This window comes from Amphiprion ocellaris, chromosome 18 (assembly GCF_022539595.1).
Source record: "Amphiprion ocellaris isolate individual 3 ecotype Okinawa chromosome 18, ASM2253959v1, whole genome shotgun sequence".
Lineage (NCBI taxonomy): Eukaryota > Metazoa > Chordata > Actinopteri > Pomacentridae > Amphiprion > Amphiprion ocellaris.
Genome location: NC_072783.1, coordinates 32,292,707 through 32,406,718, shown reverse-complemented (window position 1 = coordinate 32,406,718; position 114,012 = coordinate 32,292,707). Strand labels below are relative to the sequence as shown.

Sequence of the window (114,012 nt, the reverse complement as noted above, 5' to 3'; positions counted from 1 at the left end):
TGGACAGCGCACAATCACCGACCCGCACGAAAGAAAAAAACACACAGAAAAAGGCTATTTACCGGGACGGACGGTCGGAAGTATTTGAAAAAAAAAAGAACCAGCACGGGGTGGTAGATTCGAGTGATTCAGTCCACGAATGACAGTGACGGTGGCTTTTGGTTGTCTCTGCAGGAGAGAGTGTATGAAAGACGATGTTCCCGTGAACTGTGCGAGAGAGAGAAGGGGGGGGAAGTGAGGAGGAAACAGGGAGTCTCAATTTACAAATCTCCCCCAGTCTGCTTCTGTTTATGTCCTCACGCAGAGAACACACGCATAGTCTGAAATATTTCATGTACAAAATGAAGACACATTACTAGTCGTGGTTTAGGTAGGCTTCTTATTCCAATTAAGAGAAATCTTAATTTTGCAACAGTTTGGGAAGGCCCTCAAACGCATCTCATCCCACAACAATATCTGACCTCGCTCAATTTCCAAAATGTTGTCCAAAACATTCCTGGAATAGTGGCAGATTGACAGTTTTGAAATGAAATGTTCAGCAATCAGGTATAGGTGTAGTGTTTGACATCAGTAAACTAAATTCTATACTGAGGATTACTCGTGGTTTGTATGTGTAGCGTGCAACATATGTGGTCAGGTATGCAGGTGAGTCCATTTTTTGTATTCTCGTGAGATACATGTTCTGCAGGCAACACAGCAACTACATATGGATGTAATGTTGAGGTGTCCAGCTGTGTGACAGATTTCCCACCTGATTCAAATCCACAGCCAGTTTCCAAAACCTTGTTCTAGAACAGTGTCCACTGCTATAGCTGAACATTTATTTTTTTACAGCAATCACATGTGGATGGAACGGTTCCAAAATGTTGTGAAAAGCCTTCCAAGAACAGCAGCCAGCTGTTATAAGAGCAGATTAATAGTTTCAAAATGAAATGTTCAGGTATGGATGTCGTGATTAAGTCTCCACCATAGGCTTGGCAACAGTGATCCTATACTGAAGATTAGTCATGATCTGTGTGTGTAGTGTGCAGCATGTGTGTCTTCAAGTATACACTTTTTTGTACTCTTGTGAGATACATGTTCTTCAGGAAGTACGACAATCACAAATGGATGTAATGTGAAGGTGTGCCAGGTGTCACTCCAAACACAAATCCACAGCCAGTTTCCCAAACCTTGTGGAATGCCTTTATAGAACTGCAGCAGATCAACAGTTTTTAAACAAAATGTCCTGGTATAATGTAGTGTTTGAGTGTGCGAGATCCTGTACTGAAGATTACCTGTGATTTGTGTTTTTTGTTTTGTTTTGTTTTGTTTTTGTTTTGTTTTGTTTTGTTTTGTTTTTTGTTTTGTTTTGTTTTGTTTTGTTTTGTTTTGTTTTGTTTTGTTTTTTTGTTTTGTTTTGTTTTGGATACTTGTGAGGTTCATGTTTTTCAAACCAACATCTCATGTGAATGTAATGCTGAGGTGTTCAAATGTATGTCAGGTTTCTCTCCTGGCACAAATCACAGCCAGTTTCCAAAAACTTGTGGAAAGCCTTCATAGAATAGCAGCAGATTAACAGTTGTGAAACAGATATTCAGCAGTCATGTATGGGTGCGATGTGTGTGAGTGTCCACACACATTTGGCATCCTATACTGAGGATTACCCATCATTTGTATGTGTTTTGTCCAACATATGTAGTCAGGTATGCAGGTGTATCCACTTCCTTGGATTCTTGTGTGATACAGTGCAGTATGGCAAGAGCATATGGATAGAATGCAACATATGTGATCAGAAATGCAGGTGTATTCTCTTTTTTTTGGGATTCTTGTGATGTACGAGTTTCTCAGACTTTACCAAAATCTCATATGAATGTAATGCTGAGACGTTCAAATGCATGCCAAGCTTCATTCCCTGCACAAAATATTAGAAAAGCAGTAGATTAACAATCTTGAAATGAAATAATCAGCAATCATGCATGAATGTAGTGTTTGAGAGTCCACATACATTAGGCAACAGTGTATGTGATCCTACACAGAGGACTGCATGTGATTTGGATGGGTAATGTGCAGCATATGTGGTCAGGTATACAGGTACTTTTTAAGATTCCTATGAGGTACATGTTCTTCTGGCAGTGTGACAATCACATATGGAGGTAATGTTGAGCTATGCCAGGCCTCATTTCCCAACACAAATCCACAGCCAGTTTCCAAAACCTTGTGGAAAGCCTTTGTAGAATTTTAGCAGATAAACAATTTTGGCATTAAATATTCTGCAATCGGTCATGGATGCAGTGTTTGAGTCCACACACATTAGGCAACAGTGTACGAGATCCTATACTGCGGATTAGTCATGATTTGTGTGTGTAGTGTGCAGTTTATGTGTCCTCAGGTATGTAGGTGTATCCACATTTTTGTATCCTTGTGAGATACATGTTCCTAAGGCACTGTTTCAGTCACATACGGGTGTAATATTGAGGTGTGCCAGGCGTCACTCCAAACACAAATCCTCAGCCTTTTTCCAAAACCTTGTGAAAAGCCTTTCCAGATTAGCAGCAGATTAATAGTCTTAAATGGGATTGTTCAGCAATCACTTCAGGGTGTGGTGTTTTAATGTCCGCATACATTTGGCAACAGTGTACAGATCCTATACTGCGGATTAGTCATGATTTGTGTGAGTATTGTGCAGCATATGTGGTCAGATATGCAGCTGTAGCCACTTTTTTTCCCCGGATTTTTGTGAGGCTCATTGCAGTGCATCAAGAACATGTGGATGCAATGTTGAGGTTTCCAATGCAAATCCTCAGCCAGTTTCCAAAACCTTATGGAAAGTCTTTCAAGTACAGAGTCCAGCTGTTATAGTAGCAGATAAATAGTTTTGAAATAAAGTGTTCAGGTGTGGATGTAGCATTTGAATCTTCACATACACTTGGCAATATTGTGTGAGATCCTATGCTGAAGATTACTCATGATTTGTGTGTGCAGTGTGTGTGGTCAGGTATGCTGGTGTATCCACTGTTTTAGATTCTTGGGAGATGCATGTGCTTCAGGCAGTAATGTAAAGGTCTAAAAAGGAAGTTAAGGGACATATTCTCACCACTTTTTAAATACATGATTGCAAGATGCTGCTTGCTGATTCACTTCTTAAGTTGCAAACATTATTTTGTTGTGTTGATTTGAATGGTATCAAATTAATATTGTGTGTCATTTAAACTCAAAGCTCTGTATTAGTTGATTTAAAATGAATCAAACTTAGTTGTATTTGCTTCACTTTGAGTTTAAGGTTTCATGTCCCCTCCTCTATGTGGACAGCCTGGACTATTTCACACAGTTAAGACTTAATTTAAAAATACCCTTGATAGGAGAGGAAGAACTTAATAATTTGCAAATCTTTTTTTTTGTTTTTTTTGAGCCTGAACATTATTTTCTAGAGTACATCCAGTGTGTTTACATTCATGCTAGATGTAGCCTATCACTACTGAAACATAAGTAAACACAACCCCATGCAAGCTCATCAGCAAGCACACATGCAGATACACACATGGCTTTTTTCCCCTCCGCCTGTCCCAGGGAGGGACTCCAGCTGTGTGGAGCCCAGCTCAGAGGTGCCCTCCCTGGGCTCCCTGTGCCAGCTGCTGCTGCTGCTCTTTTTCCTCCTTCTCTCTTCCTCACTGGATCTGTATGTCTGTCTCTGAGTTGCAAACACATCTGCTTCACTCTTTTTGCTGTGCTTTACTACTGCTCTATCATACCAATAACTTCACCCGGTGCTGAAGCTGAAGGATGAGGAGTTGCAGAGCTGGGAAACTGGCAACTGAAGGCTGGGGCGTCCTGTTAAAAGGACAACCCTGACCTCATTGGTGATGCCAATTCAAGATGCACTCCAAAGAAATAATGAATGGAGCTCTTACGCAGACATACAGGAGTTGACTGCACACTGTCTTTATTCCAGTGTTTGAGCAGTATTTGTCGTCTTTAGCTGTGTCTGTTTGCAGAGGATTGCAGTCTGTTTGGTGCATTGAGATATTTGCTTATGCACATGTTTACTTCGAGAAGGCAGATGACTGCTAGAGAGGCAGATTTACTGTATGCCTGAGCCGCCGTATATCAGCACGACCACACAGCTGGAACATGAAGGTGCAAATTGATTTGAGCTGCAGATATTAAAGCAAAAGGGGTCGACCACGGAAACCGACGCTGAGCTAAAGAGGGGAGGTCTGAGCAGGCAGTTGTGCACATGTTTTTGTGTGTGTTCTTATGTGTGACAGGAAAGGAGGAGAGAATGAGACAGGGAGGAGGAGAAGTTACTATGGAAACTATCTCAACATCAGCACCTGGTTTCCCATTGGACTGACCACCACCACCACTCTACCACAACTCGCTCTACTCCTCCTTCCTCTCCTCCTCTTCCTCTTTACTTTCCCTCCCCTCCATCCCTGTACCAGGCTGACCTTTTGGACCAAATGACATTATCAAATAATAACATTCTTCCATGGCTCCCTGGTGCAATTAAAAAAAAAAAAAAAAAGTGGCAGAAATACATTTTTAGTGTAAAGTAGCAGAAACAAAAGGTAAAAACACAAATGCAGAGACTGATAACTGATTTTATTAAAATTTAAGTTAAAATGAAATGAAATATTGATCAAATAGTTTACTTGTTCATTCCACAGTGGAACAGTTTTGTCTATTTTTAAGGACTACAAATCAAGTTGTCTCAAGGATTTTTAAGAAATACATGCCAGAATGAAGTTCATTACTTCACTAGAATATTTACACTTGACTCTAAAATATTCTTGAACTAAGTGATTCATTTTGGAAACATGCCAAGTCAAGATTTGATCATATAGAAACTTTTTCAGCCAGGATGTTCTAAAGAATTTAGCCACGTTTTTAAAAAATCCAGTCCGCCAAACTAAATTAAAGCTCAGCGATAGATACCTTTTGTGGCCATTGTGGGGCATTATGTTTGCTTGACAAAATCGCAGCGGAGGATATAATTATCTGTGGTAATTCCCAAAGATTGAGCAGTGAACTTCAGGTAACTTTTGTGTCTCGTAATGAAAGTCCTTTGTAGCCGATTAAGATAAAAATGAGCAAAATGGTCAGACATAATGGAGACTCGATTCAGCATGCTGCAGAGCAGGTTATCTGTTTCTACAAGAGCCATCAAGGCGTGATGTGATGCATCATCAGTCTGTAAGAGGCACAGGGAAATGCATTATACCATGAGCATTTTAAATTGCTGCGACTCTATCAGCCAACATTAACCGTGACAGATATGGGCCGCCTCTGATTACATTAGTCCTTACTGAATGATGAGGTGGAGGAACTCCATTCTGTACATTCTTCCAACTACATTTTCTCTTCCTCTGCCTCGTCTCACTTCCCCTCTCCCTTCCTTCCTCTGACAGGCTGACAGCAGGCACTGACCCCTGACTCTTTGCCTACTCAGCAGAGAGAAGGTCACTGTATATGTGTGTGTCGGGGTGTGTATACATATTTTCGTTATATATGTGTGCGTGTGTGCAGGGGGCGCTTGTGCACGGGTAATATGTGTCTGAACTGCCAGCAGAGAGAATATACAGCCAAAAATAAAAACTCATCTGTCAGCATCCACTGTGTGTGTGTGCGTGTTTGTGCACCCGTATTTTGTGCTTGCATTTATGTCAGTTTGTGCTACTGTGTTTGGAGCAGAGCTACCTAGTTTGTGCTGTGAATGGTGACAAAGCGCTTGTAGGGAAATATCAGGTTTTTTAATGGGGATGTGATATAAACAGTGAGATTATGTATATGTAGATGACTTTCTGTGTCATTTAAAACACTTCCCTGCACAGTGGTGAGAGAATATGATTATAAGGTATAATTTTATGAGTCACACCGACACTCCTGCTGTCATAAGGAGAGGTTGTACTTTGTGTAAGTACAAATGTGTATCTGTGCATGCGCATAAGTGAGTTAGTGTGTGTATGTGTGAGTGTGTTTGACAGGCAACCACCCTTTTCTAAATGAGATTAAATGGGAGGTTTGTCTCTAATCGTGTTGTAATGAGTTTCTGTGTAGCTCATACATTTACTAATTCCACTTGCCAATAGTGCAAACAGCCACGTGTGTGCATGAGTGTATATGTGTGTGTATGCGTGTGTCTCAGTGTGTGAGGCAGGAGAGGTCACCTCCCTGCAATCTTACTCTCATTTATAACAATAGCGCTGACCTGTCCTCATCAAAGGATTGCAATTTCTAAACACAAATAACATTAGCGCATGTACACAAGCATGCACACATGGACGCCCATGGTCGTGCACAGCCACGCACACACTCAGGCATAAAGAGCAAATGTGCAGCCCATCTGTGTATAGATCTGTGTGTCATTAGAACTCTCAGCAGGCATTAGCATTGATCATGTGACCAGCAGATGGAGAGTGACCAACAAGGACCAAGCAAAGCTCGTCTGATCGTGTGTGTGTGTGTGTGTGTGTGTGTGTGTGTGTGTGTGTGTGTGTGTGTGTGTGTGTGCAGAAGTAGCTGAAGAGGTTGAATGAGAGGAGGGGAGTTGTGCGTTTGTGTGCGAGGGTGGGCTTGCTTACATGTGTGGCCAAATAGGGGAAAAAAAACAAACACGATCCATAGTTCATTAGCCCTCCACACCAGTGATTTACGCCTGTGTTTGTGGACATGTGCAGAGCTTCGTGTGTGTCTGTGAGCATCAAAATGACCATAAATCTTGACCTACGAGCTGCTACTGGTCGTCATGGTGATGTAGTTCCTCTCAGCCCACAGGCACTCCATGCCATACAGTTAGGGGTCAAGGGTCGAGGCAGTTTTGTGCGGTGGACCAGACTTTCAGAGTGGATAATGAACGGGGAAACCAGTAACAAGGAACACATTGCCACCTTTTACCTTTCACCCTTTACCTTTTACCTCGTGGCCTCCCAAATGTCATATTAGCTGCACAGCACAGCGTAGAAAACACTGCAGCATTCTGATGCCTGAAGCTACATGCACCTCACAGTAATCAAACAAATCCGGTACTTGTGTGGATACGTGCACACACACAAATAAGTAAACCACTACAGGATGTCATACATCATATGGCCAAAAGTATGCAGACAAACAATAATTACATTAATAGGAATTTTTCACAGCAAAAAAAGGCACAGGTGTAAGTAAAAATTAAATTTGGCTGCTTCACTTTGTTTATACCGGTTTACTGTCACACTTCCACAACTTACTGGGACACCTAAATGGAATGCAGCCATCCTTAATGCTATTAGTAACACTTGCGTAAACCGTTTCCTGCAAAAAGGGTGATTCTTGAACATTTAATTCCAGAAATTTTTTGCATTAATTTCCAACCAGCCTCCAATCTTTGGGGAAGGCTTTGCACAAGATTTTGGAACCTAGCTGCAAGGATTTCCTCCCCATTCAGCCACAAGAGGGTACCTGATGTTGAGTGCAGATGTTGGGTAATAAGGTCTGCCTCACAGTCAACGTTCCAGTTCATCCTCAAAGGTGTCGGTGGAGGCTGAGGTCAAGGCTCAGTGGAGGCCAGTCGGGGTCATCCACACCAAACTAGCCAAACTAGGAAACCTAATGATCCTTCTTTACTGCGTTTAATCCTGAAACTGCCTTCCAGAACTACCGCACCAAGCTGGAAGGACATTATTGTCTCATAGTCTAGGATCCTGGTTTGCTGTAACATTACGATTTCCCTTAATGACAAACTGCGCCAGACCAGAAGCACACAAAATGCAGTTTGTATTGATTACACACATGGAGCGCCCATTTGTGAGTCTGCAGGTGCAAGTGTGAACACTCAGGCCACGACGGAGAGGGGTAGCATGAATTAGGAAGTGCGAGCAGGGAGAGGTGGGTTACTATGACAACAGGGGAGAATGTTCCAGGTGACAGTGAGATCGTTGAGATGCTAATTGTCCATTTTCAATCCTCCATAAAGTTTAACAGCCACTCTGCCTCCACATGTTATTCTAACTCAGTCACAGAGTATACCTCTGGGATGTACAGCTATTCCTCCCTCTCTCACCCCCTCCCTCCCTCTTTTTTCATTTATAATGACACCCCATCCTCCCTTCACACCCCTTCATTACATCGTCTTTCCTCCTAACGTCATGGGTGAGAGAGAGAGAGGGGGGAGACTATGTAAATATCATAGATGATCTGGACCATATGTGTGCATCTCTCATGAGGCCAACCAACACCTGATCATCAGACTCTCTTCCATCCATCTCTCTTCTGCTCTCGTTTCATTCGCCTTGTCCTTGCTCTCCTCCCCTCTCCTCATTTCCTCCTGTCCAAATTCATCTCCCTCCAAGTTCCCCCTCTCCATTCTCACCCCTCACCACCACCATCTTCCTCACGTTCACCCCCTCCTGCTGTTTATCTCTACCACCACTCCCTCCCAGTGCACTGCGTTTAACCACTTTGTTCCCCTTTAAGATAAAGATAATTAAATCAGCAGCTAAATGAGAGAGACTGTGCTGCTGGCGTCACCATGGTAGCACTTTGATGTTCTATTTCAGCGCGATAGTATCAACATCAACTCATCAGTCCCAAACTACTGTTGCACAAGCTCACACACAATCGCACACATATGCACGATTCATGCATTCACACCCTACGTTCCACTTACTACCTCCCACCTCCTCCTCCCACTCTTACTGTACGCACAAAGACAGATTTGACACGCTAAGCTCCACTGTCGTAGGCCTTATTTCTTGTCATCCAGCCACAGCATTCTTTACTGTTGATCTCACCCACTTCTCTCCCTTCTTTCCTTCCTTCAGCAGACCTCTCCATCGCTCTCATTTCTAATCTTATGCTGCTCTCTCTCTCTCTCCCCCGCCTCCTTTCTCCCGATCAGCAGGTTGCTAGGCAACTGTGCTCCATTGATCTAAGGGAGCAGGATGACAAGCTCCCATAACTGTCATGAAAACTCACACTCAGGCACACACATGAATACGCACATAGTTATTGGAGATGTCTAGTAGCACCTTTAGAATGAAGGCGTCCGCTTATCTGATAAGGACAAGAAACAGGAGGAGAGAAGGAGGAGGGACAGAGTGATACAAATGACAGAAGAGGAAGAGGAGGAGGAGGAGGTGGAGAGAATGGCTCTTTATGTTGCTAACCTACTCATACCCTCCCTTCACTGTTTCCATTCTCATTCCCTCTTTCTTCTTGCAGCTTTTTCCCGTGTAACCCTTGCCATCCCTGGAAAACAATTACCTTCCCTGGTGGCCTGGCTAAATTTCCAATCTGACCCATCACACAGTCATGGCCACCTCATCATCGCAAGCTACAAACTGGCTCCATTCCATTTGTGCCTCCACTTCAGCCCTTATTACTCGCGCTGTCACAATAAAATGAAACAAAGGAGAAGATGTTGGAGTAAGAAAAGCCAGGCAGCATCTGTATGTGAAAGAATTCAGTGTAAAAGGGGTGAATTTTCATTAGCACATATTGCAAAAGCCAGTATGTGTCAAAATATTTTAGGCAGTGTCAGGGTGAAGGAATGTCTGAAAGAATTTTGCAGCAAGAAAGAGCTGAGGATTTCCAAATAGTTGCTTGAATTTTATATTTGGGAACATGTTATTAAATTATACCAAGTTGCTCAAAGAATAGTTTCAATTTAGGAAACACACCTTTTCTCTTTCTTTCTGTCAGACAGTTGAATAACAAGATACCACTACTAGTCATAAGAACAAACACGAAATATAAAGTGAAAAAAAATATAGCTATTTCCCTGCTAAGCGTCTTTTGTTTTTTAATTGCAGGATACAAACAAACAAGGTATAACATGATATTATTTTACTTTAAAGGTGCTACAGGCTGTTCTTTAATTAACCTTTCAACTGTTTCTACTGGTTTCTAATCTTAATTCTAAGCTAAACAAATCAGCTACTGCTTTAAATATACTGAAAAAGCCTTTTCCTCCAAAATGTTTTCTTTTCCTTAAAGTAGTACAGTTTTCTCGAAATTGTCTGAGTTTTGAGATTATCAGGACATTCAGTAAGCTGCAAATCATACTCAGTTAACTGAGTGAAAGGGAAAATGTACCTTGTTCGTCCGTCAACTCTTTTCTTCACCTGAAACGTATACACACAATCCCCAAGTTTCAAGGACCTTTCTCAAGTCTAACACTTTTGTATCAAATGTATAGAGTTAGCACATGTCTTCGGTACATAGCATAATGTGTGATTTTCCACCCCTCCTTCCTGCTCTTTATCAATATCAAGTTACTGAGGTGATAGTGTGCTTTGTGCTATTGTAGTCAGTGGTGCACTGACGCACAATTTTCTGGTGTTCTTCAAATAAAATGACAAAAAATCTACTTTTTCCTCTCCATATCCTCCTAACAGCATGCAGACAGTTGAGAAACACAAGAAAATAAAGGGAATATTGATTACATGCTTACTTTACGTAACCTAACAAAAGGATTTGAGGTACTGACTGTACCAGTTTTATCTCAGAGCTTGGAACTACAAATATGGCTGTCAGTCTTTAGGTGACATTAGATGGTATAGTAAAGACTATATGACACTGCCGCCAAATGACCCCCGAAAGCATTTTTGTGAGCCACTATGTGATGTACATGCAGAACACACAGTACTGAGCTGCTGAATGCTGTATACTCATCAATGTAACCTACACACTGAGCACACAATGAAAGAAATTTGAATGAGGCTCTCTGCAAGGCTGAGGCAGAGAGGAGAAGAATGGTTCATTGAGATAATGACCTTGAGATGCATCAGTAAAAACACTAAAAGCAGATTCTAAGGATGAAAAAGACTTCGCCGCCATGAAATAAAATCAAGTCAGAAGTCTGAAGTGCTTTAAGACAATCAGCTCAGCAAGGCCAAGGTGAAAAGTAAACATGTTGGTTTAGTTTGCTGCACATGGATTGAATAAAATAAGTCACGGCTTAGCAAAGTCATCAGGATTCATCCTCTGGGGAGCAACAATGTCTGTGCAAAATTTCATAACAAGCAATTAAACTGATTATTTATGCGATTTGGCCTATTCGGGGAAGGATTAGTGCACAAAATCCAAAATATAGATCAACTTTGATAAAGTATTAAGGATATTCTGGTCATTAGTGGATGAAATGAACATGGGAGAAAAATATCAACAACGAAAGAGCAGAGCAATGGATATTCTTTGAGGGGAAAGAAACATTTTTAATTAAACACTGAGGAAGAAGCTTTGAAGAAGGCTAAAAGACAAATTTCTTATTCAATCTACTTGCTAATGATTTCATTTGCAAATGATTTCATGTGCTGTAATGAATCATTTAATTCAGAGAAGGCTGTATGGATTTTCTGGTTAGCAGAGAAAATTTAATAAATGACTGATTTGATTTGGGGCTTTGAAATAGTTCCATCGTTTAAGGTGTCACGGATGACAATATTTAGAGCGAAAAGAGAAAATGTTTCTTTCCTGTGATTACCAGCTGTGAGTCTGTCAAGTGTCCAGAGCAAAATGTTCTGTGTCCAGCCAGAGTGACAGACTCCCTTTCATCATATCAAGCCAGCCCTCTTCACCTGCCAAGCTCAACATATTCATTGACAGCACAATTTCTCTTCGTCCGCTTCACACTGTCGTACGCTTCTAAAATCAACACATAGTTAGGATCAGAAAAGGAATAAAATGGAAAGAGAGAGAGAGAAGAAACTTTCATGAATGCTGAGTTTCTTGCACCTCTTCATCTCAGCTCTCCTCCCCCACTCCAGCTCTTTCTGTGACTTCAGTACAGACTCCAGCAGCTTTATGCTGGCTCTTCTCCAGCAATTATCTGGTTGGTTCCACTCTGACGCAACTCAGACTCCACTCATCTTCTTCTTCGTCATCAGCTCCTGCTTCCTCGGTAAATGCGAGACTCCCTCTCTGACATCAACTCCCACTCATCTCCAGAATGGGCATCCACTCTATCTTTGCTCAAATTTTTCACTGGCGCTGACTAAATCTCATCTCCACATCTCCTCTGTGGCTCTTCAGCCAGATTGACACCAACACCGGCTCTGCTCTGATATGGTTATAACTCCACTTTGGCCCTGACTCCATGCCAGCTGTCCACCAGCTCTGGCATTGACTCATCTCTGCTCTTAAACCTCAAACCCAAGCCTGAATTCTGTCCAATCCAAAATTTATGCCAGCACAGTGTTGACTTTTCTACCCAATTTCAGCCTGAATAGTCGATGCAGCCTTTTCCAGGGATAGCAATGCTGCTCTAAAGATGGCAATACTGGCCTGTCACTCAGTCCTCTCAAGTAGTTCAACAGCCATCACAAGGACTGCCATAGAATTTTTTTCAAACATTGAAGACTTTCAGATGATGTATCCTGATGATGAAAAAGTGCCATGAAGTTTGCTACAAATATCCAAAGTACCAAGATGATGAGTCCTACTGGCTTTGTTGATTTTGCTGAGCTTTATTCTAGCGCAATGAGCAGGTTGAATTTTTGATTAATAGACTGTATGGACTGAGAGACAATGTTGACATTCATGCTGCCCAGATGATATACACACATTAGCCTCAACATTAAAACCACCTGTTTAATATTATGTAGATCCTAAAGAAGCTCCTACACAGGTGGTATGTGGTATTCTGGCACTGGGATGTGGATCGTTTTAGGTCCTGTGGGTTGTGGTAAATGGTTTGCATCTATATGGTGCCTATTAACGTTAGCTAAGAAGCACTTTACTGAGAGTAACTTTAGTTTTATGTCTTGTCCATGGACATTTTAGCACACTAGAGGCAAAGAATCAACCCACCAACCATGCGTTTGATGGTAGCAGACAACCTTCTCCATAACATAAGCCACGGCAGCCCTCAACTCTGTTGATTGAATTGGGATCTGGCAAGTTTGGAGGCTGGATCAATGTCTTGGGCTCTTGGTTGTGTTCCTTAAGTCGTTCCTAAGCAGTCTTTGCAGTGTGGCGGGTGCATTGTTCTGCTGGAATTTGCTGCTGGCAGTGGGGAGTGTGCTTGGTCTGCAACAATGCTTAGGTGGTTGGTGCAAGCCAAAGTAACACTGCAATGTAACACTGTCAACTATCAGCGGTTTTTGTGTTGCAGCTGTATATGATAAATACTTTGGTTTGAGTGACACCAACACAATTTGTGGTTCTGAATTAAATTTCTCAAAAGCCACTAAATTTGGTGTTGACACTCATGTTCCCCTGAGGATGAACTGGCCACCCCATGACCTTTTGTCTAACACTACCACCAGGTCAAAATTTCTACTAAATCATAACCAAAATAGCTATAAAATTACTGAGAACTCTGTTGGCTGTAGCTGTACTGTGTGAAATGTTAATTAGCCAATGGTGGCATGCTCACTTTAGCTTCTAGCTCAAAGCATCGCTACACATAAGTACATGTTCACAGAGGAGCTAAACACTTGTTCTGCTTATGGTTCAGCTCGAATATTTAACAGGAACCTCTTTCAGGGTCAACTTTTATCTACACCAAGCTCTCTCCTACTTATATACTTAATATTTTTCATTGTTGCTTAAGGATTGCCAATAATACGGTTTAATGCTTACTGAGTGTGACTGTTTTAGAGCACAGAACTTTTGAATGGTTGTGGGGTTTTCTTTCTATTTAAAACATAATATCTGAGTCATTCACACTTTAAATTGAGCACAAAGACTCACTGGGTTACTAATGGCAAAGTTGTACCAACGTAGATCTGTATCATAACGTCGACTTCTGCTCTGCAGTTTATAATTACTGTTTTTAATGAATACATTTACATTTTCACATCCCACGGGTCACTACAAATTGTTCTTTGGAGTCCTCCACATAGCGTACCGTTCCCAAGATGGAGTTAATTTTAAACTGGGCAATCTGGCAGCCTGCAGAAACCAAAGCGAGTCCCTTCTGATCAGTTTCCTATAACACTTCATGGTTCCCGCTTAAACATGCTGATAAAGTTATAGCTTTGGGGAGAGCAGAGCTCAAGGAAGCTTTAGAGTATTAGTTTCCATTGCAACAACTGGACTTAAGCCTTATTTATACCATTTTTGGGAGAAAATATCTCAAATCCCTTCAGAAACGTCAGTCCCAAGTGTGGAATGTGTATCTTTGTAGCTACTCATCACATGCAGGAAAATGAAAATACAAGCTGGATGACTGAGTGTTTTTTTTAAAGATTACAATGACCCAAATTTAGGCATTTAATTTATCTAAGATGAAAAAAATTAAATGAGGAAGTGCTGTTTCACTGCGCTGTTGTCCGATGTTTTACCATTTGATATCAGTTGGAGGAAAAATAGCTTGTGGTTCATCATTGTAAAACAAATTAATATCAGCAGTTACATAATTTAGGGATGTTAAAGCCCATTTTTCTGAACATGAATAAAATAAACATATTACTCTGTTTTAGTGGTGCAAACAAGCACATTAAGAAATTCTACATTACCTCTGCTTATTTGTTTATTTATTTTTATTATCTGCATTTCTGTCAAAAGGGCCTTCTTAAGTCAAATGCACTTTTAGTCTTGGCAGAAACTTCAGCTTTACATAAATTCTGAATATACAGAAGCTTCTGTCATCACACGGACTTCAAATGTTTTGGCTTTTGTTTCCGATAAGACTATAGGAGAATGCAACATTTATCATCTGTGCAACTTTTCCATTTTATCATCATTTCCATTATTATATCTACAGTGGCTGAAAACAGGAAGAATATCAGTCAATGAGGACATGATTCTCTCATTCTGTTATTCTAATTAGTCAATGCTTCTGCTAGTCCAACATTTTTTATAAATTAGGCTTTTTTTGCAGTCTCGGTATGAAAATAAAATGAGTCAAAATAGATAATATTGACTTGGTAATAATGACTTTCTTATCTTACAGTCCTTCATATTATCACTATTAGTTGTTCTACCCAGAATAGATTCACGTTCTCGGGCAACAGTACTGATAAATGTGGCTGCATTCGCCAAGCAGGCATGTGAGACTGTGAGCGAAATCTCAGGAGTCATATGAGCAGTTAAGGATCAAACAGTCTCAGGCCTCAGAGCCCAGAATGGCCTACTCAACCTTGCTTCCTACATATAGTGGACTTTTATAGCTCAGCCGGCCAATTCCTCACTATGGCTGCTGTGAGGGAGTCAGAGGTTCAAGAGCTTTTTTGTGTGTGTGAAACCACTGCTGCTAGAGTGAGTCAATATGGAGGAGACCTTTGGATGGGTTTTGTGGATCTCAATCGTTGCAGGAGAACAACTAAATATCGGAGGTTAGTCAGATGGTCTTTGAGGTGGATGGTGGAAAGAAAAAGGTTCCACTAGCTGAGGAAATCTCTTTTCAAAGCTCAACCAGAGAGGAAAGAGCAGTTTAAGGAGTATAAGGATTGACTAAAGATAGCAACAGTGGTAGTGCATGCTTGCTCACTAGGAGCAATAACAAGAAGTATTGATTGTAAATTGATTAAGTTGGCCAGCGCGAACCAGAACCTCTTCACATAGCCTTCCACCTTTGGCTGGAACACACAAAGTGGGGGAAAAAAGGAAGTTATGGATGTCGAAAGCTCCATTTAGAGAAGCCCGGTGAAACTGGGTTAAAGAGAAGAAGGTTTTGGCACAAAGAACTAAGAGGGGAATAGACACGTTTCCCTGGATTTGTGGTCTCAACAAGAAAACCCACTCAGTGAACTACAGAAAGTACAAGAAATCAGACAGTGGAGGGTGTAACTCATCTTAAAGGGGCACTTCTGTGATTTAGCATTGTACTTTCATAAAGCTGAGGGACTTGCAAGTCACAGATTTTTTAAAAAGTATGTTGACAATCAGTGAAGCGAAAGCTAACGTATCCTGATTTTCACCCCGAGTTTCATAATTTAAGAGCACCCTTTGTGAGACTTTCTGTGCCTTTATAAATGTCCAAACAGTTCAAATTATATGCTTTCAGATGATAACACGGGCTTTGTACTCAACAGGTCTTTCAAATTAAACGTGAAAATACGTCATCGGCTCAAGGCGTACAGAGCATTTTCTTATCTAATGCCTCTATCAATAGAATGACATCATACTTCTATAACAGTGTTTTTTTCCCCAAGTGGAGGTTAGCTTTAGGAACAAAAACAGCTTGAAATCTGGGAACATCTGATGTTTTCTTTTGCTTCATCATCCCAATCTATGCTCAGCAGACTTTTCTGCTCTATAGCGACACCACTGGACCTCCTCCTTTGGGTCCAAACGGTAAAGTTGTCACTAGACACTTTTTCAGAGGACTAGATGAGCTTCCCCTGCGATGCCACCGAGAACATTATCCTGTTGTTTTACCGGCTGTGCCGTGCAGCGCTCATCATGTCAAGGAAACTGACTCTGACGTGTGAAATTTGTGGAGGGCCCCTTTAAATGCAAAAAACTGATCAAATGACATGCTGTTGAGGCAAACGCAGCCCTCCTGAATCAAAGTGAGCTTGTACAAATGAGCAAAAAGCAGAGGAAAAATGGTTGAGTAAAGCTCTATCTTGGCCACCTCCCTAAAGAATAAACAGAAGCCTCTGCAGGAGGAGAACAGGAAGGTTTAGGAGCAGCTCTGCAGTTGGAGAAGGAACACAAAGAGAGGAGGAGCGCTGGGGGAAAAGAGACTGGAACTGAGAGGATAGGCTTGTCAGAGAGGAAGAAGGCCAGCAAGAATAAAAAGAAGTTAATGTAACATGTATAGAGAAAGACACTGATGGAGGACGACACTCAGGGAAAACCACCTACTGGCTCTGATTAATTGTTTTAGAATAATGACTGATTGGAATAATGATTTGATTCATTATGATTATCATGTTGACTTTTTTGATTACATTGGGAATAAAGGACGGATTACAGTAGGTCTAATGTGGATTTTTGAAGTCATTAGTGCTAAAAAGAAAATGGGTTTCGCATTGGTTCAGAAGTAAATAGTGGAACTGAACATTGTACAGTAAATTCTGCTCAGATTTCTGCTTCTTGATTTATCCTCACATTTACTGCAACATCTCTGTTTACCATCTTCTGAACGAGAGATAACAAATTTGCCAAATTCACCTACTGAAAGCGTATACGGCGGTTTTCTTCAAATACAACAAATTCTTCATCATGAAAACTGCCTCTTTTCTTAGAAAACAAACACGATGTAGAACAGACTGTGTATATTTCCCTAAATGCCTTCACTGTTTGTCATCATAATGCAAAGCCAACAGACAGCAGGAAAAGACACAATTAAATATTTTGCAAGAAACCCGTCAAAGACAAAACACTGCAAAAGAGGAACACTCGTGGGGCAGTTTGTAAGCTACTGCTGATGTTCATTCGCATATGAACGAGGTAACAATTTTGTGTATGTTAGGATTAAGATATTTAAAGCAGGATTTAACTTAGTTGCCCACATCTGTAAGTACACGTCTGCGTCGCTCTATAGAGGTTTACTGTTAATATAAATAGCTCATTATTTTCACAGTAGGGAACATGAACTACTTGAAACTGCTGCATTCATAGAACAACTTGTTTTTAATTATGGCAAGTGTTATGACAGTAATTTAAACAAGATGTAAAATAAAAACAGCAGGGTTTTGAGTTTAAAGAGCAGTAAAATGTGATTTTTTTAAAACTTCATGTGCACCTCACACTTGCAGATTTACAAACATTCCCACTTTGGAGCTGTCCTTAGAGCAGCAGGTTTAGCTTTTGCCTCTTGAACAAGCATATCTATATGGCAGATGGTTTTTTTTTTGTTTATTTTTCCCAACCCAAATGGGGATTTCAACCACTGATCTGCCTCTCCAAACTGGAGCATGGTGCGTTACATAAAACGTTTGCTGACAAGCCTTTCTCAGAGGCAGGAGGATGAGCATGGTCGCTGTTCATCAGACTGACATTACAGGCCAGACTGTCGCTGTCCACTTTGTTTGGTTCTGAATCAGTGCTCACATGGCATACGTACATGAAGAGCATCTTATTGGGGAGAGTACACCATGACATACTGTGGGAAATAGAAACTCAGCACCCCCTGGTGTCAGGTTTAAAGCCCTGTGTTATCTTTCCCCATTCCTGCTTGCAAAACACAATACACATTTAATAAAAAAAATAAATGAATGAATGTGTATCAGTGGTAGCCCACAAGTACATCTGTGGACATCAATCAATATGTCCTCCAGATCATTAAGACAGAGAAATATAGTATAATATAATATATAAATGACAAAAACGAGACACAAAATGACAAAAATGAGATGCAAAATGACAAAAACAAGACACAAAATGACAAAAACGAGATGCAAAATGACAAAAACAAGACACAAAACGACAAAAGCAAGACACAAAATGACAAAAAAGAGACACAAAACAACAACAAAAAAAACACCACCCCTGACCACCAACGGGCTGCAGTCATTCTCTGAAATCCACCTTTTTGAGCCATTTTTGCTGGAATTTGCGTTTCCCCATTTCCCAGCTCTCCTCCACCTGGTCCAGCCTGCTGGACACTTTAAAAACATGCAGTTTTTGGCAATTGTACCCAACCAGCTGGAACAATTGCACAATGCTTCGGCATGTTTACGCAGATGCACATATCTGACGAATTGCTGTTTATAGTTATATATTATTATAGTCAAATATTTTTCTTGAAAACTGCAGAAGGAATTTTTAATGCCACTGAGAATCAAATTTAATGCTTTTTAATGCCCTGCAGAAACCCTGTGCAACATAAATGTTAATCAACCCATATAAAAAATACATTTTTTTGTGATCAAAAAATCAATGATGTTTAACTTCTTGTCAACAATATCAAATTACCAATTATCAGGAAAGCCTAGTAGAAGAATTCAAGTCAGCTAGGTAGTGCTACAGTAAGCTAAAATAGCATAGCGTAATTTGGTCTAACAGAAAGTGATATAGTTAGCTGTTTACACTGCTGGCTAGCCAATATCATATTAGATGACAGTGTACATAATTTTTCACAAACCTAACATTATTTTCTGTGGAAAACGGGTCCAGATGTTTAAGGTTGCCGACCCTGGACTAGAGTTTTAAAAATCACCGTCTGTGTGGGGTGCCTAGAAAGGTTCAATCAAACATTATGAATCTTGCTGTTACTGCAACATAAATGAAACATAAATGATAGATAACACATACGAAAAAACAAACAAACAAAAAAATACTGATTTTTTTAAATCCATCAAAAATAGTTGATTTGAGTTCCTGACAACAATATTAATTCACCAGTCACCAGGGAATTCAAGCTAGCTATTGTGTACTACAGCAAGTTAATGCAGCAAAGAATTAGAATGGCTTTACTGTCATCATACATGGCATGACGAAAATATAAATAGCTTCCACTGGACGGTGCTCAACAACAAGCAATAAGAAATAAAATATCAATATTAGATAATAAAATTAAATGTACATATATAACAAAACAATCTTTAAAATGACAACATTTGCAAAGGAGGCCAGATATATACAATATTGGGGTAAATAAAATGGAATAAGAACCAGTATAATATATAAATATGTTGGGAGATTGCAGGAAAGCAGCAAAAGGTGACATTGTGCATTCAGGTAGGCAGGTGTTTAGAGTTCAGGAGTCTGATGGAGCATGGATAGAAACTGTTCCTGAGCCTGAGTCTTGGTTTAACATAAAGTCTGATAGTTGGACAGATAATATATATACATGAAGTTATGCTGCTGCTTTCTAAAAATCGTGTGCCATGTCTAAAAAGGGTCCTGAGCCTTTTGACCCACAATGAGAACAGGCGGCTCTCCCTTCAAAATAAAAGCAGGACAGTCTAAAGATGGTAGCTATGGCAATGCAGCACAGACTATAACAATTTATACTGAAAGTTACTCAGCGGAAGCGGTTTTATTTATCTTACCTGGATGACTTGACAGTTTGGCCCGGGGACAGAGGCTCTTTAAGCTGCACCTCCTGTCTCTGAACTTCATGTTACAGGTGAATATGCCGGTCATTTTAATGTTATGACCGCCGTTACGACCGTCAGAGTAAAACTGGTCCTTCAGCTCGAACCGTCCTCGTCGTCTTTGCCGCTGCGACGTTAGCACACCATCTTATCATGTGGGTCTTCGGTTACGGCTCCCTGATATGGAAAGTGGATTTTCCTTACGAGGAAAAGAGAATTGGATACATTAAAGGCTTCAGTCGTCGGTTTTGGCAAGGCAGTACCGACCACCGGGGAGTACCGGGGAAGGTGAGTAAGCGTTACCGACTTTGGGACCTTCTGTATAGCGGCCCGGCTATAGAAAGCCGACTAGTGTTTCTGTACTTAGAGTCTGTGAAGCTCACTGTCGTATCCTTAAACAGTTAGCATACTGTCTAAGTAAGTTGTTTATTTATTATGGGACATAGCATTGACTTTTATTTATAAAACTGGGATATTATCACATTGTCTTCTATGAAAACAAACACACCATTAGAAAATATAACTAATCCACTTGTTCTGTCCGGTATTGTGCAAAACACTGATCCTCAAAACCAGTTATCATCATATCTCAGCATGATTTTAACCTCCTCTCTGTTCTACATGGAACAATTCAGTCAACTTACCAGTTGTAATAGCATTAAGTGACCAATTCAAATCATAGAATGCCATTTTCCAAAAGTACATCTTGTTAATTACAGTCTGAAACAAGGATAACAGACCCACTAAACACACACAGCCTAAATAGCCTTAATATTGACTATAATTTAGGGCTGAAACTCACAATTATTTTCAGCACTGAATAATCCGTTGATTATTTTCTGGATTAATTATGTGTTCTTTGGTTTGTAAAGTATCCCAAATGTCTTGTTTTGTCCACAACCCAAAGACATTCATTTGAATGTTATAGAAAATGAAAGAAACTACAACATATTCAAATTTAATATGCCAAAATCTGAGAATTTGGATTTCTTTCTTAAAGGAATATTCAAACTAGTTAATTGATGACCAAAATAGTTGGTGATTTATTTAATAGTTAACCATATAACTCTATTGTAATCTGAAATGTCAGGCCTGATTATATCTTTGGTCACAATTATTCATTTACAAGAAATGTTCAAATTTCACAAAGACAAACCTTTGCTGTCACTAAAGATACAAAGTATGTGTATTTACAAGTTCTGATTGTTTGGTTCAGGTAAAAGCAGCTGTGAATTTACAGCAACACTGGCTGAAATGTCTTTAAAGGACCAGTGCAAGACAGATAATGCAGTTTTCCACTTGCAGCCCATATATATACATATACATATACATATATATATATATATATATATATATATATATATATATATATATATATATATATATATATATATATATATATATAATGTTAATGATGCACAGCCTAAAACTTTTTATAGATAACGAACACTGGAATTACTATAGTATTGCCTAATTTGTAAATATCATGCCTAATTCTGCTATCAACTACAAATATTTTTGGTCACATTTATTCTGTTACAAGAAAAGTCTTTCAAAGACACACTTTTGCTGTCACCACACACACAAAGTTTTGTGTATTTGTACGTTAAGACTGTTGGATCCAGATAAAAGCAGCCTTTAAAAACTGGGCGATACAGCTTTGATAAGAAATACACAATCAGTTTTTGGCAGTCAATCAGTTACATTTGTTCGAGAAGTTTTCAGAATTGCCATTTGGATTTGATTGTATTACTTTTTTGACAGCTATTTTACATTATGGGTTAAAGCTACAGGTTATAGTTTTCCTAATGTTTTTATTGTTGTTCCATTTAATGTCTTTGTTGTGCAACTTTTTCACAGTGCTTGACTTTCTGTCATTGTCCTTTACAGCCTGGCCGTGTAGTCACACTGGTGGAGGACCCAGAGGTGAGTTTATACAAACTACTAAACCTATTAGTACCATACCTTACTTAAGGCTACATCTATTATTGGTCAATCTGTCAGTCATTTTCTCATAATTAATCATGTAGTCTTTAAAATGTCAGTCTGTCTTTTCTTGGAATTCCATCTTCAAATGTCTTGTTTTGTCTAACATATAGTCCCAAATCGCACAGAAAAAATCCACTGTTTAATGAGATAAAACAGAGAAATGCAGCTATCCCTCAACAACCTGACACATTATCGAAGCTCTTAATACTTAATCCAAATTATTGTTTCATTTTTTTTTTATAATGTACTAATAAAGCAACTCTTCATTTCAGCTGTATGGTTGGAGATTTTCCTTAAAAGCTGACTTAGGCAACATAAACAAGCCATTTACTGTAATATCTACTTTGAGCAAATTTTTTAGATATCACATACATGTACAGTGTAAGTTCATCTTCAATGCTGAAATAATAAATAAACTTTTCAGCGAGCATTTAGATGTGCTAAAATAAGTTACAGAAATTTAATTCACCCACTTGCTTGAACTTACAATGGAGATGTGTCATGTTTGTAGGTGGTGAAAATGTATTTTGCTCTTTTTTTTGCAGAATGCAAACACAATCACATTTTATTTGTAGAGGATGGAACAATAAAACGATCATGATTTGAAACAATGCATTTAGCAAATCAAAAGGCTGAAATTTAGGACACATGTTTTATAGTGTGTCTGACCCAGCGTGTAAAACTGTCGTATCAGTGGTTTTGGAAATTCTTGCCATCCTCCTTGTGTGACTTTGTGTGCACCTTTGATGGAACCTAATATGGTAAAACTCCGTCACGTTTTAATGTGAATTATGAATATCACAGTGAATTTTCAACTGGAGCTTTAAAAAATTAGATTGCAAATCAAATCGCAATTAGATATTTTTCAAAAATTGTTTAACCCTACAATAATAACAGATTCTAACCTCCTGAAGGTCACACTTCAACCTTTTTCTTACTCATTATTGTATTATTTGCTGTAGTTAAGAGAAGGCCAACAACCAAGTGAGCAGCAGTATTTACAAAATAGGATTACAAGAGAGTTCTGAAGTTCTGTTCACTGCTTTTTCCAAACTGTAAGGAAAAAAGGTTCTTCTATACTGAAGTATAAACGGTGCCGGTGCTGCAGATAATCACACATCCTTCACGTAGTAAAGACACACGTTTTTACAAGGTCAACTGCTGCTCAAGAAAGGAGATGGCACCAGCATGGCAAGCATCTAGGAAACCTTTAGAGGTGACTTCTAAATAAATGTTGATTAGTCTGAAGCAAACAGCTCGTATTTCTTCAATAGTGAAACTGTGATCGCTGTCATTCGGCAGTCCAGCTGCAGCTACAGATTATTCAGTTTACCGATTACCACTGTTCAAACAGTTCTTTTCTTGACTAGTTGGTTATTGTCTTGGCTTTTAAACTGTCAGAAAATAGTAAGAAATATTTTAAAAACTGTCATAGTTTCTTAAAGCCCAAGGTGATGCCCTGTATGTCTTTAAGATATTTATTTTACAATCATATGTAACAGAAAAAGGCAGAAAAATGGTTTTCAGTTAATTTTCTGTCAATCAAGTAGTCAATTTATTGACTAATTATTTGAGCTCTACCCAGCTGACAGTCTTCTGTGTAATGAAGGCAGCACACAAGGGTTAGTAACACTGTTTATGCTGATAATATGATTTTATATTAGAAGATGAAATGATGAATAACAATCTTGACAGCTAATTATTCTTTAAGAAACACTGGAACATTTATGAACTACAGTTTTTCAAATATGAGGATCTGCTGCTTTATTTTTTTTATTAATTTAGTCGTAAATGACTGTATATATGTGGGTTTTGGACTATTTGTATATGTTTCACTAATAATGATGTTTTGCTTTTATTTATAGAATTTATTATAGATTAATGTTGGAGATAATATTAGGCTTCATTAACAACATATGCCGACAAGACTGCAGCTGCTTTCATAATTAAAACCCAAGGAGTTTGTTTTCAATACCAGATATTGCATTTCCTATAAATAACAACAAATTCCATTTAAGAAGGTGGGCCCCATTTTCTCATGCTTCTTCTTCAGGGTTGTGTTTGGGGCGTCGCCTACAAACTGCCGACCGGCCGGGAGCAGGAGGTGAAGCGCTACCTGGACTACCGGGAAAAAGGTGGTTATCAGGTCATCACGGTTGCCTTCCACCCCCGTCCACCCCTCGCTCCTTCGCCCGACCAGACGCTGCTCTACATCGGCTCTCAGGACAATCCTGACTACCTCGGGCCGGCGCCGCTGGAAGATATAGCCAGCCAGATCATCAGCTCCACCGGTCCAAGCGGGAACAATACAGAATACCTGTTTCAGCTGGCTGATGCAGTGAGAACTATTCTGCCCGAGGACTCCGACGCACACCTGTTTTCTCTGGAAACTTTAGTAAGAGAACGGCTACATAAAGGGCAGAAGCATTCAAAATAGGATGAATATGACTTTGATCAGTTATTTATATACCAGCTCGTAATTGTCACATAATCTCAGGGTTTACACATAGAGGTACTGAAAATATGTTGACCTCGTTACTGTCACACTGCCATCACTTTGTTCCACGCTGAAAGAAACTATCATAGTGCAAGTAAATGTGTAAAGAAAGCTGTTTCAGAACAGAGAAAAGACATAAACATGTGAACTGTAACTGGCAGTAAAACTACATATTCTGTAAACCACACAGCATGCTTTGAATAAAGCAGCACAAAGGAGGAATTCTGGGTCAGTACTGATTTTTTTCTTCATAGCATTGAACCGCCAAGGTTAAATAAGTAACAGTTAATGTTGTAAAGGAAAAACTTCTTTGTTAATTTATTACTATCCGCCTAACAGTCAAAACCTCAGCTGCTCTGCTTTATCAAGACCGTGGCTGCAGTTTGATCTATGGCTGCAACTAATTATTATTCTCATTTGTGGTTTATTTATAGCATCAGGAAAAAAGGTATCATTTCTCTAAGCTCTTGATGATGTGTTCAAAATGTTGGTTTAATGCAGCAAATGATCCAAAATGCAAACATGTTTTGCTAACAAATATAATGAAGAAATCCCTCGAATTAAATTGGTGCCATAAATGTGTTCCGTAGCTCCGTTATCAGGTCAGATTTATAATTTGTTTAATTTGGTTTATGATCAAACACCTGCAAAACTAATGATATTTTCCAGCAGCCCCAGGCGTCATTTGTGTTTATTGCTAATTAGCAAATGTTAGCATGGCGGGATCTGAAGAGGATGAAGGTTGCAAACACTTTGCCTGATAAACATCAGCATGTTAACGCTGTCATTGTGAGCATGTTAGCATGTTAATGTTAGCATTCAGCCCAGGGCACTGCTGAGACAAATTACAGCCTTTCAGAGCTGTGAGAGGGACTGTCACTTACTTGGGTTGGCCTTATTTTTCACTGACAGTTTTTTCACTTTTATATAGAATAATAGTGTCTCCATTATGCTGACTTGATTTTTGTGGGACTAATTTGGATTAGAATGATTAAGTAAAAGGAAGCATCCCAGAAAGTTGCGATTCACTTCTCAATCTCCAACTTGAGGTTTAGAAACATAATCAGTCATGCTCTTGCACTTTTTTTTTAAAGATGATATAATGCTTTCCAAAGTCACTTGTCTAATCTCTCGCTTTCTCTCTAGTATGAAAACCAAATTTCAGAGCAGCTATCCTCATCGTACCGCTGTAATCGCACACAAACACAGACTGTTTATTCCAAACTGTGCTTACTTGCGTCTCACTATCTGCACCTCTTGGCACTAAAGCATCGGCTTCTTCTCATTCTGCCAGCATACGTCTCAGCACAGTGAACATATCAAACTCAACAGCGCTGCATCAGAAAGCATCAACATGCAGAATGAAAATAGTGACAGCTCTATCTGTGATCCTGTCTTTCTTAAACACACACACACAGTTGCAACCAGTGTTTATTGACTGTAGCGGAATCCGTACAACACAGCATAGTTGGGGGTTTTTTTGGCACAAAACTAAAAACTATCCGTGCAAGAAGTAGCTTTTATGTTTGAACTCTCTGCAGAATATAATGAACAGCTATGTGATGTGGATGTATTTTAGCACACCACATTCATTCTGCCTCTCTAAAATAAAATGCTTTACAAATTATTTAAAGAATTTATTTAACAGGAAACATTAAATTCTCAGTGCTGAACTATTGTATAATACAGCACAGTGACACAGCACATGACACTTATTACACCTTGTTATACATTTTATTACCTATTGCAGGTAAATGTGCCCATAAGTGTTGTATTTATTATTTAAATTATTGAATCTATATCTATATTAAGTTTATATATTAAAAACGTTGTCACATTGGATACGTGTTATAACATAGTAGTTTGATGTGTTTAATAATAATACTGTGGATTTTTATATTATTCCTACATATTCATGTCATATACTATATATATATATATATATATATATATATATATATATATATATATATATATATATATATATATATATATATATATATATATATATGTTTGTGTGTGTGTGTGTGTGTGTGTGTGTTTTGAGTGATGGGAAATAATGAGATGAAAAAAACAGGTTTCTGGCAGATGTGGGCACATCATCAGCTGATTATGCTCCATTAGAACAACAAGAAAACTAAATACAAACACATTTATCTCTAGAGTGGCCACCTTTGGGGCTGCTGAGCTGCTTGGCGTAACAAAATAAACACACCAAGTAAGTTCAATATTTGAAACCGAGTTTTTTTTTGCCCAGAACTGCTTTTTTTTCCTGCTGGGTTTACTGAAGGCCAACAGTGGCAATGTGAGGTTCCAGAGGGAGAGTTCCCCAGCCAGCGTTATCAGACGTTATTTTAACAGGCTGCACGGAGGGCTGCAGTTTCCCAACAGTGCTAAAAAGGTGTAATTGTTTTTCCTGTGGTAGTGGTGGGCCAGCCTGCAGAGGACCCGGGGCAAGGCAGATGGCCGTCTAGGCGTAGTAACAGGGCGACACCAGCAGGTCTGTGAGCACGAGCAGCTGGTCGTCGGTGAAGCACTGACGGTGCTCCTGCCAGTTGTCGTGGTGAGTGCGCCTGAACTCAGACAGGGTCTTCTTCACCGTCATCTTGGGAGAAAAGCCACAAGTCATCATTTTAACGTCTATTATTATCCTGCAAGGAAAATACAGCAGTTGGCCTCTTCAAAAAGGACTCCACCATAGACATTAATGCTATGTGTTACATTAACTCACAGTTTTTAACAGGATTACTGTCATTTTCATGCATATTTCAATTTCTTGTCTGCCCTACATACTATGCAGCCTCATATATTCTCAGACAACTAATTTCAACATTCCTCCACACTGAAAATATTTCTTTTTGTGATTTATAAACACTATTACACTTAGTGCTAATTTGACTTATCACACTGCTTGTTATTACTATTAGGTGACAATCGGCGTATGTTTGTCCTTCTGTCTGTCTGTGCGCAACAGCACTCAAAAACAGACTAACGGAGTTGGATGAAATTTTCAGGGAAGGTCAGAAATGACACAATGACCACATGATTGGATTTTGGCTTTGATGCGGCTTCCAGTCTGGATCCACAGATTTGTTAAAGATTTCTGTATCATTGTGAGATAGCAGAACAGCGTCACTGTAACCGTGACAAGTGAACACTACATGATCACATGATTGTGATCCTACTACAAATCCACCGCTGAGGACTTATCAGGACGTATCCGTCAGAAGTCATACAAGGAACAACTGATTAAACTGTGGGGGTGTTTCTGAGTCCCATCAATTCCTGCAGCCTGCTACATTTAGGTCACATGATCCGGTATCCGTACATAACGTACACATGTAGAACACACACCTGTGCTCAGAGCAAGGTCATTTTGTTTGTAGGTGCATCTATATTAAATGGCTACATTCTATGTTTTTCAAGATTTCGGCCATCAGAAATGAAATGACAACTGAGCAGCCTTGGCAGAGTACTGCGCTCTCTGAGTGCTGTTCCTGTTAATATCTTGTTACACTTAATACCTACAACTGGCAACACTTTTAAATCTATATCTTACTTGCACTAAAACACCAAGTCACATCCTATGTGAAATCGTGCTTAGCAGTAAAACCTTTCTGATTCTGAAGCCAGAAACTGCTATAAGGCAGCTAAAAGGAACTAAATGTACTAAAAATTGTTCTTGGATACATAAACTTCCTGTAGTTATGTATGATTTGTATGACAAAGATCACCACAATATCTGTGGAAACATACAATTTACTGCCTTGTTACTGATTAACCTACCAATAATTAGAAAGTAATTTAAATTATCTGCTCCTTGACCACCCACTAAAATAAAATGCAGTTGATATATTTACGCATTCTCCTTTAATATGATCAGTAACACTCACAGGGGAGCATTTCCTGTGTAATGGTAATTTTATTTTTGATATTTGAAAGCTGCAGTAGGCAGAAATCTGCTGAATTTGACAACATATATGTAGCTTTTCCTCTTGACTCCAAGCTAAAATTCAACATTCCATTATGGCTCTACACTCCTGAAAGTCCTGTGTTTAACCCCCTGTACCTCCACTTCCTATTCTTACTGTGGCCTGTGCTGCTATTTATACTATCTCACCTGCTGTGGATGGAAAGACCTGTGATTTGCTCAAATCTCCCATCGTGGGTGAGATTTTCTAAAGCTGGAAAATGAACCCAGGAGGAGTTACAGGAATGTAGTTTCCACTCAGACTACTTGAATTAGAATATGCTGAAAGGTTAGTGTGCAATTTTGGCCCTTTGATGACAAATTAGACTCTGCTTACTCCTACTTTCACTCCATTTTCTTTTAATACTTGTGTACTTTTACTTATGTATTCCGGTACCTGAACTTTTCTTTGATAATTGCAGAAAAACCTGAAAGTAAAGAACGCTAACGGAATCATTTTCACTGTTGAGGTCAGATTTCTAGATCACCTTTGTTCCTAAATCCAACATCGGAGTTAATACTAATTAAATAATTACATTTTGAAATCAGTTTAAATTTTATAGCAGCAGATCACAACATAAATCACTTTAAGGCACTTTACATAGTAACATCAAGACCTTACTGCATTATGAATATATAGAAGACATTATATATATTATTTTTACACAGATAATTAAAGAATCATTCATTTTTGATTATCTGTACACCAGAATTATTCTGTTTTATTGAGTTTTAACTTGGCCGTAGTAAAAAATTAATTGCATCTGTTTCTGTTGTTCTCAATAGCTAGCAAAAAGGACTAATTCTCATCTTTGCAACTAAATATATTCAGCGTCTAGATAAACAAGATGCTTCATGATTCACAACTAAACGTACACACTAATATACATGAGTCCAAAGGGATTTGTTTGTTTCTCAGCATTAGGATGTTTCTATTAGACTGTATTAAAGTCCTGCAATAAAGAGGATGTTGATAGCAGCCCTTTCTCTTGCTTCATTTGCTTTGAGGAGTGAAAAAAACCTGAAAGCACTTGTAAACAGCCACTATGTATTAGGACAGAATGAAACCTACACTTAGGTTTAAGAGTGGAAACTAGAGCAATAATGAATATGACTTGCAAAGCAAACAGTTCCTGTTTTGAGCTGTAAAACAAAGCTGCTGCTTCTCTCTGAATCTGGAAACACATGATGTAAATCTCAGAGTAGAATCCGACAGCAGCTGGACATATTTGCAGTTATTTGTTGACATAAATTAAAAACTAATGAGGAAATTCTAATTTATTCATGTTAAAAAGCCCGATACAAGCATTTAAATATGCAATGTGGAAATTATTTAAAGTGAAACAAGTTTGGAGTGAAAAGTTAGTCACTTCAACAAGGACAGAAAACAGGGAATTAAAGTGGTGATCACTAAAACTAAAGATGTGTTCATGACTTGAACATTGAGTGCATCTGTTTTACACTTTGGCCTTCACAAAGAATACGCCAAAGCTGATTTAGACGATGGAATAATGCCTCAAGAAACCAAACTGTGCTTCCATTCTGTGCACATTTTATGTAGAGTTCTGTCTTTCTAGTGGCAGATTGGTTAATTCATCCACTCACAAATCTATTTTCTGAACTGTGTTTCCTATTTTCTTTCACTTTGCAACAGGAGAAGCACTAAATTATTATCATCATTGGCTCCCCATCACTGTAATGTATTATTCAAACTGTGCTCTACGGATTACATTGTATGTCTTCTTCATGCCTGAAGTAAGGCCAAAGAGACAATTTTCTCCTCAATTGGACAATGAAATTGTACTCTTTCAGCTCACACTGTTTGGAGCGAGATGTTTGTACGTGAGCGTGTGCGTGTGTGCGGTTGTGTACACGGACCTCTATGGGTTGCGGGTCGTTGAGATGGTCACTCAGGTCCATCAGTATCTGAGGCATCCAGTCTGGAACATCATAGGGGCTCGACAGGATGCAGGCGCTGAGGCCGAGCACTCCAGCATGGCGCCGCACCAAGTCTGCACACACACACACACACACACACACACGCACACACACACACACACACACACACACACACACACACACACACACACACACACGCACACACACAAATGGGGAGTTAAACTGGGGCCAGAATTTCAAGGTTCACAATTCCCCAGGGATAAGAAAGGGTAATAGGGCAAGTATTACTGTGATATCCTCGCTGTGTGATGGGGACGGAAATGTGTGTGCGCTGGTACCTGTGGAGGCTAGCTCTCCTCTGGCCTTGGGAAGGCAAGTCTGACTCAGCGTCTGGAGCTGTGTCTGCAGACTGGAGTCCAGAGGGAAGAACTGGCACTGCAGTAAACCACTGAGGGTGGTGCATGCCATGTCCCTCACCTACAGGGGAGAAAGACGAAAGAGAGGGTAGGGGAAGGACAGCGAGTAGAGACAAAGAAAACAAGATGGGGAATTAAAAAAACAGAGCCGTGAAGATCAGAACCGACAAATGCAGGATGCGGTGGAGAGCACGAGGAGGTTTTAGGGCGAGAAATGCATGCACAATTTATTAAAAGAGCGCAAGGAGGAGATCGGAAGGGGAAAAGCGAGGTACAGAGATGAGCAGAGGAGGATGAGGGAGGAGGGGGGAAATGCTGAGTTGAGCTGAGGTGAAATTCACTTACAGAACATCACTGCCTTCCTGCATCACTTTGCATAAATTATGAATAGGCTCTGAGTGACGGCTGATGCATCGAAACAGACAATGATGCAAAGGCAGTGCGGCCGCTACCTGCACTCTCAACACGGTTAACATAATATTAAGAGAAGCGTTTGTAATTTAGACAACGTGGTCCAGGCCCGGCGGTTATTGATTTTCACCTGCGCTGCTCGTCCAGATCAATGGGAAGAAGACAGCTGAAAGGTTTTAAAAGCAAGACAAGTGGGACGTGGATTGTGCAAAAAGCTGACATAACTCGATATAAGAAGAGCCTGCCATGTTCTGTGCTCAAGAATGAAAGCTGATTTTCAATAAATAGACATTAATAATTAATTTAGAGGATTAACAGTCAAACTAATCGGCGAGTACTTTGGGGTTTTAGATTGATTTGTGATGGTATTTTCAGACCATTTAAATGAACATTTTCTACAAATGAGGCTACCACACAGCTCTATTCCTATAACTACACTGGGAAGTGAGGTGGACTGTTATTTTCAAGCAATAACCATGAACAGAAAAGAAGGATTAAGATTTAGTGAGGAAGGGACTAGGGGACAATAAGTGGGCCCCCTTTATAATCTTCTAGCAATTATACCTTACAGAGGCACGCTGGCTGCATTAAAGCCGTGCTTGTTGCCTGTTTGTGAATACATTACCTCAAGCTGCTCATCGAGCAGCAGCTGCATCACCAGCTTTCGGATGCGGAGAACCTCAGCAGGCACACTGAGCAGAGTAAACAAGTTGTAGAAAATCATGATCTGGAGGTAGGTCAGCACTGAGAAGCGTGCATGCCACGACCTGCTGCCTGCCATCTACACAGAGGGGAGAGAGGAAGGAGATAATGAGAGCACAGCAAAAAGAACACTGTGCAGCCATGTTAGCTGCTTATGTGAAGCTATACATAGATGCCAGCATGCACACATGTTCATAATTACAATACTCGTAGCATGCTAATGATAAAGAGATATAACGTTCACCATATTTACCATCTTTGTTTAGTGAGCAAGCATGCCTTCTCTTCTTCACCCATCATTATTATTCATTAAAGAAGTACAGTGGAAGCTGATTTTGTTAGTGTTCAAATACTTGGTCAAAAACATGCAATGGATCACTATATTATTACAAATCATTATGAATCTGCACCATATTTCATGGCAGACTGTTCAATAGTTGTTGAGACATTTTACTAAAAATCAAAAACATCAACCTGCTGGTGGCACTAGAGGTAAACTCAATTGTGCACACGACATTGAACATGCATGAAAACCTTTTGGTGTGTGCATTGACAGGTGTACTAATGACTTCTTGCAGAAAGTCATTTTCCTATCAAACAAGCAGTCACCACAATGTTTCTGGTAGGTGCAGTGTAGCTCCAGGTAGCTTCTAAAACCTGACTTTTGAAGGAGTAGTTTGACAGTTTTGGAAACACAATTCACCCTCTTACAGAGAGTTTACAAGAATCACATTCATGTTTGCAACATTCCTTTACAAAAACAACAGAACCAGCATATGATTAGTTTAGAATAGATCCTGGATCAGCATAAAAACTGGGAATGGGGGACACAGCTATCCCACATCTGTCCAAAGGTGAAAAAATCAGCACCTCTTACACCCACTAATTTACACAATCTTGAGAGTGTAAAAATGACAAGTTTGGTTTTATGGGCAGTCGCATGCAAGAAACATTCTTGTTCCATCATATTTCTTTTTCTTAAACTGTTTCTTTCTTTGGATAGATTAAAGTTGCACAAATGTAATGAGTGAGCTTCAGTGGTGCAGGTAAATGGATTTTACCTGAGCCAGCTGGGCTGCTTTCCCACTTTTTCATCTTTTTTATGCTAAGCTAAGCTCATATCCCATCTTTTCAAGTATCCAAATAGGAGTAGGCTTTCACCTGACTAAACAGTCTTTTTCTGATAATTTTATGCCTCTGTTAATTTTATATTCATGTCAGTAGCACCTTTGAGTGTCATATTTTTGCTGCAAATCTAACACATTGCTTCCTCAAAGTTATTAAACTCGCCTGTTCAATTTGTGTCTGAATTTGCAGCTAAATTCATGATGTTATTGTCAATATATTCTCATCAAAATACTGTTGTTCAAATATTAGAGGCTAAGTGTGGGGGAAATGACATGAAAACAGTGTTAAAATATGGCATTTCTGTTAGTTTGATCCTGTTGTTTTCATACAGGTGAAAGGAGAGGAGAGTCATGGTTATGAAAAACACATGCAATTATGTAATAACTGTGACAGGCCTACATATAAGTGACTCGCAGCAGGAAAACGAACACAAAATTAAATCATTCCTTTAATAACTTGTGTGCGCCACGTGATACTGTCTTCCCACAAGATGAAATATTTAGGTTTGAGTTTGTCAAGGTGAAACACAGAACTCATCCCGTCTGCTATCAAAAACCGTAGACGTGAAGGTTAGAAAGCAGAAATTTCACAACATTCACACGCAAAACTCCTCACAGAAATACTGTAAGTGTCATAAAATAAGCAAATTAAACCAGCGTAGGTTGTTTTTTAGTCTGACGCGACACCTCAGGCAGCATTAGGTTTGGAACACTGACAGTAGGCAAGTGCGGCAGTATGTGTGTGTGTGTGTGTTTATGAGCATCTTTGTGTGTGCATATTACCTCCTCCAGTGCTGCCAGAACCAGAGGGATGTGCTCAGGATACAGAAGGCCCTGGGACATGAGAGAGAGACACGTGCGCGCATCCTGCTTCATCTCATCATAGCTCTCATCAATCTCCACCGGGGCAATCTGCAGGGAGAGAGGGAGACGGAGAGAGGTAGGAAGACACAGAGCGACGCACCGTTTTGAGTAAATGAAGAGAGAAATTGAGTTTAATGGGCAAGTAAGATTGAGTGGGTAATAATGCTGTGCTGGGACCTGTGAGTGTCAGTGTGTGTGTGTGTGTGTGTGTGTGTGTGTGTGTGTGTGTGTGTGTGTGTGTGTGTGTGTGTGTGTGTGTGTGTGTGTGTGTGTGTGTGTGTGTGTGTGTGTGTGTGTGTGTGTGTGTGTGTTTTACCTTGAAGAGCAGAGGCAGGAGCTGTAGTTGCTGCTGAACAGGAGTGGTAAAAGTTCGCCCCGCACTCGCCATCAACCATTTCAGCACTGAAAACAGCACATACACACACACACACACACACACACACACACACACACACACACACACACACACACAAAGAGGAGAGTTTGGGTCGCTGCCAAATAATAAAAAACTACAGACTGGGTGCTGTGACCTTACTGCATAGCTCCGGTAATAAAACACAATCTATCATGATTTAGTATCTAATGACTTGTGTAATTCCGTAACCAGATATTTATCTGTATAATGGAGTATTAGAGTAATGACAAACTGGAAGAGCAACAATGTGCAAATATTAAGACAAAAAAATGAGATCTGAATTTAGTTTTTGGCAAACAAGTGTAATAGAACTTGAAGGTGTGAATAAACAAAATGTAACAAAGCAAGAACACTATGAACTATCTACTCTGATGCTAATAATGGATTAATTTTTGAACAATTTTCTAGCAGGATTTTGAAAAGTATTTTGGATTTTATGTGCCCAGGATTTGTAAAATCAATATCTGAGACTTCTTCCATCAGAAAAATGCTTTGGTAGTGCTATCAAAACCCTTACAAGCAAGTCTCGCTATTTGGCAATCATCTTCCTAGGCAGTTTTTTTCTGGCTAACAAAACCATGCTCATATGTAAACGAAGGAGGAGAGAGAAGTAACTGCAATTTCAAGGGTCACCATGACCTAAAAGCTGCATTTTTAGAATCAGCAGTCAAATCAAAAAAACGGTATAAAATTTGGCAACTTTGCATCAAAATAAGGCTTAAAAAGTTCTTTTCCCCCACAGCTTATACTTATACTACACATATACACAGTTACACCATTGGCTGTTTTGGTAATGGGGTGGGACTTGATTTGCTCATAGATTTCTATGCAGGATTCTCTAATTGGTGAGTCTCTCCCTTATAATGCAACAAAAAAACTTAGAGTGGTGCTAATTTTTGCTAGCTTTACATAGCTAAATTCCCGTGGGACTACAGCAGGAATTTCTTTTTGCATTTCTATTGGCTTCAATTCTGTGCCAGTAAAGGAACACATAGCTCCACATTGCTACACCTACTCTGGAAGAAAGTTCTTTGGTCTGATGAGACCAAAATTGAGGTTTTTGGCCATTACACTACACTACGTTTGTTGGACACCAAACACTGCACACCATCACAAACACACCATTCCCACTGTAAAGCATGGTGGTGGCAGCATAATGACATGAAGCATGGTGGTGGCAGCATCATCATGATGTAAAGTATGGTGGTGGCAGCATTGTGACGTGAAGCATGGTGGTGGCAGCATCATCATGATGTAAAGTATGGTGGTGGCAGCATCATCATAATGTGAAGCATGGTGGTGGCAGCATCATCATGATGTGAAGCATGGTGGTAACAGCATCATGTTGTGAAGCATGGTGGTGGCAGCATTGTGACGTGAAGCATGGTGGTGGCAGCATCATCATGATGTGCAGCATGATGGTGGCAGCATCATGACGTGAAGCAGGGTGGTGGCAGCATTGTGACGTGAAGCAGGGTGGTGGCAGCATTGTGACGTGAAGCATGGTGGTGGCAGCATCATCATGACGTGAAGCATGGTGGTGGCAGCATCATCATGATGTGAAGCATGCTGGTGGCAGTATTATCGTGAAGCATGGTGGTAGCAGCATCATCATGATGTGAAGCATGCTGGTGGCAGTATCATCGTGAAGCATGGTGGTGGCAGCATCATCATGATGTGAAGCATGGTGGTGGCAGTATCATCGTGAAGCATGGTGGTGGCAGTATCATGACGTGAAGCATGGTGGTGGCAGCATCATCATGATGTGAAGCATGGTGGTGGCAGCATTGTGACGTGAAGCATGGTGGTGGCAGCATCATCATGATGTGAAGCATGCTGGTGGCAGTATCATCGTGAAGCATGGTGGTGGCAGAATCATCATGATGTGAAGCATGGTGGTGGCAGTATCATCGTGAAGCATGGTGGTGGCAGTATCATGACGTGAAGCATGGTGGTGGCAGCATCATCATGATGTGAAGCATGGTGGTGGCAGCATTGTGACGTGAAGCATGGTGGTGGCAGCATCATCATGATGTGAAGCATGCTGGTGGCAGTATCATCGTGAAGCATGGTGGTGGCAGCATCATCATGATGTGAAGCATGCTGGTGGCAGTATCATCGTGAAGCATGGTGGTGGCAGTATCATGACGTGAAGCATGGTGGTGGCAGCATCATCATGATGTGAAGCATGGTGGTGGCAGCATTGTGACGTGAAGCATGGTGGTGGCAGCATCATCATGATGTGAAGCATGCTGGTGGCAGTATCATCGTGAAGCATGGTGGTGGCAGCATTGTGACGTGAAGCATGGTGGTGGCAGCATCATCATGATGTGAAGCATGCTGGTGGCAGTATCATCGTGAAGCATGGTGGTGGCAGCATTGTGACGTGAAGTACGGTGGTGGCAGCATCATCATGATGTGAAGCATGGTGGTGGCAGTATCATGACGTGAAGCAGGGTGGTGGCAGCATTGTGACGTGTGACGCATGGTGGTGGCAGCATCATCATGATGTGAAGCATGGTGGTGGCGGCAGCATCATCATGATGTGAAGCATGGTGGTGGCGGCATCATGACATTCTGATATTACGCAGCATCTCATTTGTCTGATCTCAGTACTGGCCATTTTGGTACTGTAAAGTTCTTGAAACTCAGAAGCACGACGTACACATATTTTATCCATCTTTCACTTCAAGTAGTGATTACTTGTGCCAGTGAAGATCAACACAGCTTCGGTCAGAGTTCAACACATTTAAACTTTCCCACAAAGTTGTTGCTACACATGGGAATCAACTCAATTGTGTTTTGGTTGAAGTACAAAAATACACTGAAACACTAACTTGCATTTATCTGCAAGGTTTCGATGTGATGCCTTCATCCGGTAAATTTGGACTGTTTTGTGATTTATGCAGTGTTTGAGATGCCTTTTGGAAGTTTGTGTAAATGCTCATCTCTCTCCTACGCAGCTGTCTCATGAAACAGACCTGCAAAGTTTATTTCTTGTTTGGGTAAAGATAAACATTTCTGTAGCAGAGCACCCAGGCAAATAACACCAAATCTATCTCCATTGCTAAATGCGACTAGAGGTAAGTGGGAAAATATGTTTATTTATTTATTTTTTTTGTCATTTAGAGGAACTGACCCTTTGGTTGAATATTCCTTTAAAAAAACATTAAATCAGAAAATGCTGAAAAACGAAGTGAACGCAATTTGTTAAACTGCTATTAGAGACCGGCCTGTAACTGAGAGAGAGAAAAAATCAATAGTAAAATCTAGTTTAAATTACTCAACTGTGTGACCTGTACAAATTATATTAGAGACACACTCCCAGGCACTGAATTGGACTCTTTTCCATAACTTCTTTTCGAAATGCTTGAACACACAGCCTTGAATAGCTGCTTCAATCTATACTTCGCTATCTTTAAAAGTCAATTTAAAAGGTGAAATCAATAACAGAGATCCCTGCTTCTAGCTAGTTTCATCTGGCCTCAGTGTGTCTGTCTATTTCACCAAGACAGCAGGCTGTCACAGTATATATTTATAAATTTCCCCCAAAGCCGGTGTCTATCCCCAGCTTCCACCACGTCCATCCACCATACAGTTTACATGCTTGCATCCACATTCTGACCCGTCTTGAGCAGCTTGACAGCCTGGGTGCGCTCGTCCGTCTCTTGGGTGTTCTCCTCGTGGACGTGGTTGTGGATCTCGGGCTCTGACGTGAGGGGCTTGAGGCGCTCCAGGACCCGGGTGACGAATTCTGCCACGTGGGGGGAGGAGGTGGGCCGGGTGTGGGGCAGGGCCACGTCTATCATAAAGATATAGGTCAGGACACTGGAGAGGGAAAAAGAAACGGGGAGAATGAAAAGTCGCAAATGCAGCGTGGGATGCAGTTGAGACAGACATGCACACGCAAACGAATCCGATTATTTCAACATGATTGTCCAGAAGAGATGAGTTCATTTGGTACCTGCCGATGCGCTCCCTGACATTTTTATACACCTGGGTGAGTTTGGGTTCCAGGTACGCCAGCAGCCGGTGCAGCAGTTCAGAAACCCTCCACTGCTGCTGGGCCAGACCTCCCTGAAGCACATATAGCAAACTGACAGAGACAAAGAGAGAGAAGGGGATGGAGGAGGGGGGTCCTTGTGTTATTGCGGCACATAAGCTCAGCAGCTCAGGTTACTGCTGCAGCCTGAAATCAGAAACCTCAGAAATACTGCAGATGACATAAACACACACGTGTGCAGATTGTTGCTCATGCACGCACACACACACACACACACACACACACACACTCGCACACACACTCGCACACACACACACACACACACACACACACACACACACACACACACACATACCTTGCATCCCTGAATGAGCCACCCTCTCCGCTCAGGGGGCTCTCCATCAGCATCTCCAACAGCCAGTGGAGTTTCCTGGGGTCCCTGCCCTCCTATTTGGACAGCATCCAGTACAAAACAGCATTATTTTTAGACCAGTTATTTCAGGTATTTATCCACTGAGCTACTGTATGCACATATCCCCTTACCCTTAGTAGTCTTTGGATGAAAACTGTACGTGTTTTTTTCTTATTATATCAGCATAATTTAGCATGTATTTGACATATCTCCTCCGCAAAAGCAACACAGATTTCCTAGCAGATAACTGTCACTCAGCAGTAAGAACCCAAACAGAATAGTATACTGTAGTAGTTTTTCCTTTGCATTTTTAAAAAGAAATGAATCAATCTAAAGATTTTCAATTAAAATGTTCTATTTTCATTGATCCAAATGGCTTTCCTGCTACAGAGGCAGCAACAATACTTTAACCTTAGTCCCCACATGAAGAGCACAGATTTACAAAATTGTCTAGTAAGACATTTATTTGTAATTATCTAGACCCCCCTCTGGTGGAAATCAAGATTTTAACCTTGTCAAGACACATCGTGATTTGAAATAAGCTGTCAACGGCATGGCTGAGTGTTTTCACCTTGAAACTACAGTATACTGATGTGATGAGTCTTAAAAACACAGATTCAGACTTCCAGGGTTTCATACAAAGCAAACCTAAAGGACCAATCCTGTCAACATGCAGGGCGAGAACTTCTGTATTATTTTTCTGCTTTTTATAGAATTGGTTTCCAGTTTGAACATGTATGGCTGAATTAGTCCATTCTAAAAACTTGCTGTTCTGTTGCATAGAGCAGTTTCACAGTGTTGGAGCAGAGTTGTAGGTCAGCTGTGTGCTTCAGATTCAACGAATGGGGATGGTTTGGTGGAGAAAGAGGTGGAGACGGCACAGATTTACAATTCTACTATTTAATGTAGCAGATGCTTTGATCCAAATCGACATACATTTGTGAGTAGACACAACAGAAGCAAGGAATTAAGGATGTAGAGTAACATTTTTAGGCAAGAATGGATTATTTCCATGGACGTTCGATGCCCACCAATGAGACTCCGACTATGGTGCAGTTCTGTGAGACTGGCCTTCACCACATTGGAGCTCTAAGCTAAATGCTAACCACAGTGACAAGAGTAACATGCTGAGGTTTAGCAGGTGTAATGCTGAACATTGTTGCCATTTTAAGTTTGCTTTTAAGGATGCTAACATTTGCTAATTGGCACTAAACACAAAACAGAGCTGAGAATGATGAGGAATGCCATTAAATTTGTAGGTATTTGGTTAAAATCTTGATGGATGATGCCAAATAGCAAATGAAAGGATCCCCCAAGTTATTATAATTCATCATTAGGGGGGACCACATGTATGCACTGAATGTCATGTCAATTCATTCAATAGTTAGGGAGACATTTGACTCAAAACCTACAAATGTCAGCTGACTGACACTGCAACCCCTACAGCCACGGTGCTATAAAAGCTAAAAATAGCAAAAAAACTGGAACATCTGAGAGTTTGTGCTGTATTTTCAACTCTGGTATTCGACATTTTTGAGTTAAACAAATTGATAAATCCCTAATTCTTCTTTAATAAACTGTGTTCTCTGGGGTGTATTTGTATGCATGTGAGCAACTCACACAAGCAGTAGCGATGCAGGTGCCCCAGTCTGTGTAGGTTTCCACTGTGATGTTGCTTAATGCTGTCCTGATCAAAGGGCACAAAAGCTGCCACAACCTATCCACCTGAGCACACACACATACAGTAATGAAAGTTTTTATTAATATTGACTTTTCTTATCAAAAAAGCAGTGCAGTGTGGATGCTTGTCACTGTGTGTGTGTGTGTGTGTGTGTGTGTGTCTCCAGTACCTTGCTGAAGCTCCAGAGTTTGCTGCCTCTGATTAGTCCTGCAGTAATCTCGCACACGCAGCGCTGGGAGCTCTCGTGGGGGTCACTGGCGAGCTGCTCCAGGTGTGGCCATAGTAACGGCAGGAACACGTCGCCATAGTTACGAAACAGCCCCTGTCAATCAAATGCGAGCATGTGGGCTTGTTCGGCATTGAAGAAACAAAGACATTCATTCTTTTATTTCTTTTTTCATTTTTTTTTATACCAGAAAAAGACAGGTTACACTCATTTGTTTGATGCAAGTAAACCGCCGCCTGACGGAGAACAATGAATCACTGAAGTTGATGACAGAAATTGCAGCTCCGTGGAATTCAATTTAGCCTTAGCTTGTGGTATTATGCTGTGTCACTTCTTTGTAACAAGTTTTTTTTATACAGATCGATCCAGGATGAGAATTTCAATTGCACCTTGAAGAGACAGAAGCGACGAGGGTTGAAGCTGTCTTTTCCTTTGCGTTCCTCCAGAGAGAGAAACTCTATCAGCTGGTCAATAAACTCGGGGTCCGAGAAATATTCAAAGATGATCTTTTCACCCTGAGTGACACACAAACCAAATGTAATAATAATAGCGAGAGAGAGCGAAGCAGAGATTTTGTGTGCGGGGCGCAGTGCAGACACGTACCTCACTCATCTCCTCGTATGGCAGGTCATCGTTTGGCTTTTCAGAAGCTGCATAGATCATCATTTCTCTGAAAGGAGTGGGAGACAAAGAAGAGGCTGCTGTGATTTATAGATAACAACACAAAGAAAAAATCTGGATAGACACATACTGTCTTCAAATAAGCAGCAAGGATAAATGAATGATTATAAAGTCAGTTAGTCAGCAAGCCGTCCGCATGCCGAGACAGCCAGCCAGCCCTCCACCTATACATCAATTCTTCTATCTAGGCCAGGCAGTAAGTCGTTCAGTAAGCCTTATCTGGGCCAGGCCGTGACAGAAAGTCACTTCAACACCCTGCTAGTTATCCAGCCACCCAGATCAGTCATCTAGCAGTTCGTCAGACATGAACATGGCCACAAAAGGCTCAGAGACAAGCATCAAATCAACCAGGCAGTTAAGTCAATCAGCTGTTTTATTCCCTCCAACCAGGCCGTTAATCAGCCGTCCGCTTTCTGAATGTGCTGTCGTTTACCTCGGCCATGAGTAGTAGCCACAGTGTGTTTTCTCCATATAACGCTGAGAGTCCCACTGCTCCTGAGTCAGAGGGAGGTTGTTGCTGTCATACTGCAGCCAGCGATTCCCCTCACGATCCCCAACACACACACCCTCCGCTTCCTCCTCGATACCACCTACAGAGATCCCATAAAACATCCACACAAATAAATGTGGTATTTGTCTGGTTTTTTTTTTGGAGGTGAGTGAATGTTTTGGGAAGCTTCCCAGTTTCTAGACTACAAAAAACTTGAAGCAATTTATCATTTTTAATAAACAGCAAATGTGGATGAATATTATAGTCTTACAGTTTATTCAACAGTAAATTACCACACAATTAGTCCGTACATCATGATGTATTATTTAATTAGAATTAGGAGCTAAAACTTCTGCCTTTTCCTCCAAGGACTGAATGTGAGACTGTATGTGTTTGTCTGTGTAAACTCACTGATATCTGATGGCTTCACAGAAACTTTCTTTACTGGTCGTTTTTGCTGTTTCAGGATTCCAGCCACAGCTAAGATTGCAACCTAAGAGAGATGAAGATTATAGACAGCGATCAACAATAGCAAACAATAGTAAAGCAACTGTTGCCTTATAATGTAGTTACCCTGATTTACATCTACAGGTAGACTACTTCACATAGAGTCACAGAGTCCACTTAGGATCCGATTAAAAAGTACCGTGGGCATTAAGAAGTGCTGACTGTACCTGTACTTGTTCTACCTGTGATAGTGGACTGAATATACCCTGGTCTCACTTTCACATTACTCCATATTGTTGTTGCTAATCTTTAATTTATGTCCATGTTCAGCTTTAGAAAGTTATAATATTGTGCTTAAGTGTACATTAAAAGTAATTAAAGTAAAAAATGCTAATATTCCAACAACTGGGGCACCAAAAACTATTATAATATAGCGGAAAATAACTAATTTTCCACAATTAGAGTACATTTTCTAGCCTTAATTAATTAACATGTGAAAATTATGAAATTATTTTTATTATTAATGCACTAATACATACGTACAATAATAAATAGATCGGCTACCTTTTACCCTTTCTACCCAGCACTGTGGTATTTTCACAGTAGCTGATGTAATGAGGAACATGAGGACCAGAAAGAAGAATGTAAAGGACACGACTGGCACGGAAAATATGTAAAAATAGGAGTAATAAGAAGATAAAGATAGAGATAAAGGATGTGTACATAAGAATTAATTCAAGAACAAGAAAAAGAAGGAATCAAATTAAGAAGAGATGTTTGAACAAAGAAAAGGAAATTAAATACAGACAAGATAGATGGATGGATGGATGGATGGATGGATGGATGGATGGATGGATGGATGATGGATGGATGGATGGATGGATGGATGGATGGATGGATGGATGATGGATGGATGGATGGATGATGGATGGATGATGGATGGATGATGGATGGATGGATGATGGATGGATGATGGATGGATGGATGGATGGATGAATGGATGATGATGGATGATGGATGGATGGATGATGGATGGATGGATGGATGGATGGATGGATGGATGGATGGATGGATGATGGATGGATGGATGGATGGATGGATGATGATGGATGGATGGATGGATGGATGATGATGGATGATGGATGATGGATGGATGGATGGATGGATGATGGATGGATGATGGATGGATGGATGATGATGGATGATGGATGGATGGATGATGGATGGATGGATGGATGGATGATGATGGATGGATGGATGATGATGGATGATGGATGGATGGATGGATGGATGATGGATGGATGATGGATGGATGGATGATGATGGATGATGGATGGATGGATGATGGATGGATGGATGGATGGATGGATGGATGGATGGATGGATGGATGGATGGATGGATGGATGGATGATGGATGGATGGATGGATGGATGGATGGATGGATGGATGGATGGATGGATGGATGATGATGGATGGATGGATGGATGGATGGATGGATGGATAGTAGTATACTATTTTTGAGAGATTGTAAGTTCTTATACACATTACACATACACATTATACTTATATTACTGATGAAAGCACATTCATTCAACATTTTTGTTGTGAAACCTGTAATTGTACAACATATCTCTCATTTAACAAACAAATGTACAGTAAATTACAGAAACATATTTCATTCTCTCTTGATTGTATTCAGTTTTAGAAATATTTTTACAGTAATAAACTTGATTTTGACAGTTTCATCTACCACATAAAAAGAAACATTTGTGAAATTGTGATAAATTTGTGAAAAATGGTATTTTAACTGTCTTTTTCTGTCAAAAAAAATCTAATTTCTTTTTTAAAAAGTTATTTATCACTACAAGTTTTAATTGTTATTTTATATTTGGATGTAAACTCACCGTTTACTTTAAATGTTTATTTTTTTGTTTACATTTTGATGGATTTTGAAATTTAAAAAAAGAAATATCGAAAAAAATTTGACTTTTAGTCGAACTGAAACCACATTTTGTCAAATTTTCCCACATCAGCAGTATACGCTGTAGGAAGCCATGAAGAATGTGAGTATAAATAACCAGGTGTGGACCGACTGCATGTTATCAGCAGTCATTTTGAAGAATAAGAAGCACATCAGCATTTCACTTAACTTAAGTGACATTTGCAGGTTTGCTTAAATGCTGTTTAATATGCTGCAGCTAACAAATAAATGAGGTATGAGGTCTCCTGCAGACTGATTAGTGGAGCACTTTACACAAGTGAATGTTAGTTTGGTCACTTGTCCAACAAGCTCAAGTGCAGGACAAGATGACTTTAGCAGGAAAGCTAATGTGAGCTGTTGTTCAAAGTGTGTGGCTCTTGTGTTGTGCTGCAGCTGCTGTCAGGCTCAGTGTGACCATCTGCTGCACAGACGAGGCAGAACACTGATATTAATGGTTTATACAAGATATGACTGACTGTAGTGAAATAAGATCTCCACCTGCTGGGAAGGGGCATTATGAAGGAAAAACTAACAATCAAAATATAAATTTCTCTCTTACAGTGTGCACACTTTATTTCTTGCTAGTTTGAACAGGTAAAGCTATTTCTTGTAAGCTACCTGCATAATTAGTACACTATAAATATTACTATATGGTTAGGGTGACCAAGTGTCCCACTTTGTGCGGAACTGCACAGCATTTTCATCCCTTTTTCCACGTCCCACCCATTGAGACGCTGTCCCGCATTTTGATTGGCAGCTATAATTTTCAAAAGTTAAAACTCTAAAGGACAGACGCTGGGAGTTTTGTTTTTTATCTGGCTTTTTTCTATGTTAGTCAAACAGCGCAGATGTGCGATCACAACCAGATTAACCTGTCAGTGTCTTGCTGCCGCACCTTGTTGTCAGCTGCCGTAAATTGTGCCAGTGGCGACCGGTCGCAAAACACCACAAAGCAGACACAAACACTGAACTATGGATTTTGGGGGAGATAATGGAAAGTACAGAAAGAAGAGGAGATGCAGCTTCAACAAAGACTGGGAAACTACATATCTCTGGATGAAGCCGGTGCAAGGCGATTCTCAGAGAGTTTTCTGTCAAGTTTGCCAGAGTTCGTTTTCCGTTTCACACGGTGGGGAATATAACGTGAAGCGACACAGTACATGCAAGACCCCCTCTCAGCTTTGGTAAGGTGTCCCACATTGTCCCACACAAATATGCTCTTTGTCCCACAATTGGTTTATTGAGATCTGGTCACCCTATATATGGTGCATACTGCATAGCATATATTACAAAAGTGGGGCACAGCATTTGTTCTTCAACCATGACTGAATCCATGCATGTGAGTGGAATTTAAATATTTCTGTTTATGAGCTGCTCTAGCATGAGAGGAGGGATTTCTGATGTCAAGTGCATCTCACACCTGATGAACAACAAAAGAAGGCTTTTTACCATCCCATTTCCATTCTTATAACACCAGTGGAAAGTGAGATATTTTACCATAAAGTGTTTGCATTTTATCCACTAGAACAAAAGCTCACATAGACATAAACATACACAGCTGCAGACCTTGCGTATGCTGATGGAGTCGTGCACGAGGCTCTGTGTGAAGTAGAGGACGGCATCGGGGGGAAGTGGGTGATCATCTCTCAGCTGGAGAGACAACAAGTCTGTGGCCATGTGCTCAAACTTCCAGGGCCTGAAATACAAACAGACATAAATGCAAACAGGCCTCGTGAAAAACAACTATTTTGTATTGCAGTGTAGTATCATTTCACCAAGTATCTCCTCCATTGACTACTTTAAATATCTATTTTCTACTGGCAATACAGGCTAACATCACTGAGGAGGAGAAAAGCTCCTTTACTGGTTATTAATGCATAAAAGACACAGAATATGTAACATAACTCAGTGTGTACTGACATTTTATATACACATCAATACACTGAATGCATAACTCATATACAAATGGAAAAGGAACCTACAAGTCTCGGTCTTCAAGGCAGTCCAAGAGGTCGTTGACTAGCTTCTCGTATTTTCTGTGCAAAAGAAAAGCAAGCATTAGTCAGCAGTAATAACCCTATGTTTGTGCAGATTCTCAGTCAAACAGGTCATGGTAATTCTAAGAGTTTCTGTATGAGGCAACTGGACTTTTTTCATTCTTTGTCTTGATGTATATGCAGTGGAATGCAGCGAGGAGTGCATAATGTAAGATATGTAATCCAGGGCTGCGCAGTAGCTCGGTGGTTAGCACCATCGCCTTGCAGCTAGAAGATCCCCAGTTTGCATCCCAGCTTGGGCGTGGAATCTTTACGCATGGAGTTTGCATGTTCTCCCTGTGGGTTTTTGTCCGGGTTCTTCGGCTTCCTCCGACAGTCCAACAACATACTGAGGTTAATCGATAATTCTAAATACTAAAGTAGATCTTATCTTATCTTATCTTATTTTATCTTATCTTATCTTATCTTATCTTATCTTGTCTGTACGTGTGAATGTGAGTGTGCTTGTTTGTCTCTATATATAGCCCTGTGACAGACTGGTGACCTGTCCAGGGTGTCCCCTGCCTTCACCCTCAGTCAGCTGGGATAGACTCAAGTCCCTTCACGACCCTAATGAGGATCAAGCGGTGTATAGATTTATCCTTTAGACAACCTTTATCTAAAGGATAAAGGAGGCTTTTGAGAACACATTCTGTACAGATAACACAGAAGACATAAATGGAACAGCATCTCTAAACAGAAGATGTAGCCTTTCTAGATAACTTATCAGGTACTTGCAGTCTTTAGATCCCTCCCCGGAGAGTTTCACCACCAACACCTTTAGTCATCCTTGATGAGGCAGTTTCATTACCCTTTACACTTTGAGATCTGTCAGCGACACTACCGGGCCATTAGTAAGTGATTTGGGGGGCAACTATATTTATATCTGGGACTCCCCATCAGTCAGAAGCTTATTGGGTGAGAGGTGAAACATCTTCAAGAGCCAAAAATAGAGGTCCAGTTGCCTTTTACAACCCCTAATAATAATAATAATGCAGGCTAAGATGGCCTTCTAGTTCTTCTTTATCTTAAATGAACCAGTAACAACACTCGATGGAACACAGCTTATAGTCCTACCGTGCAGCAACCACATTCCTGATTCGCTGACGTTGCTGCCCCTCCTTCATCTCCTCTTTGGATGGTGCCTCCAAACAAGGCGTGGGATTTTCAGATTGTGCGATTTCATTGGCTATCTCTACACATCCCTCGGACACCTAGAGGCGAAACAGGACCAAGTGGAGCAATTTAAAGATAAAAAACAACAGATGAGAACAGCATATTGGCTGAAACTGTGACTCACAGTGAAGTAGATGCCGATGGTGTCGTGCTGGCGATGGATCCTGTCTGCGATGTCATCGAGCAGTCGACCAATAGATGGCTTCTCCAGGTTCATAGAGGGCGACAATCCACAGCAGACCAGAGCGGGCCACACCGCCCCGACACAGTCCCAGTCCCTCGTACTGGCCAGACAAACGCCACTGTGCACCCCCAGGAGGCAGTACAGAGCACCCTGAACAGCACACACACACATATGAACATCAAAGGAACTTGCAAATGAAGAGTTATATGCCCCGGGGCTGCATTTATAGAGCAAATGTGAAAAAATGGGGCTGACACGGCCATTCCCTTTTCAAAAGGCTCCTCTGAATGCATCAGAGAAATGTGGCCTTTTGTCTGAATCTGAAGGGCACCACTGGTGTATCTTTGCACCTCAAATAATCTGCAAACACTGGTCAATTATTTATATCGGAGCATTCAGAAGAAGAATTCATGAAGTCGGGAAATGTCACGTGACCACATTGTATTAAAAAGGGTGTTTGTGTTGAGGCTGTCTTCAGTTGCAGTTTTCAATTAAAATGCCACAGCAGGTGAGAATGAAAGAAAACAGGTATCAATCTGTGTTATATATTACACACTGTTTGCCTATTTTACCTCCTCTATGAATCTGTATCATGAAAGTTGTCCCAATTTAACAGCATTTTTCTTGTGCGATGATAAAAATATGTCACGTTGTAAGCTGACCTTTAGTATCAGACTCCTAAATAAACCCTTTTGCTCAATTATCCAGTGAACAGTGTGTCAATGCATTTAAATTCACTGGTCAATCATCCTGCATAAAACAACATCTCTTGTAAAAGCCAAACATTATGAAATATGAAAATACGACCAATAAATCATTAATTTCTTGTTTGTGTGGCTTGTACAATAATTTTTGCAGGAGTGAGCAACCGGGTGGCTAACGCTGGAAGACATAGAGAAATCTTACATGCATTTTTGATTAAAACACCAGGGTTACATCGACCAAACCTGACATACAAAAGCAATGCTGCACCATATGTACATTTTATTCCTCTGGTAGTGTTAGATCTGTGGTATGACTGCCTATGAACAGCATATTTTTTGCTGCAAATCGAAACAAATTGCTTCCTTAAAGTTACTGGGATCTCCTTATTCATATTGTGTGTCCACAATGACGCTGTGGTGTTTGACTTTGCAACTCAGTCTATGACATCAGTGTAAATAGATGTAAAAAAGGTGTGCAAACAAAGGAAAACAACATCAAAAAGGAGACTGAACAATGGCATCTCTGTTAGTTTTATCCATGAAATGATTCTCACAATTGTGTTATTAGTGATCCACATCTTCTACATGGGTCTTAACTAGCAGCAATGCTAACTTTTTAGCTCTAGCTTCAGTATTTTGGCAACAGCATTGCACAGAATTAGCATGTTATCATGTATAATAACAAAAATGACCTAATTGTTTTAAAGTGATAAAACATTCAAAATGCATTTAGATTTTTACAAACAAACCTGTTTTTTTGTGAGTACACTGTAAAAAATGTTTGTAAAATTTTACAGTGAAAAACTGTCGAACCATGACGGTAAAAATCTGCAACCTCTAAAACAGTTTGATGTTGTTTATATGACACTGAATCCTCGTAAATAAGGTAATTAGCAGAAAGCTTTGTTTAAAAAAAAAAAAATTCTCTTGAAAAAAATACATTTCTCTACTCTTGCACAGTTATTTAAAGGGAAATTTCAAATCAATACTGTGATTTTTGCAGTTATTTCTCAAAAGAATATAATTTTTCACAGGTAGATGTACATATTGTTGTGTTGATTTATTTGCCGTAAAAATTACAGTTTGTTACCAGTCAAATTAAAATTAAAAAATAATAACCACATTATAGCTAAAAATACATGTATTTAATGTTAAATACACAAACTGTTGTGCTGATAATGGAAAAAATGCTGTAATATTTATAATAGGTTACACAAACTTCATTTTATATGGTATTTTTGTGTAAATTTTCAATATTTTAAAGGTTAAAACCTTTTTTAGCGTAAAATATGAAATGAAGCACATTTTTTTTAACCATAAAATCAACAGCATCAATGCATTTCTTTACCATAAATTGAGGGAATTAGTTCAATGGGGGAGTTTAGTAAAATGAATTCCAATTTAGTGTGTTTTGCTTAGTACAATAGCCTAACTCTATTAGTACACACGGTGTAATTAATAATTTTGTAACATATAGAGAATCAGCAACCACTGCTGTCAGAACTTTACCATAAAACTAGTAATATTTTTCAATGTAGAAAAGGTAAAAAAAAAGAGCCAGTTTGTGGGACTAGGTCTGTAGAGGAGTTTATAAAGGAGGACACTGATTTCATTTTCCCAGTTTGCACTGTAAGTCTTATCCAGAGTGCTGGTGCCTTGACAGTAAATGGCCTCTCAGCCTCTGCCTGCAGCCCTGGGGACAGTCAGCAAAAACTGGGAAGCAGATCTCAAGCTATAAGCAGGAGTGCAACAAAGGACAAGTGTAACAATGTAGGACGGGGCAAGGCCTACCTGCTTAAAAAACAAACAGTGAAACTTTAAAATTCAGTGCTGAAGGCCACAGGAAAGCAGTGAAGGGAAGCCGGAGAACTTGTCAAATGCATGCTGAGGACACCGTTTTGAACTGGCTTCAAATTTCAGCACCACGGAGAGTGGCCAGTGTGAGCGAGCATGTGTGTTTTATGAATGTGCATGAGTGAGTGTGTGTGTGTGTGTGTGTGTGTGTGTGTGTGTGTGTGTGTGTGTGTGTGTGTGTGTGTGTGTGTGTGTGTGTGTAGGTGTGTAGGTGTGTAGGTGTGTGTGTGTGTGTGTGTGTGTGTGTTTGTGTGTAGGTGTGTAGGTGTGTGTGTGTGTGTGTGTGTGTGTGTGTGTGTGTGTGTGTGTGTGTGTGTGTGTAGGTGTGTGTGTGTGTGTGTGTGTGTGTGTGTGTGTGTGTGTGTGTGTGTGTGTGTGTGTGTAGGTGTGTGTGTGTGTGTGTGTGTGTGTGTGTGTGTGTGTGTGGTACCTTAAACTGCTGCTGCGTCCCAGTGGTGTGTTGTGGCGACAGCAGTTGCAGGATTCGGGGGATCAGGTCTCTGTAGGAGAAGCTGAAGGTTCCCAGGGCGGCCATCAGCACATTCTGCGCTCTGCTACGCACCTGCAAGGACACATGCAAAGAAACACAGATGCACACACACACATACATGCATCCTCAATTAGCCTCCATTCCACCAGAGATATTTATGTTAATGCCATCATGAAAATGGGAGCCAGCAGATGTTCTGATATGAAAATTATTTAATTAACATGTGCTGTGTCAGTTTTTTTTCTTATTTTTTTTTTTTTACCTGGCTGTAAGTGCTGGTAGAAAGCAGGAGCAGATCACACAGCAGCTCCTGATGAACCACTTTATATTCACTGCCTTCAACCACCAGCTTTCTCATCTATTCACACACAAATACAATTGCGACATAGAAATTCAATACATGTATATATACATTCACAAATGCCCTATTCAGACTGAGAATAACAGAAGGCATTTTATTTCACATACAGCTACAGTCTGTGTCCTTAAACGAACCTCGTGCTGGAGTAAAACTCGGTCAATCAGCAGCGCTCGAATGTGCTGCTTTTTCCCATGAAGCTGCAGAGAGAGAAGGAAAGGCAACATTTTCAACATACTCAAATCACCCCGCGTTTACTGATTGAATCTGACAACTGTCGGCAGCCTTGTGAAACTTTTCCAACTCACCCTGTTTTCCATGGACTTCTTGACAAGAGTGAAGCTTTTCCAGCGTGAGTCAAACTCCTTCTTGTGAGTTCCTCGGAAAAACATGAGGTCACTGATGATCTGCAGTGAGATGGACAGACAGAAGGCCGCTGTGAGACCCCTGCAGGCCTACGAGGACGGGATGGAATAATAACATTTCATACATGAATAACAGAGAAATGGCAAGCTCTGGACACCTTAATGATGACGAACAGTGACTTTGTATCATCCTCCGAGTGTTCCAGGATGTGATCTGGATCGGGGAAAGTAGGATATAGATAAATTGTGCATTGCGATCACATGTCAAATGGAACGAGTGCGGGTTAAGTTAAAATCTTCACTCACGTAGCAGCAGTCTCATGGTTTGGCAGATGGACTCTCTGTAGTTCTCCCGTGAATCATCTGGAGGGGAGGAGACACACAGACGTCCCGTATGGACACAGAATGCAGGATGAGCAGCCTTATCGCCTACAGAAGCTGATGACTGCTTGTGTGTGTGTGCTACATGGCTGCTTTTCTGTTTTCTTACCGTAGTGAACACCTATATGAAGCTTGATCTCGCCCAGATTCACCATGGAGGGCACCCTGAGAAGAGGCAAAAAAGAAAAAAAAAGTGAGTGAAAACGTGACAAGATTGCGTGAAAATGTGCGTTTCTGAAGATGTGTGCAGGTCTCACAGGTCAGAGACGTGGAGTCCATCCAAAGGGGGCAGTATACTTCCAGCTCCGAGGAGGCAGTGCTGCACAATAGCGAGACTCTGCAACAAATCCTCCCTGTGAATGAAACCACACATTTACAATCCTCCCATAGACGTGTGTGTGCAGGTTTATGAGCCATTTCAACACTTCTGGCAGCCAAGTTCGACTCTCCTGATTGGGCTCCATCAAAACTCTTACAGGCAGGTATTTAAAACAGATGTTAGGTCAGGCTTGGACGCAGGGAAATGTCATCAATCAGCACTGGGAGGCTGTTTTGTTTGACTGCGTGCCTGATTGCGTCTGTGCAGCTAAAACAAACGACAGCACACCTGCTCATTGGCTGATCTCCAGAGATGTGACCCTTGATTCGCTGCAGCTCAGGGTGCAGGAGGTGGGACAGCAGCTGGAAAACAAAGTCCTCCTCCTCCTGACTGGGCACGTGCCAACTCACACCCAACGCCGCCACATCTCCTGCTCTTCCCCAGTCCTGCAGAAGAGAAGAAGCAGAGCATTCTCTCAGAAAGTTGCACAGAGCTGCTGCCAGATTTTTTTTCCTCCACTGGAACAACTGGCAAGCAAACCAGCGTGACCAATCAGCCTCCAAACCGCAGACCTGTGTCATCCACCGGCATTGAAGTATTTGAAAGCATAAGGACACCACTCAATGGAGAGAAGGGAACAAATCATGCAGAAAACTGATTTAGATACTATCAGATGACAGACCAGCAGATGAATCCAACTAGCAAAGCACTTTAAAAAATGAAAGAAATTCAAAGAAAATCAAATCTGAATGAAATACAGAATCGGTGGCCGTGAACTGCACATAAAAAAGAGGTTGGTATTTGAAAAGAAAAGCAGGCGGAGGAACGCTGCAGTAATTACTGCCACCTAGACATCAAAATAGAAACACACTTTCCCACACTGGTGAACGGAAAAAAAAAAAACACACAGGACAAAAAAAATATTATCAAGGCTTTGAAAAAAATATTCCAGAGATGCTTTTCTCTTGGGGGATGACAGAAATACTGCAGGGCACGAAGCTTCAGTTCGTCTGCTGCTACCACAAAAGTACAAGGACATAAAAGAAGCCGTCCTAGAACTTAAAGCAAGATTATGCAACTTTTGAAAAAGAGGAATTTAACACTTTTCTGCTATTGAAAATGAAAAGTTCAGCTTACAAGCAAAGAAATCACCCCTTTCTCAGGGGTTTTGCAGCTACATTCTCAGTTGTTCTGCACTGACCAACAACTTTTGGTGGCTGATGTCAACTGATCACTTAAATCTTTATCTTTTTCACACCATATTTTCATAGTTATCATTATCCTGCTGAATAGTCAGAGCTTCACAACACATATTTCAACCTCCAACTTGAAATTCTATGTTGCTTAATTGCAAACATGCCAACAGATTATTGCCCCAAATACCCCAAATACACCATCATCAACATAAAATCCAATGTTATCACTAATAAAACACAGTAAGCTTAAATTATAGGAGCTGCTTGCTTGTAGCTGGTTTCACTTGGTAACAGACTGCAGCAAGGTTAAGACTACAGTGTTCACTATAATGGAATAATTCTTACTTATAGAGAATCACCGAGTTGTACAAGGTGCAGAAGTATCACATCTGAAAACATTTCTCTTTGATAAATGTGGACAGCGGCTCCTAGCAACAGCTACTGCAGCTTCCACCTTAATAGAAAAGGTTGATGATTTTACAGAATCATCACAGTAGGGTAAAAATAAAATGAGATAATCTACAACTAAGAAGGGATTTAGCTCAATGGGGGAATTTAGCAAAACAAATTCCAATTTAGTATGTTTTGCTTAGTACAATAGTCTCATTTTATTAGTACATACTGTGTAATGAATCATTTTGTAACACACAGATTCTTATACGAGTTGTTTTCATGCTTTTTGGCTCAAAAGCAGCTCATACAAAGATTATTTTTCCTTCTGATTGTACTTGTGTTTATGGATTTTTACAGACCTGGAGAGGCAATGTGGAGGAAAAAAAAGCAAACCTGGAGAAAATTCGGAAAAAAATCTGAGGCAAATCTGTGATGCTTTGGGGGCTTCCAGGCAGGGCAGGTATGTTTACAGTTCACTGTGCATTTTCTTTCACAGAGAATAAGCAGATTGTGTACCAATCGATATGTTCTTTCTTTTCCCTTATTCACTGTTTTCCCTCTTCGTATACTCTAACAACACAGATGTGGTTACTTTTCATGCAAAGAAAGCAACTTGCAGTCTAAATCAATAGAGAGATGGTGACTGAGAACAAGCACCATTAGGCATTGTATGTTGCCGCAGTGTAGCCATCTAATTGTTTCATTTTTTTCTTTGAAAATGGAAAATGTACTGCAGTTATCACACCTATACCATCCCATTTTAAAGCGAACTGTGAAAGACAGCATGAAGCTGACAAAACACCGCAATGACAAGTTTATATATGTGAATGTTTCCAGAAAAGACATAAATGAAACTGCAGTAAAAGTCATGGAACTGGATTTAACTTGAGAGTCAGTTTGTACGATTAAATAACAGTAGTTACTGCTTTGTGTCTTCCCATAAGGTGAGAATCCATTTTTATTGTGTTTTGTATGGCTTAACATCTTGGAGGTATAAAATAAAAGCTGTGAGAACATGATGACACTTACTACTGCCATTCCTCTAGGCCCCCACATCCAGCTTTGCAAGCCAGAAAGAGTTTTATTCAGTTTCTACATAGGAATTGAGGAACTAATAGTTGTCTAGCTAAGAATGTCCATAATCGTGTCCCCTTTACTGATTGCTGCTTTTGAGGTGAGCCATTCAGCTGCCTCACAGTCCTCCAGGTTAATTTACTTTCTCAAGCTGCTTTTGCAAACTCTAAAATGTCTCAGCCACAAGCAAAGCTCATTAACTGTTCTGCTGTTGGCTACAAGAGTGAACACAAGAGTTTTCATGCACTCCCATCATCTAAGGAACTGACGATTTGATGGATTACTTGGATTACAATGGGAAAATCCATAGTGTTAGGTGTTGTGGGGCTAATGTGGCTAATGTTAAATTAGCTTAAATCATATGACCACAAGTCAAAGCTCTGTAAAGCTGAGAGACATTCGGAAATGGTGGAAACTTTAAGACAGACTTGAAACCAGTAAACAAGGACTGAGTAGGTTACTGTATTTCATGTGGCCTGTTGTGCTTTAGTGCAACCTAAAATCAGCCATCTGTTTACTTCTCTCCTGCTCTCTGTGCTCACATAATACTGCAATTTTATACAGCTGAGTTCCTAACAAGGTTGCTTTCTTATTTGCAAAATTATCAGTTTTTGTTGTTAGACAATGGAACAAATATGAAACAGTGACTGAAAGCCCATTAAGACGACATATTAACCAGCAGTCACTGCAGAGTTATTTCTAAGCTGCTGCTCTGCACCACTAAACAACTGATCTTAGAATCTGTGATGTTACAAAAATGATCTCTCAGAGAAAAATTACAAGGGACAGAAAGTCAGTGTTGGCTGCCATGTGGTTGTTTTGCAGACACAAAGAGAGTCTTCTTCCTGAAAGGGGTGTGGAAAACAGCAGATCAACTGTATTTTAAACAACAGACACTAAAACAGCCCATTTAGAATATGACTAAAACCAGGGTTTATACAGTCAAGGTAAGATGAACCATCTTTGTAGTATTTTGAGCTGACAAACTAAAAGCCACATTCTGGGGACCTGTGAGACTTTCATTAATTTTGTGAAAAGGGTTCACAGTATGGGACCTTTAAAGTAATATTCCTTTGTGATGTTGGAGCACCTTTTAATGAATGTGTGTGTGTTTACCCGTATAGGGAGGTCAGAGTCGAAGTCTCCAGAGGTGCTGCGGTACTCGGTGGGATAGATGAGGGACAGCGAGCGGAGTGTGTGCTCCAGCAGATTGCAGGCGAGTGTGTACGCACGTTTACAGCGCAGGCGCACACACACACACAGGATACGCTCCAGGTCCCCCTGGTATTTTAACAGCTGTTCACCATCAACACGGGTTACCTAAAAACAGAACACACACACACACACGCACACACACACAAGTGCATGCACACACAGGCAATTCATTGGAGAGTTGTGTCTTAAATATTGAGGTTCTCCAGTAAATCACAGTGTCTGGCTCGCTCCCACTTGCATTAAGCTCCCAGGAGCAATAAAACAAAACTGAAAGAGTATCAATATGTTCTGGTTAACGACAAAGCTCTTATATATTTATGGCTGCGCAAGGTGTACACTGCAAAAAATGTCTTTAGGTCACAGGTTTTTCTCTTACAATATCACAACTATAGCCTCATTTCATTTTAGAACAGGTAAAATGTCTATTTGCTCTACACATTCCCACTGATTCTAAAGGAATAGCAGCCAAATCACCGCAGTAGTAGAAAGAGCACGACGACAGGCTACAAATCAAAATTTCATGGCACAATATGGATAAAATAAACTGGCAGGATTAACGTTCGTTTTAGAGTGTTGAAGCCTTTGGGGCTTGATAATTCCCTCACTCACCTCAGAAAGCAGCTGGAGATTCCACAAGAGCTCCTTATCCAGCTCGTCTCCGCTCTCCAGCTCCTCACCTGCACATGCGAACATAAAGAAGCTGAATTATGTGGCTTATTGCTCCCCTGACAGACTGAGCTCCTTCTCCTGGATTTTGGGGTCATTTCAGTTTCTAACCAAGCTGGCGGTGCGTCTATTGGAATGTCAGGCTACTACTTCTTATGATATTGGATGATAATCCCCTTAAGATGAACTGTAAAATCTTGATTCCTTGACTTTTCCTCTCGATCCACGCTAAAAACTTAATTTGCTGTTTATGTCTAAATACCTGCAAATTAATGACATTTCCATCAAATTCGGATTTGACTGTGTTTCATGCTTATGTTAACTTCCTAATAGACTAAACTAAGATGCTAAACATTACATCTGCCACTGTGAGCATCCAAGTGTCAGAATTTAGTTAAAAAGTCTGCAAAGTGAAGCTTCACAGAGCTCCATTACAGTTTGTCTAGACTTGGTAACCCTTCCACAAATTTGACTGGATTATTAGGATAAATGTTATAACAGAGAACCAAGTGCCTGCAGGAAACTGTGCCTAAAAATGATCTTTTCTTCAAATGCTGAAGTGTTATATAATTCTTATTTCATGCACTTAAAATGTTTGGGCACTCTTCTACTTGTTAAGTCCCAGCATGTCATTAACTCACTAGGCTTTAATTCAGTGGTTAGAGCTTGTAAGGTCGGTCTAGAATAGTCACTGGGCTTTGACCGCTGATGACACTTCCAAAACCGATTCATTCTGGGACTCTTCAAACCTTGTGGTGACACTCAACAACCACGAGCTCCTCTGTGAACTGACTGTGGCTCTGAAAGTGATGCTAATTGGTGCCTGTGAAGCAGAGTAAGGCTGCAAAAACATACTGAAACTGCAAACTCTGGACATGGTTTGAACTGACTAAAAGTCAAAACTAGATCTGGAAAATGAAGGCAACTTTAAGGTAAAAACTGTTTAGCTGACACAGGAGTGGTGGTGCACTGTTTGGAGAAGTCATGTCTCAATTTTATATGATGCTACACTTTATTTTTTCTTATTTGTTAGGGTCATGAAAGAAAAGTTGTCAAGCAACCACAGATTTGAAGGAAGAGTCACTATTTACTTATTTTCAATTGCATGCAGCTCTCTGTAGCTACTATATGATAGTCTGTGCAGGCTTAGCAACCTTATCAATTCAGATGTAAGTGTTCTTTAAATTTGTTTGTTCCCCAGCTGCTAAAAGACAACTTTTCCAAGGCAGAGCATGAATAACAAAAGTCTTTATTTTCCTGTTTGGATTTCAGATAGTCTAATAACTTCCCAGTGTGTCTCATAAAGCCTCTTCAGTGTTCTTAGATCACTGCAATCTGATATAATGTGTAGAAAACCTGACGAATGAAGATGCATCTTTACTGTGCGAGCTGCAGGCTTCATTTAGCAGTGAATAAACTTCTGAATGAACTTGTTAAAAGCTCATTAGATTCTAGGGACCTTGAGCAGTCTTAATGCGAGCTCGGTTACGTCTGCTCGACACACACTCGCACGCAGACACACAAACACACCAGACTGCTCTACATACACACACAGTGTGGTACTGACTGTCAGTAATGTGGAAGATGACGCTGCAGCAGTGAGGGACGAACAGACGGAGAGACTCAGCAGGATGACACTGCAAACACAGACACACAAGTGCACATGCAAAAGGCATGCAAACACACAGAAGCATGGTTAGATGCCCAAGTGCAGGCATGCAGAAAACTAGGCAAAATAAACCATCAAAATGAAGACATAATGCAGTAAATTTGCATCTAACTGAACTGAAAAATGCAAAACTGATGAAAAATGACTCTATATCATGCATGAACAGAGCAGACAATATTTTTATGTAACTGTATCTTCAACATATCAGCATATGAAACTTGGCAGTCAACAAGGCTGCCTTCTGTTTTGCATTTGTTTGAAGATCAGTAGTCGAAATTCAGACAATCTGCCTTATTAAAGGAAAAAAGTAACATGCAGAGATAAAGAGCGCCGCCTGATATACACAAACACACACACCTTTGCTGCAGCTCTGCACATGTCGGCCACCATCCTGCCCGACACACACGTCTCAAAGATGTTGGAGGTGGCAAAGTTGAACACTTTCTGCAATGCAACCTATCGTAAAAATAACATTTAAGAGGATCAGATGATGCTGTTTTTTGACCCCTAAAAAACAACTTTTTGTACATAATTGCAGAGTTTGACTCTCAGAGTTTGACTCACTCTAAATTGATCAAATTACAGACAGCCAGTGTATTGTCATGTAGAAAATCATCGGTATGAAAGAAACACTGTGGAAATGATCAAATAATAAAGTATTGTGCAGTAGTAATATGTAAAAATCAAGCATTACAGCATATTCTCTACTGTTTGTGCACCGTGACTTTTGTGTGAGTTCACTTTCTTCACTTTTCATGGTTAAAAGCAACAGATGGAACACTTATAAAACCCTAAATTCACCTTTTATTCATCATTATTTCATTTAATTATAATATTATATGTAATAAGGTTAAGGAAAAAAGATGAAAACTTGCCACTGCCTCTTGCTTTCAGAACCATGAGGGGTTACGTTTTTTCCTCAGCTGGTATCAAACACTTCTTTTAATCTGATCTTCAACGTGTTGATTTTGCGCCACCACACTTTGATAGTGATGGCAGGAACAGCAAGAGTGCTGGTTTCTTTATTAAAGTGAATCAGTGATGAGTCATCCTCATGCATGAATCACGCATCAATAATCACCTCATTTTACACACGATCCATGACGATGAAGATAAAGAAAGACAGAAACACGTGGCAGAAATAGCACATTGTCAGTATTTTAATGACCTCTTATTATGTTTTCAAGGGAGCTAATGTCTTGTTAAGAGAAGTCGAGCTCCATGTGGCTGCTGTAGTTCACATCCTGTCGCTATGATACAATCACTGCTGCAAATGTACATCACTAGTAACTATTAAGCTTGTGTTTGTGCAGTCTGTGTTGTGTATTATACAGTCTGATTGTGCTTTGCACTCTTTGTGGCACAGTTGCTGTAGTGCAACTTGCTTTTTTTTGCTTTATTAATAATAACCACAAACTAATTTGTGCTCATTCCAACTTTACCATTTGTTCAGCTTTACTGGGGTTACTGGACAACATTATTTCCTATAATTACCATCCAATGCAACAACTTTCCATTACATCTAACTGACTTGTCAATTACTTTCCTTGCTGTTATTACTAAGTAATTACAACACTACTATTACTTATTACGTCAATTTAGCTGAGCTCTTTTTACCAAAAACTAACTATTTCCATTAACTGCATGATTAATCTCTTACATAGTTGTTCTCTAGTCTCTATTAGTGTGCAAAAAGCTTTGTTGATCAAGAGTGATGGGTGTTTTCATAATTGTGTTGATGGATGTGGACGAACACATCAGACAGATAAATATAATATATTTGGTAAATTTCTACAAGGGACTGTATCTTTAAAACCTCCGAAAATACGGTTGTGAAACTAAAACATTTTTTTGTGACTTCAAATGTCAATCACTAAACATTTAACTGTCATCAAAATTCAATTGTTTTTATTTATGAATCATTTCAACTACTTGAAAGTTCAGCTTATCTGCTGGCAAACAAAGCAAAAATGACAGTCATCATATTTTAAGTGCGTTTTTTTTAAGTGCGCATGCGTCACCGTACATGGAGCCTTGTTACTGCTCTTTTTTCTATTTTTTCCTACTTTTAGCTTCTTATTTAACTTTATTGTTGACTATTTACATTTGTGCTTATAATGTTTCTACTTGTGTTTATATTTTTAGGGCATGTTTTTCCATTTGTACTGTTTATATTTCTGACATTGAATAGGAGCAACTTTAACATAAAGGTCAATATATAATTGCGGGACTTTTTGTATCATAGTTGACATTTTTGCTTTTTCTCAGGCCTAAAATCAACATGGCTGCCTATAACCAAACACCACATGGCATTTTACAGACAGATTCTTCTAAATATTATATATACAACTGAGTAAAATTTAAATTGAAAGTTATTTATCAAGATATTGTAGTAAACCTGTTGACTACTTTATATTAAGTAAGTCAGAAAGCTTTCATCAGAAATTCTGATTGGTCAACCAATGGAATGCAAACCAGTGAGAATAGCAGAAAAAAAACTGACAAAATTGTAAAATCTTGTGTAATACAACCAAAAACAGACCCCACTTTGGCAGAAAATAGTGTATTGAATAGGACCCATTGACTCCAGATTTAGAAAGTTAGTTTTCATGGCATTTAAGGTGAGCATTTAGAATTAGAAACTGACAAAGAAGTGTTTAGCTATGGTCAGACTACAGTTGAATGAATTAAGGAACCAAAGTAAAGACAGTGTTGTTTTCTTTAAGACACCAGTGACTGTGTGGGAGTGTATTTCTGTGCTACCTTGTATATTTCCTTGGAGCACTGTGTTAAGATAGTGCTAACAGTGGAGGACAGGCCGAGCTCCACCAGGCTCTCCAAATGAGTCTGGGTATCTGTCTCCGTCTCGTCTCTGGTCTGTTCCAGTGTACTGCTGTCTATCAGAGCAAAACACCTGCACCAGCACAAAAGAACACACACACACACACACACACACACACACAAGCACAAACACACACAAGCACAAACACACACGTAAAATACTTGTCAGTAATGAAAATGTCAACAGCCTTATGGTGGGAAAAAAAACAACAAAAAGGCAGTTTTACGTGCGAGTCTGCGAGACTGGTGCATTTCAAAGAGAAAGACACATTCGTATTCACACGCTGACAACAAAGCTTTACTAAGCGACAGTCTGACTTGTTAATTTATCTCTACCTGTCCAGGAACTGCAGAACGAAGTCTTCAAACTCAGCTGACGCAAAACACAGATCTTTTTCAATCTGCAAAGGGGAGAAATATAGATGATTAGTTGGAGTATTTGTGTAATAGGAGTGTGCTTTAATTTATTTCTCTGTAAGTGAGCTGGTATTATTCAGAAAAAGGGGAAGGATTCATTATAAACATCTGGTTTGACATTTTATAAATACATGGTGAAGGAACAGAGAATTTGCTGCCAGTTAAATATGAAGTGGGCATTAGGAGATAATTAGTTTAACTTAGCATGAAGACCTGCACTGTCAACCTCATAGCGACAAAAAGACTCCAGGAAAATCCACGACATGTTGGTTTGACACTTTGATTAGAAAAAGAACAAAAAATGTGCTAATTAGTGAAGTTTAAAAGCAAATTTTGTTGTTGTTGTTGTTATTAGAGGCACAACACCAGGGAAGCTGTCAAATTAATCCTTTTAATAAAGTGGAATTACTCCCTTATAGTAGTATCTGTGCTCCAAAGAGTCAAGCTGCAGTTTATATTCATGTCTGTCAGGATTCATAAAATACGACTAATGACAACTTTGGAGAAGTTATTATTATTGATTTTTTTTTTCTAAATAGAAATTTTTCCTAAGTTTGAGTCAGGTGAATGATTTTCTCTAAGAAAGTTGCTGCAAAAGTGATACGAAAAATGTGTAATGTCACTAATTCAACATTCACCAAATGTGAAATATGGCCACAATCTTATGAATGTTGACCAGAAAAGTTATTTTTTTATTGTCATTGTGGCGTTGACCTTTGCCCTTTTGGATATTTATTGGCATCACTTCATTACAAATAAATGAATTAATCTTTATTGTCATTATACAATGTATAATGGAATTTCATTTGACTTTCTACATGGTGGAGAACAAAAACATTCAAAAAGACATTAGAAAAACTGATAATTCAGAATACAGATAAGATGTCATAAAGCAGTTAAGAGCAGCATCAACAGTGGAAATGTGACAGTAAATATAAACAAATAAAAGAACCACTGGAGTTCTAGCAGCAGCCTAAAAGTGCAAGTAGTGCATTATGTTTAATGCTGTTTCCATTTCATCTTGCTAGACATTTGTGTGAAATCTTGTCAATCAAGTGGCCAAAATGGGGTTTTGTGAGGCCAAAGGAAAGTTTGCCTTCTAAAATCTAATCACTTCATCCTTGAATCCAAGTGAACATTTGTGCCAAATTTGAAGAAGTCCCCTCAAGGGATTTCTGAGAGATTGCTTTCACAAGAATCTGACAGACTTCTTGCCAGTGTGGAATCATGACAGAAAGGAAAAAGTACTTAAACAATTGCAGCGTTTCAAGACTTTTTGTATCATTTTCTAACTATACAGAGCTCAAGTGAAACTAGAACCTCTGGAAGTAAGTTGTCGCTGTCAGTGTTTCCATTTTCAAATCCTAGAGTTAAACATCATGGCACCACAAAAGATAGTGAGTCCTTACATCACCCATCAGGAGGACTGAGACACAGTTAAAACCTGTAGACAGATTACAGCTAAGGAATACTTTAGAAGAGTGTTGATAAGTAAGTTTCATGGGAGTTGTCATTTTTTTTCTGTGTTGATGAAGTAATTGTTGTTTAATATTAAATCACGAAGGTCTCTGATTATAATTGGTGCAGTGGAGGCCAATTTGTCTCAAGCCTGCAGTGAGTTGCAGAAGCTTTTGGTGATCCATAAGTAGTGTCGGAACTTTGGCTCTCGATTATGTTTATTTAATCTTCTTTGCAAATAAACTGTCCATGTGTGTTGCATGAGCGTACCTCGGAGAGATCAGAGTATCGAGACGGAGCCGACGAACAATCCACTAAAGGCACCAACGTGGTGAAAGTGGTGATGAACTGGAACGTTATCTGGACAGAGAGGCATGACAGGAAACGGATCAATTTACATGATCTGATGCGATCGTGGCCTTTGTTAAATAACTTACCAGATGACATTTCTCAAATGTATTAATTTATTCTGGTGTGAGGGATTAATATAGTCTGGAGAAAATGAGTGCACCAGAGGAGGGGAGCAATCCATTTTACAATTCAAGCAGAAACTGAAGGCTGAGCCACATTAATTGCGAGTTCTTCAAACTGAGATATTCAATCCACTTTCAGGAATTATTAATAGGATAGACCTGAGTATACAAGAAGGGAATTTAATCAGCAGGAGCTGCATTGTCGACTTGTCTAACAATTCTTCTTCATTACTAATCAACACGTCCATTACTCACCATGCACTTGCTGAAGTCGTTGGGATCCACCCCTGGCAGGGAGCCCATGAGCAGTGGGAGCACGTGTGCACGGCCCTCTGGGTAATGGTTGTTAGGGGAAACCAGGCTGCGAGCCATGCCGATCATGCAGCTGAGGGTGGCGGTGAGGGTGTGTGGTTCAGTCAGGGTCTGCATCGCTGCATAGGTCCTGTTATACACAAGATACACCGAGGTGAAGGATTAAATAAGATGAGGCCAAATGGACAGGTGCACTTTTTTACACACACGGAAGAGATTTGAGATTTGAAGCAGCTGAAGTTGAAATATATTCTTCGTGAGAAGACCAGATAGGAGAGCATTACAGTAGGTGATAAAAACATGCAGTAGTATCTGAAGTACATTGACTTGAGAATGCCAATGATCTTAGTTGCATTGTTAGTTGACTCAGTTGTTAACTGAGATTTAAGTCAAAGATTAATCTTTTTTGCTTGTTAGCACAGGTTTAATGGGTTTCTCCATCTGACTTTCACCACCAATGACCAAAACTTCAGTTTTATCCTGAGTGAGCTGTAGAAAATTCTTTACCATCCATAACTTTATATCTAAAATACAGTTTAAAAAGGCATCGGTTGTCTCTGGGTCATTAGGAGACACTACACTATACAGTATAGCTATGCTTCCTTGCAGCATAGAAAAGTTTTAAAAAGTGCAGAAGCTAAAGCTGAACCTTGAGGAACACCAGAATTTATTTTGCAGCTTTTAAATGAACGTTCATAAAAAAGTTATTAGTAGGATAAGTTTTGAACCTAGTAAAAACAGCACCAGAGAGGCTAATCAGACTGTTTGAGTCTGTCTAGAAGAATTAAGTAATCAAAGGCTGCACTTAAGTCAGGTACTAAGATGAAGGATTTGTTTCATATCCATACTGGACCCTCAGGTCATTTACAATCTTAACTAGTGTTGTCTCAATACTATGGTTGTTTTATAATGTGATGACAGTTCAAAAAACTATTTAACAGCTTTATCTGTGTAGATTCTCAGTCATTCAGGTCATGGTAATCCTAGGAGCTTCAGGTTAAAGCAACTGTACTCATCTTGAAGAATTTCACCTCTCATCCAAAAGGAATCTTCAGCTCTAACTGACTGATGGGATGTTTCTGATGTATACAGTCACTCCAGCTCACATGGCTAATGGCCTATAGATGATGCAGGACTCGTGCCCGAATCGAAACCTAGAAACTTCAGTAAAAAGCAACTGGTATTCTCTTTTAGGTTTTTGACTTCTTATCCAAAAGCTTTTAGAAGTCCAGATGCTTTTCACTGAAGGTCCTGACTGAGAGTCGACGGTTGTAAGTTTCTCCAGAATTTTACTGAAAAGTGGTAGATTGGATACTGGCCAGTAGTTATCAGGCATTGAGGCACCTGAATTCTTTTTCTTCAGAAGGGGTTTGGTGGTGGCAGCCTTAGAAGCAGTAAGTCATCTGAAGAGAATATTTTACAATGCTAATTCGATCTTCATTAAAAGAACTAAAAAAAGTTATTTTAAAAAGAAAAAGCTGCTAGTTGTATTGGAAAATAACTTCATAAAACGTCAAGCATCTCAGTCTTAACAAGACTGAGATGGAAGGACCAACTTCTCCAATGTTTCCTCAAATAGAAACAAGGAGTGCTAAGATTCATACGCTGACATTTAGATAAATTCAATGTGATAATTAATTCTTGTTATTGCTTGCTGATTTGTCCTGCACACCAGCACTGGCAAGAGGTGAAGCAGCTGTAGGATACGCAGTTCATGGAGGAAGCTGAGATACTGATTGGGCACAAACCCTGAGCGCGTAACTGCCACAAATTGTGTCTAAATTGTTGCTCCTTCTCTGAGTCCTTACTCAGGTAAATCCCAGGACAGAGGCGTGACCAACATCTTCTGAGGATCTCATTGTTTCCAATGTCCTCAAAAAATGTCCACAAATCACAGAAAAAGATACCCTTCACGTCTCCACAACTTCCCAAAAAATCATCACGTTTTAAAGTGTTCCTCAAGTAATCCAGTTCTAGTTGTCTGTGCCTCTGTAGGTACACTGCAAACAACTGCTAATAGCTAATTTAATTAATGAAGTCAATTTGCCCAAATATGAACAAATATAGACTAAAAAACAGCTGAAATTGTAGCTTAACTAACTGACTTGATTGCAAAATTATGCCTAATGTTTATATCCACCAAAACCTAGAGAGCACAATTACCCTCCCACAGGCACAGAATAGTAACAGGAGCAAATAAAACCCAATAATGTCAACTCTGGTGTTGCACCAGCAGGATTTTTGACTTCACAACAAACAATTCATGTCCATAAAACTTACTTCTCCAGTACAGGCGGTATGGCGAGTTCTGGTGTGAGGAGAGCCAGGTTCTGAAGAGCGTAGGCTGCATCTGTACTTCCAGTTTTACTGCAAATCACCAGGAGAGGGCAGATGAACACGTAGCAACACACAGCAACAGGCAGCGTCAACAACAGCAACACACACAGACAGATAATCACAGGTGACCTGTCTTTCTCTAGATTAGTCTCGTTGTGGCTGAGGCCGAGTGTGTGTATCAACTTGCAGTTAGACAACCGGCTGGCACTTATTCAAATGGTGCTATCATTAGCTGTTTACATGGTTGCAACCTAGTTAACATTGACATAGCATCTGAGGACACTAAAACAGCGGAAAATGCTCTGAAAATTGTCAGAAAAAAGTGGAAAATTGGCCTATTAGTCAAGCTAACACTGATAACTGGAGGGTGGAAAACCCAAATATGGAAACAGATTCTATTTTTGAACCCGAGTTCTGGCTCGAAAGATGAAAGAAGATAAATTCTGGTCATTAAACAGCTCAACTATTCAACAGAACAGTCACACCTACACCCACAGTGGCTCCTATGTTATCTATTTCTGCATCAGGAGAAATACTTTCCCACACGAGGGCCAGCTTACATTGTCTGTTTTTAAATGTCATCTCGCAACCTATTTTTTGCAGAACGGCTCCACTTAACAACTCAAATCATCATTATATATTTATATATTCCCTTGTTTGCTTCCGCTATTGTGAGTTAACTATTTCCACAAATAATTTCCTGTTCTGCTGCACCATTTTTTTTTCTCTCTGCTTAATTTGCACTTCTTTTCAGGCCTCTCATGTTGTTTTCTGGTCTTCTTATTAAGCACATCTTGCTTTAAAACAGTTCTATAGATCCTTTTTTAAAAAAAAAAAAACAAAACTTGCTTAATGGTGCTCAGTTTGAATATTGCCATTGTAATGATCGAGCTATTAAGAAACTAACTGCCCTCACAAGGAATAAGGGAGTCGTTTTAATTTACTCGTGTAGTAGATATCATCTCAAACTCATCATGTGTTGTGACATGCTAAACTGTGCCACCTTTACAGAACTCACAGAAAACCAGCCCAAATAAATATACTATAGCTGCTGATTCTGTTGCATTGACTGATTTATTTTCACATTATGTATAATGTAAGAATAAATAAGCCAGTGCAAGGATCAGCAGCAACAGTGTTGTGATTTGGACTGTTTACCATATGAGTCAAGAAATGAAGCCAATGTTAACCCTTTGATGCACAACATTTCATTTCATTGAATATGGGTCACTTTTGACCCATATGATGTTGTGCATTAAAGGGTTACGGCGGCCGAGGTTAAAGAAAGTTAAAAAGTTCAAAGTTCACTTTATTTGTCTCCCATGGGAGAAATTTGTCTTAGACAAGGCAAGACATCGAGCTGCACTGCAACACAATAAAACAGAACACAAAGCAAGTGTCTGTATAGTCAAAAACTGTTGCCTCGTTTAGCACATGTTTGCTCAAGAAACCAAGACTTCACTGAGACTTCTACCACATTTTTCATTTAAAGCTTAACACAAATCCAAAAATAACTACTCAAAATATTAATGTTATTGACAAAAAAAGAGATTTACATCAGCTCAATAGCTTGTAAAATTTTAATAATATAATTTGAATGTGAAATCAACACAAAAGTGCTTTAATATAATGCAGAGTTAAGAAAAGTAGCCATTATGTGCATGTAAGCAGATTTTTGAGCACAAATCATATACACTACCAGTCAAAAGTTTGGACACACCTTCTCGTTCATTATGTTTTATTTATTTGTATTATTTTCTACATTGTAGATTAATACTGAAGATGAACACTTTTTTGTTTACATCATTCTATATGTATTGTGGTTTTGATGTCTTTAGTATTAATCTACAATGTAGAAAATAATTAAATACAAACCACTGAATGAGAAAGTGTGTCCAGACTTTTGGCTGATAGCATATGTTAATATTTATATATCCTCCTTATAGTAATAGATTTCCTAGATGTTAAAGCTGACTCAGATTTCTAGTACTGAAGCACACGAGTACCTATGAATGCTTAGAGAGTCAGGTTATTTGTTTTTGAAGGCTACCCATCACCAGAATGCAGTACCTGAACATGGCCAGCAGGGTGGCCCCCATGAGGCTCCTGGTGAAGTCCTGCAGATCTTCATCAGTCAACCTTTGACACTCGGGGACCAGCGTGATCCAGCTGGGTTCGGCGTGGCGTTCCCGGTGCACGCGGCGCACGACACTCGCCGGGAGACGCTGAAGCAGCCGCATCAGTCGAGACTGTAGGCGCAACATTGGACATTATCACCGGGAGACACGTGCACACAGCGAGCCGTGAACAGGTCTGTGATATGGCTCTTTTCTGCAGCAGGTATTACTTTGCTTTGAGAGCCAGCCAGGACCTGAATGACACGCTATACATCAAGAGAGTGGGACAGCAAACAGCTGACAGTGTGTGAATGTGTGTGTGTGAGGAGAGGAAGAAGTGAGTTACCTGCCAGCGGCCGTGATTGGAGGGATGGTAGAAGGAGGCAATGCTGTTGAAGAGGCAGGTCAGCTGTTTCTGTCCAGGGTTTCCTGGTCCACCCTGCAAGGATAGAAATCAGTCAAGCAGTTGGACTAAAACGCAAATATTTCTTGTGCATTTGAAACTTATTAACAATGTTTAAAGATTGTGCACCAGAAGTGCTGTGATCCACAACACCAAGTGTCCAACATCATAGGAGTTGGTGAGATACCGCGGTGCCACCATCTGACTGACCCCGACTGGAAGATTCAGACTGCGCAAGATCCTGGTGAAGATCTGCACAAACACACACAATACAGAGTTTCACCTCAGTTTACCCTGCAGTAAAACGCATTAACAGACACACTTTTACATCCACATAGGTCCGCTAATGACTCACTGTGGGGATATAAGGGGTCCAGTCCACGTAGCCGATGTTATCGTTGGCAAGGCGAGCAAACAGGTTCACTAGATGCTGCAAGACAACCATCAGACAAACAATCACTGCGAGCACAAAGAACATTCCCAGAAATGAAGTGTGTCATCCCAAGAATTAAATATAGCCACTTTGAAAAAATAAAAAATGAAGGAGTTGGTAAAGAGCAGAGGAAATGTGTACAGCCAGGCCACAGTGGACCAGAAGGCTGGTTAAACGGAGAGCAAATGGAAAATCTTATCTGCACGCTGAGTGGAAACCGACAATATGTTAACAACATTTCAATCATCGCCATAGACAGTGTAATTTTTTTAAAGAATGGAGAGCTGCATGATTCATTGCTCTGTAATTTTAAGTTATTTAAAAAAAATATATACAACTTGGTGGTGCACATTTACAACTAAATGCAACTTAGCCAATGAACAGTTTGTTCAAGTAGGCGTCACCTTATTTCAAAAGGTTCATAAAATATACTGCGGGTGTTTTTGTGTCTCACCCCTTCCCAGCTGGGCTGATTTTGAACAGACATCCAAAGATTCATTAGTTCCTCAAACCACATCCTGTAAAGACACAAAACAAAGATCATTATATTCACACCCAATGACACACACGTATACCTGAGGGCTAAACTCCCCTAATCTATCTCTAAATCCTTAAAAATATGAACTCATTCCCTCCCCTGTATATTCTGGAGGGGCGAGAGAAAAAGCAAAACGGAAAAATGGAGTTTTAAAGATGATGTATTGTGGAAACTGTGTGGAAATCGCTCGTGAATCCAAGAGTAAATCCAGACAAATCTCTTGCAAAAGAGTGAATATACTCAAGAATGCACTGAAAGCTGTGAAGAGGCTCGATAGCTGGAACGCGACCATGATGAGTGCAGGGAAAAGGAGGGTGAAGATTTTCCAGGAATATCAGGAAAACAAAAAGAGAAAAGGGAAGCACTGGTGACGCAAGTTGAACATTTTTCACTGAAGCACCCAGGTGCAAAGGTGTAAACACTTGCAGAGCCTGAAAATGTGGTTAAATATGACTCTTGAGGGAATGCATTTTGAAGAAATCAACGTATTTCACAAAATTATTCCGATTTCAAAGCAAATCAAGGCTGAGGGTGTATTTACAGGACTGCAGCATACCTGTTTTTGGAGGCAGAGTGCTTTTTGGAAACTTTCTGAACCCTGTCTATTAGGTCTGACTCTTAAAAAGCTGCACTAGGTGGCTAAAACTGTTCCTAAACAGAGCCACTCAAGCTGGCCCACTTACTGGAAGCCCTGGCTGTGTTCCTCCGGGGGCATGATGGTGGGCAGGAACAGCTCCATGTTGCTGATGGCCTTCTGCATGACCATGTCGAACACACACAGCAGGGGGCGCCACTCATCCAGCATCTCCTTAGTGGAAGATGCTGGGAAATACCTGAGAAAACCACCACAACACACACAGAAAGCAAAAGACAGACGTGAGCACAAATAGATGTCAACACGCATAGCTGGCTAAAGATACAAATGCGCGCATTGATCTACAGTACACAGCTCAACTGAAGATCAAAGCAACACATTATCTGCTGCACAAATTACATGATCACAGAGGACGAGACTTACAGTCTGCAGCTTTTGATCAAAGCCTTCAAAATGTGGTCCACCGAGCTGCAAACAAGCAGAGAGAGGAGGTGTGTGTGTGTCGAATGTATCTTAACTATCTTGTGAGATCCACATCTTCTCATCAAGGATGAAAAAAAAAAAAATTCTGCACTGAGACTACAACTGCAAATTATTTTTATGATCAATTAAACTGTTGCTTACTTTTACCAATTAACCTTTAAGGCAATTCAGAAAATAGATCCTACTTGTTTTGTCTGACCAACAGTCTTAATAAAGCAGGAGAACCTTATAGCTGAGAAACCAGGTTATTTTTGTCATCTTTGCTTGGTAACTGACAATTCCAACCCTTGTTGATGTCTTTACATGTACCCTGACTGCATTTACACCTATAACTTCTCAGAACAACCCATCGCTGTATTATAAGAACTGCACTCCAAAGTGAAGGCCCATGTATTCGAATGAAAACTAAATGCCCATCAAATAGGGCAAAAAAATGGGTAATCTGCTGCCTGGTACTGCTCTCCATCGTCCGGCCCATTGCACATAGACATTAGTGTTACCTCACTGGACTCCAGCTGCTCAGCTCATACACTTTACATTGGGATGCCATTATACACATAAAAGTACATTTTCTAGACTCTGGGACAGTTTTACAAATATTAAACCCACCTATTTTCAGATGCTGTAATACAAAGAGGAGCAACTGATCTTGTTTCATATCAACCAACCTCTTGTTTAGTCTATTTGAACACTGCTTTTTATAAGGTACTTTTGTTTTTCCTGTATTATGGTTGACAACTGGGATGAGTTTGCACCTCAATCATCCTGTTGTTCTACATCCACATACAGAATTTCCCCTTGGGATTCTATTCTATTCTATTCTATTCTATTCTATTCTATTCTATTCTATTCTATTCACCCACGGTACACCATTTTCTGTTGGAGTTGTGGGTCTTGTTCAAAGGCACCATTTGTCTAAATTACTTCCTAAGTTCTTTAGGAAACGTAGCTTGCTGTTGGATTTTGGTTTAGATAGTTTCATTATAGAGTCACACTGATCACACTCACTCTGTACAGTAAATATAAAGCAGACAGCTAACAGGAAAATGGCAAACCTGGCAAAATCTACCTGTGAAAGCTCTTGTTTGGTTGTTATAGCATAGCTGAAACTATTTCTTGGCCATGGACCAGTTACTTGGTATTCAGTCAAAGTCTGCTTCCCTGTCAATAACGCTCAACCATAGACTGTTTATAAAGATGAGCGAACACTACATTGTGTCACCTATAGGTTTCCTGAGCTGTGGTTTTGAAGCTCAATGTGGTGGCTCTGGCTGTAACTCCTGACTAATCCATGGACCATGGACTGTCCTATGATTGCACCCACCTGCCACTCAAATCAACTACAGCCTTTTTCATGTATGACTTTAGGCCTTAATACAACTCAAACAGGTGAGTTATATACAAATTAATCTTCTGTACAGTTGTAATAGACATGGAAATTAGCTATAGACACCAAAATCTTTGAGTCTCAGGGTGTGAACATGTTTAGTTCTCTTGTAAAGTTGGTCATTTTAACATGTGGGTCAATGGGGATTGACCCAGTTTTGGTGCCAGCTTCAAGTGGCCATTTGAGGAACTGCAGTTTATGGAATTTTCTCACTGCCTTCAATTTTCAACCAGAGAAGTTTAAGTTTCATTCCAACCAAAAAGTTTCCAGCACAAGAGTGAGTGTGAGAACTGGAGGTGCTGGTTTATTGGTTTTAATTTAATTTCCCCTAGCAGATTTCATGTTTAGTCTACGGACACAAAAGTCAATCTTCTCATGTAGCTTCTGGCGAGGAAGCAAATAAGCATATTTCCAAAATGCGACCTTTTTCTCTCATGCAGATAGGTATTCCAGATAAGGTTTGGGAAGGCAGTCAAGTCAAAAAACTCAAAAAGTTGGACAGAAAAACATGTACGCTGATAAGAAGTAAATATAGGCTGCTACAGTACTTAATGTCACGAGAGCCGCATGTAAAGGAAAAAACGACATACTTGGGAAACCAGATGAGCCCCAGGTGCTCAGTTTTGGAGTAGATGATTCTCTCATACAGATCATAGAGCGGTCGCCACGGTAACTGCAGGTCATCCCTTGACAGCAGCTCCTTCTTCCTGTTTGAAAAAATGAGAAGTCGGTTATCAGCTGTTCAGCCTATTTATACGGCTTCTGCAGCACTCCAGGCAAGTTCTTAGATATTCAACCCTTTGAAAACCCCCCGATGCTAATAATGTTATAATGAAGTGAGAGACTACAGGGCATCTGAAAGAGTCTGTAATCACAGGAGAATGAGTCATTACCTTAAAGGCTGCACTCAGTGTGATGACTATCAACTTACTGACATGTCTGCAAACACAGAACTGTGATTCTTTATATTCAATAAAACATAACTGGACTGACAGTTGCAGACAGCAATTTGCAGGTGCAGAGCTGCTATAAAATACTCACAATACAAGCCTCCTAAACGGGGCTCCATCGAGATAAAATATTTAATATCTAAAAGTAGACATAACTGGCTTTCTACAAGCCTACCTTACAGGTTTTCAAACACCCTCTTAAGCTTTTAGATTGCACAGTAAATAGCACGCCGCTGATTAGTACTTCATAAGCTCCAAAATTGGAACACCCATTTTTTAAAAAAAAAAAATCCTCCCCTAGAACTTTCACACTGCTTTCTTTGTACTCCATTACTTAGTTCTTTGTCAAATCACAATTTTTTACGGGATTAAACCTCGCAGAAAGGTTGAGAGTCTCCACACTGGGGAATACGCACAATTTCCACAACCCTCGGATTCCTGCAGTCTCCTCCTCTCTCATTCATCTAACAGCTCTGGAACAGAGTCTCATCGGGGAGATTTGAAAAATGAAGGAAAAGAAGAGACAAACGGGGAATCGACAGTGAAATGCGAGGAATGAAAAAAAAGAAATGAAAAAAACCCAAGCCTATGGAGACCTGATGCTTGATGTTGAGTATCAAATTCATCTCTCAGCTGTGAGATCTGGCACTTATTATATGGTTAGCACAGATCTTTCTCTTTTCATCATAATGGAGAACACTCAGACAAATGACATCTACATTAAGATGTTGTTTCGTGATGGATGTTAAAGTCGTTGAAACAGCTGGAGACAAATGGGAAGTGACGAATGTGACTGTCTTGGAGAATATCCTACTGTCGCTGGAGATGTGACAGATCTGATCTGAGAGACAAAAGCAGGGAGTTACAAAATAGGTCAAGGCTTAAGGAGTAATAAATGTAGTGTTAGGCCAGCATACTTCACTGTCTTTCTTTTTACTTGCTGTGAGTGCGTCTGATTAAATGCACGTGTGCATGAGGACATTTACTCAAGACTCTTTTTTTTGAGGGAAATGGAAAAAAAAGTCTACCTAAGTTCCAAAGCAATGTGATAAAAATAAAAACGAGATGTTATCCACATTTAAAGAAGAGAATTATCACTAAGATTGGCTTAAATGTGCAGAAAACAGAGTGGATTCAAAAAGCAGAGAGGCTTATCTCCAAGTTAACAAATCTACCGAATCTAAGCCAAGCCTTATTTACTACATTCACCTTTAAAACCGAGAACATCAAGGACATAGTTCTAAAAACTCTGGAATATTCTTCAAAGTGACCCACGCTTGCAAGGAAACCTTTAAAGATCCACCTGTGGTAACGTTGAAAGAGGAAGAAACTTAAGGGACAGGCTTGTTAGAGCATGCCAGTCCCCAGCAGTGACTAAATCTCTTCAAGGCTTTTTTTAATGGTGCAGCCTGCATAAATCACCAAGATACTAAAAAATCTTAAGCCTTTTAACCATCTTATGATGAGACCATTTGCATTATTACCTGCAAAACAACAAAGGTCATACATATACTTGTGTTCATGTGGTATGTGCAGACAGGAGAGTAATGAAAGGGAAAATCTGAACCATTCACTCATATTTTGGGGGATTTGGTAGCTTTGTTATGTCATGGGGGTATTTTCTGGGCAAATTTTGGATCCATTTCTTCCCTTAAGACATCCTCCTAATGGTTTGATAAGTATGAAAATAACATAAATCATTTGTCATGGCTTCACATTCACCTGATTTCCACCCAAATGAACACCTATGGGAGATTTTGCCTGAAAAGTGAGACACCGCTCTCTACTACCATCATCAAAATACCAAATAAGAGAATATCTTTGGGAAAATTGGTGTTTCATCACTTGGAAAATCAGTGCCAAAGTGCACTGAAAGTGATCCTGGCAGCATGAGGTGGCCCAACACCTTACTAAAACACTTTTAGCTGGTTTTTCCCTTCATTTCATAGGTGAGACATCCCATTCCGGTAAAGACCGTATCACTGAGGAGCTCCATTATTAAAAATGATGTAATCAGTCCAGTGGCAAGACATTTCAAAGAAAAGCAACACAATATTTCATCTCTTTTCTTTACAGGCGTAGAAGCCCAGACATAGAGGTGGTAGTGTCAATTTTCTCAGGAAAAAGAGAGAGGCATATTAAGTTTTTGATTTTGAAAGTTTATTTCCAGGGGGCATGAGGGAGATCTTCTCAGATAATGAGTTTTTAGAGTATCTCCATTCTATGGTGTATTTCATTAGAGTGTATTTTGTTGCTCTTTCTACCCAAAAGCTTCATAAATGCCAGTGCTTATAAAGTAGGCCTATGCAGCATCATATAGGCACACTCTAAGGGAAGGATTTTGTTTCATTTTTCCCTTTTCTGCACTTCTTCAGTTCATGAATGAACCCATGTCCTCTCTTAGACGCTCTTCCTGCTTCTGTGCCAGTTTTGGACAATGATTGGCCTCAAGTCACATGACCAGATGCCCAACCCTTCTTTGTAGGTACCCCATTGGCTAGTATGTCAGGGGCTGTATATGACTGGTTGTTTTTGAGTTTTTTTCTGCTTCATACCCTTCCTGTTTAAAGTGCTGTTTGTAGCTTGTCTTCTGGGTCACAGTGTGAAATGAGAGCTGCTCTGTCTACTAGCAGTAAAAACTGGAGTTATGACCCTCTTTAGACTATTTTGATTCCTCCAAGCACCTTGAAAGTAGGTAAAGATGTTCCTGAAAACTCTACTCTGCTCAGTTTATCCTACTTCAAACTGTTACTCTAATATATTTAAGAGAGCAGCATCCAGCATTTTACTCCTCTAGTTGGAAAAAATGTTGTTTAGTCAGGTCCTCTTCCCATGTTTGTTACGTTTCTAAGTTGTCACCAAAAACAAAGATTTTCCCTCCAAGCTTCACTTCCTTAAGATGCCAATTTGACACTCAATGAGCTAAAAATTTCCAGTGTTTTAACCAGAAAACTGATCCTCTCATGAGATGTATTTTGTGACCCACTGAGGGGCTGAATCCTACATTCTTAACCAGACAAATCAAACTGTATATAAAACTAGATCCACTTTGACCAATTGCAAAATGTAAATGTTGTTTAAGCCTTAAAAACAATCTATAAATGTCACATATGTGGTTTAAATGACTTTTACTAAGGATGGAATGTTTTATTCTGCTTCTACTAAAGTAAAAAAATAACCAGAGTGCTTCTTCCAACCCATTCTCACTGAAGAAATATGAGATTTGGGCAGCAACTGGCAGGTCTGGATCACGACTAAACCAATTGTAAATCTCGAGTTAAAGACCTGTTAAACCTTCAGTGCTGTCATTTTGTATCTTTTCTTGCAAAACTACAGTGCACTTTTCGCATGTGAATTTCAGCTGCTATTTGTAAAAGGGAGAAGAATGAAGTAACATAGCCCAATGTTAAGCCTTCAATAAATGTTTACTTTTGCCAGTTTAATGCTTTTTGTCCAGTTTGATTGTTTATCTGTCTGTTCAGTAGCAAGACATCTTGAAAAAAATGTACAAAATTATAATAAAAGCTATTTTTTCCTTGGATTAAAGAAGAAATCACTCATTTTTGTATAGAACTGGATTGTTTCTTACATATTTTTGCTAATATCTTAGGAGCTACAGTACTGCAATTTCTTGAATGCATAGTGATCACTAATTATTCTAAGTCAGATCAGTGTCTCTGTTCACATTTCTATAACTGTGTGGCCTTGGTTGAGGTATCTTCTCTCCGAATGCTTTCTAAATGACTCTTATTTTTCAACTCTGCAGGTTGCTTGAATCCACAAATGGCTGCATTCCAAATGGCAGAAAGGTACGTGAAAAATCCACTTTAGAACACAGCGATGTTTACCAAACAGGCTGCTCACTGATCTCATTATAGCAAAAGAAACGACATGAAACGCTCCTGCTGGGGAGTTCAGCTGTTTTACAGTCAGAATCTTTCATTGCCATGTTAAAAGAAAATCTGACTGTTGTTGCTCATGTTATCTGTCATGTTCTGTCAGTTATACTGTTATTTTACTGCGCTGTGCTGCACCGTGTGGCTCATCTATCCATCCATGCAGCAGCAGGAAACCTTCTCTTCATCCTGCACTTCGTCCTGGGGGATCCCGGGGCATTCCCAGGCCAGATGGGGTATATGTTCCCTCCAGCAATGTTCCGGGCCTGCCCTGGGGTCCACCGGGACACATCCTAACCAGACGCCTGACATCTCAACTGCCTGCTTTTATGAATGCGAAGAGAGCCGCAGTGCTCCGATCTCTATCTGGATGTCTGAGCGGCTCATATATCTCTTACATACATATGTGCGTTTGCATTTTACACCCACTTGAGAAGCTGAATGAGCAGCCTGGCGTAGATCTGCATCATGTGCGGCTCCAAGTCCGGCAGCGTCACCAACTCATAGAGCAGCTTTATGAAGAGAACGTGGTCCTCTTTGCTGAACCTGCGGCCGTAGAGCTTCAGAAACCTGAGGGTGAGAGGTGAGCACCAGTGAGCTGCTGAGCACTTCCGGCTTGCTGCACTCGACCCATATTCTGTAAACACAGTAACTGCACGGCTTCACTGATGCACTGTCTAAATATGAAAGCTTGATTAACCTCACTAACCCTGATGTGACGCCAATTGGCAAATCAAATTAAAAGTCTGATCTGTTTTTGAAGTTAAAGGGCAGAACACTGTGGCCTGTTGCTCTCTGCAGTGAACTAGGTGAGGAGGGTTTTAACAACAGATATCACCCTGAATGCTCCCCACTTGCTTATTCACAGTCAGCCAATTAATTTTTTTGTGGCAACTTTCCTGAAATGTTATGTTTACGTGTGCAAATGAGGCATTGTCTAATTAAATATGCACACATTTGCATAAACTTCCAGAACAGAAATCTAAACACTGGATGAAGCTGTTTTTTTTTAATTGCCACTCCATAAATCCTAATATACAGTCGGCAGCTATTAAAAAATCCATTTTTGCTATGTTTTTGGGAATGAAATTTGGTAGAATAGGCTATGAATGATAAATGGACAAACGTCTGTGGATCTAAGTGCTGCTGAAGTAAAACTTTTTCTGGCTCAGAATGACAAAAATCATTATGAGAAAACACCCTTTAAAGATATTTACTGTGAAAATCATATTTTCTTATTAGAAACCTTTTAACTACGAGTTTCTTACTCAGCTAATTACTTACATTATTACAATTATTCATTGCATAGCAGGTTTTCTGAAGTTTTACGTTTGATTACGCAAATTGCGCAAATTTGCTTTGGACAAAGTCTTCCAAATTGCGCAAATTTGCATTGGACAAAGTCTTCCAAATTGAGCAAATTTGCATGACTTTCCATTGGACAGACTGTCTTGACGCGTCACCAGTAACTAATTATGAGTTAACTTGTCTCAATGTAGCTCATATCTGCAGGACAACCTTGCTTCAACACTTACGAGAAGAGTTTCCTGGACCAGAAAGCGACCCCAGGCCACAGCTCTCTAAGGAGAACTGCTCTGCACAGGTTGGCTTTGATCTCCGCCAACAGCTCCGTGGCCTCCCGGTCCAACCGGTCAGAGTAAGGCAGCAGGCCGTTATACACAATCTCCTTCTGAGGGATAAACCCTTCCATATCCCCGTCCACAGTCATGTCCCACCAGTCACTTTTTTCCTGTTATATCCGCGCGTAAAGGCGCAAAGAAAAACCGTCGCGCTTTATCTAATGAATGTTGTGCCCTCTGGGAAGAGCGCGCTGGCGAAGTGGCATAATCCACTGTGACCAGCACAAGCGGGCGGAAGGCGGCCGATTCCAGTGGGGGGGGGGGGGGGGGGGGGCGGGGGGGGGGGGGAGCTGAGTAAAGCCCTGAGCGCAGACGGGGCCGGTTCCGCTCTGGCACTGCAATGTCAGGCGCTGTGTCACCTCTCACTTCACAAATCAAACATACCCACCGACCGCCCGAGCGCAAGAGGGGGTCGCCCCTGAGCCCGTGACGCACGACAGGGGGTGAAATGAGTTGCCCCCAGGTAGGTAAAGAGGGTGCATTTTACTGTCAGGTCAAGCTTTGATATTTTTTTTTTTTTTTTTTTTTGCACCGCTGAGCCAAATGACAGAAAGCTTTGATATAGGACGCTTTCATGTACAGGGTCTGTGTAGGTGAGGGGCTTCCAGGAATTCACTGTTGTGGAACAAATCCCCAGAAGCGCGACAGACGTGCGCGCTGCGAACTAATCTGCAGAATATTAGGATGATCTGATAAATGGATTAATGCCCCTCTCCTGTTCTACTGACCCACAGTTGGTTGTTGGATATGCAGAGGCTGGTAGAGTGAATCAGCATCTCTATTAAATCTATCTATAGGGTAATTTAATCATTTTTACACATGTAAATGAACTTAAATATTCAAAAAGTCAATCTCGTTCAGAATTTAAGTCTAGAAAATGTGTTTCAACTGTGGAAAATGATTTTTAAAGTATATTTTGCAGTATTTTTTGACACCCCCAATGCCGTAATATTGTTTCCCTTTGTTTTTAGTTTACAATTGAGTAGATAGATAGATAGATAGATAGATAGATAGATAGATAGATAGATAGATAGATAGATAGATAGATAGATAGATAGATGGAATTTACTAGTTTTATTGTCATGCTTTTTATGCTGATAAAAATGCAAAAAAGTCAAGCACTGTATTTGTAAATCTCCAAAGAAACTCCACCCAATATGAACAATAATACAACATTAACTTACATATACAATAAGAATTCTGTAAGTTAATGTATTAATTGTCCGTCTCGGTATGACTTGGCTGCATACAACAGAAACCTTCATTTACATGCATAAACTACTCCTTCTCATCATATCTATGCCTGCCTTTCTGTCTTAGGACACCTTCACCTCGACCTTGTTCTTTCTTGCTCCAGTGCACTGTTCCATGTAAACCCTTTTACTTTAAGCCCACATAATTCTCTGACCACTACATGCTTAAAGCCACGGGTCAATTACAGGATTTCGTCTGGTCTGCCTCCCATTCAGGTTCCTCTACGGGCTTAGAATATAAAATAAAAAGCTCTTCAAGTACTTTAGTCTGGTTTCTGTCAGAGAAATGGGGCAATTGCTGCAACTCCAAGCTTCGTCTGTCTTAAGCCGCCTGTTTGCATGAAGTGCCCTGTTTCTCAACCCTGCCTCAATCTCATTAGATGTCTTCTCGTTGCTTTTGCAGGACTACTTTCAGTCCGCAGCTGCCACTGCAGCCTTCATTCAGATTCACATTTCTGTGACAGCGAGTAGAGTGCCCTCTTTAAAACTATTTTCTCTCCAAGCACAGTGTAAGACGGACACAGTTGTAGACTTTGAGAGAGATCCCAGGACAGAGTGTGCCTTCCACACAGCATATCAACCCAGGAGTGTCACGCTAGACTTTGCCAAGTAATCTCACCCAAGACTTTACCTTTTATATCCCCTCAGATCTTATTACTTTTTTCCCCCTGACTTTCAGAGCAGTCACAGCACCTGTTTTCACTGTCTCCACCACTGAACCATTTCCAGAAAGATACACCATGTCTGTCCCCATTTGCTCCTCGATGCGATGTTTCTATGTGGAAATAGAGAAATTGTTGGAGTTCTCTGTGTGCGAGTGTGTTTGTATGGGCACAGGCGCTTGCATGTATGTGCATGCATGTCTGCACACATCTGTGAGATTCATTATTCCACAAGTGGAGACTACAGATGGAAAATATGATTTGGGATGATGATGCCTCTTTGACTCAGCAGGGAGAAGAACCAAACAGAGAGATCCCAATGGAAGTAGATGTTTTTGTATTCCATCAGTTTGCTCATCTTTTTGCTCACAGTCTTCTACAGACAGCAAAAACAAACACAAAGACACAAAAAACCATGCAAACAAACACATCAAGCCTCAGTTTTTTTTTTAGCAAAGGATTTATAAGGATGCCTGTTTTCTCGCTCCTAAAATATTGGAAAACTTGTGCAGCCAATAAGTGTGTCTGTGACTCAATGTGTGTGCGTGTGTGTGTGTTTTGTGTGTCTCAATTTGGAGAGTGAAGAGTGTAAATGATGTGTCTGGGAAAACCTGCATCGAGACGTCAACACACACACAGACAGAGCTACTTCCATCCAGCTGGGTTTCTCACTGGGAGATATGCAGCCCAGTTCATCGCCAGACAGACGGGTAATATATGGTCCCTGCTCCTGCCTCACACACACACACACACACACACACACACACACACACACACACACACACACACACACACACACACACACACACATGCAGACACACTCTCAAGCAAACACATAACCACATTAGAGCTTCCTGGAGCAACTAACACAGCCGTCTGCATGTTCTTCACCCAGATTTTTCTTCACCAACCTCTCCCCTATTTTCTTTGGATGTTTCGACCCAAAAACTACTGAGGCAGCTGTGCCGGTGATCTCCGCTCTGGAGGTGAGAAGGAAATAAGGAGACGAGGAAACAAGGAAAAAGGAGACACACATTCCATCACAGCCCCTGTGGAGCTGCTGCAGGGACGAATCTACCAGCCATGATTTCTAATCGTGGGGAAAGGCAGAGCAGCGAGGAGTACGCAGGTATGCAAGGTTAATTCCCTCTTTATCTTCTGCTTTTTCTTTTTATCTCTCAGGCAGCTTGTATTCTGTGGTGATGCTATATTTCATATGTGATTTATGTGTGAACAGGAATGAGTCCTCTGAGAGGTTTCCCCTGGCTTTTGATATTCTTCTATGCAGCAGCTGTGTGTGCAGGTACCACACGTGCATGTTGCTCATGCATACAAAGACTCACATAGCATTCAGAATATATGCACCAAAATAGTATCTATCTCTATTATAAATGCAGACTTAAATGTACAGTAAATGTAGCATAGACTGCATGCATTTTCTACAGGTGTGGGTGGTGCAAAGGTCGACAACGTGTCGTCAGAAATCTGTCGTCATCCATGCGAAGAGCTGATGGGTTTGCTCACTGAGATCTACGGCCTGCGTGTTGTGACTAGCAGCCTGCTTGAAGATCTGGAGAGAGTAGTAAGACACACAAATACATGTACATATCTGGATTTATCTTGGTGTGGCACAAGCAAGCGCTTGAATTTTAGATTTAAAAAACTGAGACAAAAAACTTGGGAAAAAAAGTTTTGTTTCAGCTGTATTGTGATTTCAAAATCAGAAACACATTGTAAAATTAAATTTTTTCCAGCTTATTATGAACAATTTGAGCCAATTTTCAAGAAAACTTTCTAATCTTAACAGTCCTTTTAATACATGTTGCATTGTTTGTGACCCTATTTGGGTTTCAAGGAAAGTCTGTGTGACAAAACCAGTTTAGATTTTGAAAAAATGAGACAAAAAGAACTTTTAAAAACAAGTCACAAAATCAATCTACTGTGATTTCAAGATCAGAAGCACATTGTAAAATTCAGTTTTGTTCCCACTTATTATGACTGATTTTCAGGAACACCGTCTCAGCTCAACATGCTTTGTAATACACTTTGCATTATTTGTGACCTAGTTGAGTTTTCAGGGAAATTTGTGTGACAAAACCAGCAGAGAGTAACTCTTCTTCCAGTACAAATGCCAAAAAAAGAATAATATTTTTTCTGGCAGGAAGGCTCTGTGGTTTGTGGTAAATACGTCAGTAGTTTTGGAAAAAAACTGGAGCAGAAAGAATGCCATGAGTGTGAAAATGTGGGCCACTGATCATGTCATGATAGTTGTGACCTGCTGTAGTTCAGGTGGAGCAATCTAAGGCAAATTTTGATTCTGCATTGATAGAAAAACTTAGATTTTAATACTTTGAAGGTGTTACATGTGTATTTTTGTATTCTCAGTTAAAAGAAAATGAAGAGATGCGGATATTTTTGGCCGAGCTGAGCAACAGTCGCAATGGCAGCAGCAGCAGCAGCAGCAGTCTCAGTAGCGGCAGCAGTGGCAGCAGAGGTGGCAACAACGACGTCAATGGGAGCAATGATGGCCTGGACAATGATCTTGACAGAGATAGAGACGGGGAGATGTGGTGCGCGCAGGATAGACGAGTGTACGAACAGGGGGAGGACTGGGAAGTCGACAGCTGCACCTCCTGCACTTGTCAGGTCAGTGCCATACAAGCTTTTAGATTCATCACAGGCAGACAGCAGGTCTTAACACCACCTGCATCAGCGAGGTCAGATGATAAATGTTCTGTGCTGTATCCATCTTTATCAAAAAAAAATCTGTTTTTTTCTAGGTGGCTCAGAGGAGTCATGTAATACATAATCCTTCTTGACTTGACTGTTGTGAGACGTGGATGACATGATTTTTCACTAAAGACTTCTGTGACTAAACTGAAACTACTTGAAAGTTGTGGCTTTACCCTGTTTCTAATCTAAATACTCTCTTGGGGGATTGTAGTTTTATATTTAACCAACAGACATGAGAGTTGTGTCAGTATTCTTGTTTATACATTCTCTACAATGTCAAACCACTCCTTTAAAATGTGTTTACTGCTTGGGGAAGTTTCACACTTACCCACTGTGGCTTCATTTATTTCCAGAGCCTCTATCTATATTTTATGCCTGTTTCATCCTCCTCCTCTCTGAGTCTGTTTCTCTTTATAAAACACCATTAGTTTTGTCAAAAATGTGTTGAAGGAGTAGCCAGACTTATTGTGAGTCATGTCGGCATACCGTTCCTCTGCAAGAACTGGCATTTACCAAAAACATCTGGATCAAATACATGATATTGTTCCAGAATATAAATGTATCATCGCTGGTCTGTTTTCTCCAGGATGGAAAGGCGGTGTGTCAGCAGGTGTCATGTCCACCCGTCTCCTGCATCAATCCGTCTTTTATCGATGGGAGATGCTGCCCTGTCTGTCTCGGTGGGTAGGATTTTTCTTCAGCTGTTTTGGAAATGTGTGCCTAGAAATCTGACAAAACAACAGTGTGTGTTTGAATCTAAAGACAACAAAGATGGCTGGTCCCCGTGGTCTGAGTGGACCCACTGTTCGGTCACCTGTGGACGTGGAGGCCAGCAGCGAGGCCGATCCTGCAACGGCATCATGCCGTCCTGCAGCGGGCCGTCAGTGCAAACCCGCAGCTGCACGCCGATGAAGTGTGACCGAAAGGGTAACACATCACTCCACATCTGTCACATGTTTTAATTCAAAGCAGTTTTTTGTGATAGATTTAGCCAAATCCAGTCTGAGGGAGTAAATTGAATATTTCTCAGACAGCTAAAAAAATTTAACTTCAGACAGATGGATTTTAGAGATTAGAATCATAATTGGAAACATGCTGTTTTGCTCTCAAGTGTACATGCAGTGGAGAGCTGTAGTGGTGGTCTGTGTTTCTTCCAGGCTACTATACAGGAAAAGAAGACTTTTTACAATCTCTGTGTGCTTGTTTCATGTCTAGGGCGAGCTGATGGAAACTGGGGCCTTTGGTCTCCTTGGTCTGCATGTACAACCACATGTGGGGAAGGCAACATCACACGGGTTCGTCTGTGCAACAATCCTCCGCCGCAGAAAGGAGGCAAAGGTTGCACAGGAAGCACTAAGGAGACACAACCATGCAACAATACGCTCTGTCCCAGTGAGTACAAGAGCACACATACAGTCATGAATCAAGGAAACAAATATCAGCAGGGCTCTATGTATATTTTTGACCATGCAGGTTTTATCAGAATTCCAGGAGCCCTGTAATAAATCCATGAAAAATGCATGGGTCTTTATGTTTCCGTCATAGAAAATTCTAAGGTATTGGAGTCATTAGAAATCCAAGACTACCATGATATAAATGGTCCTTAAAAGTCTGTGTAAATTTTGTGCAACTGCATCCATACAATCAGCACTGTGGGCCTTCAGTAGGTAAATGCTGTGTCTTTGTGCAGTTGCTGGAGGCTGGACGACCTGGACTGAGTGGTCACTCTGTTCAGACTCCTGTGGTGGAGGGCTCATGAGTCGCCAGCGAGAGTGTTTGAATCCCGCCCCTCAGAACGGTGGGAAGCCTTGTGCCGGAGACGCCGTGGACTACGAAGCTTGTAACAAACAGCCATGCCCATTAGGTAAACCTTAACTATGTCTGAAAACCTCAGGCTGCAGTACATCTTAACTGTGCAAGCAGGTAATATTCCATAAGTAGACTAAGCCTCACATCCATGGATAAACCTTAATCCTGTTTTATTGGCAGAAACATATTTTTTAAACAATGCAGTATTAAAAAATAATATCCTACAGTGTTTGTTCCACCTTTATTCAATTACTGAAGCTTTGGAAAGAATAAAGAAGTCTTTAAAATGTACAATTCGCAGAGAATGATTTAGGTTCCAGTGACCCAGTCTTCAACTATTTGTTTTGTGGCTGACTGTAAAAGACTGATTGTATTTAAATGCTCATTTCCACATGTTTCAGATATGTGCGTGCTTTCAAATCCATGTTTTCCTGGAGTTGAATGTACATCGAAGAGCGATGGATCATGGGAATGTGGACGTTGTCCGTTGGGTTTAAGTGGCAACGGCACTCATTGTGAAGATGAAAATGAGGTAAAGATGGGAAACATGGGATCAGACGACATGAACTCAACCTCATAGTGGCCAAATGTCAGTAATGTGGGGTGTTGGAAGTTGATAATTCTTGATTTTTGTTCCATAGAGTGTGTTCTTGCGGGAATGAATTAATTTTGCATTTTCTGTTGGACGTCTTATGGTGTTTCAAAAAAACATCATATGAGGCTTTTCAGCCACGCATACAGTGCAGCTCTAGGTGATATTTATTATTATTATTTACAGTTACCAGAGTATATATCCCAATAACACTGGTGACCCATACTTTGTCTCTAATACGACACTTGCATTGTGGATTTCTATGACCAGACAGCCATTAGATAGACAACCATGAAATCTGCTGCAGATAAACATTTCCCCCTCAGGATTCAGCACTTTCATCGGCCATTAACTTTTCATCTAGTGGAATCATTTGGTCGAAAATTTTAATTTCGTCTAATACTTTGGTTTATGAGCAAATATGTGAAACACTGATAACAATTCCATTATCCTCAGCTTGTGCTTCATGCTAATTTGCTAGCTAACACTCTAAATGAAGAGGATCGACATGATAAATATTAATTGATCATAAGGTTTGAGTTGCACGTTAAAAACTGTCCTGTATTTGTCTTTTTCTCATCTGCGATAGCCAGGGAAGAAATTACGGTGCAGCAAAGGAGGACTTGCACACAGTTTCGCTACAATATAAATGTAGTTATATACTGTATATTTTACATGATTTAAAAGGCTACACCCTTAAATAAAAACTGGATCTGACCTGCTTTCCCTGTTTGACAGCTATATATTAGATAGTGTATGAGAATGTGCTAATGCTATAGAATTATATCACTATAATGTGTTTATTTTGATCTAACTTGCAGTTATTTGGACTCATGGCATGTGTGTTTAATCAAGCCTTAGGTCATTGAATAAGCACACCTGTGGAGCAACCCACATATAGGGTGACTCATCATGCATGCCTCATTTTGCACTGAGGAATGTCCAACTGTGACCGAAACATTTGCACTCTATGCACATTTTTTCACTGTTTGTACAGCTCTGCAATTCAAGTACTTAAAATCCAGAGTCTAGTCTAACCTCCTGTTTTTTAAAATTCAGTTCGCTTTGCTGCATGTGAAATATTAAACCTGCTGAACCATGTTACCATCGCCACAGCGAACATGTCGAAATGCCTTTTAGTTCATTAGCACTGCATTAACTTACTATAGCTAGTTTTCTTCTTACCTTCTCTGGCCTTGTATAATGATGTGGATGAACTGCTTTGCGACACTTCAGAAGGGTTTTTGATCCTCCTTAATCATCTTTGTACTTCATGCATTCACTGTTTATTCTACAGTCTACAAAAAGGCACCATGATCACTTAATCTGACATAGTAACCATGTGCAAAGATACTCTGCAGTCTAATCCTGGCAAAGAGTTCCTCCTGTTCCCAACACCTGTCAAACCTTTGCACAAGCATTTCATGTTTGATATGCTGAACATGGATAATCTCTCATCCTCCATCTCTCCAGTGTGAAGTGGAGGGTGTTTGTGTTACAGAATGCATAAACACAGACCCTGGATTCTACTGTCTGCCCTGTCCTCCTCGCTATAAAGGCACCCAGCCGTATGGCCTTGGACTGGAGGAAGCCCTGGAAACCAGGCAGGCATGTGTTTTTCTCTTTGAAGAAGCATTTTACAGAAGGCTACGCTTTCTTTGCTTTGAACTACAATCATGAACCACAGAGGCTTTTGGATTCTCACGGAGATGTTGTTGTAGGTGTGCGAACCGTACAATCCCTGCAAAGACAACACGCACACATGCCACAGGAATGCAGAGTGTATCTACCTTGGCCTGGCTTCTGAGGTCTTGTACAAGTGCATGTGTGCTGTTGGCTTCGCTGGCGACGGCTTCCTGTGCGGTGAAGACTCTGATCTGGATGGCTGGCCCAACAACAGATTGCCCTGCAAGCAGAACGCCACCTATCACTGTCAAAAGGTAGAGAAACAAACAAACACAAAAACAAACAACATCCACTCTAATGTGGTTTCAAATCCATGTGACGGGTTGACAGATGCCTGGGCTGTGTTCTGTCTGAATGTGATTCAATTAAAATGAGTTGTGATTGGATGTAGGATAATTGCCCCACGCTGCCAAACTCTGGACAGGAAGACCTGGACAAGGACGGACAGGGAGACGCCTGTGATCCTGATGACGACAACGATAACATCATAGATGAGAGGGTGAGACTGAGGGACTTTGAAGCTACCATGACAGAAAACAAGTGTATAATTCCATCTTGTGTGTGTTTGTATGTGCACTTCAATGTGTTTGCTTGCTACAGGACAACTGCCCACTGGTGTACAACCCTCGGCAGTTCGACTCCGACAGGGACGGGATTGGAGACCGCTGCGACAACTGTCCATTTGAAAGCAACCCGCTGCAGACTGACACTGATGACAATGGAGAGGGAGACGCCTGCAGCATCGACATAGATGGAGACGGTAGGAGCTACTGCCCCATCTATTTTTATAGTCTAATTGATTTTTACATTTTTTATTTTATTTTATTTGTTTATTTTTTCTCTTTTACCCTTTATGTATTGATTTTATTTTCAGTACTGTTGCTTCAATTATTATCTTTAGCCTTGTGTTTATGGTTTTAACATATATTTTCTTTTTTTCCACTGGTTCTTTTTCCTTACTTGGATGTGGCATTTTTGTTTTTCTTTATTGTTCTGTCTGGTGTTATTGTATTGATTTATTTTGAAAATCTTTTACCACATTGTTCTCCTGCTTTCTTCTTCTGTTTGGACCGACCGGCCTTCTGTTAGTCAGTGATCTTCCTGAGTATCCTTCTTTTCTTTTTTTGGCTTTAACATAGCTATATAAATAAAATTATTATTATTACTCACCAAATATTGAACATGCAGTTATTTAACCAACAATTTCAATTTAATTACTATTACAAATTTAACAGATTACACTTAAAGATCCCAAACATGATCCTAAACGTCCCACTTAACGTATTCAGAACATTGAAACTGCTATTCATTCAAGGAAAGAACTACTTAGAACAAGGCTGTCATTCACAATAGTACCCTGCAAATACATAACGGAAATTGTAATCAACATTCAACATGTGCATTACACAAGGACGATGCAGGCGCTTTAGGAAAAACTGGAGCATCCATTATATAGAACATCATTCAACAGAGGCTTAAAGTGTTCTAAGGCTAAAAATGAGCCTAACCTGAAGCCTATTCCACCTATGAGGTGCATAGTAGGTGCATCCAGTAATTAAAAATGGGATATCCAAGGCATTCTTCTTAACGAGTACACATATTTCTCATCTTAAATGTGATTACAAATAACATGGTACCTTATTTTTGACATCTTAACAAATAAAAATTAAAAAAAGCAGTAGTTTCCTTTGCCTGGGCACCCTACCGTATCATATAATGCAACAGTGGGTTCTGAAACTGTCACCTGTAATAAATCTAAAAGAACTGTGATTCACAGAATCAAGAGGCTTGAGGCTATTGGGCAGCAAACAAAATGCATCTGACCCAACCTTACCCACCGGTTATCTCAACACTACATCTGATCTACTATGTGTCCTAACCCCAAACCCAACAGGGAAACTCTGTCTGAAGGGGAGAGAAATGCTGTTTTAGGGAGGAACAGTCTTTGGCACAAGAGCAGTAATTGCTTTCAAGCTCTTTGTAACAGCTGGAATTGAAGGCAATGACGCTAACTTCAGATCCATCTAACTGAAATCCACATTGTCTCGTCATCTGGTGGCGGATTGTTTGGACTACGTGATAGATTATGCTATTTTATTTCTGTTTCAAGGGAGAAGGTTTAGGTATAACAATATATCAGTATTAACTAGATCTCCATTTAGAGTATGGATAAGATTTGGAACATTACTGGTATGTGCTCCTGTTAAAAAACAAGCATTTTGCGGTTTTGAAATTTAGAATACATTTTATATTTAAGCGGGTGGTCTGCAGGTCATCAAAAACAGAATGTAATCGAGAGAAAACCATTTTGCAAAGTCTTACCCATGGGAGCATCAACATAAAAATGGGACTGACACTGCTGAGATGGAAAATCAAAGATATTTGTGCATGAAGTAAATAGCAGGAATAGAATACTCTTATCAAACATCTACTAGACTTGTTTCGAAACCATCTGCAACAACCGCTTGAACTTCAGAACCAGAAAGATATGATAAGATATGAACCAGCTGTAAGGAGAAAACCCAAAAAGCAGCTTATTTGTCATCCACAGCAGCATTTACAGCAGCTAAATGTGATAATGAGAAACTACTGTCTGGAATCAGGATCAATTGCGAATGAAACAAAGTGGCTTTACAGGCAATTTACTAGCACAAAAAATGTTGTGTTACTCTTGAAATATGGATGAAATTACACTTACCCAAACACAGTCTTGATTTATATTGGCAGGAATGTCTTGTTGTTATGCGCCACGCAAAATGCAATTTACCTGCTCTGTTTGTGATTCTCTTTTGTTTCAGAGGTTCTGAATGATCGAGACAACTGCCCTTTAGTCTACAACACTGACCAGAGGGACACTGACCTGGATGGTGTTGGAGACCAGTGTGACAACTGTCCCCTTCTACACAACCCACTGCAGGTTCCTGAAAAAACACACAAAACTCAGTATCCACATACATCGATCACCCGCAACCTACCTAATATTGCGTAGATCCTTCTTTGTGCCACCAAAATAACTCTAACGTGGAAACAGGACCTCTGGGGGTGTCCTGTGGTGTAGGACAGCGGATCCTTTGCATCCTGTGGGTTGTGATGTGAAATTTCTTTGGATCGGCCTTGTTCTGGCTCATTCCACAGATGAAATATCTGGACTGGGATTTGGGGAATTAGGCAGCTAAGTTATGGCCTTGGGCTCCTTTGGCAGGGTGCATAGTCTTGCTAGGGGAAGTCTTTGTAATTAGGAAGTGATGTGAGTTTGAGCTTGGTCTGTAATAATGTTAAGCTGGGAGGTACTTGTCAAAGGAACATCCACATGAATGCCAAGATCCAAGATTTCCCAGCATAACATTGCATTATAACAAGATGACCAATGCTATTCACTTCACCTGTCAGTGGTTTTAATGTTGTGGCTGATCGGTGTATAAGGGTACTTCAAAAAGTTCTCAGTCTCACCCCTAAACACGGGGTCATCCTGGGGCACAACTATATCCTATGAAGCCTTCTGTCACTGCCCACAAAAACTCAATTGGTTTGAAGCAAGAAAAGGAGAGGAAAGCGTTGAGCTGGTATGTTTTTGTTCCAGGACAATGTGCCGTCCACACAATACAGGTGGCAGAAGCAGCAAAATGTGGCTTTGAACTGTTTCCCCATGTTCTATTCACCCAACCTGTACCGTCTGACTTTCTGTTTCCCAAAATGAAATCCTACTTGTGTGGTCACCATTTTTAGAGTGATGATTAGGCCATGCATGCTGTTGAGGAGTATCTGGGGAATCGAGGTGTGAGCTTCTTTCATGAAGGGATAGTGAAGCTTGAACATCTTTGGGCCAAGTGTATTGAAGTAAAAGGAGACTAAGTTGAAAAACAATGCAAGAACAATCTTTCTGCTATGACTAGAGTGCAGTGATTGTAATCTTTACATATACTTCATACAAATACAGTATAGTGAATGTGTGTGTTTGCAGCTTGACTCTGACAGTGACCTGGTGGGCGACATGTGTGACAACAGCCAGGACATCGACGAGGACGGCCACCAAAACTCTCTAGACAACTGTCCCTACATCGCCAACAGCAACCAGGCTGATCATGACAATGACGGCAAAGGAGATGCTTGCGACCATGACGACGACAACGACGGCATCCCTGACGACCGAGACAACTGCAGATTAGTTCCCAACAGGGACCAGTTGGACTCCGACGGTCAGTGTCATCACAAAACACCAAAAACTAACACAAAGGGTGTCGCTAAAGAAGTAAAAAATATGTAAAAATATGTCTGATACCAAAATACAGATTTGAACGGATGTTGATTAGTTTGCCGTCACACAGGGAAAATATTTTGTATGATTTACAATGGATGGCTTTTGCAGTCATGCAGTAAAATCTTGTGACTGTCAGTTCAGTATGCTTCCAAAGGTTCAGGTCATATTAATGTTGGACATCAACATAAACAGTTTATGGCTCTCTGTAGTGTGATTAATCATATTTAAAAGATTATTTAATCCATCATGCAGGACATTCTCTGTACATTTTCACATTGTCTTGTCCAGTCTTTTTTTTAATGCATAAAGTCACGTTAGACTCTCATTCCCTCTCAGGCGATGGCAGCGGAGACGCATGTTTTGATGACTTTGACAACGACAGTATTCCAGATGCGCTGGATGCCTGCCCACTGAACCAGGATATTGGGTCTACAGACTTCAGAAAGTTTCAGGTTGTTTTATTGGACCCTAAAGGCACCACGCAGTCGGACCCGCTCTGGGTGATCCGCAGCCAGGGTACAGAGCTGCTGCAGACTGCCAATTCGGACCCTGGGATCGCTTTAGGTAAGATAAACCATTTAAAAAATAGAATAAAAAGAATTTGTCGACACAATAAACATCCCTTTGTTTGAACAGGATTCGACAAGTTCAGCGCAGTGGACTTCAGTGTGACATTTTATGTAAATACCAACCGAGATGACGACTACGCTGGCATCGTGTTTGCCTACCAGTCCAGTCGACGCTTCTACGTCGTCATGTGGAAGCAGGTGAAGCTTGAGTGCTGAGTTTAGCATTAATACCTCAGACTAACTGCAGACACACTCGCAGAAACACCTAACGTCCCCTTTAAAGCCTTGAATTTGGATCAAACGTTCTGTCAATTCTTCTATATCATCAGACATCTTCTTGACCTCAACCTCGTCAATATATCCCTTCAATGTTGATTTATAGTACAGTTCTTACACATGAAAAGGAAGCACATGAAAGAAAAGGCTTAACTTTTCTTGCACTTCCTTTCATGTGCTGTGACAGTTGTCAAGCATCTCTAGATACATCGACTTAACCTTCACGCTTCACCACACTCTGTTTGTCTGGGAGAGCAGGTGTCTCAGGCTTACTGGGAGAAAAGGCCATCCAAAGCTTTCGGCACAGCTGGAGTCTCAATCAAACTGGTCAACTCCAGCACGGGACCGGGGGAGTATCTGCGCAATGCTCTGTGGCACACTGGAAACACCAGACACCAGGTACAAATCAGTATCCTCACATAATTCTCTTTTTCTTGCAGACTGATGATGATTTTTCATGACATTTCTGCCATGATGTGGACCTTTTCATCCTCTTTGCAATAGCTTGAAATTACAAAAAAAACCCCATTCATTTAACAGAAAGTCATGTGTTATAGTAAAGTGCAGACACTCAGTTATATAATTTAGTCCATGCTGGTGACTCTGTGTGGCTGTTCCAGGTCAGAACATTGTGGCACGACCCCAATGAAATCGGCTGGAAGGACTACACAGCCTACAGAATGCACCTCATCCATCGACCCAAGACCGGGTTCATCAGGTACAAATACAACTTCATTGCACACTAAATAATCAAATACTGGTTGGATTTATTATGGATTATTGATTCTTCAGTGACAATGGCCCCATAATATCCAGCATATGTGAGGAAAATCCCCTTGTGTTCCTCACTTGCTTGGAAAACTTTGTTAAATACTTGATCGACAGCTGATGAATTAACCTGTAGATGTATTGAGTTCAAGTATTCATCGCTTGGCTGTGTCTTTCTCATTGGGGCTTGAATTTATATTTTCGCGTTAAGCTGTTATGAGACACAGCTGGATTATGATCATGGAAACTATCAAACATTTAGAAATAGAAAAACACTGGAGATTGGTGGGATTGGTGTGCTTCCTCAGGGGAAATAACTCTGCATTAGCAGTAACCTTTCACTTTTAATTTACAGTTAAAGGGTTTGATATTGTTGACTTGGCTTTTTAAAGGACCACACCAGTGTTTTAAGCCATTTACTACTCACACTGCACATTAGCGCTAATCATTTCGAAAGCAGTTACAGCTTTTCACTCAAGCATGAAAATGAATTTTCAGGAAGGGACTTCAGCCTTGCTTGGAACTAGAGAACATGTCTGTTTATTTTTGTTTCACAGTAAAGTATTAAAATTCATGTGGTTAGTGCAGAAAAAGCTGAGGCATGTTCTTTTAAATCAAATGTTTGTGGCCCAGTTCAGTTCATGTAGGTTTTAGCAGAGCAACAATCTGCAAAATAACTTCTTAAATCTGTGAAAATCGCATTCAGTGCTGGCCTCAGATGTTTTTACACTCAAGGATATCATCAATCTCTGAGAGTTATTTTATGATAACAGTGTAATTCACTTTCTTTGTTGTACCCAGTGCTCCTCAAACTGCCACAACTGCTTATGCTTAGATGTATTTTTCACTAATAGCCTAAAAAAATGGGATATGAGTTCTCTGTGCTCTGCGCTGTGTGCAGATGGAGAGAACAACATCAGTATAAAGATTTTCAAAACCTGAGAAAAAGTCACGAGCAGCAAAACCATTATGTGTCTTCACCACAAAGTTTTTAAATATATACAAGCACTGGCCATGTTGTGTTCTGGTACTGAATGATTTTACTGTCAGATGACTGTACAACTGTACACTTTCTGAATGTGAGACTGAAAAGAAATTCCAGCTCTTTCAATGTGAAGGACAGACATTCTTTGATATTTCGGATAGCTGGTCCAAAGCTTCATTGTACCTGCTTTAAATATATCTCCTTTTGACGTCATATCCTCAGTTACACAGGAATAAATAGTAAAATATGGAATGAGAAGAACAATATGCAACAAACCTGACCCAGAGATGTGGTGGACACTGCCATTAGTGGCAGAAGAAGGATTCAGGTCTGTTAATTCAAAGCAGCTGGAACAGATGTTTTTATAAAGTGTAACTACAGTCTCTTATAGAATTTGAGTAATGTTTGACTCAGCTCACAGCTATACATTAAGTGATGTACATCTGTAACTGAGTTTAATTAGCCTCCATTGATAAACACTGTGCCACCTGCATTGTGTTCCTGTTGCAGGGTAGTGGTATATGAGGGCAGGGAGATTTTGTCCGACTCGGGGGCCGTTTATGACCACACCCTGGCCGGAGGCAGACTGGGACTATTTGTCTTTTCTCAGGAACATGTTCTGTTCTCAGACCTCAGATATGAGTGCAGAGGTGAGATATATTTCAATATTATCATCATAGCTGCTCATCAGTGGTGGAAAATTCAGTACCAGTGTGAAGTATAATATATACAGTGGGCATACTGAGGTGAACTGAGCTTTAACCACAGCTAAGTTGCTTAGTTTAGGTTTTCCTCAGATGAAGGTTCAAAGGACAAATGTGAGGTTCATGACAGGATTATTGGAAAAGAAGAAAAAAGAACTTACCTGTAGTAACGTGTTGTCTTTTTTGGGAGCTTTTCTCAAATGATTATTATTATTTTATAGTTGGTTGAGGTGAACCTAGTTTCAAGTATTTTCTGTACAGTTTTTGGTCTTTTTTTTTTTGCATTTTTTCTATTTTTTTCAGAATTTAAAAAAATCATTGGATAGTTGTACCCTTTTAAACTTACATGCAACAGTTTAAGGCACAAAAAGGTACCTTTATTCATTTTTTTTTTAAATTTAAGAAAAAAGGGCAAAAAAGAATTCAAATGGCCACAGACTATACATAAAGTCATTAAAATTAGGTTTACTTAAACCAACTGTATCAGTAAAATACAACTTATACATGAATGCATCAAATCTAGGAATTTTATGTAATAATAAAAAATAATAAATCCAATCTGTAGAACAAATCTGTAGTCTTCCCCCCCAATTTTGTCAAATTTTTATTAGTATTTTTTTGTTAAAATATTGGATTATTATACGTTTTTGTGCATTAAACAAGTATATGAACTGTACATGCAGTAGTTTAGACAAGGTTAATCTCAACTAACCATACCAGTGAAATACAACGTACACATAAGTGTATCATCAATGATTTGATAATTTAATGTAATGAATAAATAACATTTAAAAAAAAAAAAAAAAAAACAACTTTGGCACCAATTTGTAGAATTTCCTTTTTAATTTTTCTCTCAATTTTTTTTATTCATCTCAAATATTGGATTTTTAATTTTTTTTTAACCTTTTTGGTGTATACAAACAGTACATGAAGTATTTTAGACTGGGTTCACCTTTACAGTAAAATACAACTTAAACATGAATGCATTAACAATCTAATAATTTCATATAATGATAAAATAAACCTGTGGCATTAATTTGTGCATTTTTGTACTTTTGTTGATATTTTTGTAGTTGAAATTATGAATGCATGCAAACAAATAAATGTATATACAGTCTCCTAAATATAATTGCATTAAAGATAGCAGAGCAGCAAAGTAGAAAGAGTAAGTACCTCAGAACTTTGCTCATTTACAGTACTGACTAAGGGTACGTCGTGACTTTTCACATCTGGTTTCAACATGAATGCAGACTTCAAAAACAAGATACGGATTTTTAGATAATGGACAATGATACCTTTCTGGGCCCATAAACATATAATTGAATTTAGCTGTCTAAGAAGTTAAAGATTTCTCCTTGTGGAACTATTAGTAACTCATCTAAAATATGACAAGTAGCCAAAACTAGATGCTGCCTTTTTTAAACAAGGTATCACTAGCCACAAAGGAACTGCTGCTTTATTTTTATGATTTTAGGTTTATTATGTATGTGTAAAACCATAACTGCACCTATCAAATTAATGCATGAGTAAACCTACACTATTTTTCTCAGTAATGTGGTAGAACAAAAGTATAAAGTAGCACAAAATGGAAATAATCAAGCAAACTGGATGACTTCCCACCACTGCTGCTGATCATCATGTCTCTGTCCTCCAGTGTTCTTCTCATAAAAGTGTGTCTCTAATGAACATGTCTGTAATCGGTTTTTCTTTTGTATTCCTAGATAACTGAATTATTTTCCTGGGATGTTCAGAAAACTCCAACCACAACCCACCAGAGATCCACATTAATTCCAGAAACCCTTAATACCACTGAGAGAGAATGAGAGGATGCACCAGGCCTTTTTACCCCGCCAAGGCTATCAATTAGTGACCATCATTTATATCAGCTTTTTATGCAACAGTATCGATTTCAAACCGTCTCATTCGCTGTATATTTCTGCTCCGACAGCATCTCTAATGACAGTAACTTCTTGTTGCTTTTCATTTGTGCTTTCCTAATGGTTGTAAATAATTATTTATTGCCAGATGCCAGATATGAGAGGGACAGATGCGAGGATAAATTGATGATGGAGTAAGTAGAGCAGATGCCTGGCGGTAACTTATCAATAAAAGGCTTTTTTTAATCAACCGCTTCCTTTTTTCCCCTTGTCTTTTATGGTGACGCCTGTAAACACTGGAGCGTTGAAATGTGGTCTCTAGTGCTTTCTAGTGGTGGAAGTAATAATGACAAAGTGATGAATAGGAGAGAAGACAAAAAGTCAGTCATAGTGGATAAAGGTGAAGAAATGTTGGTCAATTTTAAGATTTTAGGATATTTTACTTCCATTTCAGACTAATGTAAGGAAAATATCCAAAATATGCATGTAAAGGTTGATTTTAATTCATTTTGTCTCTAATTATAATGGCATAGTGGTGCATTGGTTAGCGCAGTTAGCAAGTGTTGGGTTTCCCTTTGTGTGTTCTCATGTTCTGGGTTTACAACAGGCTTAGCTCACCTGGTAGAGTTTGCATCTCAGGTAACAAGACTTCCAGGCAGCGTTGGCCCCGTGGTTAAGGGTCTGGGTTACTGGTCAGAATGTCAGTGGTTCAATCCGCCAATGAGCAAGGCCTCTTAACCCTGTCTGCTCCATGTCTGACCATGTGCTCTAACCCCACCTTCCTAACAAGCTTGGACGTGCAAAAAATACATATCTGTCAAGACTATCTCCTCAAAATGCCATTTTTTCCCTCATAGAAATCTGCACTTGAGAACCGCCAAACCTCCAGTTTTTTTCTTCCCTGTATTTAAAGGTCTTTCACTGAGGGGTTTCTTCATATATCATTCATAGCCTGATTTATACAGCATTTTATTCCTAAAAACAAGGCAAAAATGGGGTTCTTCAGGATGTTGACAGCATTTCATAATTCATGGCGTGCTAAGAAGAGACATCCAAAATCCCTTCCCCTGTAAAACCTTTGACTCTAACATATCCACAACGTCTAAGCAAAGTTTTGAAGATGGCTTCATCCGATGGTCACGTTTCTGTATTTACAGAGTCAAATGGAGAAGTTTAAAGGTAAGACTTGTAGTGTCTCCCTTGAGGTAAAAGTACTATATACCTTCCTGTTATCAAAACATCCTGCTCTCCATATGCTACAAAATAAAAGCTTCAATAAATTGTGGGCTACTGAAATTACACCGTGAATCATTTAAAGTCTGTTCAACTTATTTTGATAATTTAATTTAATTTAATTAGAAGTTGTCATGTCTCAAAAAGACTGATACAAACTGTTGTGTGGATTTTTATTATTGTTGTTTAATCCTAACTATTTTTAAAGTGTGGGCTATTCATTATTCACAATGCAATATACAGTAAGTTAGAATTATTTTATATTGTTTGCTATCATTACATTTAATCTATCTGTCTGTCTGTCTGTCTGTCTGTCTGTCTATCTGTCTGTCTGTCTGTCTGTCTGTAGCTATTTTAACACATATAAATGTATTTTACCATTAAAAAGTAGATCTTGCTTAGAATTAAGCTAAAGAAATACATTTTAATTGTGGAAAATGGCTTATTTTGTGATATTTTACAGTATTTTTGACACCCCTGATGCTGGATTTTCTTGAAAATAACATTTGTACTGTTTGGTTTATTATTATGTTCTTTAAGCTGTTGAAAAATGCAGAAATCCAAGTCAAGTCATGTAGTTGTGTAATGTAATTGTAAGTGACTCTCCTATGCTCATACTATTGATGCTTGCCCTTTGCTGTCTTTTGACACCTTCCCCTCGACCTTCTCGGTCCGTGTATATTTTGGCAATTGGATTTTCCGTTCTGAAACGGGTACTGAAAAACAAAAAACCGGTGGTTATTTGATTTTCGTTTTAAAATACAAAAATTAAAATTGAAATACGAGGAGTTTTTCATTTTCATGATCAAAAAAGGATGTACGCAATTTTAAAAATGCTTTGATTTTCATTTTACATTTAGAATAAAAAAAATTAAATCAGGAAGAGACAGAAACGAAAAAAGGTCAGTTTTTTCATTTTCTGAGACCGGAAGTGGTCATCAGCAAGTGTGGAGCCAAACAGAGTGGTGCATAGACTGGATATAATTTTTTTTCCATTAGTTTTCATGGTCAAAATTAGAGATCAGGTGGCCGATCTTAAAATAAATCAATATTGATTTTTTTTATAGAGAGCGTTAAAGTTTTGCGAAGCCAGGGGGCGGGGCTACTTTAGTGACAGTCTGGTCTGGAATGATTGACAGGTCCTACGGAGAAGGCAGCAGAGACTCTGCTCTCCTCGTTTGTATTAATTCTGATATAATGACTGTTGGTTTATTTATCGGTGCAGCAGCAGAACATTTTCCACAGACAGTTTTCCTGCCCGTTGGCTTGTTTTAACCAGTTTTCTGCCTCCAGCTGATTCTACCAGCAGACACTGAAAGGACTCTGATAGTTCGGTAAGTTAATGTTTATTTTCGTATCGGTGCCGCTTTTACTGTACTTCATATGCAGCTTTAGTGTCAGATATAATGTGTGCCATGCACTCCAGATGTTGGTGGAGTTTATTTCTGTGTGTGTTGACCAGAGAAGAAAGTTAGCATAGTAAATGTTAGTTTTAATGTTCGGATCGCTAACCGAGCTAGCTGCTCAGTCATAGTCTGATTAAAGCTAACGTAGCATTAAGCTAGCGTAGCATTAAGCTAACGATGTTTGTGTTGAGTTTCATGTAAACAGCTGAAGTGGGTTGTGTTACTGTAATGTGGTGCACTTAGTTAATATAACTGTTCATGGAAACGGTGGTTCACATTAATGTAATGTTTAGAAAACCTAAATGTGATTAAAACAGTAAGGTTAAGGTTCTGTGTTGTCAGTAATCCTGAATATCTGCTGAGTCTCTGAAGTTAAACTGGAGAAAACAGTAAATCTGCTCTCTAGTTGTTAACGTTGTTTAATGACTGATTCACATGTTGTAGTACATCTTAGTGCAGATTAGAAAAAAACCTCCCAGAATATGTCCAAAATAATGATGAACACTACATTTATTACATTTAAATTACAGCACAGAGAACCTGGATAATAAAATCCTCTCCTCTAAAGCTAAAGTGACTACAGGCCTTTCTGTCTTTCAGTGCTTGGAAAACTACATGAAATAGGAAATCTGTCCAGGGTCACTTTAAAATGAACCTCTGCTGTTGATGCTGATACTGTGATGTCTGTCTTCATCTCAGGTGTCTCATGTTCACTGTGAGGATCTTCTGAGTGAAGCGACCAGCAGAAAAAAACCTCATCTGGATGTGAAGGAGACTAAATGGACGACATCCTCAGTGAACCACTTCCTGTTTAGCTTTCACTTACAGAAGGTCAGACCAACTCTCAGCAGTTTATTATTCTCTGTTCTTAGTATTCACAGGTTCCATTTATCACCTTTAACTTCATCTCTGCTGTTAGAGCAGAAATACAATATAAAAAGTCCATGTTATTTACAGCAGATATGCAGCATTAAAACAGCAACACATTCAGAGCAGGAGCTTCATTATTACCTTTATTGCACATTTAAAAACTACAACACTGAAACGGAGCTACAGCTCTGTGTCTCGTAGAAGATTTATTTTCAAAGCTACATGTGTGACGGTAATAATCTGTTCCAGAGCAGACCTCATTAGCATTTCCGCTAGGTTGGCTAACCTTTCCGGTCACTCCAGGGATGCTGTTGTCGGTAATGTAGCCAGAATATGGATTCATTTTTCATTTGGGCTTGACAAAGACATGAACAAAAATATTCAGAGCAAGTGGAGCAGCTAGCTAACGCTTATTACAGTTTGATTTACATTTTCAAAATCACATTTTTGAAATCACGTAATTTTTCCATAAAACATATCACGGCTTTTATTTTGCAAGAGATAACTGGAAACGCTGTTTATCCGTAATTCCGCTAACTTGACTGAACGTGGGCTGCAGTTCCCGTTATTTAAACATCAGTATGATATATAAATGCAGATGGACTCACTATGCAGACATTTTTATTGATGTCCAGTATATTTTGTAGAAATAAACATATTTGATAGAAATATTAGAAATGGATTTCTGTTTCCTCATAATAATTTAGTTAATGCCATTAAATGCTCATCAGTGATTAGTCTTTAGTGTGAAACTTTTACTTTGCACCTATTATGTTTGAAATACTGACCAACAGCTCAGATTTAACTGTCTGTAGTTCCGTTTTGATGGATGTTAAACTTTCACTCAAAGCCGCCAGGAGCTGAGTCTTTAAAATAACCGCCGTCTCGTTACAGAGTGAAAGTAGCAGTTCCTCCTGAAGGTCAGAGATTGCAGCATCTGAGGGCCTCTTCAAAAGAAGACGGAGTTGATGAAGGCGTTCTGGAGCAGGACCAGAAACACCACGACCAAGCAGCCTTGAGATCTTAGACAGCGTCTCCCTCAGGTGGGTGTCAACGGTGTTCATAGTCAGGTCTGTGGTAATCCCATCAAAAAACAAAACAGAAAAAAATCTAGATTATAAATCAACATGTAACCAAAGCACTCTGTGTATAACGCCATAGTATAGGATGTAGTTCAGAAAATGTCAAAGTATAGTATACTTTACTCAAGAATAACATAGTATGGCCTGTAGTTCATAGTATAGCATGTCGGCAAAAAACCCTATTGATTATTATGTGGTTCAAAAAGCACAAAATGATAGGATGTTGCCTAAAATTGTCATGTATGATATGTGGTTCAGAAAATGTCATAGTGCAACATATTGTCAAAATAGTATGTTATTCAAGAAAACATCAGAGTATAATATGTCGTCTAAAAAATGCCATAGAATAATATTTCATTGCACAAGTAAAAGTATAGTAATTTTAAAAACTGTTCAAATTCTCATAAAATGTTGCTAAAAAAGAACAAAAGAAACTAAAACAACAAAAACATCATAGTAATATGTCAATTAAAAAAGCCTGTAGTATAGCATGTCACCCAACAAACGTCATAGTTTAGCCTTTAGTCCACAAGGTGTTGTTATGTCCCGGCTGTCTGAAGTAGGTGAGGAGCAACACAAAAACAGTCCAAACGCTGGTTTCCAGAGGGTTAGACGAGTGTTTATTTGAAAGAGTAAGTTTACAACAACACAACATGTGAGGGGGTTAAAAACAAATGGGTGTTAGTAAAATAAAAATAAATAAACAGAACTAAAAGTGAACTTCATGTTGACATTGATGGACATTCCAACCAGGAACAAAGTAAAAGATAATCAATACAAAAAAAAACTCTTCCTGTTCACCTCTTAAAACCCCAAAACACATCGCAGTAGCTCCCTAAACTAAAACTACCAATGGGTTCCCTGTTTTCCTTTGTGAATAATTCAAAGGTCCCTCTCTATCTCCCCACACATCCACCAACCACTGGAACACATCTCCAAAGTTCTGCTGGACCAGCTCAGCTTCCCCTCAGAAGAAGTGCTGCCACCTGCCAGATGAAGGAGCCTTTTGAGAGGCAGCTGGCATCGTGATTGGACTGTACTTTGGTCTGTTCCAATCCAGCTTCAGCTCCAGAGACGGCAGGCGGGACGAGTCAACGGAGGCCTGGTGGATGAAGGCATGCAGCTGAGTACAATCCAGAAAGAGACATACATTGTAGAATTGTAGTAATTGTGGGCTGACTGATTTACTGATTATCAGTATTTTATTTTTTACCGATTTACGATAATAAATAAATTTAAAAATGGCGCTACTTTGGCTCTGAACCTTTATCTACCTGTGGTCGCTCTGTCTTCTGGAGTGATTTGATTGGTTATACGTCACGAATAAAACTCCTTTAACTTAACATCTGTAAACAAAACAAAAACGTATCAACAAAGTTTTCTGTTAGAGTTTGTGTTCTTCTAAGTTTAACTCCAAGATTTTAAATACTTTCATTTACTGCAAATGAATATCTACTCCAAATGTCTCACTAATAATCATTATCAGCATTAAAAACCCACAAAACACCCCTTTATACTTGACCACACTTAGTACAGTCCGGTTCCCTCTTCTATAAATCTGCTTGGAATCTTCCACTTCCTGTTTGTCAAAGTGGCCTTCTACCTGGACAGGTTTTGTTGGAGCTCATGCAACAAACATTTTGGGTAACTGCACTTTAATATGGATGGATGACACTGAATTAGACTCTGTTTTAATGAGACTGAGTTCAGATGTGTAGCTCTGTCGTTAAATAGGAAATTATTTCCCAGAATTCACAGAGAAAAGTCTGAAATATTTGCTAGGTTAGCGTCCCACATGTTCTTTGACTCAGCTAAAGCTAACTCTCTCCAACTTCTGGATCTCTTGAGTTGCTTGTTGTTAAAATATCTTGCTAGAGGTGCTGAAGCTCAGAAAGTCTGAGATGTTTGTTCAGAATAAGCTCATTCTCAAGTCTGATCTGAACTGTCCTCTTTTGTTTGAACTTTCCCTAAACTTAGGAGTTAATGACAGAGCAGCACATCCAGACTCAGTCTCATTTATGTAGAGATTAAACTTCAGTGTCATTCATTGATGTTAAAGTGCAGTTTTTCAAACGTTTGTTGCACATGCTCCCGACCAAACCAGTCCAGGTGGAAGATGATGTGAAGAGAAAGCTCCAGAGGATGAATATCACACATTTACGTTGGAAGTAAATGTCCTTTAATTAGACATTGTCATGCAAAAGTTGGATTTCCCTTTAATGGTGTTCAAATCTTTGTTGAGTGTTTTATTGATGTTGGTTTCTAAATGTTTTCTGACACTCGGCCCCAAAGATTAAAACCTTTTACTGCTCACAAGCTGCAACAATTCACACATTATCAACTATCTTTCTGACTAAACTAAGGTAAAAAATGAAAAACTGCCTGATTCCTGCATCATGAATGTAAATGTTTTTGGTTTTTATGACAGTAAACTGAATATATTTGGGTTTGACATTTTATAAACCAAATCAAGAAATGAATTAGTGGAGAAAACAACAGATTAATGGACAAAGAAAATGTGTTTTCTAACATATATGGCTGAATTACTACAACATTACAAGATACATACAATTTTAATTCAATTTTATTTATATAACGTCAATTACAGGTCAAATTGTCTCAAGACGCTTTATTTTTATATTTTTTTTCATTTAAAATATGACAAAATAAGAAATGTAAAGCTCTTGACTAATCCAATTTATTATTTGGTTTTTAAGAGACTAATTGACAACTAAAATAATTTTCTCCACTAAAACTAATAAACATGAGGTCAAATAGAAGGAAGAGTTTTAAATACTGCAGTCCCACGACGACAAGAATAAAGTTTGTCAACAAAAACTAAATCTGCTGGTGGATTCCATTAAAGTCCTAATAAATTATAATAAAGTGTGATACTAAAGGTTTGTGGTGCTAAAAATCTCAAAGTAAAGATATCGAGTTGAACATCTGGATGGAGGGTGATAAAAGTTGACCTCCCTTCATTTCTGTGGAGCGACTCCATGGATTTTATGGATGTTGGTTAAAGACCTGCTCTTCTAGTGGTCTTCCTTCTAGTCGCTGTAAAAAGTCAGTCCATCTTGGCCTCTTCATGACAACTTGTTCTGCCTCCGACCTGGTGGAAACTCCAGAAACTCGGGAAAACCTGTGGAGACTCGAAGAACTCCTGGAGACTCGAAGAACTCGTGGAGACTCGAAAAACTCGTCGGGCGGGGGAAGGTGTGGTGGGCCGTGGGGGGAGTCAGGGCGGAGAGTAGGGGGGGAGGGGGGGGGTGGCCTCCCCGCCTACTCCCCCCACCCACCTCCCCGCCTACTCTCCGCCCTGACTCCACCTAGACTCCGCCTTGGCTCCACCCATGTGGTCACACAGAAACTACGATGCCAAAGGGACGACGAATTTATTTCATTTTATCTGATCTGTAGCTCAGTGAGTTAAGGATTTGCCTATGGAGTTGCAGGTCGCTGGTTCAAGACCAGACACTTCTTAAGTTTTCTCAAAATCCTGACAAAGACAAAGAAAGAAAAAGGCCGCTGGCGGGTCTTGAACCTGCGACCTTCCAGTCCGCAGACTCTCTTCTTATCCCCCTGAGCTACTCGCTCAGATACTAATTCTTCTTTTTTTTGCGCATTTATCATCTATTTTTTGTCGTTTTCGAGTTTTTTTTTTACTCGAGTCTCGACTCGACCGTTTTTCTCAGGAGGTGGGACTTCAGCCTTTGTGCTGGAGGGTGGAACCCTCAGTTCCAAGACTTTCTAAAGCCTCCACACCTCCCGAGTCCTCAGGACCTGAGCTTTCACACAGTCTGAGGGCTGAAATTTTCGAAGTCCCACAGTAGATCTCTGTTAGATTGAACTTTCAGACAGTCTGAGGGCTGATTTTTCTAAGTCCCACAGTAGTTCTCTGTTAGTTTGAACCTTCAGACAGTCTGAGGGCTGAAATTTTCTAAGTCCCACAGTAGTTCTCTGTTAGATTTAACTTTCAGACAGTCCAAGGACTGATATCTTCTAAGTTCCTGAGTAGTTCTCTGTTAGTTTTAACCTTCAGACAGTCTGAGGACTGAAATCTTAAAGGTTTCTCAGTACTTCTCTGTTAGTTTGAACCTTTCGACAGTCTGAGGACTAAAGTTTCAAAAGTTTCTCAGTACTTCTCTGTTAGTTTGAACTTTCTGGTTAACAGAAGCCTTAAAACTTGTGACCATGAGTCTTGATTTCACATTTAGACCATCCATCTGAGTTCTTCTCAGACCTTCACCTGTGGGTTTTTTAGAAATCCTGAACAAACTTTGATTCTCTTTACTGAACAATAAAGTTGTGGAAATCAGAAGGTAACATTAGTTTGATCCATACCTTCAACCTCTAGCAGACTTTATCTGGAAAGCAGTTTTCTGAAATGAGTTCTTAGTAAATCTGTCCACAATCAAACCAAGAACATAGAAAGAGGAAATGTTTGAAGAAACAACTTGATGTTTTCATTTCAGACTAGAAAACACTATAAGACCTTTATCTGGTTTTGCTCTTTTTGATCATTTTATTGTCTCTTCTGTTTAATTTGATATTCTAAAGTTTAACTGGTGTCTTTTCAAATGTTTTGTCTTTAGTTTGATTCTTCTTAAATGTTTAGTTTTGCTCTTTTCTCACCTTTTATTCTTTTCTAATGTCTGATTTGATTTAGAAATGTTTTGTCTTTTTAATGTTTGTTTTTCAAATATTTTATCGGCTTGTTTGGATTTTTTGTTTCTTTCCAAATATTTAATTTTTCGATTAAATCTTTAATGTTTTTTCTTTTTAAATGTTTTACCACTTTTTAATCTTTAATTTTCTTTTTAAATGCTTCATTGTATTTTTTGTTTAATTCCTATTTAAAGTTTTATTGTCTTTAAGATTTAATTTTCTAATTAAACATTGAATTTTTTAATGAAATGTTTTGTCTTTTTAAAGGCTTAATAATCTAATTAAATGTTTAGTATTTTTTAAATGTTTGTTATTCTTGTTTAAAAAGTATTTTTTAAATGTTTAATTATGTAAAATATTTTCTCTGTAATTTTTAAAAAATTTATTTTAAAAACTTCGTTTAATTTCATACTTACATGTTTTGTATCGTGTTTAATTATCTCATTCAATATTTTGTCGGTTTAATGAAGTTAAACATTAAATACAATTAAATGACAAGTATTTTTTAAGTGTTTAATTATGTAAAATATTTTCTCTGCAATTTTTAATAATTTTATTTTAAAAATTTTGTTTAATTTCATACTTACATGTTTTGTATCGTGTTTGAATATCTCATTCAATATTTTGTCAGTTTAATGTCATAGAAAAAATACTTTTAAACAAAAACATTTCTTTTAAATTTTTATTGTATTAAATTTTTTCCCCTTTGATTTAATTGCTTTTTTGCTATTTAGTTTATTTCTTTAATCTTATTTTTCTGTCAAGATTTTAACCCCAACCTTAAAAATGAAATTAATCCTTAAATCACAATGAAAATACTTCTGTTGTCACAATCATGAGTTAGTCAATTATTCAGTTTATCAATTCAACTTTATTTGTTTAGCACCTTTCACACAGATGACAAAACTAAACAAGCAAAGAGAAAAAAATATGATTAAAACTCCAAAACATTTTTTAAAAAAAGATTTAACATGGTAATAAAATCTGTTGTGTTCAGAGGATGGAGGGATTTTATTGAAGTCTTCTTGGGCTCACATGGAAAATCATTTAAAATCTAAACTTGATATTCAGTCTAAGGAAACTGGAAACTGCAGAGCGACAGAAGAACCAACAATATCTCCTGTTTTCTCCTTTAATGAGTCGACTCTTCTTGTGCTTTCAGACCAAAGAACTACAGACTCTTCACAACCTGCTCAAACTCTTGGTACAGGACCTCACCACACGGGTCAAGAAGGTTTCTGTCTCATTTCTACTCTGAAGCTCACCTTCTCCTGCTCAAACTGCTGACAATGTTTCTGCTGCTCTAAAGTCTGGTCTCTTCTGCTGCAGGTTGCTTTGTAGAACTGTTCCAGAAAACCTCACTAAACCACATGGAGGGGCCTCAAGATAGTCGTCCAAATGAAACCATACAAAAACCAAACTAGCACAACCCAAACACTAAAGTCTCCTGCAGCCTACCAGAGAACCTCTGAGAACAGAGAATCGGGACAGGAACTCTTACCTTCTGGACAACCAACGCTGGTTCTCAAACAAGAATACAGAATGTGTCTGACCAGAAACCTCTGAAGACTCACTACAGCCAAGATAAAGACACAGCTCAGCTGTACCAAATCCACTAATCACTGCACACATTAGCACCATGTGCCAACTGTGGCTAAAAAAACACATTTACCAAGACAACTGTCCAGTACAAAGCCCTAAAACACACCAAGAAACACATTAAAGACGATTTTACTGCTGGAAGCTGCAAGCAAACGCCTAAAGAACAAACTGAAGCAACGGAGCCAAACCCGGTTCAATGGTGAAGAGAAACAGAGGAAATGTTTGTCTGCAGTTAAATAAAGCAGGAAGACACTGAGCTGCTCAGGTGTTCCTGATAACACCAAGCAGCCACCTGGACAGCCAATAGGAACACAGCTTCCTGGAAGTCCAGAGGGCGGGGTTAGTCAAGGAAATTTAAAGTTGAAGCAGAAAGTTAACAAAGAAAGTTGAAAACCACCTTCTGATCCCTGAAGTCTCTGAGTTTTCACACAAAGAACACCTGAACATGTCAAACTGGTTCCATAGTAGAACCATCATTGTAAAAACGTCATAGTATGGTGTGTTGCTCAAAAAACATTAGGACCCGGCTGTCTAGGGTCACAGAGGAGCAACACAAAAACAGGACAAACACTGGTTTCCAGGGGGTTAGGAGGATATTTATTTGAAAGAGGAAGTTTACAACAACACAACATGTGAGCAGAAAAATCACAGTCTGTCTTTAGTTCAGCTGAAAATATTAGTTTTTGTCGGTACCCTTCTCCATTCTTGCTCCACAACAGATAGAGGGAAATCATTGCAGCAAATATTCCTTAAAAATCTTATTTGTGCTGTTTAGTTTTTATTGTTTTGTTCTTGTTCTTCCATTCTGTTAAAAAATGCAAAAATCCAAGTGAGGTCGTGTAGTTGAAAATCTGGGTCTCCAAAGAAACTCCACCCGATGCTCAGGGGGATAAAAATCATTCGTATTGGCTGAAAGCACAAAAACTTGTTGAACCGGTTCTTGAGGAAAGTGCAGGTAGAAAAACACCCAACCAACACACCTGGTGAGGTGAGAGAGCGACGTCATCTCTACCCGCTTCCTCTGATCAGAGGAATGAGGAAGACGAGTCCATCAACACAGAGAGGACACAGCTTAGGTTATTACATGAAAAACAAGCTTTCTGGACGAAACTGAGTGTATTTGTCGAATTAATCCACCCGTGTGATGGTGCGCGGCTGCCCAGGAGGAGGCTGGTGCGCTCGCTTCGCGGAGACGCACCGGTCGGGGCTGAATTTCGCCCTGCTGGTTGTCTGTTACATTCTTTACTTGATCGTCGGTGCCGGTGTTTTCTCCGCCACAGAGCTGCCCTACGAGCAGGAGCTTCGGGAGGAGCTGAAAGAGGCCCGGCAGGACTTCCTGACCGAAAGCCCCTGCGTGTCCGACGCGCGTCTGGAGGAGCTGCTGGCCCGCGCCTTGGAGGCCAGTAACTATGGAGTGTCTGTCCTGGGAAACGACACTGGGCGCAACTGGGACTTTGTGTCCTCCTTGTTCTTCACCAGCACCGTGTTGACCACTACAGGTAAGACAGGTGTTCAAAAATAAATCCATAAAGTGTGATGTAAATAGCAAATGTCTGTAATAATCCGCGTAGATTCCACTTTTTTGCTTTTCCACACTTGATAGAAAGTTCCCTTCCCTCTAACAAATACCTTTATAGTTTGATTCCCTCCAGACATATGTAAGAAATACAAAAAATACCCCAGATGTTTAAAATTCAAGTATCACCCTTGTTTAAGTTGAATCTTCCACCATTATTGTCTTTCTAGTGATAGATGTGCTTACATCTGTAACTCCAGTTTAAGGTTAGAACACAGAAACTTTAACTCATCAGCATATTATCACAGAATATCAGCTCTCAAGCTCTGCATATACATCATTTTACACTGTAATGGTCAAACATTTCAATGAAATAACAATAAGCCAAACACCTTTGAGATGAGGAAGAGTTTATCATTTACCAGTGTTGTATGTATCAGGTAGGTACAAGTCATTAATCAGAGCAAGTTTTGGGTTGCCAGGTTGTTAAAATAACATTCCTGCCCGTATATTATTATTATTATTATTATTATTATTATTATTATTATTTTCAACCACAGTGTTTGGTGATAACTCAGTTAGAAATCTTGGTATCATTCATGAATACTTGCAGTTTTCAAATTGTCTGGAAGCATGCATCTATGCGGGTCAGTAAGGTAACAGTGGATTTTGATCCAGATTTTCCATTGATTATTCCAGAAATGATCCACAAGAGCAGTAGTTCCCCTGCTTTTTCGCCTATGACTCTTTGTTTTTTTTTTTGTTTTTTTTTGTTTTTTTTTAAGCTAAGCCTTTTTACAGCTTTGTCAAAAGTTGCAAATGTCTCTTGTGAGTGGTCTGTTTTGCTATTGTTTATTTTTTAAGTTTTTCAATTAAGTTACCTTAAAATAAAGTCATCATTATTTGTATAAAGCAACAGCTATTGAAACAGAGGGTTCTTCAGTTGAGAAACTAAAATGACACTGTGTATTTACCGAACAAGTTTAAGTAATTAATTAATAATTAAGTCTAAAATACCATCGCTACAGTGCAAATTAGCCAGAATAATTTGACTGTTAAAGCTAAGACCCTATAACAGGGCTATTCAATTAAAAATTGACTCGGGACGGATTTTCAGACTAAGAACATGAGCTGGGCCGGACGTTTTTAGCAGACAGTGAGCAAAGTTTACCATTTAAAATAAACACAAACAGATAAGATAACAAACACACTGGATGTTTATGAACATACTGCCACATCCAAAAGGACATAAACACATTAGAAGAGTAGGACTTAAACTAAACCTGTGCTGAAATATTGCTTCTTTAAATTTTACATTTCAAACACACAACTTCAACACATTTTGATAGGTAAATATAAGCACAGGTTAAGGTGCATATGAACATAAAAACTAAGTGTAGATTAGAAACACCATCTTTTGTTTTGGTCACATCTCAAAGTGCATTAAAAAGTAACTTGCTTAACAGTAACTTTTCAGAACTTGAGACATTTTTCTTCTTTTGAAATAACAAAAAACAGAGTTTGTCCCTGTCCATATTTGGTCTCATCTGAGACAGTCACATCTTCAGTGCATATAATCAAAAAAAATAAACAGTAGGCACAGTGATAGTTACTATCCCTTTGAAACGAAATAAAGCTGACATCAAAGTGCATAATAAAGTGCAACTAAGTGAAATAACTGTCAAAACAAAATGTCTTTCTTAAATATTAAACTTCTAATAAGTGACCAGAAAATAGTCACATAAATACATAAAACTACCTTTAGTGTCTGCTACAGCACGCTGCTTTGTTGCACTTACCATGTCTCGAAGACATCTGTGGCGAGAATGTTTGACGTGTCAGACCTGTTTGATAGCAAATGTCACACTCGTCTTAACTTTATCGTCCGTTAAAACTTCATCCACGACAGCCAACATGCAGTCCTTCACAGTTTCTGAGTCTGTGAACAGCCTCTTTTTCGTGGCCCTTTCCTGGGCTGTGCAGGTCCGCTTCATTGTAGTACAGCTCCGATTGTAAGATGCAGTCAAACTCTGAATTATAGCCGCTCTCTCATGACATCCCTCGGGAAAGTTTGTCCGAAACGCGGCATGTTTTTCCAACGTGGTGTCTTCGGACATGATAATCTTTCAGCGCTGCAAAGCACTCGTTGCAGAGTAAACGCATTGGTTTGGCGTTCGGACTTGGTGGTAAATAAATAAATACTTGTCAGTCCACGCAGGATTAAACCGACGGTTTTCCTCGCCGATTTGTCGTTTCAGGATAGAAAAAGACATGCTGCTATTTTCGCCTGTATAGAACTGCTAATGTTAACTTTTCAAACGCGTCTCCTCAACGCAAGGCATTGTGGGTTAGTTGCTAGGTTACGGTAAGTGTTGCATTCAATGTTTGCAATAATGTTGGAATTTTTGTAAGAACTTTTCAGTGTTACTGAAAGATGTTTTTCTGTTTTTCTCGGACCCAAGTCCCAATCACTCGGCAGTTGCTTTAGGGCCACTCGAGGGTTGCTTTCGGGCCGCATGTGGCCCGCGGGCCGCTAATTGAATAGGGCTGCCCTATAATAATATATGTGATACACATAAGCTCGACTCCCTACAATATTATATACTTTACCAAATTACATGACTCATTTTAAAAATTAAAAGCAGACTCTACAAAGGTATGCACAGAAAACACAACCAGCATATTAGTGATCCTGTAGAGAAGAAAGCTCTCTTTAAGCAGGGAGAAACCTTCTGCAGAACCAGGCGCAGAGAGGGCAGCTATCTGCCTCGACTGGTTGGGGTGAGGGTGAAGATGAGAATGAACCTTCTTAAATTCCATTGGTCATGGTGGTGACTTAGCTGCTAAATAAAAGACAAAAGACAAGCTGATGGTCCAGGAAACCTTTAGATTGTTTTATTTTGACTCTATTAGCATGTTGCCAGGTTGGCCGTTGCATTTCCTGCTATTCAATACCTAGTAGCAAGTTTGGAGATGTTTTTCAGTAGCTGTTGTGGGTTTTAATGAGAGCTTATGCTGCTAAAGCTTCATGCACATAAACACACATTACTTCTGCTGAAAGGAGCTGTTTAATACCTCCATAGAACCCTCTGGCCCTTAGTAAAAACATACAAAAGTTTGCACAAGGTTACCTTAAACAGCATGTTAATGTTAACCAAAATCAGTAATTAATTCAGTGACACATCCTATAATTTATGTTCAGCTTTAAGTCTTGGGTTGAAATTGTTTTTCATTAAAAGACATGTTGCTTTTGATGGAGTCTCTGTCTTCCTTTCCTTCTTTCTAATTATTGTTTTTCACAAGTATTCCTGGAGAAAATCCCTCTGATTATACCTCTGTACTTGATGCAGTGCTGTATGTTTTGCTATGTTTTCAGGCTATGGCCACACTGTTCCACTCTCCGACGGAGGGAAGGCCTTCTGCATCTTCTACACCCTCTTTGGCATCCCAGTCACCCTCTTCTTCCTCTCTGCTGTGGTGCAGAGGCTCATGGTCCTGGTCTCTCGGCGTCCGGTGTCCTACTTCCACCGGCGATGGGCTGTGGACAGGTCGAAACTGGCTGTCATTCACGCCACCTGCCTCGCCATCCTCCTGACTCTCCTGTTCTTCATTGTTCCTGCGTGCATCTTTGTCACCCTGGAGTCAGACTGGAACTTTCTAGAGTCTCTGTATTTCTGTTTCATCTCTCTGACGACCATTGGCCTCGGGGATTATGTCCCTGGAGAAACTCATAGTAAAGAGGCCAACCCACACCCACAGCTGTACAGACTGGCCATTACAGGTGAGTGACTGGCTTTTTTTTTAAGTGAAAACTTGAAGACTCCTTCTGGGCTGAAAATTTACATTTTTATTATACCTTGTTAACATGTTCGTATAGTGGTTCTTATATGGTCAATGCCAAATCATGAGCAAAATAACCAGTCAACATACACTGTGCGGCCAAAAAAAGTTTGGACTGCCTTTAGCTTTGACTATGACACTGATTCTCTGTAGCATTGTTTTGATAAGATTCTGCAATGTCACAGCAAATATTTCTGTCTAGAGGTGCATTCATTCTTCACCAAGATCTTATACTGATGATGGGAGAGTCGGACAAAGTCTTCTCCAGCACATCCCACTGGAGCCTAGAATCCATTCAGGATTCTAGCATCAGCTAGGGTTAAAGAAGTTGTTGCAGCTGAAACGTTTTTATCACTGCAGTATATTATCCACTGGAAGACTCTTACCTATTTGCTTAGTTAAATCCAGGTGGTGACTTTTTTTTGGCCAGGCAGTGTACTGTGTCTTCATTGGAAGGCAGAGTATTTCTGCCATCCAATGACTCTGTCAAAGACACATATTCCGATTTCTTGAATTTCATATGTAACAAACTCACGAAACCAGTTCTGTCAACTTTTATGACGTGGCTTTCCGTATCATTAATCTTCTTCAGAATTGGTTTCTGTTTCAAACATGTATGGCTAAATTACTCTAGCATCACAACTTGGTATTGTGTGGTGTAGAATAATTTTATAGTTTTCGAGCAAAGATGAAGGTGAGCTGATGTGGTAGAGCTTCAGCAGTAGGGTGGGGTGGGTAAAGATGAAGATGGTAACTCCACAAATCCATACAGTCAAGAATAAACAACTGTGTACAGTTACATACAGGTCATGTAAAGACAGGGAGGGATTATTTTCAATGAAAAAACTTCTGATAATGTAACTTTAATACACGAAAATGAGTGTTTAGGGGTTAAATTAACAACCAGAGAGGAACTTTAAGTAGCTAAAGACAGCAGCCATTAGTTGCATACCATTAGTTGCATGTGGCTAAACAGCAGGCTAATATAGCCACAGTGACAATACTACCATGCTATTATTCACCAGGTATAATCTTTATAATCTTTTATATTAGCATGTTAGTATGCTAACACTCTAAACCACATTATAGTTTTGCAGGTATCAGGTCATAAAACCAAGCATGTGTGTGCACAAAGACACTCATTTGCACATCCAGC

The 114,012-nt window shown here is 39.7% G+C and overlaps 4 protein-coding genes and 1 long non-coding RNA gene across 8 annotated transcripts in view; 4 read left to right on the top strand and 1 right to left on the bottom strand.

The window, feature by feature from the left end:
* Positions 1-19,840: 19,840 nt before the first annotated feature.
* On the top strand, positions 19,841-24,603 carry chac2 (ChaC, cation transport regulator homolog 2 (E. coli)). The gene is made up of 3 exons (XM_023284404.3): positions 19,841-20,183; positions 21,786-21,821; positions 23,938-24,603. Exons 1-3 carry the CDS (start codon positions 20,049-20,051, stop codon positions 24,319-24,321), a joined length of 555 nt encoding a protein of 184 aa, XP_023140172.1. The 5' UTR covers positions 19,841-20,048; the 3' UTR covers positions 24,322-24,603.
* Positions 24,604-26,407: 1,804 nt separating this feature from the next.
* Positions 26,408-78,666, bottom strand: LOC111568273 (proteasome activator complex subunit 4B-like). The gene is made up of 47 exons (XM_055004210.1): positions 78,363-78,666; positions 77,257-77,397; positions 72,572-72,688; positions 70,535-70,579; positions 70,200-70,349; positions 69,433-69,496; positions 68,901-68,975; positions 68,675-68,797; positions 68,489-68,581; positions 68,096-68,274; positions 65,969-66,055; positions 63,632-63,818; positions 63,174-63,263; positions 61,365-61,429; positions 60,951-61,101; positions 58,545-58,643; positions 58,086-58,155; positions 56,462-56,529; positions 55,754-55,957; positions 52,263-52,420; positions 51,913-52,008; positions 51,765-51,820; positions 51,581-51,637; positions 51,433-51,488; positions 51,218-51,316; positions 51,047-51,109; positions 50,814-50,909; positions 50,492-50,623; positions 47,444-47,653; positions 47,221-47,357; positions 46,090-46,143; positions 45,674-45,803; positions 42,090-42,171; positions 41,622-41,778; positions 41,111-41,177; positions 40,897-41,022; positions 40,451-40,603; positions 40,221-40,325; positions 38,544-38,635; positions 38,150-38,281; positions 37,811-38,013; positions 34,087-34,172; positions 33,690-33,818; positions 31,703-31,858; positions 30,589-30,727; positions 30,230-30,363; positions 26,408-26,986 (listed from the first exon to the last, which is right to left on the bottom strand). The coding sequence occupies exons 1-47, from the start codon at positions 78,554-78,556 to the stop codon at positions 26,852-26,854; spliced, it is 5,442 nt and encodes a 1,813-aa protein (XP_054860185.1). The 5' UTR covers positions 78,557-78,666; the 3' UTR covers positions 26,408-26,851.
* An 858-nt stretch (positions 78,667-79,524) lies between these two features.
* Positions 79,525-96,889, top strand: LOC111568274 (thrombospondin-2-like). Of its 3 annotated transcripts, none has more exons than XM_035947949.2 (22): positions 79,525-81,092; positions 81,278-81,520; positions 81,620-81,685; positions 81,828-81,964; positions 82,768-83,028; positions 83,702-83,795; positions 83,878-84,042; positions 84,331-84,507; positions 84,806-84,979; positions 85,326-85,456; positions 86,990-87,124; positions 87,238-87,456; positions 87,594-87,701; positions 87,803-87,962; positions 90,001-90,119; positions 91,164-91,398; positions 91,797-92,024; positions 92,097-92,227; positions 92,564-92,704; positions 92,926-93,023; positions 94,569-94,708; positions 96,484-96,889. In XM_035947949.2, exons 2-22 carry the CDS (start codon positions 81,466-81,468, stop codon positions 96,489-96,491), a joined length of 2,982 nt encoding a protein of 993 aa, XP_035803842.2. In that variant the 5' UTR covers positions 79,525-81,092; positions 81,278-81,465; the 3' UTR covers positions 96,492-96,889. The 3 variants fall into 3 exon arrangements, with proteins under 3 accessions (XP_035803842.2, XP_054860182.1, XP_054860181.1); XM_055004207.1 differs by having other exon boundaries at positions 79,527-81,092; positions 81,278-81,511; XM_055004206.1 differs by lacking the exon at positions 79,525-81,092 and having other exon boundaries at positions 81,206-81,520.
* Positions 96,890-98,983: 2,094 nt separating this feature from the next.
* LOC118470260 (uncharacterized) lies at positions 98,984-104,419 on the top strand. 2 transcript variants are annotated; one of them, XR_004847285.2, is made up of 4 exons: positions 98,984-99,206; positions 99,978-100,109; positions 101,043-101,191; positions 102,172-104,419. It is a non-coding gene; the product is annotated as an uncharacterized LOC118470260 (long non-coding RNA). The 2 variants fall into 2 exon arrangements; XR_008599447.1 differs by having other exon boundaries at positions 102,119-104,419.
* Positions 104,420-108,153: 3,734 nt separating this feature from the next.
* LOC111568277 (potassium channel subfamily K member 1-like) overlaps positions 108,154-114,012 on the top strand; it is a 7,627-nt gene continuing 1,768 nt past the window's right edge. The window contains exons 1-2 of the mRNA XM_023269857.3: positions 108,154-108,999; positions 112,393-112,797. Of these exons, the coding sequence (XP_023125625.2) occupies positions 108,645-108,999; positions 112,393-112,797 (760 nt within the window). The 5' untranslated portion in view covers positions 108,154-108,644. The remainder of the gene's footprint in view (positions 109,000-112,392; positions 112,798-114,012) is intronic.

Bases quoted from the DNA above. Each gene is read 5' to 3' on its own strand.
- chac2 (XM_023284404.3), top strand. From the start codon at position 20,049: ATGTGGGTCTTCGGTTACGGCTCCCTGATATGGAAAGTGGATTTTCCT. The intron at 20,184-21,785 runs GTGAGTAAGCGT...TGTCCTTTACAG, and splicing joins ACCGGGGAGTACCGGGGAAG to CCTGGCCGTGTAGTCACACT. The intron at 21,822-23,937 runs GTGAGTTTATAC...CTTCTTCTTCAG, and splicing joins CACTGGTGGAGGACCCAGAG to GGTTGTGTTTGGGGCGTCGC.
- LOC111568273 (XM_055004210.1), bottom strand. From the start codon at position 78,556: ATGACTGTGGACGGGGATATGGAAGGGTTTATCCCTCAGAAGGAGATT. The intron at 77,398-78,362 runs GTAAGTGTTGAA...TCTCACCCTCAG, and splicing joins TGGTCCAGGAAACTCTTCTC to GTTTCTGAAGCTCTACGGCC. The intron at 56,530-58,085 runs GTCAGTACCACA...TCGCATGTGCAG, and splicing joins CATCTTCCACATTACTGACA to GTGAGGAGCTGGAGAGCGGA.
- LOC111568274 (XM_035947949.2), top strand. From the start codon at position 81,466: ATGATTTCTAATCGTGGGGAAAGGCAGAGCAGCGAGGAGTACGCAGGT. The intron at 85,457-86,989 runs GTAAAGATGGGA...CCATCTCTCCAG, and splicing joins ATTGTGAAGATGAAAATGAG to TGTGAAGTGGAGGGTGTTTG. The intron at 87,125-87,237 runs GCATGTGTTTTT...ATGTTGTTGTAG, and splicing joins AAGCCCTGGAAACCAGGCAG to GTGTGCGAACCGTACAATCC.